The following is a 125,912-nucleotide window of genomic DNA, read 5'->3' as shown; positions in this document are numbered from 1 at the left end:
GGGTAGTGTAGACCTGAGGGTTATTTTAAATTTCTTGCATACCCTCTTGGGTAGTGTATACCTGAGGGTTATTCTTAATCTCTCCTATACCCTCTTGGGTAGTGTATACCTGAGGGATATTCTTAATCTCTCTTATACCCTCTTGAGTTGTGTATACCTGAGGGTTATTTTTAATCTCTTGCATACCCTCTTGGGTAGTGTATACCTGAGGGTTATTTTTAATCTCTCCTATACCCTCTTGGGTAGTGTATACCTCAGGGTTATTTTTAACCTTTTCTTATCCCTCCAAACTCGGCAGTCGCGTAAGACGATATTCATACGTGTGAATTTGTTCCCAATGACCTAAAATGCAATAACGATGTTTTAGACCAGCTTCTCCCCTGTTATAGTCGATTTTGACAAGACTGTTGTCTTCGGAAAAGCTACAAATGCCGTTCCAAACTGAAATCTTTGCACATAGAAGGTCATTATAAGAATAATTGCATTGCGCTGAAGCTTGAAGACCGAACGAGGAGACCATCAGTTGGAAGCGATGTGTATTCTCTGGATTATCTAATTAACACATTTTCTGGACTTTAAAAGTTAAAAACCATGACCTGTATGAAGAAGGTTTTGTCGGAGTTAACCTTACCTAGGCCTAGGTCTTCGATCATGGAGGTGAAATCAGCTTTACCGGTGCCGCTTTTTAGGCTATTTTTGAGTTTCTTCGTTTTACGTGTTTTAAATTATTCCTGTTATATGTTTCTGTAATATTTGGTCAGGAATATTCGTGGACCTTGTGTTAACGATTTACTGTTGTCTTCTTTAAGACATGTATTGTCTCTACAGAGAAAATAAGTTAAGCGTACCGCCCTTTAAGTTTTTTCGAATTAGACCCGTTAAGTTTGTATGAGACATTTCTCTGGACTTGTCTCTGGAAAATGAGTGAACAAAGTAGAGTTGCATCTTGAAAATGATTAGAATTGTAATCATCGGAAGTTGCGGTTTTTTCCATTTCATGCGAGGGGAGCATAATTACATATTTTGAAGCGATTATCGGATGTCCTGGAATGTTTAGCGAACACCTCATGCCACCAAGAGGCGTCGAACCTTGGCTTGAATTACTTATGCAAATTAGCTGGCTGCACATTGAATGTGCAGCCAGCTAATTTGCATAAATTTTTTTCCGACGCAAAGCTCGTCATGAAGGAAAATAAATCTCAAGGCTCAAGGCCAATATAACGTTCGAGCACGTGAAAGCCTTCCTGGAAAAAGCTAAATTTTTGGAAATTGATTGTGATGAAATCCCTGTTCCGTTTGCTGTACTGCAGGGATACTGAGTAGTTCAAAATCTCCACTTGGTGATGATTTTCGTGCGAGTCGTACAAATTGCTATTGTGGCGACTGGGTTTTACGGTATCCGGACAACTCGCCCCCTGGACAATTAGCCCCAGACGACTAGCCCCCTGTCTCTGGACTATTAGCCCTCAACCCACCAACCTTGAAATAAACTATGTTCTTGCCCTTTTCTTTTTACGAACGTTACCCTATCATATATTATGAAATAAACAATGTTCTTGTTATTTGCTTTTTACGAACATTTCTCTGCCATGCGTGTTAAATTATAAAGTAAACTACGTTCTTGCTGTCTTGTTGTTTGCTTGTTATGAACGTTTCTCTGCCGTGCGTATCGAATTATAAAGTGAACGGTGTTCTTTCTGTTTATATATTCTACAAAAATGAACTGTGTTCTTTCTGTTTACATACTTTACGAATGTTTCTCCGTCATGTTGTTTAAATAGGAAGGGAAAGAAACCAGGGACGAAACTTCGAAACTTTAACTTATTGGCGACTACTTGTTAATGTCAATTGGGCGTGTCGCAGGCAGATTACCGCAACGCTGTTAAAACCGGTGCGTCTATCGACTGGCGCTGCTTAACCTGTGACTTCCCTCAAGCCGAAAGCACCGCTCTCAGTGAAAATTTAAGTGAAATCTCAGCATCTGCCAATCCTGACGCTGATTTAGACTCAGAGGAAACTACTAGAGGGTTGGCACAATGGACTGAACCGGCGCGCCAAAGGACGATCACAGCTGCCCCTGTAAATCCTGATCCAGGTACTTCACCGGGAAGCTACACTGGTCAGCATGCAGATCTGTCTGGTTTCAGACAAAAAGCTGAAGAGACATCAGCGGTCAAGCTACCGGACCATGCAGAGAAGACTCTTCGACCTCTGGAGTCAATACGAAGACGGCCTAAGGAATTCAAAGGAGCTTCTGGAGGCCTGCGCTCACCTCGTACAACCCATGTAATTTAAATTGAGTAAATGTTAATATAGATAGACATTTACAAAAAAAAGGGCTCACAAACTCATAAAAGTCAATGACCAACAAATGAACGTAACTTCTCCTTTACATAAACTAAGACTGGGGGCTAATCGTTCGGGACTGGGGGCTAATCGTCCAAAGACGGGGGGCTAATCGTCCAGAGACTGGGGGCTAATCGTCTAGGGCTAATTGTCCAGGGGGCGAGTTGTCTGACATTCGGTTTTACATGTAGTACTGCCGCTAACAAGTTGCGATATCTGCCCTCTCAGTGTTTACGAGCGTTCAATCGAGATTTTCTCCTTCTTTTTCACCTAGAATGCGCGGAAATCTACTGATATTTCGAAAAATGTCCGTTTCTCGTCTTCTATGGGGCGACCGATGGAAACTTCATGGAGAAATACGGATTCACGCCATCGTGACAACGTACATGTTAATGACAAATGACCGGTGTGAGGATAGTTTCGTGTAGATCAGCCGACTTCAACATGTTTTAAATGACATACAAGTATAACAGTGTATCTTCAGAGGACTTCAAATTGCTCAAATTCCCATAAAAGAAGGTGCAGCATTCGGAATCTGGATGATATGCACACGATTTGAGGTATATGTTTGTTGTTACGTCGAGTAGTCCTCCATGAAGGCTGATCAATTTTTTTTTAAAGATGACTACTAGAGGTGAGATTTCACTCCGGGATATTGCTCATAAGATAACATTCTTTCAAAGCCTTGAATGTTTCATTTTTCTGAAACATTTATTGTTGAGAACATTAGATGTAAACATCGCCAAATTATGCAATATCTGATTTTGAGCTTCGTTCGCGAATTTCCTCCATAAAAAGTAGAGGCAGGCCCGCAGAGATTTTTATATGTTTCATAACTAGAATATTATAACCAGCTAGGTGGGTAGTTTCAGTTGCAGAATCGGTGCACTTTTGGAGAAATTCAGATAAACGTTTTCCTTGTTTTACCCAACAACAAAAATGACCAAAACTGTACCGAGATGAATAATCTATTGGTGTGTTCACATTCACTCCCAGGGAAAATTGAATGAATCGATGTAAAGACGAATGATGTTACTATGTATGATAGAAGTGCCAATCTGTAATGTTTTATTTAGCTTGAGATAGAGAAATAAAAATTTCACTCTTTTTTTGCGACGTTTTTGTGTGAAAACGAGGCCCTAGACCTCGAACAAGCAGCCGTTGTTACCATGGCAACAAGAGTGCTGCGACGTTTATAAAGGGTATTTTTGTGCACCCCCCCCCTGAGCGCCTAACTGTATGTAAAATTTGAAGGGGGGTTGAAAACTTTCATTCCCCAAGAGACTTGTTCTTAATTCGGCTGTTTCGTTCTGGTTAGCAGCTAAACCTCGTCGCAAGCGCCCTCCAAAGGTTTTCAACACAGCACCACCACTAGGTCCAGGATCTGCAAATGAGGATGTTCCAGTGATAATTGTACATGATGTTGGTATACAGGCAACTGATGATGCCGCCCAGTTATTCCATTCTGTTGAGGAAGAGGTAGAGGAAATCTCCAAAGCCTTGGAGCTGCCAGATTTGGATGCCGAAGATTCTGATTGCGGCTCTGACTTTGAGCTTTCATAAACTACAAAAAGTGTCAGTTTCACACTTTATCACTTTATAAGCTGAAGTTAAAGGCCCATTTCCAACCTTGAGCCAACGCGGTCGTTTGTTTTCGTTTTGAACCACCGCTTTTGTTTAAATAGCGCCTCAGATTGGTCAGTTATTTTTACCTGGTCACGTCTCAAATACCTTCTGCCTTTTCTCCGGTGAATTTGAAGACCTTATCAAAATAATTCTGTTTAAAACAGTTCTATATATTTTAATCCGGTATGGAATTGGATGAATCTATTGATTTAGTAGATTCCGAGGCAGTAAACGCTTATGGATCGGTTGTTGCTAAAGAGAAACGCGAAAATCCTTGCGAGCATTTCGAAGAAGGTGAAAATGTTGATCCACCACGTTTTCATTCATTCATCAATTTTTTTAATTGAAGTTTGCCATCCTTGTTAAATAGGACCAAGGGTCAGTTGAAGTTTCCTGCCCGTGGAGAGGAACTTGCGCTCGAAAGAGTGGTCGGGGTTGTTGTCCATGCAAAGCAGCAAATAAGAATTGTAACGCAAACTGTCAGTGTCGCTGACGTTCGAGTTCCTGCAATGAAGTGACTACACTTAAAATAATTCAACGTCCAGCAGTGCGATATTTTTCCATATTTCTCTTCGAAATCCAAAAAATATTTATATGAAAATGTTCTACCTTTATGTACAATCCTCAAGCGCCTCCAGGCAGCCTAAAATTTCGAACTTGATGTTTCTCGCTAACCCTGTATACAGAGTACGAAGCCATCCAAGCGCTTAAAATTTCAATGACACGGCTGGACACGGTCCTCAAACAACTCCATATTTCTCTTTGAAGCATACTAATTTTTCATTGGAAAATATTCTACCTTCATTTACAATCCTCAAGCACTTCTAAAAAGTGAAAAAATGCCAACTCTCTCCGTTTCGCTGACCTTGTACACAGAGTACGAAGAGATCCAAGCGTGACACTAAGAAAATTTTCACCAGACACTACCGGACACGGTCTTCAAATAACTAAACGTCCGGCAGTATGTTATTTTTCCATATTTCTCTTTGAAAAATACCAGTTTCTATTGGAAGTATTTTGTCTTCAATTAGAATCCTCAAGCGCTTCTAGAAAGTGAAAAAATTTGAATATTGTCCTTTTCGCCGCCTCCTCACAGAGTACGAAGAGCTCCAGGCGTGACACTTAAAAAATTTTTTCTTAGGATTCTTCAAGACAAAGTTCAAAATACTGTAAGGAAACAGTGAAATAACGAACGGCGAATGTATTTACCGTAAAACTGTTGACTATATGTTCAGGATGGCTCTTGAGAAAGACGATTTTAGAAGGTTTTCAGTGATCTGGGAATTTCGTGTTACAGGAAATTGGGTCGCGGCGCGAGTTGCATCAAGGTCGGAAATGGGCCTTTAACTTGTAACTTGTAACTGTAGGATAAAAAGAGGCTCCGAAAACAACAGTGAAATAAACAAATTCTCCCAGAGTACCATTCTTTTTTATTATAATAGATTAAGTATGCATCATTACAAGAAGATTTCTTCTCCAGATTGCAGGAAAATGCGTTTCTGGGTGACTTTTCTTCTAAAAATTTCCCGGGGGAGCATGCCCCCGGACCCCCCTAGAGGTTCGGGCCTTCGGCCCTCACTTTTCAAAGGTACCTGCCTACTTTAAAGGCAGCGCCCTTTTACTTCAAAGTTGTTTAAGTCGTTAAAACTAAAAAAAATTGGTTAGCGACATGTAGCACCCGCATCACTAATATCATTGTTTCGCAAATACAAATTGGTTAGCGTCTTGTTCACTTTCATTGCCTCAGCAATACATGTAGCACCCGCAGCACTAATATCATTGGAAGACAAATCCAAATTGGTTAGCGTCTTGTTCACTTTCATTGCCTCAGCAATACATGTAGCACCCGCATCACTAATACGATTCCAAGACAAATCCAATTTGGTTAGCGTCTTGTTCACTTTCATTGCCTCAGCAACACATGTAGCACCCGCATCACTAATACCATTGTATCGCAAATCCAAATTGGTTAGCGTATTGTTCACTTTCATTGCCTCAGCAATACATGTAGCACCCGCATCACTAATACGATTCCAAGACAAATTCAAATTGGTTAGCGTCTTGTTCACTTTCATTGCCTCAGCAATACATGTAGCACCCGCATCACTAATACCACTGTTTGGCAAATCCAAATTGGTTAGCGTCTTGTTCACTTTCATTGCCTCAGCAATACATGTAGCACCCGCATCACTAATACGATTCCAAGACAAATTCAAATTGGTTAGCGTCTTGTTCACTTTCATTGCCTCAGCAACACATGTAGCACCCGCATCACTAATACCATTGTTTCGCAAATTCAAATTGGTTAGCGTCTTGTTCACTTTCATTGCCTCAGCAATACATGTAGCACCCGCATCACTAATACGATTCCAAGACAAATCCAAATTGGTCAGATTCAAATCAGTTCCAAACGACTTCGATAAATGCGAGTGAAAATCACTTTTTTCTCTTTTGCATTCGTTGATGGCCTCCAATACAATTTTTGTACCACGGCCTTTATTTTTGTTGACTTCATTTGTTAAACTGTTTATAAGAGCCACAACTTGTTCATCGCATTTCATGGCCAAAATTCCACATGAAAACAAAAGTATTTGTTTAAGTTCAACGAAATACCTTGGATCGAAAACTAGTTCTTCAGGTTTCATTTCCTTGTTTTGAATCTGAGAGCAAATGAAGAATGCTGCAAAGAATTCTTGAAAACTTTTATGTAAGAAGGCATAATGCAGTGTTTGTCTCAGTTTGCTGCCACCAGGCTGCACTGACAGAAATCCAAATTCAGTCAGGTCTTCTGCATGGTTTCTCACTTCACTTTCATTAAAATCCAACTTATCGTCAAGTAAACCATTCAACGCTACCTTTCCAAGGTGATTCAATTGCGGTTTGTAATGGTTTGTCAGGTCTTCGATCTTTTCTAGTAGTCCCTTCTTTTTTCTATGTCTTCTCAAAACACATTCAACCATATCCAAGTACAGTTGAGCTCTGCTTTCGGGGAGTTTGCCCTTAACCTCTTCGCATAAAAGGCAAAGAAGTGCTGTGTTTAGAGGATTGGCCGCTATTTCTCTCAGGTTTTTATCTCGCGACATCCGTTGCGAGAGCTTGGTGGCTAAATCCGTCCTTTCTTTAAAGTACTTGGTGACAAATTCTATCACATGCTTTTCAGTGAATCCTTCGATCTGAAGCAGCGCGTCACAACATTTTCTCACCTCTTTTCCAGCTTCTTGTCTTGCTGTTGCAACTATGTGGCATCTAGGGAGTTCTCTTCCTTCAATTAATTTGGAAAACATCGACAATTTCCCGGATGGTAACTCATCCAATCCATCCAATATCAATAAAATGCTGGACTGATTTTCACGAATAATCTGAAAAAATTGTTGTTTGACTTTTTCATCGATGCCTAAGGGCAGCAGCTGATCATCAATGGCTTCCCAAACGTCAGAGTGGATATCTCGACATTTCAGCAACAATACCAATTTTAATGCTGTTGAGCCGCATACCTGAGGTGCTTGCTGTTTTGTGGCCCAGTCGTAGGCGTACTTTTTACAATAGGTGCTTTTTCCCATACCAGGTTCTCCTTCAATCAACACCGTTCTCGGCGCTGAACACTCTTCATACGGGTCTAGTATTGACGACATGTCAACAAATACGTCAGTGATTTCTCCTCTCGTTTTCTTTCTTCTGATCACTTTGAGCCTTGTAAAAATACTTCCAAGAAAAAACTGAAACTCTTCACACCATGGAAATGGTGAAAGCCATCCCTCACGAGTCTTGTACAGCTGGCGAATTCTATTGATAAGTTCAGTTGGATCAAAAATACCTAGTAATAGCAAAATGAGTAAGAAATCTAATGAATGCAGCGTTGAAAATTATGATACCTCTCTGGTATTCGGCACTGAATTTAAATATGCGAATGAGTACGATACCGTTGCCAAAGAAATTACTAGCACTACGCAAAAAGGTTTTAGTGTATGATTCATGCTTACTGATTAAAAGCCATTTAGATTATGAATTCAGTTGAACCTCCTCTGTTTGTTCGGCTTTACCGGTGTCTAACAGTGAATTTCTGTTGTAAAATAAATTACACGGGAGATAGATATTCATATTATTGGAGCCATAATCTGAGCAAGGCTTTTTCGGGATATAGCGAGACTACGAACTAATAAATGAAAACCAAACAACGCCTTTCTGCCTTCTTTGTCACGCGGTTTCATCACAAATGTTGCAGAAAACTGGAGGCTCGCCGGCGATGAAGTGGAAGGTTTTGCCAACAGTCTTTTCCTCAGGAAATGTAAAATAACCACATACATCTTATTCTAAGCAATTTTACTCGAGACGATCCTCATTCAACTATTTTCCCATGTAGAATTGAATACTCCACAATATGAGCGAAGGAAGGGTTTAGTTACTTTATTCAGAAATATGCGGATCACATTTAATGCTGCTAGGTATTCGGCACTGAATTCAAATAAGTGAACGAGTTCGACACCATTGCCAAAGAAATTACTTGGACAATGACGAAAAGGTATCAATGTGTGATTCATGTTAATTTAATGACCAAAGGCCATTTAGCTTATAAATTCCGTCGAACCTGCTCAGTTAATTTCGAACATGGAGCCGAACTTAATGCCAATATTTTCGTCAAAACTGTACTTTATTTTTATATCGTTCTCCCTTCTAATAAAAATGTAATGTTTCCGGGCTAATTACGGGTGAAAGTTTGAATAATAAAAGGGAATGAAAGCAGACCACAGAGACTATTCCAGAGATTGTTTAAATTGAAAAACTGAATCTCTCTAAGATAGGATGATCTCTCTCTTACATACAGAACATTGTTAACTACGGCTAAATTTGCGGTTAAGCAGGATAACTTTTATTGTATAATTCAACTGACCTTCATTCTTACTTTCTCCCACAGGGGTTGCCAAAGTACACAGCTTTTCCTTCACTTCTTTAAGTTCATTGTCCATCTTTGCCATTTCGCTTCTCATTTTCTCAAGAGACCCTTTCGTGGAATAACATTGGAAATCTTTAGTCCGAGTGAGAGTCACTTTATTTATTAAAAGTTAACTAAATAGATCCTTTTCCCTTCCTTTGTGTTTTCTTTTTATTCTATACAACATTCTAAAAAACCTTTTGGCCCAGCTTCAGCGGTTTCTAATAGTGAAACCTAAGATATAAATATTGATATCATTGGAGCCGATAGTCTGAGAAAGATTTTTGTCAGTAAAAGCGACATTATAAGAACTAATTAATAAAAACCAAAGAACGCCTTTCCGCCCTCTCATTTCTCCTTAGGTCCTCAACAAAAGTAAAATAAGTATAAGACAATAACCTTCTCGGCTAAATATGTATGAGTACTGTCAGAAAACTATTCAACATCGAGAGGTAGCCTCACATCCATACCATCCCATTCATCCCACACATTACCAAGTATCTTCATTTGTAGCAAGAGCAGGTTAAAAGCCAAGGTGTGCTCTTACAACAATACATTACCTAAAAAAATGTTAAATTGTCTGACATCACGCGAATAATGTGGTCATGCTCAAAAGATGTGTTAACAGAATCCCTGTTGATAATTCAGTTTATGTGTGAGTAGCTCTTTCTAGTAACCAACCTTCATCTGTGCTTTTTTCCACTGTGGTCGTCAGGCTACTAAGCGTCTCTAAAATCTCCTTCATTTTAATATCTATCTTCTCAGTTGTGTCTCTGAAGTCGTGTCTCATCTTTTCTCGCGAATCTGGAAATGTAAGAAAGATAGGCGCAATTTCATAAGCACATTTACACCACAGATTCACGTTTAGGCGCAGACAAAACAATGGAACGTATGTCAATAACTAGTTGATTCCGAATAGATCAAACTCAATAAGACGCTTAGAAATTACAAAAATGCACTCCAGCAGTTATAAAAGAGTACTCACGAACAGAAAAAATATTGCCCATGAAAACAATGTGTACATTTGGGTTAATTCTTCATTTTTCACACACAACGCTAGAATAACGTTCCAAGTATGTGACTGGTTCCGTCCAAAATGAAAACATCATGAGTTGCCCAACACCGCGGTGATTCAAAGCTGGAGAAATCTAGAGACCCGCCTGCGATCAAGTGGGAGGTTTTGCCGACAGTCTTTTCCTCAGGAAATGTAAAATAACCACATACATCTTATTCTAACCTATTTTACTCAAGACGATCCACATTAAACTATTTTCCCATGTACAATTGAATACTCCATAATACGCCAGGAGGAAGGATTTGGTTTCATTCGGGAATATGCGGGTTACATCTAACGCTACTAGGAAGTTAGGTTCATTATAAGAAAGGTAATACTAAAATAAGACGATAAACTATCCCGCTTACGATGATACCTATGTATGAGGGCTGTCAAAACACCATCAAATCCGAGAGGTAGCCAGGGGCAAAATCTCAGATTCCGTGGCATCCCACACATTACATAGAATCTTCATGTAAAGCCAGTGCCAGTGGTGACTAGGGTGCTCTAAGACTAGTAAAGTATGCTGTGTTGGCCGACATCAAGCGATTACCGTCGTCATGCATATGAGCTGCGTTATGTACCCAAGAAAACAGTGTCACTCTTAATAATTTCTTTGCTGTGAGTAGCTCTCTCTACCAACTAACCTTGTGCGCTTTTTTCAGCTGAGGCCGTCAGACTACTCAGCTTCTCTTTCACCTCTTTCAATTCGATCTCTATCTTGTCAATTGTGTCTCTCGTGTTATCCAGCGAATCTGAAAATTTTGAAAGGTATGCACATTTTCATAAGCAAATTTATATCACCTATCTTGCCTACGATCATACATATGTGTGAGTGCTGTCAAAACACCATCATATCCGAGAGGTAGCCAGGGCAGAATATCCCACATTCGGTGGCATCCCACACATTATAGAGTATCTTCATGTATGACCAGTGTGAGTGGTGGCAGGGGGGTACCCTTAGATCAGTAAATTACCAAAGTATGCTGCGTTGGCCGACATCCAGCGATTACCGTCATCATGTACAAGAGCTGCGTCAGGTACTCAAAAAGACAGTGTCGCTCTTCAAAACTTTTGTTTTCAGTGGATAGCTCTTTCTACCAACTAACCTTCTTGTGTGCTTTTTTCAGCTGAGGCCGTCAGACTGGTAAGCTTTTCTTTCACCTCTTTCATATCAATCTCTATCTTGTCAGTTGTGTCTCTGAAGTTTCTCTCCATAATGCTTCTCATGTTTTCCAGCGAATCTGAAAATTTCAAAAAGTATGCGCATTTTTATAAGCAAATTTATATCACTGCTTCTCGTTTAGGTACAGATAAAACAATGATACCTATGTCAATATCTAGTCCATTCCGAAATATATACTTTTGTAGCCTTCTGATTCATCCACATTGGCAGTGGACAATGTTTTCCTTACCTTCAATTTCTTCAAGCTTGTCTTTGATGCTGTCGTCGTCTTTCTTCCATTGTTTCATCAGTTCACGATAATGCTCCTCGACATCTGGATCCATGCAGTCGTGCTCAAGATTGTCGATTTCAGCTCTAAAACGAGCTCCTCCCAGTCTCACCAAAGCCTCTCTTACTTCCTGCCAGTAAGCACTGAAACTACTGTCATCCACAGAGGCTTGAGAAGCATGGCCGTATACAGTGTTCCTGTAATACTTCACTCTGGCGATATCATCTGCAATGCTTATGTTTATAACTGGGGGAAGACGATCCCATCCATTGGCAGGAGGGCCCAAACCACAGATATTTCTAAGAAGCACCGTTAGAAGTGTGATGTCGAAGGTTGCAGAAGACACGAGTGAGTGAGAAGGGTACAACTTCCCCCATTGCGTGGGATTCAGCAATTTCTTCTTCCCTGTGTACAGTGATTGCAATGTGGCGTAATGCACTGAGGTACTTCCCAAAACTGTATGTAGAGTCGCTGGTGGATGTATTTTGTCAAAAGTGGACCGGAGCACCTGAGATCCAACATCCACTAGGAGGCGGCATAGTCTTGCATAGTTGGTAGTCTCTTTCGTAGACGCGAATGGCGATGAAGCCCCAGCCATGAACCTGACTTAACCAGGATGACCTGCAAACAAGGAATTGATATTAAGTTATATTAATCACACCCATCCGAAAAAAGAAACTCTCAATAGCGATGTGAGACCGAGAATGGTTTCAAATGGTAAGGTCATTTTGTAAATCTTTTGGAGCACGGAACATCAACGAAAGAATTTATCACCTATGTAATGAACATCACAATAACTTAATTTTGGTGGAAGGTTGATCAAAACCAGTAAAGTGGAGGGGGACAGGGGGCGGGAGCCCGGGAGAACAGGGGGGCAGGAGAGGGCGGGAGAGGGTGGAAAGAGGGAGAACAGGGGGCGGGAAGCGGGAGCAGAAATAAAGAAGGCAATAGTTTGTTATTTATTACTGGGTATTATTCAGTCAAAAACGCTTATCTAGCAAAGTTTTGAAATTTCCTATTAACATCCACCAAGGCTTAAAAGAAAATTTTGGAAGCAAGAAAACGTAAATTTGTACTCGGGCTGGAAAAACAGCATTTATTCAGGTGAATTTGGAAATCCCTTCAATTCGATTACGTCATAGGTCATGAACTGTAATAACTTTCATTGGGACCCAAGGGTCCCCCTGCCAAAACAAAGGCCAGCAAATGAACAATAATGTTAAGTTTTCGCACAGTTTGAAAGTTAAACCCAGGTTTCTGATCCTCTTGATTAACCTGAAGACAGAGCAAGACAATGAAGGGTGGGAGTCGGAAGGCAAAGGGGCACAAAACTACAGGAGGCGGGAGAACGTGGTACGGGAAGTGGGAGACTCTGACCCCCCCCCTGTCTGCCCCCACAGTAAAAATCAGTGCACATTTTACAGGTTGACCACCATGCAACACCTGCAGTTCCATGAGCAGACCCAAAACTGCACCAATACCACTACCATAAATATATTAACACTACGTCTGGTTGCCAATATTTGCATAGAATCACCATGGTAGCAGCTAATTACTGAAGGGTACCTTGGAGACCTTATATAAGGATCAACTTGGCAAAACCTATGATAGAGCGTTTGCATGAATGTACCAATTTCCCAAGACATGAAAACATGGGATAATAATTGCCAACCCATGTACTTTGTCAAGGATGGAACCAGCTCTCTGCATAAGATCTTCCACATTCCTATTTTAAGAGGGGAGCTTAAACTTTGATTTTATATAAATTAATAAGTCTTAAACAGTGAACCAATGACAACCAAATGACAACCAAAGCCAAAGAGATGTGATTTGCTCAGCATAAAATTAAGCCTCTCAAATGCTAATGTTCAAGTGCATCAACCACAAAATGATCAAAACAACCCATAGGTCATTGTGCAGATGAAGCACTCTACAAACCTAGCTCTACACAGTAATTACAACCAACTGTATATCAGAAGGACCACTAGAATTTCAGCAACTTTTTCTAAGAGTGTTTTCACATGTTTGTAGCCTAAAAAATCATAACCATTAATCACAAAATAATTAAATAGGTAATTAATATAATGCATAGTTCCTGACAAAACATTACTAGGCAAAATAATTATTACTCACATAGATATGTCTGAAATGAGAGCATGCAGAAGTTTTTATACAAACAGGACACAAGTACTCCCAGCAAATAATTATTAATAGAGATTGACAAAATGAAGCCAAGTTGCAAAACTGAGAGAAAAAAAGAGTAGTAATTCCTCCTACCTTGAATAGAGTTTCCTGGGTTCAAGAAAATAACCCTTGAATCAGGGACAATGTCAGAAAGTCTGAAAAAGAGAGGAACAGAACAACAATTACTGTATATCAGTTATGAAAGACAATGCATGGTGTTGCTACTGCTAATGTGCAGTTGTTGTTATGGTTTTTGTTATTAGTGTTTAGTCAAAAACACTGAAAACTTGGATGTGATAAATTTGAACAAAATAGGTATGCATGTAGCATTTATTTCTCTCAAGATAATTACCATAATTAAAGTCATGTAGTCATAATATCCATTAATGTCCAAACAGGACAAAATTATTCCCAGCAAATAAGTTATTAACCCTTTAACTCCTACATCAAATTTGTAATTCTCCTCACTCCCAACCATACAATTCTAATAATGTTGGTTCAGAGAATTTAGTATTGAATCAACTTATTATCCCCAAATTTATTTTTTTCTTTACTCTCATCACTTATCTGGTTGATAATGTGTTGATATTGTAAGGATAAATTCTGTCTTGGTCACTCATGGCAATTAAAGGGTAAACAAAGATTCAAAAAGTGAAGGCAAGTTTCAAAAATGAGAGAAAAAAAGAGCAGCAAGTCCTCCTACCTTGTATAGAGTTTCCTGGGTTCAAGAAAATAACCCTTGAATCAGCGATAAAGTCAGAAAGTCTGAAAAGGGAAGCAGCAGAACAATAGTTACTATATGTCAGTTATGAAAGACAATGACAGTCACAAATAAGGGCACTAACAGGTGCCCTAAGGTTATAAGTGGTGTTAATGGCCACATTATATAATTATATCAAAGTAATTTCATATTATCTGCTGAGTTGATAATATAAATTCGCTATTGTGGTGAGATTAAAAGCTGGCGATTCGTTTGTCAGCTTAATTGCTCTGACAAAGGGCTAACACTCAAAATGTCATCTTTTTAAACCTTATGAACTCAGTTGATAATACTAAATTATCCTGGTATAGTCTCCCACCGCGGCAGCACCACAGTTTCTTTAGAAACTTACCCCCTTTATTCATTTATAATTATCAAAAGTCAACTAGAATTAAGAAAAAAACAACAACAACAAAAACCACCATGATTCACAAAGGCTGACCAAATGTGACCCTCCATACGATTTCAGGGACAAAGGTGAAGACACACACGCAACACACCAACACATCGTGCAGAATTCCCATTGTTCCGCGACATTTACTAACAGAAGCCAAAAATAAATAGATCTGTAATATTAGCAGCAAACTGTACTCTGGAGAGCTTTGATTAGTCATAAATTACGTGGGCTTTCCTCCTCAGGGAATATCACTCTAGCTCTTTAACTGTTCAAGCAGAGCTAAGAGACAATAGCTTAATAGAAAGTTATTGTTAATGCTGTTTTTAGAAAAAATGATCCATTCGTGCTTGTGTTACATGCTGGACGAGCGTTCAATTTTGAAACCTTCCGTTACATATTCATCTCTTTCTACACCTTACTCAATAAACACTTCGGTTCTACTATTAACTATACATAGGATTCTATTTTTAGTCGGGCGACCGACCATAGGTTTACCCTCGGGTTTCTCCACAAAGCACAGTCACGTGCAATGGCGAATACCGCAGACACGTAATGGAGGCGCAACCTTCTTTCCACTATGTCGAACATGGCGGATTTGTCGAATATCTTAGCGAATGGTGTCATCTTTTCTACGCTCAAGCATACAGACTCACACATCGTTCGCGGTAGACCCACTCTAAAGGATGGTTTGTGTAAGGAGCGTATATTTCGAAACGGGTCGTTCCGCGAACTTAAAATAGCAAAAGAATCAAAGGATTTAGCGAAGGTCTCACTAGAATCAAACCAGAAATCAAATAAGTTATCAGAGAACAGAAAATGTGGACAGAGTGACCAAAGAACATTTGCTGATTAAGACAAGGTGCAGCGTTATATCCGCAAGCGGATATGAACCCCCGGTCCAGATCCGCTGGCGGATATGGACCCCCCTCCGCGGATTTGGACCCCTTAACAAAACTGAGTGAAAACATCATCCTTAATGTTCTAATAAAAATGGATGATACTTTACGTTCCAGAGCGTACTAAAGTATGTTTTCAATTCAAAACATGCGTATCGTTAATGCATACGAACTGGCATCCCGTCAGATGTTTCTTTTGACCAAGGGAAAATGGGCAAGAATTTAGTTTGATGTCTGGAGAGAGGTCGTTTTTTAACCTTTTCCGCGATAGTCGAACACCGTTAGATTCAATAAGAAACAAACTTGTGACACTAATTTATTTTGTCATTGTTCAATGCCCGAGTGTTGGGACGACATGTTACAGTGCGAGGGATTTAAGACTGCCTCGGAGGACGAGTGGCTTTGTATTGTCCGCAGATTGCCAGACTCTAGACGTCTTCGAAATTGTTAAAGTGTTATTTCGGATCCTTCAACAGTTAATAATCGTTAAAATTAGAAAATAAGATTGAGTTCGATGTAATAGTCTCCACTTTTGTTAAGACGTTGGCATTAACGTTGATTTGCATCTGAAAATAAGTTGAGAGTTCCAATAGTTCAGAATAGAAACATTTTTACTTATTATAGGCTTTACGAAAGACTTGTAATACGAGTAGTTTCTTCGTTCTTGTTCAAAAACTGTTTAATGTTATTATTTTAGAAAATTAGACTGAGTTATTTCTGTGACTGGACGCAATAGTCTCCACTATTGTTATAACGTTTCGTAACAATGTTGATTCTCATCAGAAGAAGCAAAGATTTATTGCAACAATTTCAATAGTTCGAATGCAGTAGTTTGTTCACATCTAATTCTTGCGTATACTGTTCGACTCGATATAATGAATGCGATAGAATTGGAACGAAATGGCTGTTGTTGTTTTTTTTACCTTCATTGAGGAAATGTTGTGTTGTGATTGAAAAGAACGTCGACAAAAAAGCTTGCAAATGGAATTAGTTACCAAATATGATACAAAGGATGCTTAAAAGGAAAGTTTGGTAGGGGGTCCAAATCTGCGAAGGGGGGTCCATATCCGCTAGCGGATTTGGACCGGGGGGGTTCCGAGATTCTCTATGCAAATCTTCACAATGGGGAATCTTTGAAAGCGGGAATCTTTAAAAACGTAACAATTTTTTTGGCAGATGGCAGTGTCACTCCATTATCATTTCTTTTATCAGCCTGAAAGGTAAGTCAGTCATCAGCCTTGTAAGCAATCATGATTGAATATTCTGATCTACATCGTTTTCCGGTATTATCTTCAGGGTTCAAAATAACAGCCGGTTGCCGTTTTAAAAGCTTTCTGGAAACGTAAACAAGTAGAAAGTTTCGAAATTTGAAACGTGCTACAGGGAGTATTTTTGTTTACAGTATTCAACTTTTACGTATTTGTTCAAGCGTGAAACATGCAAGTTTGTGTCCATACCGTCAATTTACCGTGTTTATGTTTCTGCACGTACATACTACTTTTAATCAAGATTTATTTTCCGCCAAATCCTGGTTAATGTAATGTTTAAAAAACGAGCAGGAGTGTATCAACTGATCTTGAATTCGAAGTTTCAGATGATGTATTGTCTAATATGCCTTTACCAGATTACTGTACTAATGGAATAGAGAATTTTTCCAGATGTGTATTTCACAACTGTACTATTAATTTGGTGCAAAAGTAAATTTACTGTGTGAAATTTGTTGAAAGAACATTAAATATGTTCCCACCATTTGTTGTGTCAGTTTCTGTGTTGATAATTAATTAATATTCATAAGTCACGTGCAGTGTCTTTATATCTGATAAAACACCACATACTAATAAGGATGAGGTTTATCGATATAAAGTCACTGCACGTGATGTATTATCTACCATTTGATAGGTTAATGGGCTTATGAATTATTAATGAGTTTTTGAAGTAAAATTAAAGTTCTGCTACCAAATGCATGAATTAAAGCGAAAACTGATTTCACACGGAAAGTAGTTTTTCAAACTAGATGTTTTTATCGTTAAATTTTGTTTGGTGTTCTTGAAGATTATTATCTGCTGAAAGTCATTTTTCATGATCATCTGAGTAGAACCACAGCAAGATAACTTCACATGAGTTTGCATATTCTAAACTCAAAGATGAATCCTTGAAGTGGTTCATCTGCAATCCATTTCTACATTTTAGTTGATTATGTTCTCTCTTATATTTTTCCATCTCTGATAAGGATCAGTTGGCGCGGCATTTTTAAAAATCTTTCTGACAATGCTTTCTAAATATAATTCGGCTGACTGTCAACAAAATACGTTGATTGTTATGTATCCAAATCCAAAACATTTAGGGTAACTGAAAAAAAAACAACGAAGCGTAACGATAAATTAAGAGTTAGAGAAGAAGACTTTTGCTTGAAAAACAACTCTCTTTTGCAATATACAAGGATTGCTTAAAGATTGAAAAATGCAAAGTTTTACTTTCAGTTTCGTTTGCATAACCTCCTCAAAACTAATTACGGTTTCCTGCATTAGCACGGTGCTGTCGCTAATGTGGATAACAGGAAAGCTGTTGAAAAAATTTCCTCGCCACTGTAGAGTAAAGCAGAAATATTTTGAAGCATGCAATCAGTATGTAACCAAAAGCTTCCTGATTTGATCAAATATCAGTCGCGAAAGTCTGCTAATTAAATAATCACAAAGCCATTCATGGCTGACTGACTTACAAACTTTCCAAAACTTTTACTTGTTGCGAAATGATTTAAAGACATCCAATAACAATAAAAGAGAGTCAAATGATTAGATTTCTATAGCTAAGAGAGGAATTTTGTTTGACCGTATAGTTAACACATAAACGATTTCACTTGCTAAAAACAAGTTAAACTTTTACTGATGCAATGATGTCAAAAGAAACAACTTTGCAGGAAAGTTGAATACGAAAATTCAATGCAGTTGAATCAAAACGTAATTACCTCTCAAATTTTTCTTCCAGCTTCGTGTCAAATGAACTGAAAGTGATAACAAACTTAGAAAATCAGAGCGAGGCCGGTTGATGACAGATCGAGACAGGAACTACCAAATTAATGGCAGCCAAGAGGAAATTTCTTCTGTACATCAACACATTATCAGAACAAACATACGCTCATTAGTCCGATCGAATCAGAGACACAAAACTTTACTTTTGCCTCTTGGAAGTGCTCAATAATAGTCGTATGAGGCTAATTCGATCTCAATTAATCTCTGGTTGCAATTGATGTTCGTACAATAAACAAGCTTAAATTAAATGCACCGTATGATCATAGTGGAATAAAACTCCAGTTTTAATTTGGACGATTACAGAACGAAGTAAAACAGTTCTAGAAAGTGTAATTTAAGGCTCGGATAATGAGTTAAATTTCCTCACTTTTTCATATACCAGAGCCAGAGTGTACCAAAGTATCATCGTACGTAAACATGATCCAAGACTACACAACAACATACCGTAAATCAGTCCTTGTCGCACCCACAAGTCACGCATGCATGCATTCATAAGCGATTTCCATAATAAAAGATTCACAGCATCTCGAAAACAATTTCAGGAACATTCACGGCTGATGTTTTCTCGCAAATTTGTCCACGATTTTTTACTCTTAGATGAAACTTTATATAAAACAATTTGATTAGGAGCTCGAGATTTCTATTGCGTGATAGTTCAACGGTCGGTGCATAACAGTGAGAATAAACAAAAAGATATCAATTTGCATCTTACCGAGTTAACTCTGTTGTATTAAAAATTAAAGTCCTACTACCAAACGCATGACTTGAAGCAAACCTGATTTCACAGGGAAAGTAGCCGTTTCTCACGAAAGGATCCTGTTTTTCAAACTAGATGTTTTTATCCTCAAATTTTGTTTGGTATTCTAGAAAGATTATTATCGGCTGCAAGTCATCTTTCATGATCATCTAGGCAGAACCGCAGAAAAATAGCTTCACAGGAGTTTGCATATTAATTATCAGGGATGAATCCTTGAAGTACTTCATCTGCAGTCCATGTCTATATTTTAGTTGATTATTTTCTCCCTTATATTTATCCATCTCTGTTAATTTTCTTTGTTGTATGCTCCAAGTTTGGAATCATTTGGCGCGGCAATATTTTAAAACTATGTGACAATGCTTTTTAAATATAATTCGGCTGATTGCCCACAAATTGCGTAGTTTGTTATGTACCCAGAAGCAAAACATTAAAAGTAACTGACAAAGACTACGAAGCCTAACGATAAATCAAGAGTAAGAGAAGAAAACCTTTGCTTGAAAAGCAAGTCTCTTTTACATTATATAAAGATTGCGTAGAAGATTGAGAAATGCGAAGTTTTACTTTTAGTTTCGTTTGCGTAACCTCCTCAAAACTAATTACGATTTCCTGCATTAGCATGGTGCTGTCGCTAATGTAGATCAGAGGAGAGGCGTTAAGAAAATTTGGTCGCCACTGTCAAAGTGAAAAGAGCTTGTAGAAGCATGCAATCAGTATGTAAGAAAAAGCTTCCTGACTTTATCACGTATCAGTCGCAAAAGTCAGTTCAATAACCGCAAAGCCATTCATGGCTGACTGACTTACAAACTTTCCAAACCTTTTTCTTCTTGCAACACGATTCAAAGACATCCAGTACAAATAAAAAAGACTCAAATGATTTGAGTCCTGTGGCGAAGACAGGAATTTGTTTAACCATAGCAGTAACACATAAACGACAATTAAACAATTAAAGTGTTAATCTCAAAACAAACAACTTTGCAGGGAAGTTGAAGACGAAAACTTCAATCCAGTCGTGTTCACGATCAAAACGCAAATACCTCTCAAATTTTTCTTCTAGCTTTGTTTCAAATGAAATATAAGTGTTTTTTTATGAACTACTCAATAAACTTTAAATTAATGACAAACTTAGAGACTCGGAGCGAGGCCAGTCGACGACAGATCGAGACAGGAACGGCCAATGTAAAAGCAGCAACGAAGAAAAATTTCTTCTATATATGAACCCGTTTTCAGAAAAAATACGTCCATTAGTCCGATCGAATCAGAGAAACAAAACTTTTTACTTTTGCCTCTTTAAAGTGCTCCATAATGGTCGAAAGAGGCTAAATCAATTTCAAAATTTCACTGGTTGCAGGTGATGATCACATAATAAACAAGCTTTCAATGTACAATATGATCGTAAGCGTATAAAACTCCAGCTTTAGTGACAATGACAGCATTAAGTAAAGTAGCTATAAAAGGTGTAATTTAAGGCTCGGATGATAAGTTAAGTTTCCAAGGTATAATGTCACTTGCAAATCTTTGCAAGAATGTTAGTAACCATGGACGCGGAGCAAGGAAAACATCACAGACAAAAGTAATGATATCCAATAAAGAAATACCTGAGTCAGATCTCCATGCCTCCTTTTTTAGAATTCTTTCCTTCTTCTTTCTTTATGTTTGGGTTCTTCCTAAAAAGCTGGAGCATAACAGCGAGAATAAATAAAAAAGTAACAATTTGCATCTCACCGAGTAAACTCTGTTGTATGAACAATTAAAGTCCTACTACCAAACGCATGACTTAAAGCGGAAACTGATTTCACAGGGAAAGTAGTCGTTTCTCATGATATTTTTATCGTTAAGTTTTGTTTGGTATCCAAGAAGATTAGTATCTGCTGGAGGTAATTTTTTGTGATCACCTGGGCAGAATCACTCAAAGTAAGAGAAAAAATAGATTCACGGTTTTTGCATCATCAAAACTCTAGCATGATTGCCGACAAGAGGCGTTTTCTATCATGTACCCAAAAGCAAAACATTTAAGGTAACCTACGAAGACTACGAAATCTACGACGAATCAGGAGTTAGAGAAGAAATCTTTTGCTTGAAAAGGAAGTCTTAACTGTCATATACAAAGATTGCGTAGAAAATCGAGAAATGCAAAGTTTTACTTTTAATTTCGTTTGCATAACCTCCTCAAAACTAATTACGGTTTCCTGCATTAGCATGGAGCTGTCGCTAATGTAGATCACAGGACAGCCGTTAAGAAACTTTTCTCGCCACTGCAAGTGTAAAACAGAGCTATTTCGAAGCATGTAATCAGTATATAAGCAAAAGCTTCCTGATTTTATCAAATATCAGTCGCGAAAGACAGCCGGCTAAATAGGCACAAAGCCATTCATGGCTGACGGACTTACAAACTTTCCAAAACTTTTTCTTGTTGTGAAACGATTCAAAGATATCCAAAAAGAATAAGAAAGACTCAAATGATTAGAGTCCTATAGCTAAGAAAGGAATTATGTTTGACCTTAAAGGTAAGACATAAACGTTTTTACCTGCTGAAAACAAATTTAAACTTTTACTAGTGTAATAATCTCAAAACAGAGAACTTTGCGGGGAAGTTGAATACGAAAACTTCAATCCAGTTGTGTTCACGATCAGAACGCAAATACCTCTCACATTTCTCTTCCAGCTTTGTTTCAAATGAGCTGTAAGAGGTTTTATGAACTACTCAGTCAACTTGAAAGTAATGACAAACTTAGAGACTCAGAGCGAAGCCAGTTGACGATAGATCGAGACAGGAACTGCTAAATTAATGGCACTCACGAGGAAATTTCTTCTGTATATGAACACATTTTCCCAACAAACACACGTTCATTAGTCCGATTGAATCAGAGAGACAAAATTTTGCTTTTACCTCTTCGAAGTGCTCTATAATAGTCGTGTGAGACCAATTCAATCTCAATTAATCAGCGGTTGCAATTGCTGATTGTACAATAAACAAGCTTAAATTAAATGTACAGTATGATCATAAGCGTATAAAATTCCACTTTAAGTTGGTTGATAACAGAACTGAGTACAACAGCTATACAAGGTGTAATTTAAGGCTCGACTGACAAATCAAGTTTTCTTACAATTCATTTACCCAGAGCAAGCCCAGTTGGCGAAAGATGGAGACAGGAACTGCCAAATTAATGGCAGCCACGAGGAAATTTCGTCTGTATACGAACACATTCTCAGAACAAACATACTCTCATTGGTTCAATCGAATCAGAGAGACGAAACTTTACTTTTACCTTTTGGAAGTGCTCTGTAAGTGAGTCGTATAGGGCTTATTCGATCTCAATTAATTATTGGTTGCAATTGATGATCGTACAATAAACAAGCTTAGGTTAAATATGCAATAGCATAATAGTCATCTAAAACTCCAGTTTTAAGTTGGACGATGACAGAGCGAAGTAAAATAGTTATAGAAAGTGTAATTTAAGGCTCGGATAATAGGTTAAGCTTCTCACTTTTTCATTTACCAGAGCCAGAGTCTACCAAAGTATCATCGCAACGTAGAAATGATCCAAGACTACGCAACAACATATCCTGAATTAGTTCGTGTCGCACCCACAAGTCACGCATGCATGCATTTATAAGTAACTTCCATAATAATAGATTCACAACATCTCGAAAACATTTTCAGAAACATTCACGGCTGATTTTTTTGCGCAAGTTTGTCCAAGGCGTAGTGTCTCTTGCAAATCTTCGCACAGGTGTAAGCAACCTTGGACGCGGAACAAAGAAAAAGTATGAACATCACAGACGACCCTAATTATGTCTAATGATGAAATACCCGAGTCAGATCTCTATGTCTCCTTTATAATTCTTCTTTCTTCTTTTTTATTCGTTTGAGTTCTTCCTAAATACCTTTTTGACTCTTAGATGTAACTCTCTTTGAAACAGTTAGAGTAGACCCTCGGGATTTCTATCGTGTGATAGTTCAACGATCGGGGCATAACAGTGAGAATAAATAAAACAAAAACGATTTGCGTCTTACCGAGTAACTCTGCTGTGTGTAAAATTAAAGTTCTACTACAAAACGCATGACTTAAAGCAAAACTGATTTCACACGGAAAGCAGTTTTTCAAACTAGATGTTTTTATCGTTAAATTTTGTTTGGTATTCTAAAAGATGATTATCTGCTGAAAGTCAATTTTCATGATCATCTGAGCAGAACCACAGCAAAATAACATCACATGAGTTTGCATATTCTAAACTCAAAGATGAATCCTTGAAGTGGTTCATCTGCAATCCATGTCTACATTTTAGTTGATTATTTTCTCTCTTATATTTTTCCATCTCTGATAAGGATGAGTTGGCGACGCATTTTTGTAAATCTTTGTAACAATACTATCTAAATATAATTCGGCTTATTGCCCACAAAATGCGTTGATTGTTATATATCCAAAAGCAAAACATTTAAGGTTACTGACGAGGACTACGAAGTCTTACTATAAATCAAGAGTTAGAGAAGAAGACTTTTGCTTGAAAAACAACTCTCTTTTGCAATATACAAGGATTGCATAAAAGATTGAGAAATGTAAAGTTTTACTTTCAGTTTCGTTTGCATAATCTCTTCAAAACTAATTACGGTTTCCTGCATTAAAATGGTGCTGTCGCTAATTTGGATCGCAGGAAAGCCGTTAAAAAAATTTTCTCGCCACTGTAAAAGTAAAACAGAGATATTTTGAAGCATGCAATCAGTATATAGGCAAGAGCTTCCTGATTTTATCAAATATCAGTCGCGAAAGTCTGCTAATTAAATAATCAAAAAGTCATTCAGGGCTGACTAACTTTCCAAAACTTTTACTTGTTGCGAAATGATTCAAAGACATCCAATAACAATAAAAAAGACTCAAATTATTAGATTCCTATAGCTAAGAAAGGAATTTTGTTTGACCGTAAAGGTGACACACAAATGATTTCACTTGCTGTAAACAAAGTTAAACTTTTGCTGATGTAATAATCTCAAAAGAAACAACTTTGGGGTAAAGTTGAATACGAAAACTTCAATCCAGTTGAATTCACGATCAAAACGCAATTACCTCTCAAATTTTTCTTCCAGCTTTGTGCCAAATTAACTGAAAGTGATAACAAACTTAGAGCCTCAGAACGAGGCCGGTTGAAAACAGATCGAGACAGGAACGGCCAAATTAATGGCAGCCAAGAGGAAATTTCTTCTGTATATCAACACATTATCAGAACAAACATACGCTCAGTAGTTCGATCGAATCGGAGACAAAATTTTACTTTTGCCTCTTGGAAGTGCGCAATAATAGTCGTATGAGGCTAATTCAATCTCGATTAATCTCTGGTTGCAACTGATGTTCGTACAATAAACAAGCTTAAATAAATGTACAGTATGATCATAAGGGAATAAAGCTCTAGTGTTAAGTCGGGCGATTACAGAACGAAGTAAAACAGTTATAGAAGGTGTATTTTAAGGCTCGAATAATAACCTAATTTTTCTCACTTTTTCATTTAACAGAGCCAGAGTCTACCCAATTTCTCTTGCAAATCTTCGCAAGGGTGTAAGCTTCCTTAGACGCGAAGCATAGAAAACATTACAGACAACAGTCATGATATCTAATGATGAAATACCCAAGTCAGATCTCCAAGCCTCCTCTCTTTGCTTGGAAAGCAAGTCTCTTTTACAATATTTAAAGATTGCGTAGGAGATTGAGAAATGCAAAGTTTTACTTTCAGTTTCGTTAGCATAACCTCCTTAGAAAACTAGTTACGGTTTCCTGCATTGACATGGAGCTGTCTTTAATGTAGATCACGGGAGAGCCGTTAAGAAAATTTTTTGGCCACTGTCAAAGTAAAAAAATAGCTTTGTCGAAAGACGTTATCAGCATTTAGGCAAAACCTTCCTGACTTCATCAAATATCAGTCGCAAAACTTAGTTCAATAAACGCAAAGCCATTCATGGCTGACTGACTTACAAACTTTCCAAAACTTTTTCTTGTCGCAACATGATTCAAAAACATCCAATACGAATAAAAAGACTTAAATGATTAGAGTCCTAAAGCTAAGAAAGGAATTATGTTTGACCGTAACGGTAACACATAAATGATTTCACATGTTGAAAACAAAGTTTAAAAAGTTTTACTACTGTAATACTCTCCAAACAAACAACTTTGCGGAAAGTTGAAAAGGAAACCTTTAATCAGAACTTGAATGCCTCCAAAATTCCTGGTTCACACTTTTCGTGAATGAACTTTGAAAGTTCGTTCAGAACAAATCAGTTTGAAAGTGATCACAAAACTGAGAGCCAACCTGTTTCCTGTTTGTTGATCAGTCGACAATGGATCGAGACAGGAACGGCCGAAGTTAACGTTAGCCACGAAGATATTTTTCTGTATGTGCATGTACACATTTTCAAAGCAAGCATCTGTTATTCTTCCAGACAAATCAAAGAGATCAAATGTTATTTTTCCTTTTCTACGTGCTCTATAATGGTCGTACACGGCTGTTTCAACCTCAGAATATCACTGGTTGATAATCGCATAATAACTCGGTAAGCTTTAAATTTACAGTATGATTATAAGAGTATTGAACTCCAGCTTAAGTTTAACAATGACAGAACCAAGTAAAATACCGATAAAATGTTTCATTCAAGGCTCGAATATTAAAAAAAGTTTTCTCACCTTTCATCTACCAGAGCCACTGTGTACCAAAGTATAGTCGCAAGGTGGAAATGCTCTCTGACAACAACGTACCGCGAGTTAGTTTATGTAGCACTCACAAGTCACGCATGAATGCCATCATAAGCAATTTCCATGGTAAAAGATACACAACATTTCGAAAGAATTTTCTGGAACATTCACAGCTGATGTTTTTCCGCGAACTTGAACAAGCTACTATTTGTTTTGTAAATCACTCCGAGCGAGTTGTTCTCCGGGGGGTGAGAAATTTCATTCTGTTTTTTAAAACGCCAGAGTTCAGAATTCATGGGTGTAAAAGCGGACTTGCTGATTGTTGCGAAGGCACGAATAAATGATGGTTTTTGCTAAATCGGTTGGAATCTTGACCGATATAAATTGGCGAGGCCATTATTATGGCTAGACAATCCTCCCTGGTCATCGAAAGATGATAAACTTAGGTAGAAGAAACGCATTTATTCGAAGTAGTCAGCTTCCAACCTAAAAGCGGTCCTTAACCTCATCACATTGACGATATTCACGTAAAACACGGCAAACGCTGCCAACATGAGGCGGACAAAGTTGATAAGGTGAATTGTTTGGAATTTAATTGACACAGAGCCACGGAATTGTAAAATAGGTATTTAGCAATATGAATCCAATCAACGGGAAACTCTTATTCGAACGTACCCGATGCCCATCTGATTGCCCTTTGATTCAGAGACATCAATTTTGTCGAAGTTCTCGTTGGGCTGAAAGCAAAACTTGGAATCCAAACATTGCCCCAAGCAATTGCAAAACTCACCAAAATTTGCATGTCAAACTTGATCCAAAAATAGAACTTGTTATACTGAAAAGCAGATACAACATTACCTTTTGTTTTATTGGTGTAAAATCAAAGATATAACTGTATAAATCAAACACGAAATTCAAAACTTTAAATCTTTATACTTTTACACGAATATATTTTCAAAGGCTTTAACATTTTTTTCCGGTCCAATAATTTGTTGTGTTCGTCTTCCATATGTGAGCTCACGAGACCTTGGTCATAGACTGTTTACCTCTGATGGTTTGAGAAGTCCATGCGATGCAATTACCTCCTTGTTTGCGAACAATTTTACTGGCTGACGCCAAAAGAGAATATAGGCATGTCTTGACTGACCTTTGTTTCTTGCCACCCTAAAATTTGCTAGTTCCCAGTCTTTTTGCGCGGCCGAGGGTTTCGCGAGAGATTAGCACTATATTAACAAAGGGAACGATGAGAAACGAACGAAAATCTTTTTACACGCGGACCTCTCGAGCACTACCTAAATATCTAAAATAAGAGAGACAACTAAGAACGAGTCAGCCTCAGAATGGCATAGGATCATTCGCACTTTCCCAGCAGACAACATCATTTATACCCAGTGCAGGGCGAGTAACTAACGGGTCCATTCTTCCATCATACAAACCGAACACACCTCCTGTTGGAAAATCAGACACACCCTATCAGACGTGTGCGAAATTCGCATGACAATGTTACAAATCAGGTCTCGCCATTTTCAAAGGATTGGTAACACCATCCTCTGAGCAAAAATATGAAAGTTTATCACCTGTGGATGTTGTCGTATTCAGTCTTCCATCAAAAGATATATCTTATCAGAATTCTTGGTTTGTTGTATCGGTAACTATTTTTACGAGTTGTGACATATTTTGTCGATCAAGCAGGGCGAGTCCAAACACAAACTATGAGTAAAAATACCCAGCGATACTTCACACCAAAACGTCTCATAAGTTATTGCCCAACTGCTTTATTTCATGGGCAAAAAGTGGGAAAAGCGACGCAAATAGAGAAGTGCAGCACGCGCAGCCAACCGATTAAACAAGTTTTTTTACAGTACAAAATAACCAAATGTACAATATCAAAGGAACTTTTTTTAGATTCGCGCGTTAATTGTACTCTACTTAGTACAATTGAAAAATAATGAGCAATTATTGGATGAGGTTGAGCATAATATCATAAATTAGCAATGCCGGGGTCTGAGTTATCTGCCGAAAGCCGAAAGCCGAGGCAGATAACACAGATGCCAGGTTTGATAATTTATAATATCATGCTACAACCAAATTCAATAACTGATTTATCATTTATTTTTTGAAACAATTTGCTAAAGAAGAATCTTCTCTCTGATTTTGCAAGAGTTTGAGAACACTACACGGACGAAGGGCTTGGACACTAGGCAGAATTTAAACGCGACACGAGAAACCAATATCTGCTATTGTATATCAAATGTATGCTCTCGACCAATCAGTCTTCATAGTAAGTCTAACGTATAATAATTTTGCTTCCACGCGAAAGAAAGTACATAACACATGCAACCATAGTACATGTCACGGACCACTGATACTTCTACGAGGGATCAAAAATGGGATCTCAAGGTTGCAATTTACCTACCTGGTTGAGAAAAATATCATGATATGTACAATTATTTACCAAAGCCGATAGCCAAGTTCAGTAATCGTTTTTTTCCTCTTTTTCATTTGATTAATGAGTTTCGTTTTCCACATCATTTCCCAAAATCACTCGTTGACAACTTAAGGTGATGTACCTTTTTCCTTCAGGCTGACAAGCGCACAACCACGCATGAGCAGAATATCATTGCAGGGAAATCGCATTTCCAGAGATTACCTTTGAGAAACCATTATTTTCAAGGTATGCAGGCTCTTAGCCATAGGGAAGGAAGTATTCATCACAGATGATGTTGATAAATTGTACTCACCAGTATGAATATAAAGTATTCTGTCACCCTTAAATCGCCCTGGGTTGGTGTTCATCTCGTGTAGCATTCCTCTAATGGCTTTGACGTTGTACACGGGGTCCACCATAATTCCAGTTGTTCTGGATATCTCCACAATGTCCTCTTCATTAACAGATACAAAGATTTCAGGGTTCGTAAGAAGCGAATTCAAATGCAAATGGTAAAGAAAAATTTAAATCATGTTTTCATTTGGTAATCAAGCAATTTCGAATGCATTTTGGAATAAATCAGGAATAAATAAGCAATAAATTATAATAATTATGGATATAATTATCCATTATTATTGTCTTGCACAAACCTTTGGTAAAGAGGGGGGGAGGGGTGGGGGCAGGTAAACTTTGAGGTCTGAAACATCATTGAGTGATCATTCCTTCTAAATTGCAAAACAGATACACTGATCGCTTGTTAACAGAGTACATATCATTTTAACTTTCAGCCATAAAATTTCAGCTTTTAATTCGCACTGAAATACATCAACATGCTGTCAGCCAGAGAGCATTCTGAAAACAAATTTTCCTTGTTTGGCGTTAGTACGGGATCAGAAAGAAGTGAGGGGCAAACTTTTTTTCATATTTTCGAGTTTTGTAAAGATTATTTACTAATAGATAGAAATAACTCTTTTCAACTTGCATGTCATTTCAGTACCAAAATAAGCAGGTTATTATTTAATATATTATGTAGAAGACTACAAGAAACCCATCCTTTTGGGCAAAGTCTATAAAAGTTGTGTGACTCAAAAAGGAAAAAAAAGAGTGAAGAAAAGTTAGTGTGCTGCTGGGAGCTTACATCAATTTCTTAAAATTTTTTTTTAATTTGCCTGACAGACATCTCCAAAAAGGAGGGACTGCTTGTAGTCTAATTATGAAGAAACCAAAATCTGCAAAATTATTTGAATAAACACCAACCTAACTCTTCTTCAGTGGATTTGCCATAACCCTTTCCTTTGTATCCATCAATAATATCAATTAACTCTTCTGCTTGAACATCTAATCCACCTATTTGAAGGTCTTCATTGATTTTCTGGTAAAAATATGCTGCATCATCACACACGTTCACTGCATGACACCTGTGAATAAATGACAATGATGTTACTATTAAAGGTCTCAATTAGTCTCTAGTGTTCAAAGAAAATAAGGGAAAATTCTAGAAAGATTTAAAGGCCTGTGAGAAATTCTCCAGAACCACAATCTCTTTGTCTGAAGTCTTAAGCATGTATAGCTTAGGTAGTTGCAGAAATTTTTTATCAGCCTATAGGTCAAGAGAATAAAGCTTTTCCATAACATTCATGAAATAGTTTGTCAGGGGTTCTTGAAAGGTGATATAGCATTTCATTTTTTGGAAACTATAACGAAATACTCTAATGTGATTGGTCATCACCAGCCTAATTTAAGCATAAATAGGACATTGTATGTGTCATGCTTCTGTCTGAACAGTGTAATAGGACAGTTGATGCATCATGCCTGAATGAGTCGATAGCATGTGTCATGTGCACATCTTGTTATGAAAATGCACAACCAATACATCCAGCTTCTTTCTCAAATTGTCATAGTTTTGATAAATTGGTAACAGGACTTAGTGTTAACATTAATATAACTGACTCCCACTTCACCCTGGTGAAAATCTTTCAAGGATCTTTAAGGATCTTACAAGATCTTCATGAGGACCTTTGAGGATCCTCTTGAGGATCCTCATGAGGATCTTCAAAATTCTTGTTAAGATCTTCAAGGATCCTTCATTTTCTTGTCAAGATCTTCAAGGATCTTTCGTTTTCTTGCCAAGATCTTCAAGGATCTTTCATCTGATTGTATTAATCACTTTTAAGATAACAGACCGAATTGAATTCCACTCAGTCCTATTATTACTATTATTATTATTATTATTATTATTATTATTATTATTTTTCCTAAGACCAGTAAATCCCTGGATGTAAATTTAATAAAAAAAATTTTAAAAAATCAAACCCTTTAGATGAAGAAAAGCAATGGTGGCAGTGGTGCCATAAATAACAGCAGAGCTCTGTATATGCAGGCCTCCTGAGATGCAAACAGCAAGAAGAAAAGAAGACAAAGAATGCTGGTCAAATAATAAAATCCCTAGTGACTAAGTGGGGACAAGCCAGACTGGAAAATATTTGGCTCCTGGTCATAATGAACAGATTGGTCAGAGAGAGGTCTATATGGCATGACCTTGAGCCAGATTTTTTCTTGTCCAGCCCTCCCACACAGTCAAGAAAGAAAATATCAATATTTTTATTTAGAGCTTACTTGAGTTTTGATCCTGTTAAATAGTTACCAATGGCTATTCCTGATGCACTTCCACCACTGCCAACTGTAACAACAATGTCATCAAAATTCTTCAGCACATTCTGAAACAAACAAAGCCAACGTTTTGACAGATATCCAGAATAAAATACTTTAACAAACAGGCTTTTGTGTGATCAGTGTTTAACTGCATTCATCACCTCTTGACCAGATATGCACAAAATGAGCACACAATGCACAAAAAGCTTGTAATTTTACCTGATCTATCATTTCTTGAAATGCTGTTAAGTAACCAAACATCCCCATGTAAGAGGAGCCTCCAACGTCAATCAGATAAGCTGATGAGCCCTGTTCTTTCCTGAAAAAATAAAAACAAATAAAGTCAGCAGGAAGGAACTTTAACATCTACAAACATGCCTTGGCATACATGCTGGGTTTTCATTGAGAAACAGAAGCAGGTGAGGCAGGTAAGTAAGCAAGTTGAATTTGAGGAGAATGCTCTCCATATCTGGGCCAAAAATAACCTAGCCCATCAAAACTTGGTTCAAGAATTTTCCAATATCTGCTGCCCTCTTTACTCACTGCATAATAATTATAATAACAACTCTCTTGAGTTTTCCTAGCATTTCCCCAGGGTCATACAAAAGAGCAGAATCTATTGGTCTCCTGAGTGGTTTATATAACCTCCTGGCCAACAAGAAATTTAGAATCACTTTAAAATAGGGAACGCCAAGTAAACATTTACCTTCATTACAAATTAATTAGGTGTTTTATTCCTCAACAGTGATTATGCAAACAGTATCATCCCCAATTTATACATTAAGGTCACATGAATAAAGGAAATGATCATCAACTACAGAAGCTCTCAAACAATCAGTGATTATTCATCAGATTCTCCTTGTCAGCACCTTAGGAAATGTATAGAGAAGAGCATAGAGAACATGTATACTGATGTTAGGGTGTAAAGGCTACCAGATGAAGATGTGTCTGATTTGCTAAACCTTTCACTCCCAAGATCTCATTAATAATTCTCTTTACTGTACTGTGTGCCACACAACTCTTCTGAAGTTAGTTCAGAGAATTTTGCATTGTTCAAACTAATAATTCCTTAATTGATACTTTTCTTAAAGAATGCTTTAAGAGGCTTAAAGAATGGTTGACCTGTTTTATTCATTCCTCTGTTTCTTTTTCACCTGTCTTTTTCTTCACTAATAATTTATTAAACTATTTATTATTTGTTCATTCATATTGGGCTCCTTATATCCAGTTGCTTTCAGATTGTGGCAGAAGACTGGGACAAAGCAGTCAATTATCAAACTAAGGGGAGAGGGAGCGGGTCCAATCCACAATAGTCCATTTTACAGGTGTGTGCTTGGTTGCCAAGCCTTTCAACAGGAGTGAGACTAAGGGTGACCATGTTATGATATAAACCTTGCTGCTTTTCAAATGTAAATTGCTTTGTTGTTAAGCTTACTAGGTACTGGTCTCTTTTACAACAAGGTCATCACCTACAGCCTCACTTCAAATCAAAGGCTTGGCAACTAAATACAGAACTGTAAAAAGGCCTAAACTTCTCAAGATTTCTGACATTCTAAGATTAGCACCTAAAAGGCTGCATTGTAGATATGGCTTGATTTTCAATTCCTTTAAGAGGAACCAACTTGAGAGCCAATAGCAGCTCCTGTAATATTTTTGCTTGCCTTCATGTTTTAGAAGATGCACTAAGGAGGTGGCCATCATGATTTTCATCAGTTTACACCACAAAGATGGTTCTGTTCAATTAAAATGTCCCAGGCATTACAGTAAATTCATGCAGTCTTTTTAAACCTTTCTAGCAAGTTTTGCCAGTGAGATCTATCCCTGCAACTAAACCTGTTACTAGTAAATTAATACACCGTCAATTCCACTGTAAAATGGCTGCAACACAAATTTCTTCAAAAGAATTTCAATATTTTTATTGGCAATTGTAATACAATGAGCCGGTCCATTGCTGTCACTTAGTGACAGCTCTGTTTAAAAGTAAAGCCTAATGTCAGTTTGAGGTAGATTACTTTTAATGATTGCAACCATAGTAGTGCCAACTTGCTAGGTTTTACAGTTCTCTGACCTTTCACTTACAGTTTTCCAGACACTTTCTCCATCATTTGTTTAAGGCCAGATTTGTACTGAAGCTGAGGAACAACAATAATTTGACTTCCAACCAATTTGTTTAAAAACAGGTTTCCTTCACAACCAATATCCTTGGTCTGCATGAAGAAAAAAAGATCAAATGAAAGTTTCAACAAGTTTATTAACTTTCTTAGAGTTTCTCCATCTATGTAAGGCAAAATTGGTGCCTTTATTCTCTGAAATGAGCAACATTAGAGTAAAGAATAAACTTCTGTTAGCTGCCCATTATGCAATTTTTTCTGTCTGGTTCAAATCTCAAATAAAACATCTGCTCAACTATAGTATGTAACAGTGTAGTTGTGAATCTTCTCATCTCATCTTCATATGAGTCCACTGTTCAATGCAGTGTGAGGAGCTTCTATTTCACAAGCAGATTCCATCTTTTGCAAATAAAAAAACAAAGATTGTAGGTTTTGAGCTTGGTAAAGAAATATAGAAAGATGTTTTTCATCTTGTGAGTGTGAGAAAAGAAAAAGTTCTGAGATTCCATGTTGTTGTGTGTTTGTTGAGTTGTTGTTGGTAATAGATCACATGGGTGCCACTCTTTGTCTGATTAATCATAACTTGTGCTTAGGGGTAACAGATCTTTGATCATGACTCAAGCAGCTTAAAATCGTCTGCATCAGTTCCTTCTTAAAAAGTTAAGAGTAAATCAAATACTTGCCTGTTCAGGACTTCTTAAGAACAGGTAACAATCCAAGCAAAGTTGTCTTGCAGCAACTGCATTGCTTCTGCAATGATTGGACTGGATTCCACTACATGTAAATATTGTGTCACACTTCTTGTCCAGGGCATCAGCCAACAAAACTCCAGCTTATGAACCTAAAACAATATTGGCATAGCTGAATGAGACAAGCACAATTTAAGGTTACTCAGCAGTTGAGGATGCACTTAACCCTATACACACTCAAATCAGTTTACATATTCTCCATACCCACAGTTCTGTATACATTTCCTAAGGTGCTGGCAAGGATAATTTGTCTAACAATCAAGAGCTTCTTAAGTAGGTGATCATTTGCTTTATTCCCATGACCTTAATATATGATCAAGGCCTGATTTGTAAGGAGAAATTAGATACTAGTCACTCAAAGAGTTAGTAAGAAAAAGATATGAATGACTTTGACCACAGGTACAGACACAATTGAAGCTACACATTTCCATATAATTTTGGTCACTTTACTCAGATGATACTCTCTTTTGCACTTGTTGTAGCATAACATCAGCTTCCACATTGCAATATTTTCAAACAATAGTGCTTATACACAGATTTTCATTGCTCACATGCAAAATTCTTAGTTGAACCATCTTCAGCTGTCTCTTGATTGAGACCCTGACAACTATACAAAAAATATTGTGAGCTGTAAGGACTTAAATTTGAGACAATAAAAACTTGAAAACCAAAGTAGCAGTCACTGTAAAAAAAATGTCTGTACTCTCAAAAAAGGCTGGCAAAAATGTAATGGTTGTGAGCTTCCTCTCTCTTTGGTGTGAGCAGTTTATTTAGTACATAACATATTTATTCAAATGAATGCTAACCTCGAATAAATGCAGCATCATGATGTGATCAAGGCTTCGATCACAGTTGAAAATTTTGAGTGAACCAGACACATCCTTTTGAATTTACCAGTTCTGATGCAAAATTGGGAATTTTAGAATGATATAAATAATACTCTTAGACTGAAGCACTAAAACATGTTTCTGTTTTTTTAAATTAAAATGGTCAGTTACCATACTATTGTTTGCAAGAAACAAATTGGATATTTAACAAACACTGCCCTTGTATAAACGCCACCCTAGAATAAACACCACCCTAGAATATACGCCAAATTCGAATCATGAAAAATTTAACAAACCCCGCTGTGTTTGAGTAAATATGGTATAAGTCATCTTCCAGTCAGTGGATGCCAAACAAACTGTTGTCTTGTTTTCCAACTGAACTTAAAAAAAGAGTTCTCCTTCAAACCACAGGCATTCCAAATAAATTGTGCAACCTCTTGCCTGGATCTCCTATGCTAGACCAACCTCATCTTACTAAGCTCACTTATTGTTGATGAAGTTAATGCCACATCCTAATATTTATTAATTAAAAATGTTGATCAAGACCTGAATTCCAAGATGTGTACGTTATTTTCAGACAGAGTGCTTCCTGTCATGTCATCCCTTTTAATAAATAATGAAAACTCGTTTGGGAGACTGGGAGGATTCCACTCAGTGATGTATTGGAGTATCAAGCTGAGCAAGCTACTAAACAAAAATACTTAAAGTTCCTTCAGAACCACTTAAAAGAGAACAGATTAAAATTGTATATGTTCTGATCTACAATAGATCTTTCCTTGTTAACATAAATTCTTCCATAGCCTACAAAAATGTTTAAGATCCAAGTAACAGAGGTTTTAGATAACAAACTTGATATTACACTTTCCTTTTGTTCTATTAGTGAGAAGTTAGTCAGTCACATGCTGACTGCTGACTAGTACAGTGGACTGACTCTGTTCATAAATGCTCAGAACAAGAATAAGGGGGTGTACATTTTTTACATTTTTCCGGGGGAGAATGCCTCCCCAGCCCCAGCCTACCGTTCCCAGAAGGGTGATGGCCGAGCGCGGTATCACACTCGATGGATATGTGGTCGAACATTTCACCCTTTACTAGAAGTCAAACTTGAGAGCTCTGAGTAAAGCTTTTTTTCATATTACCTTACCTTAACGTAGTATCGTGGAATATTTTTCAGCTTGGAAGCCCATTTTGGGGCTCGTAGTGGTTAAGTTGAGTTAGCTTGTTTATGCCACGATGAAGATTCCTACTCATTCTCGAAGAAAGTAGACATTACCAGCCGATGGATATGTGGTCGAAGTTCAATAACCAAAATCATGCCATATATTGAAAAATTCGGTTACAAATTTATATGATTTTGCGACATTTTGTCGTTGCTTGTGATTAAGTTTGATTGATGTCAGCGGGTTTGAGAAACAAAACATATATCATGTATGAAAGCCTCAAAATTCTATTACTTCTTATCGAGCTTGAGATGCCTGTGGTAAGGAGTCCTGGTACTTGTTATCATCCTCAAGTCAAAATATGGCTTAATTCATTTAGGGGAGTGGGGGAGGTGCCTTTGACCCTCCTTCCCTCCACCTCTCTTTTCTCAGATAATTCTCTTTTAAGTGTATTACATAAAAATCTTATAATTCAGATTTACGAAAACGCGTGATTACGAGGAATCTTTACATGCATAGTGTAAATCTTTCCCGGCGCCAGATAATCCCTTCTATAGGCCTTCCCTTCTCTACCAAGCCCGCTATACGCGAAAAAAGAGAAACGGTATGTCGTGATATTGCGTTACACGGTCACGCCACTGGGCCGATGAACATCTTTATATTTAGAAGACTGAGGAGGCAACGAATACACACGTGGCGGCAGTCGAGTTCGCACAAAAAACAACCCTTTTGAGTTCGCAGAATCGTGACATGGTGTCAGGAGTGGGATCGGCTCACCCCTAAAGATGACAGAAGCAGCTGAAGCATCCATAGTTGTGCCACCAGCGCCGACTCAAGTTTTTATTCCCCCGTCAAATTTGCCCCCGCCGAAAGCGCTTATTTTTGACGACAATTTAGCCACCGCATGGAAATCGTGGAAAGCAGCGTGGCAGCGCTACGAAATCGCTACTGGTGTATATAAACAAGAGGGCATAGTTCGTGTGTCGACATTACTAAGCATTATAGGCGAGGATGGCGTCAGAGCCCACGATACCTTTATTTGGAACGAAGACGAAAACGCAGACGACATTTCACAAGTCCTGAAGAAGTTCGACGAATTCTGCATTCCTAGGACACAGGTCATATATGAACGTTATAGGTTCAACAACCGAAACCAGGAACCAAGCGAAAACATCTCGACGTATCTTACGGAGCTTCGAACGATCGCAAAAAACTGTGCACACGATACAATCACACCAGATGAAATTTTGCGTGACCGCCTCGTGCTAGGCATACGGGATGATCGCGTCCGCGAGAGACTTCTCCGTTTGAATGATTTATCTCTCCTACAAGCAGTTGACATTATTAAGTCGTCAGAACAGACCCAACAGCAAGTAAAGCTAATGGCTGGAGGAGACACTGCAGTTCATGCGTTACGGAAGGCGGGATCGGCAGAAAAACCTGAAGAAGAACGACAACTTAAGTCACAAGCATTTAGAAGACCGTCTAAAGAATGTGGAAATTGAGGAATGGTGCATGGACGTCATTGTCCCGCGTATGGAAGAACATGTTTTAACTGTGGGAGTATGAATCATTTTGCGAATAAATGTCGCGCTAATCCCCGAGGAGTGAAAAGTAGAGTTTCGGCGGTCCACGAAGCCGTCGACATGGGAAACGACCCCTACTACATTGGTGCTACTACTAGTAAGAGCAAAGGCCAGGAAAAATTGGCAGTGGTCAAACTCCACATTTATGGGCCAGATCCCAAGACAGAAGTCCAGTTTCAAATAGATACTGGGTCGCAGTGCGACATTCTCCCGGCCCAATTATACAAGCAAATCACTGGGGACACCCTCCTTCATCGCCTCAAACCATGCCAAAAGGAAATAGTCTCGTACACAGGGGATCGCCGCAAAATTGCTGGTAAAGCTACCCTGCCTGTGTGGTCCCGTGGACAGCGGAGGTCAATGGAGTTTAACATCTTAGACGGAGACTATCAACCGATTTTATCATTGAACACCAGCCTCAATCTTGGCTTTGTGAGTTTGCATAATTGTGACGTCCTAGCATTACACGTCAAGTGTCCCAAAGCCTCCTTGCTCGAAGAGTATGAGGACGTATTCGACGGATTAGGGGCCCTACCGGGAACATACAAAATAGCCATAGACGAACAGGCGCAACCAGTGGTCCACGCACCGAGGCGAGTGCCAGTAGCCTTGCGTCCATGCATCAAAAACAAGCTGGACGAACTTGTTGATCGTAAAGTTATTATTCCAGTAACAGAACCGACGCAGTGGGTATCCAGCATGTTGGCCATAGTGAAGCCAAACAAAGTACGCATCTGTATTGATCCGAGAGATTTAAATCGTGCCATTCGGCGAGAGCATTACCAGTTGCCGACTATCGATGAAGTGGCCTCCCGCTTAACAGGTGCCAAGAAATTTACTCTTTGTGACGCCAAGGATGGTTTCCACCAAATCCTCTTAGACGATGCTTCTAGTTTCCTGACAACGTTCAATACGCCTTTTGGGCGTTATAGATGGGCCCGCATGCCTTTTGGTATCTCAAGTGCGCCTGAAGTTTGGCAGCGACGCATGCATGAATTCGTAGAAAATTTAGAAGGAGTTGAAGTTATCGCTGACGACTTCCTCATCGCTGGATTTGGCGAAACTGACGCAGAGGTCAACTCGAGCCTTGAAAAGAACGAACGTGCGTTCTTCAAGAAATGCCGGGAGTGGAACCTCAAGCTCAACAAACTCAAGCTGAAAAGATCTCAAACCGAAGTGCGTTTCATGGGCCACCTCTTGACTCCTGATGGTCTAAAGGCAGACCCAGCCAAAGTTGAAGCTATTTTGGATATGCCACCGCCGACTGATGTGAAAGGCCTGAAGAGGTTTTTGGGGATGGTCAATTATCTGGCCAAATTCTTGCCACTCCTGTCCGACATGACAGAACCTTTGCGAAGGCTTGAGGACAAGGACGTCGAGTGGTGTTGGCTTCCACAGCATGAGAAAGCATTTACCACAGTCAAAGAATACTTGGCCAAGGCCCCGGTACTGAAATACTATGATGTTACTGAAGAAGTGACAATCCAATGCGATGCCAGCATAACGGGTCTAGGTGCAGTACTGATGCAAAAGGGTCAGCCCGTTGCCTTTGCCTCGCGAGCTCTGACCGACACCGAAACGCGTTACGCTCAAATCGAGAAAGAGCTCCTCGCCATAGTGTGGTCAACCGACAAGTTCAATCAATACATACTGGGACGCGAAGTTGTGCACATCGAGTCTGACCACGAACCACTAAGGGCAGTTTTTACCAAGCCAATACACAACTCACCAAAGAGACTCCAGAGAATGCTGATGGCCCTTCAGAATTACTCCCTGGATGTGCAGTATAAAAAAGGGGAACTTATGTGGGTATCAGATGCACTGAGTCGAGCATACCGCAACACCACCGAAGCCTCCAAGCACGATACAAGTCTGATCTGTACACTTGCCGAGATAGATCATTCAGAAAACCTCTCGATTGCATCATACAGGCTCGCTGAATTCAGAAACGAGATTGCCAGGGACCCAGTGATGCAAAAGCTAATCGGAGCAATCAAGGGTGAATGGCCAGTGTCAAGGAAGTCCTGTACCCCTGAGCTGACGCCTTACTATGACAAACGAAGTGAGCTTATAGAAGACAAGGGACTAGTATTTCTGGGGGAGCGATTGCTGGTACCCCCTTCCCTGAGAAAAGAAATGTTGAAGCAAATTCACCGATCACATATTGGAATCGAAGGGTGTTTACGTCGCGCTAGGGAGGTCCTCTATTGGCCCCTCATGAATTCGGAAGTAAAGGACTTTGTTTCCAAATGCTCAATCTGCCAGTCGTACCAGCCAGATCAGTGCCGCGAGGAATTGCAACCGTATCCGATCCCGTCGCGTCCCTGGTCGATGCTAGGTGCCGATTTTTTTGACCTTGGGCAACAACATTTCTTTGTCCTAGTCGACTACTGGAGTGGGTTCTTTGAAGTCCAGGAGGTTAAGGTGGCCACATCTGCTAGCGTGATAGCTGCGTGTAAAGTACAATTCGTCCGCCATGGGATACCAGACGTGCTTATTACCGACAACGGACCTCAGTTTACGTCATCGGTGTTCAGTGCATTCGTGAGAGAATGGCAGTTTGAACATAGAACTTCGAGCCCCCGTTACCCCCAGTCAAATGGCCGCGCCGAGAATGCCGTGAAGACCTGCAAGAACTTGATGACGAAAGCGAAAGCGGATGGGCAAGACCCGCTGTTAGCCCTTCTTGATTGGCGCAACACCCCAACAGAGGGTCTAGGAACATCACCCGTACAGAGACTGATGGGACGCCGCACACGCACTTTCTTACCAACCCACGAAACGCTCCTGCGGCAGCCATCACACCAGGAAACAGCCACCAAATTAGCTGAGCGCAAGAAAAGACAAGCTCAACAATACAACAAAAAGTTTCGCCCTTTAGAGGCACTAAAGTGTGGACAGGCCATCAGGATGCGGCTTCCCGGAAGGGAGGAATGGAGTCTGGGGACCTGCATGAAAGCCTTGGGGAACAGGTCTTATGAAGTTGAAGTTTGCGGCAGGCGATACCGACGCAACCGTCGGCAACTGCGCCTGACCCCGGAAACAGCACCACCTATGAGTCTGGTAGAACTAACTCCGCCCGAGTCTACCCTCAAACCGGCGCCAAATCTGACAGAGCCAGGACCTCCTCCACCGGAGTTCCATGGCGAGACCAAAACAGAGAGAATGCCACCTGAAAATGAGATGGGAACTGAGCTTGAGCCACAAAGGATTGAAACTCGTCGATCAGAACGCAGACGTCGACCGCCTTTGTGGCATCAGGATTACCATATGAACTGAACATTGAATGATTGAGCCGCTACATAGTTGTTGGGTTCTGTTTCTATCTTTTTATGATTTCAATGAAGAACAATGTTTTATCGATTTTATGTGATTTGAACAGTGATCGAAACCGAACATTAAGTATTAATTAACTTTTGAAGATAAACTTTGTAAAAAGGGGAAGATGTCGTGATATTGCGTTACACGGTCACGCCACTGGGCCGATGAACATCTTTATATTTAGAAGACTGAGGAGACAACGAATACACACGTGGCGGCAGTCGAGTTCGCACAAAAAAAAACCCTTTTGAGTTCGCAGAATCGTGACACGGTATAAGCTAATTCACGTAAGGTGCACAGAAATGTTTACCAGCCCTATACGTACTTCCCTATAAACACTTACAACGCCCCTGTGTCATGATCTTTTAAATTTGCTAAAAACAAAGTGATTGATTTCTGATCTCAATAATGCGCGGCTCCTTTAAACCAGACGCCCAATTATTTTAGCCGCAAGATCAAGCGATCTGACGTTATCTTAGACAGCATGTCAAACAATGAAATTCATTGTACCCATTTTCTGTGTACAAAACCCTTTAACTCCTATGAATGACCAAGACATAACTTCTCCTGACAATATCAATACAATATCAATGCAATATTAATACAATATCAATACAATATCAATCAATATCAAACAGACAAGAGATGAGAATAAAGAAAAGTATCAATTAAGAAATTATTAGCTGAAACAATACCCAATTCTCCGTACTAACTTCATAAGAATTTTGTGGCTAACAGTAAGGAGAATTAATAATGAGATCTTGTGAGTAAAAGGGTTGGTGCATCAGACACATCTTCAAATGTTAACCCTTTACAACCTAACATCAATATGTATATTCTCCATACTGTTAGCTAAACATTTCCTAAGGTTCTGACAAGGAGAATTTGTTTAACAATCAAGAGTTTCTGAAATTGGTGATCACTTGCCTAATTCTCATGACTTTTGACTTTGATTCAGTTGTGACACTGTAAGGAGAAATTATGCACCAGTCCCTCTTAGCTTGAATCCTACGCATCGCAGTGCGTTCACCTGACCTCGTAGAGTATATCAGACAAAACTTGCCTTTTTTAAAGTGTTTTTGTTCTTTGTTGAACTGCTCGTGGTCTCCACCCCACCAGCCATCTTTGCGTAATAGATCACAAGCTTTCTTACGTTACAAACATTTACGGGAAAAAAAATAATCTGTTTTCTACTTTGAATTCAATTAGTCGGTTTAAGCAATCAGCTGCGCTTCAGGAGTGCAAAAGCTTTTAAATAGTAAGCTGTTTGTTACCGTAGATTTTGCATAGCTAAAAGCCCCCAGGGTAGAATATATTGTGTTGAGCTAGCGGAAAATGGTTGACTGTTCAAAACAACTCTTATTTGACGGAAACTGTTAATTGCAACTCTATTGTGTGGTCTTCTTTGTTTTTATTCTTTAAGCTTGCTCAAGACACAATTATATTTCTCTTTTATGTTTCTTCAATTGCGGGTAAACTAATTTTTTTGAAATTATAACCTCGAGGCTATTTCACAGGCGACCGTGAAATAATTTCTTTAGGAGCAGACGTCTGTTTTTAGTTCGGCAGAATTTTTTTCTTGTTTATCGGGAAATGAATATGCATGTTAGATGTTAAAGTGTTTATGAAAACAGAAAACTATTCACAGTCTTTGCAAGGAAATCTTGGACCCGCAGATCCAACTGCAAGAACTAATAGGACTCGATCTAGTCTGTAATATTGTGGAAAATCGTACTTCAGCTCTTACGAGAAAAAAGCTTTTACAAGCCGAGATTAAGACAAGGTTTTGTCAGGTAATTACGAAAAATGAAAAAGTTTTCTGTCGCAAACGTTCCGCCTCGCTTTGATTTGAGTCAGTTAGCAAACGCTGGAGAGGAGGGTGATTCTCACGTGTTTTGCCACAGAAAAACAGCAAAACTATACTCGAGAATAGTAGGTTTTCAAGGCGAAAAACAGGTCAGTACATCACGGAAAAGAAAAATAGAAACAAAACAACAAATCCTTCCTGAATAAAACTCAAAAGCTTGTATTTATTTGAAGTAATGATCGACTTTGGAATTTCTAACTCTGTTGTGTACCAGTACTACTCATAATAATTTGCTTGACTGAACATGGCTTCACAGTCGAAAATTAAGGTTATTCTCTGCAAAGACATAAAAAAACCCACAAAACGCTTTGAAGACACTATGTAGATTTGACAACTCTTTTTGGATCAACTTTCATCATAGAAATACAGTATTTTTGGTAAAAGCAACAGACCGCACTTTCTATTGGTTTACCGGAGGGATAACCCACTTGGGAAGTTGAGAGAACACTCGAAATTAATGACACAGGATGCGGCAGTCGAGTGAGTAGGAACGAGGAGGATTCAAGGATTTCCAAAGCAATTTATTGTAAATGCGAACCAACAGTAATACAGCAGGCAAATTACATTAGACAGAAAACCAAAATAGAGTAAACGGAAGTAAAATAAAATGGTATAAAACAAACGAGGTCGCTACCGGTAGTGTCAAAAGTAATCGAACGTCACATGCACAACTCTCTATATGCTTTCCTTATGGATAATAACTTGTTATATTCCAGACAGTTTGGGTTTCGTAGGATGCACAGTACCGAGACTGCCCTAATCAAGTTAATTGACGAGCTTTTGTTCAGCCTAGATAATAATCAGGTTTGCAGCATGGTCCTGGTCGATTATCGTAAGGCTTTCGACATGGTGGACCATAAGCTGTTGTTGCGCAAGTTGGAACTGTACGGCATAGTGAACCGGGAGCTTGCCTGGTGTCACTCTTATTTTTTGGAAAGGAAGCAAGTGGTCCGTGTAAATGGGAGTGAGTCAAGCGAAGCTTTGATGTTGCATGGAGTCCCCCAGGGCAGTATTTTGGGTCCTTTATTCTTCATTTTGTTTATCAACGATCTGCCCTTGTATACAAGTGCTCAGTTGGACCTCTACGCAGACGATACGACTGTCACCGCTTCTGCGGATGTGAAGGACTTAGCCACCTTAAATTCATCACTAAACAAGTCTGTCTCTGAAATTCAATTATGGGCTTCAGCGAATAAGCTCCCATTAAATGAAGACAAGACTAAAGTACTTACGATCACTGGCAAAAGACCCGTGGCCAACATAAATAGAAGTGACATAGATGTAATCGTAAATGGAAAACAGCTCAGTAATGTGGATTGTGCTACCTTATTAGGCGTAGAAATTGACAGCAAATTGTCATTTAATGAACATGTTGAGAAAGTATGTAAAAAGTTGGCCTCTAGAATCGCAATATTGCGTAAGATCCGAGCGTGTCTACCTCTTAAACAGCGACTTCAGTTTTATAATAGCATTATTCGCCCTTTTATGTCTTACGCTAACGTTGTTTTGGCAAATTGCGATAAAGAGTCGGTTCATAGGGTCTTAAGATTGCAAAAACGTGCGGCACGCGTTATTTGTTATGCCGATCGCATGACACCATCAGTTGCTTTGTTTAACAAGCTAGGTTGGATCCCGTTTTATGAGCAACATAAGATTGATAAATGCACAATAATGTATAAGCGAATTAATGGGACTTTGCCGAATTATCTAAATGAACACTTAATTTTAAATAATAAGCGGCACTCCCGCAACACTAGATATTCAAGCACTAATGCTCTTTGTCCTAAATATAAAAGAGAAACAGAAGGAGGACGCTCTTTCGCTGTTTCGGCAACAAGACTGTGGAACAGTACACCAATTGAAATTAGGAAACTAAATTCTGTAGCATGTTTTAAAAAGAACATGTTTGCCAAGATTTTTAAGGAACAACAATTTTTGCATCATTTCATAATTTAATAATTTATTTTTATCTTATAATCGAATCCTGTCATATTTTATATTTTAACTGTATATATATATATATATTTTATGCTTACAGTAATATAGATTGTAAATAGTTGTGAGGGCCACAAGTTTATTAGCCTTTGGCTATTAAGTGCCACCCTCTCTAGATAAAGGCTTTATTATTATTATTATTATTACGAGGACAACTAACAGATGTTACCAAGAAAAATGATACAAAATAAATTAATGTTTTACATGCAATAAAGGAATATAAACTAGAAAAATTACAGTATAAGCTGCAGAACCCATTCAACGCTCAATTCACCAGAACCAAGGAAGTATGTTAACAACAAATCAATAGAAAAAAGAAAGGAAAGGAAAAGTTAGAAAAGAAAAGAAAAGGCTCTTGAAAATACGAGGACGTAATAGACTACAACCTGTTTGATATGAAAAAACAAAACATAAATTGTGCAGAAAACATGAACAGGAAAGGCGCGTTTTGAACATAACAATAGACCGGATGTGGTGCATGGTCACACAACTGAAATTTCAGAACCAATGGCAAAATTACTCGACGCGTGTTGGACAAGCGATTCGTGGGAACGATAAAGTGTACGGCTGAAAACGATTTTTCCAGGGGCATTCACTAAAGTCTAAACCAACTTTTTATGACTTTTAGGCTTTTTTTCTGGCTTTTCCTTTTTCTCCTGTTCTTGTCCTTTTGTTGCAGTTGCTACTTTCTACTGGGCTTGCTTTCAGTTCAAGAATTTTCGAGAAAGCATTGTCCTAACGGGAAATTCTTAACACGGGATGAAGAGGGAAATTCTCCTCCGAGTTTTCACTCTAGTTTCTAAGCGTTTCTGTATATATTTCAAACTCAAGCAGGGACGGCAAGGGTGATCCTTCTTCCTGTATTATATACACAGGCCCTCAATTAACCTAATTACCCTCCATAGCAGTTGATAAAAAATGTTTATGATATGATTGTTTGAAATTGAAGTTATCGCATATTATTTGTTGAGAATACAGTATATTTTCAGAACAGTCTAAAACGGTTTAAAGCGAAGCGAGGCATAGTATTGTATGAGTCACCATGTAAGTAAAATATACTAACCAATTGTTAAGTTCGTATTAACTTTTAACGTCTTTGAACTGGTTACTCATTATGGTGGCACTACAAGAAACACTAGCAAACCGTTTTTCAGCTTGAAAAAAAATTGTGTAGATATTTGGTGTATTCAGGACGGAGTGGAACATTGCAAATCAAGGAAGAAAACACATCAGCCCAAGGCTAAGCTATCCAAAAAATTAATCTTAAGAGCAGACTGGAACATAGCTGGGATATACTTGAGTATTTTTAACCATCCAAAGAGTAAACTGTAATGCTTAAATACTTAAAAACATTTGAGAGAACTTTAGTGTACTAAAATTATTTAAATCGTTTACCCCTCCCCTCCCTTTATTCATGTGGTCCACCCCTAGGCATTCGATATATATCTATTATCAAAGACTTTGCAATTGTTACCTCACGTCACTCTGGTAGTTTGGCAATCATAGGTGACGTCTAAACCCAACTGATAACATTCGCGATTAAAGAACGTGAGCTAAAACAAGAAACTACAGAAACGCCCGGAACACACAAAGCTGGCGCCTTACCACATTTTCCCTCAGATGAAAGTTGAATTGCTAACTACAGAACACGTGATATTAGGTTAAAAGCATTCGGCGTCATTTCTTCGTTAATTTTAATCTCAGCGCGTTGGTCCCCCCTATGAATTAAAGCCAATCAAAAGCGCGCCTTCAGTAAATAACCTACTCGCAAATCTTACACCCAATACATATAAATTTCTACTCGAACTTACTTTTGGTTGTAAAAGCCTTCCTTCGGATAAAAAGGAAGGAGCTTCTTTTCTTCTTTTAATCTATTTGACTGAACTCTGTATTCGTTTAGAACCGCCCTACGGCGCAACTCAGTAGATTTAAAGGAGACCTTTCCCAATCTTTGCCTTTCTGCCTCGACCACTCTTTTGTATCTCTTGCTATCTATTATGCGTTATGAGTATCTGAAAGTGAAGGGGCGATCGTCGTACTTTAGGGGTTATAATTGGTGATTTGGTGATGAAACGACCACCGGTAGAATTTTCTTGGGGCTGATGTGAACAGAAAAAACATTGTGGTTTTAGCTCTAAAAATTGGTACCTCTTACTGGTGTCTGTTAGGGCCTGGTTTTCTTCTAAAATTTCGGACGACTACCTCCGCACTCCCGTAACTTTTATGTGGGAATATTCCACACCTCCATTCCCAGACGTAAGAATTACCCACGATGTTTTACCTGTCAATGGAGTTTACCGCACGAGTTCTTGCTCAATTTTTTAGCGATGTGCTTTCCTTCTTATAAAAAAGTAATGCTAAAAAACTTCTTGAGAGATCGGCATAAAAAAATAAACTTGTACAATTGCAATGAAAATAGTCGGGATCGGCGGATTTGTATACCCCTATTCAACCGTCGTTCACGACTGACGTCTAGTTCAACTCTTTATTCACGGGCAACGTTTAAGTAAAAAATTTTGTTCAATTTGCGTTTGAAAATACATTAAAATTGGGAATACAAAAAAATAAAAGCTTTAATCACGTTTCGCAGGAATATGAACAGCCTCAATTACACTAATTACGATTTATGTGGAAAGGGTAAATAAACCTCAATTCTGTCATACTAGATAACATCTTAGTGCTAACGTTTGAAATGTTCAAAGTTCTCAGATATTTCGCTTTCCCTGTATCACTTAATCACGAGTGTCAAAATATTACTGAAATAGCAGTAACTAACCTGTTTTCAGTGTTCGCCTTTTGTTTCTAAACCTTGCACTCCTTCTCGGGAGTCTAAGACGCCAAAACTACGTCAACGAGGCTGGAGTTGACACAGTTGCAAACATTAACCGACTCTCCACAAAAATTGCATCGAAATGGGCAATCTATTTAAATGTCCGTGACACGAATTTTTTGTGCACAAATGTTTAGCTTATCATATGTACAAACCAATCCCGATGGAAGAAAAACTTAAAAAAAACTTAAAACTCGGTCTTTTTGGACCCTAAAGTGCTATTATTTTGTCTTAAAAGTGTCCCGTGGACTGGTAACGAATTGGCAGGTGATGACGTAGAAAACTGTGAAAACTACTAGTTCACACACAAATCTCTCACATCTCTTGTAATCTTTTTATCAGTCAGCATTGAAATACTCTGGAGATTATGTCCGATAGCGATGAATACCTATCTTCAGCAAACTCCATGGAGAGTTGTGGTAAATCGCACTCAAGTAGTAGAGTAGAAATGGAAGTTGCAAGTACGGTTCAGCCTTACGAAGGAGAACCGCGTGCATCAAACGAAGATTTCGACGAAGACTTACAAAGAAGGTTTCTCGCCCACGGTGTTCAGGTCAAGATTAGGACAAAAAAAATTCCCGTTACTGAATGTTTCGTTTGCTACGTTTGTGTTTTGGTTTCTGTGGCGAAATCTATGTTAAGAATGAGTAGCTGTGTTCGTTTCTGTTGCCATAACATTTCATTCCTCCGCACTATTTGCGGTGAAGGTTCCCCAGTGATCTCTGATCTCTAGAGAGATTCCCTTAGTAAACCAAAAGCCAACTTTTGACGAAAGAATCAGCTGTATCACGAGCCACGATGCTTTTCACGGAGAAGTCAGCGGGCAGTTTCACTCTCAGTTACTCCTTTCCTCAGAGATTGGAAAGGCAGATCTGACACTATCGTCACGATCGTCGAGCCAGTCAAATCGAACGGAAAACGAATAAGTTTATGGTCATCTGATTCAAGTTAATGTCATATGGGGATTTTAACAGAGAAAGACTTCTTTAGTTTAAAGGCAGCATTGCCGTATGACCCATTCCACTCAAAGAAAATAACTAACATCAGTATTATAAATGAATGTTTCGTACGCATAGACTTTCACACAGCACTTGGATTCATTGCTACTGTTGCTACTCTTAGTTCTTTGAGGCCGGGGGGCATTGATGGCTCGTGGTATGGATTTTCGGAAACCCAGGTTAGGACAATACGTACACACGGCCCCTTCGAGCTTGTGTTCATACCAGTATCCGCTAGAGGTTTCGCACTGTTCAAGCAACAGGATATCGGTCAGCTCAGGAAAGGGATTGGACTTTATTACAAATGATGTATTTCTGTTATTAAAATATGATGGAAACTGCAATTGGTGGGATTTTCATACGATAAAAAAAGTGCAAATGTAGTCATGTGGAAAGACAAGGAGTATGAGTACCTCTCAAGCGCTTGAAATAAAAACAATAAGCTTGTGACACTCGCTTACGAAATGTCAGCCGAAAAGAATGTTGAAAAATCGTGAACGGTGCGAGAACAGGCGCCTTAATCAGCATTATTTTTAGCTGAATTCATTGGTTATCTTCCCCTGATTTGAGTAGTGATATGTGTTCGTAACAGGCGTCTTCGAAGCCGGTATGAAGCACAAGGCCGACGACATTAAAGAGTAAAATCTCCTCGATATCGACAGTCGAAACGCGTACATTTTGGCCATACAGCTACATCCTTTGCAATGTAGTGTATAGAAATACCCGGTCTATGTGTATTATTCATGTAGATAACTATATTTGGCGCTCCAGCCACGCAATACGTTCGTTCTTTCTTCTAGATTTCTCCCTTCTCCACCATAATTGAAATTTTCTACGTCATATCTATGTAACATAATCATTTTTGTCGCGCGCTTAACGCGCGACACTTTTTGGCCGCCAAATCGTACTTTCAATGCGCAAAAAAACGGTCAAGAAGAACTTGCTAGACGCTAAGGTCGATTATTTCTTATTTTAAATAAACTGTTAATCACAAAATGCAAAAAAACAATATCGTATCATAGGCACTTTAAGGTGTGCCCATCAGACAAACGTCCCAAATCATGCACTTCTCAGTCTTCTAGTCATGTTCGAATTCCGTACCAAAAGTTAACTCCCACTAACATTAAAAGCAACCTGTAGCTTTCAGAGTCTTATACATATATGTCCTCTTCTCTCCACCCTTGAGGGCGACGTCATTGAGATTGGGAAAACAAATAATTGCCAGAGAACTTAGCGTGAATTCACACTTTCAGTGCCGATTATAGGTCAAGTGTTTTTTTCACTTTCTAGCCTCCCGGTCATAGATCACAAAAGTAGCACAAGGAGCGTTCGCCCAGGAGGTTACTCATTTCAAAACATATGACGATTTTCACCGTCCACGAGCACCAGGACTCGCTTTGAAAAAGAGGCCAAAGGTAACTCGGAAATGGGCTATTAGCGCCTACAGCACAAATTATCTAAAATCTGATGATGAGCTAGATTCGGAATACATAAAAAAGACGTTATCGCGAAAATCATGATCATATAAGCCTCATACTGAGTTAACATGCGGCAATTTCTTTTGTTCTTTTCGCTCGCGTCTAATTTGTTTCTGTTTATATACAGCTGCAATCGATCTGCAGTTCCATATGAAGAAGCCTCGAAACATTGACCGCCTAATCAATTGCGGGAAATTTACAAATCAAGATGTCGTTGAGATTTGTTAGAGCGGCACATACTAAGATAATCACTTAAAAACTCATACGGTGCCAATAGCCAGATACTTTGGCTGGGGGAAAGGCAGCCTGGCGAAAAACCGCGATGCACTCATAGCATGGCGTGATGTTTTTTTGACAGATTTTGTTCTCAAGTGCGATTGTGCCTTTTGCCTACAAACCTTTCGTCACTGGCCAATTTCATTCGATTTAATTAGATTGCTCGACATTAGTAAAAGTTGGAAAATTGTAACTGTTAGCCGTAAAAAAAATTAGCCACGAAAGTGAAAGTCTTAAGATCTCTTATCAAGACCTATTTGTGTCTTATCTTGTGCTTCTAGCACGAACGATAGCAAAGACTACACTTTTAATGAAAATTGTGTGCACTTCTGTCTCAATAGTACCAAAGGGGACGTCGACCTCGAGGAGAGAGATGGATTCTTGGGCTTTTCGATACCCAGTATGAACCCGTTAGACCATATTTGCAGCTTTTCAAAAGGCGAAATGCTGCTAGCTACGCTATTGCTGATTATTCAAAGAAACGTGCAACCAGGCTCTTTGGTTTATACAGATGAATGGGCGGCTTACAAAAAAAACCACAAGGTCTTGGGTTTCAATCAACAAACGGTGAATCAATCGCTCAACTTCGTAGATTCAATCACCAGTGTCCATACTCAACACCTAACTTCTTTTAAATTGTGTTTCTCAAACTTCAATGTACTTAGCCAAAATTCCGTAATAACAGCTATTAGTCATTGTGTAGCCCTTTTTTCTTTTTCATGTGAACGCGATACTTGTGCAAAATCAAATTAGCTTTTCTGTAGCCATACCCACCACCTTTTCGCAGACGTTTCCTTCCCTCCGTTTTTTTAGAGGGGGAAGACGGGTCCCGCCACGCTAAGCCGGCCAATATCAAATCATAACAGACGGAATAAAGTTGTCATAGTATTACTATAACTGAAGTAATTTTTCTGTGTGTGGTCTTAAACCATACGTAACAACTTGTTGGGTGTTACTGATTATCTATGCACTAAAAGAAAGACGCGCAAGTTAAAAGAAAACCTCTTGGCGGGAAGAAACACCTCGGGGAGAGGGGTGGTAAGAAACGAGGTCTGGTGGTAAGAAACGAGGTCTGGGACCAAACAACGATGCTCTCACGACTTGTAAAGCGATCAATTTTGCGTCTCAGCCAGAGGTTATTCGACCGTTCGATAGTAGGTCAACTTTTCCCGCAAAATTTTACAGCAAACTCTAATAGTGTTTCAAGAACTGAATATTAGGGAGCTTATAAATAAGCAACCACGACAGCGATGCCGAGGATAAAGTCGATTACGAATTGATTGATGTTCTTCTAAAGAATCTCACTGGCTGAATGGATTCTGTATTTCTAAAGGGGCCCTTCCTTCCAGGTTATCATAATCTTTTACCATAAACCATTAATACCGCCTTAAAGAGCTATCCTTCTGTGTTATTTCAATTAACAGCTAACTATTTAACTTGAATGTAGAGCTCTTATCGCAGGTTTGACAAGAGAAGTAAAAATATGGGCAACTTATTGGCACGAGAGAAAAAAAATCAAACAAGTTGCTTAGGTTTGACCTTTGTACGACTATTAACCGCTTCTAGCACGAACAGTAGCAAACGTAAACATTTTAAGTTATCGTTAATAATAGTGGAAATGTTTTAGCATGTTTTGCTTCTAAAGAGCCATTTACTGACTTTACAACTTTATTTGTACTTGCAATATCGTTCGAATGATTTACCGAAGCGGATCTGCTCTGACTAATGTAAATAAACAAATCATCGAAACAAATCGTATTTTTTTCACAAAGGGAACTGCGCGCCTTTAAGAATACGTTACGCGCAATATGCCTCCTTGCTAATCCCAGGTCTCAGACCTTGGATTGGCCGAGCCTGTACCAGGTCGCTCGAGGGGCGTGTTGTTTCGCGCGGCCTCGATCTTTGTTGTTGTTTAAGGAGATGTAGAGCCAAAAAAACTTCACAAACTCATTTAAATTTGTGAGTTTGAAACCTTTTTTCTTTCCATGATGGATCGAGGTGATCATTAATATCAATGTGGGAATGTGTAAATAACCGTAGATATCCCAAAAGGTACAAAATTTTGACAATCCAGAAGTCCGTGATGTGTTGTTACATCTTCCGTTCCATTTCGTTTCACGCGGCCTGGACCCTTTTTGTTGTAGAGTCTCGAAAACCTTTACAAATGTTTAAAAAAGTATATATTTGTAACCTTCTTTCGCTCTTTGATGCTACAATAGCCGAAGATATCCTGTAAGTTACGTAAATGAAAGAAAATCTTTTTCATAAATTTCGCGGTAAAATGTTTAGTTCATGACATCTTCAGCTTCCACAACAGTTGTGATATTCAATCCCGCCTGTTTTTCTCTTTGCCCGATTTTCAATGGGAATCAATTGATAGCTTTACTCCTATGGTTTTTTTTCCACAAATTAACATTTAAGATGTCAATGTGCAGAATTGTAGAGAAAACAGATAAATGCGTGTTACCAAAGCAAGCGAATATAAGGAAAATGACTATATTGACTATAAATAGCAGACTATGAAATTGAAACTATAAGTAGAGCGAAAACGAACGGAAACGTAAGCACAAAACTGAGAAAATATAGCCCAACAACAAGAGTTGTAAGAGAAACAGAGGCTGTTTTGCAATAAACTGATTAAAATTATGACCAACTGTGCGAAAATTGTGCATACAAAAACGAATGAAGCGAGCAAGTTTTGGAACAAACGCGTGTCTCCAATTACAATGACATCAAATGAATATAAAATGAGAAATGCCTGTAAACAAAAGAACGAATTTGCCTGATTCCTAAAGAAGCAAATGCAAAAGCGGGCTAAAACCAAAATACAATGAACTTATTTTAAACAATGAAACAAAATAATAACTAAGCGAATTTGCGGGGTTTACGCGCTAGACAATCTCATTTTGAACTCAATCTCATTTTCTAATTTCAAAGATTATTAACTGCTGAGGGATCCGAAATAACAACGTAACAGTTACGAAGACGTCCAGAGTCCGGCGGTCTGCAGGCAATGCAGAGCCACTAGACGGTGCAGAGCCACTAGACAGTGCAGAGCCACTGGACAGTGCAGAGCTACTAGCCCTCTGGCTCATGTGCAACCATTCCTCTCACAACTCGCACTGTACCATATCGTCCGAGCAAGGAACAATAACAATCTTACTGAATGTAGAGATCGTTCACACTGTTTCATAACTAAGTTAATCAGTGACATTGGACACTGCGTTTTGTTCGACATATTCTTGTTTAACCGGTTTGATCACGTGCGTTTTTTTGTAATAATATTCTGATTTCGCTTTAAGCGTTTCAGTGTTTTTCGATCGAGCGAATTGATGTATGAGTGATTCCTACAAAATAAACAAGTTTAACGGGGTTTCGAATACGATTATTATACGGAATCTAGCGGTGTTCGAATGTCGCAGAAAAGGTTCAAAACGAGCATTCTCCAAACATTAAACTAAATGCTTCCTCATTTTCCCTTGGCCAAAAGAAACATTCGACGGGTCATTTCCAGCTGCCAGTTCGTAAGCATTGGCGATACGCATGTTTTGAATTAAAAACATAATTTAGTACGCACTGGAATGTAAAGTATTATCTATTTCTACTAGAACGTTCAGGATGGTGTTTTCACTCAGTTTTGTTGGGGGGGTCCAAATCCGTGGAGGGTGGTCCATATCCGCCTGCGGATTTGGACCGGATAGCGGATTTGGACCGGGGCTCCAAATCTAGGGGGGGTCCAAATCCGCAGCACACCGTGAAATCACATTCGAGCTTACGCGTGCAACTGTAAAGGAATTCCTAAGTGATATCATAAGCTTGCTACATCGTATCGAAAATTTTTCCTACATATGTAGTTACTCAGAGAAATTACAAGTCCAGTGACTGTCACGCAATCTTAACCAAAGCATTTCCCTGTCCCTTTAATGTAGACTAGAAACGAATGCTGAAAGTAAAACAGTTGGTCTGAATACTAAACAGACCCTTGCTAAAGCATAAAATTTAAAAAAGTAGCCTTTTTTAATGCGCATCAATTCAAAATTCATGGATCAACATACCCTTCACATGATATTCTCGACAACGGTGCTTTAAACGATATAATTACGCCCAGGGCAAGCAAAGAAGGGAAGCAATCGTCCTGAAAAGAGAAAAAAATAGCAAGTGTATCAAATATATGCTCAACATACGCTTATTTCCAAAGGCTCGCGTTAATTCTAATTCTAATTCTTTCCCCTGTTTCCTGATCTTCCGACAAGGGAATGGAGGGAGTCACAAATGGCAGGAACTCAAACAGACTCAGAGGCGGGAGTTGTTCATAATATGCGCAGATGACATTATTCACAAAAGTAACATAGCACCTCAAACGGAGTAACACAGTCATGCAATGAAAACTAACTTTGCAATGCGTTTTTCGGCCTCAAGAAGAATCATCGTTTCAAAAAAAATTGTTAACAGGATTCTTTTAAGGTTCACATAAACAATACGCAATCTTTTTTTCTCCTAAAGCTGCAGACGAGTTGTCGTTAAAGTTGCTTCCCTTTGCAGAATGCGGACGTTATGACTTTACGTTTGTCTTCAATATAGCGCGAAAGCAAATTATAGGAGGCGATTGTGCAGTGCTTTATGCATACTAGGAAAATAGGATAACTTTCGTAGCGCGAAATTTTAATGTCCAATAAATTTGGTAGATGAATCTGACAGCGTCAGTGACGTGTTGAATACACTTAACCTGTTGAGCAAAAAAAAAAAAAAAACAAGCAGAACATGACTACGAGAAAAAAATCCCATCTCCTGCTCTCGGACAAAAGGATGAATGGGTACCTATTAGATGTCGGCTTGTGTAAACAAAAAAAAATTGTGGGAGGAGATTATTCAGTTTTCCGTGCTTACGAGGCGCGAAATTTAATTTTTAACTTCTTTCGTTGAATTGATATACGGAAAGAGAATGATACCCATGAAACTACATGAATTAACGACGCGCGAGGCTTCGGAAGTTATTACCAGGTTTAAATCACACGCTGGAGGAAGGAGACTCTGAGCCTTTTTGTGCACATCAGGAACAAAATCTTATTCACGCAGCGCGAAATTTAAATACACACACATTAAACAATCGAGCGAATGACGATAGTCTTTTACATGATTCAACGGCGCGATAGGCTTCGGACGTTAATACCAGGTTACACATGCTCTCATTACCTTTGCATCGCACAGTGAGCCTCTAATTGAATATATCTTTCGCCAGTTTTAAGCAATCTAAAGGAAAAAACAGTGACATCTCTTTACTTCAGATACGAAAGCTACAGTCGCCCCACCATCCACCCCGCCGTGACTATTTGCATCCTAAAAAATCTACCAGAATCACCCCCACGGGGAGGATTTGTCTTATCGTCAGTTTTGCCGATGGTTTAAATCTGCCGCTAGGAAATAGGAATATAGGAAATTTTTGAAAAATCCCGCGTGTATTTTGAAGCTGTTTCCGCCATTGTTCCAAAGTAGCCATATACGGTCATTGTTAATTATTTAACAAAGCCTGCTGTAATCTAAGCTGGGGTCAATTCAATAAAACTTTTACACTTGTATTTTACACGTTGGACCGTTGCTTTTACAAGCGCGCAAAAAATCCAATTCAATAACTGTCTTTACAAGCCAAAATTACAAGTGTCCGACTTGTAGTTACAGGTGTAGAGCTACACGTGTAGAATGTGAAATTAGGTCAGTTCAATAAAACGTTTTACAGGAGTCCAACTTGTTTTTGGCCTGCGGTCCACTTGTAAAATACAAGAGCAAGTTACAAGTCATAAGTCACTTGTAAACTTCGAGAGAAAATTGTTGTTGGCCTCATTTAAAGAGATAGCATGTCATCTTCGAGTGAAGAAGAAATAGATGAACTTTTGAGAAATAGAATAAGACGACAGCCGAGGAATTTTGAGGAAAGACGGCTTTTCGACGTAGAAAATCCACGCGAATTTCGACAGAAGTTTCGTCTCCCAGTCGATGCATTCGAACATTTACTGGCAGCAGTGGGTCCGCAATTGGAACACAGAACACGGCGCAACAGAGCGTTGACGGCGAGACAACAATTGTTAGTATTTCTCCACTTCCTTGGTACGAACTCGTTTTACCATGTGATGCATTCGTGCCATGGAATTTCAACATCAACGGTTTGGAATGTCATAGACCGCGTTACGCCGGCAATACTAAGTTTACAGCGAGAACTTGTTTGTTGGCCCAAGCAGCCCCTTCGAATCGCTTCAAAGTTTCATGATATAGCTGGGTTTCCTTGTGTTGCTGGTTGCGTGGATGGAACCCATGTTCTGGTAAATCCCCCGGCTGGTGATGAAGATGCATACGTGAATCGGCATCATACGAAATCCCTCAATGTGGCCATGGTTTACGGCCCAGATTACTCAATACATTTCTGTAGCAGCCGATTTCCTGGGAGATGGCATGACTCGCGGGTTCTCAAAGAGAGTACTCTGTGGACTGCATTTGAAGAAAATGCTCAGAGGCCATTCCCTGGAGCAGTAATTCTAGGCGACTCTGCCTACTCGTGCAACAGCTGGCTGATTCCTCCTTTCAGGGGAGATGTAGAAGGTGCTCGCCTCAGGTTTAATGAGGCGCACAAGAAAACCAGAAGCACCATAGAGAGAGCCAATGGTGTTATAAAAAAAGATTCTACACTCTACAAACAGGCTTAAGAGTCAGAAGTATGGAACGAGCTGCTGAACTTATCCAGTGTGCAGCCATACTACATAACATTTGCATACTATTTAACGATGATGGTGCTGATCTTTTGGATGACGAAGATCTGGAAATTGATGAAGGGGAGTCTGCCGAGCAAGACGAGGGGCAGGAGGACAGACGACAAGAGCTCTTGGTGCATTTTCTTTGAATTAAAGTGAGACAATGTCGATCGATGTGAAATCAAATTGTTAAGGGCCTTAAAAACATTTAGTTTACATTTCTTATTCGATCTTCATTATTTGCAGATATTGTATTTATAAAACTATAATGATATGCTTAGGACGATCCCCTAGCCCAAATAGGAAATTGAAAAAGAACAGAAGCTGTCATTGAATTCATTAAACCATGGTATGAGCTATGTCATTGAAGTCATTTCAATAATTATTGATATCCTCTTGTCCGTTGCCCTCCCTCTAATAATTAAACAAATGATTGCAAACCACCAACCTTCTAAGACTAATTGTTTTTGTTAAAGGCGTGATTACTTTCTAACAAAGTGATACAATTCTGTAAATTATTGACATTATTAGCTTTCATTCTCTTGATTGCACTTACGCAATTCTCAAACTTAACAGTCAAATTATTTCTATTAATCCATCGCCTCGAAATCTTTCTTCATTATTTTAATCTCCAAGGACAACTTTGAAGACTCTAAAAGTAGTTTTCTTTTCCTAATTCGTAATATGTCTTCTTCTAATTCTGCTGTGGAACTGACAGTGGCCTTTTTCAGCCCCTTCTTCGATTTGATGGTAGGCTTTTAGAATACTGATGTCTTGTCTTCTTTGGCTTCCTTTGGTTTGGCTGAAGGTTTTGTTTCATGCTTTGCTTTTGCATCTAAATGAACAAAAGATTGGTAGATACATGAAAATCTCATCTTTAAACTCATCGCGTTTGAACGAAGCTAAGTTGCGATTAAAGTAAGAAAGAAACATTTTCATTTGGGAACGCGATAATCGCGCCTGACCTAGCTTCAAATTGACAACTTGCTCGCAGAGAAACGAAAGAAGGACATTTTGATTTATAAATGTTGTTTCTGGTTATTCTAAATTATCTCACCTTTGGTCTCAGGTGTAGTGCAGACAACCTCTTCACTCTCAAACACAATTGGTGTGTCTTCAACCTTCACAGGCTCCAAGTTTGCGCTCTCTCTTCCAAGTATATCAAGGACTGTATCGTCCAGCTCTGTGAGTTCACTCCCTCCTGCACCGGTCTTTTTCGAGTCACTGACTTTTTTTTATCGTACCACGGCGAATGTTTGCCCAGATAACATCTCTCAGGGTTTTTATGTTGTCGACGTTCGCTCCAACACCATTCAGTTGTCTTAAGATGCTTTCCCACGCCTCCTGTTTCGCCTTTTTCGTTACAGTCGAGGAAAATGGAGCCAAAACAACTGATTTGTTATCCCTCACAAGCTGCGCTAATAGCAATTTCTGGGATTTCGACAACATGCTGAAACGACAGGGAAAAAATCGACGCGGTCTACGAAATAAATTTTCCGCACTGAGCTGAAATAATTTGCACTTGTAGTTTACATATCCACTCAGTGCTATTTACAATTGTACGGTTACAATTGTAATCAACACTTGTAGTAAGATTGCTTGTACACGTGTAAATTCCAGTGTTTGAATTTTTTTTATTGAATTCTTGTATTTACAAGTCGGACTTTACATGCGTTTTTTACAACTGTAGAATCTACAAGTGTAATTTCTTTATTGAACTGACCCCTGATCCGCTTTTTTTGATTGCCTCAGCAATAGATGCAGCGCCGGTGTCTTTGCGGATTTCGACCTCTCTAGATTTGGACCCCCTCAGTCAAAATCCGCGGGCGCGATTAGACCCCCAACAAAACTGAGTGAAAACATCATCTTAACGTTCTAGTAGAAATAGATAATGCTTTACGTTCCAGTGCGTACTAAAGTATGTTTTTAATTAAAAACATGCGTACTGCCAATGCATACGAACTGGCAGCTGGAAATGACCCGTCGAACACATGTATGAGTTCATACAATTCGGCGAATACACACCAACAACATACAAGGTTGACAGTATATCTCTAAATCTGCCAACATTCCGATATAGTAGTGCACATCAGGGATACCTCACCGAGTATCGGTCGTTTATGGGGAAAGAAAACGAGAGAAACCCCAATGGCTCACAGCAATTGATTAACGCTGTAGTGGATGGATCCCGCTTTTAATTTTTTTTTTGTGGAAAATTAACAAAATAAAATAGAAAAAACAATCTCTCATTTTCGTTTATTTTTTACTCTTCAGCAAACTTAGTTAACACAAAAACAATGAGATAATGTACTATCAATCTTAGTGCATACTTATTGTTTATAATTTTTCGTAGCAATCTGATGGTCATCATGCTTAGGAAAGGCATAAACAATAAGATTATGCTGATTTTGTTGTACGTTTTGCTGTTGTTTTGACCCATTTGTTACAAATCAACGTGATCAGATGGACAATAATGATACTTTTCAGTTGGACTACATATGAACAGAAATTAACGGTGCTAGGTCATGCTAAGAAGTTGTTTTATAATGGGAACAATATTTGAAATTTGTCAGAAACCGATTATGCCACTGGATGGGACAGTTAATTTGTTAGTAAATAGGATCTAAGAAAAGAAAAGTAAAAAAAAGTTTTCCAAGGAAAGATTCACATATTTCCCGTCTAAACATAGGTTAATGTTAAGCTGACATCCAGGGTAAGAGACAAACAACAGGCATGACCACGTGACAATTTTGTTCTTCGTTGTCTTTAACGTAAAAGAGGATAAGGTTTCACGATGATGGAAAACGTGACTGGGATTTTTTGTTGTGATGCATCAGTCGTGTGCTATCATATTATTTTCTTTTTAACATTTAACATTTGCCTCGTGTTAACTATTTACGGAAAATATTGGGAAAAAAATGTCAGCGAAAAGTGCTTTTTAAAGTAACATTGTAACGCAAATTATCACAATATAGTGGACATATGTATGCGAAGCAGCAAAGCAGCCTTTTTTCGTTTGACGTAAACACCCTACTCAACCAGTCTAACATTAACGAAACCAAAAGCAAATGTTACAGGTTATTTGATCTAAACTGCTATGTGGTAAAGAACGCAAGAAACTACCGGTTTTAAGCTCATCTCAACTAATCTTTTGTATTGTAAAAATCCTCTTCGGGGTAGAAAGGCAGCAGTTTGCCTTCTCCTTTCATCTTGTTAGCTTGAGCCCGATACTCTTTAAAGGCTAACCGACAACTCTTTTCAATGCATTTAACCGACGCTTGGCCGCTTTTTCCCGATTCCTGCTGTACAACTGTTTTGTACTTGTCAGGGTCAATTATCTTTAACTCACATATTCCTATGTAGTCTCTTAAAGTGTTCCTAGGCACACCATATTCCCTCATTGCCTTGGCAAGGGAGCACTTCTTCTTTGCCAAGATGTCCAGGACACCCTCATACCTTTCGTGGACGCCACTAAGGTTGAGGCCTGTAATTAGTCCTTAGAAACAGAATGACATTTAATTAGTGGTGGTGGCTTGCCACAGTCTTGAGGGGTTACGGACCTAAGAAGGGCCCGACTTTTAAACTCTTTAGTACACTTCAAATACGATATTCTAGGGCCAAAACCTCACGGATATGCGACATTTGCGACAATGCAGAGGTTAATAAATAGCCGAACTAAACTGCTGAGTATTTAAGGGGACTGGGCCCTTGCAGTCCTAACAGTTTCAACAGCTTTTAACTCAAAATCTGCAGTATGACCCAACTTTTGTTCCGATTGAACATCTGTAGGAAAATGTTTTTCTTTTTCAAAAATACCCGCCGTCTTACATTCTTTTAAAAATATTTGGCCGTGGATGTGTTTCTCCCCTATAAATTAAATAGATTTTTGAAACCGCTGACGGGAGCAATATGCATGCCCTTTATTTGAGCGCACTACTCTTACGTGAAGCCATGCCATTTTGCGCGCGATGAAAAGCGGAAAAATTAACACTCTTTTGCCTGTTGTTTATCTTTCCGTACGTACACTTTAACGATTTTAAACTGTCACCCGCGGGTACCGTTACGCAATCTCTTTTTTTAACAATGTCTTCGGAAATACAACGAACTCACATGTAGCAGTTATGCAAAAGTTGTGCACAAGAACAGATTCTTTTACATACCTCTAGACTTTTTTGGTGCAGGTTCCTTGACCTCTTCGACACTATCATCACTCTGGCGGTCTTCATTCTCCCTATCACGTCGAGCCACACTATCCTTATTTTTCTTTAAGGCAGTTTGCACACGCTGGTTTTCGCCCACTACATCTGCAGAATATAAAATAAACCTTAAGTTTTGTCTGGGACCAACTGAGGGTCGCAGCGGACGCAATCCTTGGTTAAACGTTAACACAGAAATGTAACCATGCATTTAGTCGTTTAAAAGCGCATAAACACCACAAAAATAGAAGATGGTAAACTTGTGGTATATTGCCACTCCCGTTGGCACACGAAATGCAAAGATTGACGAGTAGCGTTTTTGAAGTAGTCACATGTCTGTATTTAATCTAAAGACTGCTCATTTTTCATCTGCCCCCTTCTATAGTTATTTAAGTTAAACCTACACATAGTTTTAAGATTAATGGAGACCTTCAAGGGTGCCTTCCGGGAAAGTATTCTGTGCGCGCTACTTTAAAGAAAACCACGGTAACATATATATCATTGTAAAGCTAATAAACTGTAAAATCCGAAAATATCAATACATTTTAACATTTTTGTTTTGGTAGGCATGCGCCAGCCTTAAAGCGCAAAGCTAATCGTACTTTCCGTAACTGAATTACCAGCCCTCGCGTTATCGCAGACATCCGAGCAGACTGAACTATATCACTCAGACTTTTTCGATATTTCTATCGCAATAGAAGATTTCCTGATTGTTGTTACTCGCTGGGACGTCGGTAAAAGCCTCGCAAACTTTGGTGCACTAATATCGGACGAATATTTTGGCCAAGTTTAATTAAAATTCTATAAATCTACATACCGTGCACGCAAAAATAAACCTCGAGTTTTCGACCTCGGAAAAAATTCACAGTTTACGCACCTCGCTGAAGCGGTTGTCAGCTCGGCCATGCAACCAACCAATGAAACGCAACTCAGAACCCCCTAGCGAGTCTTGCGACAAAGAAGTATTGACCGCTCCCGGGAAAGTTTTGGCAGTGATGTGACACTGTTTACATTTACAGGGGAACATTACAACCGAAAAAGAGACTATAATCACGAGACTGTAAACCACTCTGTTAATTTTGTGGATCCAGCAACAGGTGTTTATACACAGCATGCAGAAAGCAACTGGAGTGCAGCAAAGTAAAAGTTTATAAAAATGAAGGGAAATACTAATAGCAATTTCCTACAAGAATATTTGCAGGAATTCATGTGGAGACGTTGGTATGGAGAACCACATCCAAATGGCTGCTTTTTAACAATCTTACAGGACATCGCTGAACAATATCCCCTTTAATTAAGGTCGAAATAATCTAGCACAATTCTTTGTGTATAATGAAAGTATACCTTGCCGCTTTGCTTTTAGTGCACCGATAAAGTGTCGATATCGGCACGTATTTAATATGCGTAAAAAAATTAAGGTTTGAACCCTATCAGAAACTAGCCAATTTTTCACCTTTTCAGAAAACTGTCCCACGCTTATCACGCACCATCGTAAACTGCCGCTTATAAGCTTCGTAAAGGGTTTTTGATGGGCTTATAAATGGGAGGGGGGAGGGGCGTATATAATAAAAAAAATTTCGAATTGAGCTACGGCAGTGCTGCTCAAAATGCGTTTTCATTTTCTAGTTTTAATTAAGGACGTTCGCGACCTAAATGTTCCCACGTTCAGATTGTTTTAAAACTTGTCATGCAGTAAGGTAAAGATCAATTCAACTTTTGGCGAGAAGGAAAAACAAGGAGTGTCATCTTGCTTGTTTCCGAGAAAAGACGCATTGAAGCCCATGCGTTGTTAGAAGCTTTCGTTATTTTGAGACGATGTTAACTTACAACTATCAGCAATTAAAGAAATTACAGTAGTGGAATTTAGATCAGGTTAACGTTCTCAGTTCAACAGAACTACGTCTATTAACTAAACCTTTGCGGCTGATGTCGTTCCTTGAGGTAAAATACTCCTGGAAAAAGAATACATACTAGTCTTGCCCGTCCACAATCGAAGAAAACTTAGGTCGCACGAGAGCAGAAAAGGGGAAATATTTGTAACTTCTCACGTACAGATTTCTTCGGTTTTTGCTTTGTTTTTACTTTTTTTTTTTTTTTACTGGAGAAAATCAAGATAAGATAAGAAAATATGGAGTTACCGACTATTTAAGAGAGTGACCTGCAGGTGACGTTAATGCAAGCGGTAACAAGCCCTATGCTCCCTAGTATTTCTTTCTTAGCGCGCGCGCTTGATGCATGATGTGGTGAGAAGTTGTGACATGAATTACGTGCTCAGTGAGGATGCGCGGAAACAATGGGCGCGAACTTCCTTAACATAAATAAAACTAGGAATAGTAATGACCTTATTTTAGAAAAAGTTAACTTAGAATGCACCAAACGCGCTTTTTTTTTTACAAAGGTTAATTTATTTTTTAGAATTCCTTTTGATGTAATATAACTTAATTTTCGTGTAACTTGCAATTGCTTGAATAATTCTTTTAATGTAACTTTCTACTAGCCTTTTACAATTTATCTTTACACAGGACCTACATCGATAGCAGTGTTTTCTTTAAAACTGATGCAGCAATCATGTATAATAACTGATTCCTCTAAAATCTTTCCGTTTGAACTGAGTAGTACCTTCTTCTTCGAGAGTGCTTATTATTTAGGAAACAAGGAAAACTAGAGAGAGGCTTACATCCGGGGGGGCGTTGTAATTGAATGAACTTTTCTGCTTACAAGTAGGTGGGTCTATAACCGGGGAGGGGTTATAAGCTGGGGAGGGGTTCTCATAAACAGTGGTTTACGTTTTATTAAAACTACATCGCTAATATGTATGGTTTAAATGCCAGTTTCATACAATACAGGGGAGGATTCAGGAGTTCTTGAAAGGGGGGTTGTCGGATCCGGGGCCATGCCCCCCGGAAAATTATCCGGATTTTGCCCTCTACAACGTAACTTGACAATCAGTCGATTGGTGGAAGTGAACCAACTACGTATAAAACAATTTTATCATATAATTTTTAATAAGAGTTAAACAAATAACAAGAACATACTGTTCAAAGCAATACATGTAGCACCGGCATCACTAATACCATTGTCAGACAAATCCAAATTGGTTAGCGTCTTGTTGATAGGGGAGGAGTTGTACGAGAAGTGAGGGAGCATAGCAGCTTTAATTTCGCAGTCAATCTCACTATTATGGTTTTGTTGAGGAAGAATAAGATGTTTGCGATTTTTCGTTTCCTTCACACGTTTTTGCTGTCCGTTAGCAATACATTACCATTTTAGAGTGCAACTATGGACGATTAAAAAAAAAAGCACCTTAAGAGTTTTCCCATGCGTTCACGAAAAGGAAAAATTACAAAAAAACAGTTTAAACGAAAAGAAAAAAAGGGAAATTACAATCACTTCAGTTATTTCTCCAGAAGTCATTTCAAGTCATTTGCGCTTTTGTTTACACTTGTTACCATCGCCAAACAAATCCAAATTGGTTAGCGTCTTGTTGACTTTGATTGCCTCAGCAATAGATGTAGCGCCGGCATCACCAATACCATTGCCAAACAAAAATACATTAGTTAGCGTTTCGTTGACTTTGATTGCCTCAGCAACAGATATAGCACCAGCATCACTAATATGATTGCTCAACAAATGCAAAGTGGTTAGCGTCTTATTAACTTTGATTGCATCAGCGACAGATGTAGCACCGGCATCACCAATACCTTTCCCAGACAAAATTAAAGTGGTTAGCGTCTTACTGACTTTGATTGCCTCAGCAATAGATGTAGCTCCAGCATCACCAACACCATCGCAAGACAAATTCAAATTGGTTAGTGTCTTGTTGACTTTGATTGCCTCAGCAATAGATGTAGCACCGGCATCACCAATGCCATTACCAGACAAGTTCAAATTGGTTAGCGTCTTGTTGACTTTGATTGCTTCAGCAATACTTGTGGCACCGGCATCACTAATACGAATGTAAAACAATTGCAGATTGGTTAGTGTCTTGTTGACTTTGATTGCCTCAGCAATAGATGTAGCACCGGCATCACCAATACCATTGCTAGACAAAAATAAATTCTTTAGCTTCTTGTTGACTTTGATTGCCTCGGCAAAGATGAAGCACCAACATCACCAATGCCATCGCCAGACAAAAATAAATGGATTAGCGTCTTGTTGACTTTGATTGCCTCAGCGATACATGTAGCATCGGCATCACCAAAACCATTCCAAGACAACTTCAAATCAGTTAGCGTCTTGTTGACTTTGATTGCCTCAGCAATAGATGTAACACCGGCATCACCAACACGATTGTTCAACAAATGCAAACTGGTAAGTTTTAAACCAGTTCCAAACAACTTTGCTAACTGCGAGTGAAAATCATCTTTTTCTCTTTTACATTCGTTAATGGCCTCCAGTAAAACATTTGTGCCACGACCTGCATTTTTGTTGACTTCATTTGTTAAACTCTTTACAAGAGCCACAACTTGTTTCTCACATTTCATGGCTAAAATTCCGCATGAAAACAAAAGTACTTGTTTAAGTTTAACGAAATACCTGGGATCGGAGACTAGTTCTGCAGGTGTAATTTTCTTGTTTTGAATCTGAGAACAAATGAAGAATGCTGCAAAGAATTCTTGAAAACTTTTATGTAAGAAAGCATAATGCAGTTTTTGTCTCAATTTGTTGCCACCAGGTTGCACTGACAGAAATCCAAATTCAGTCAACTCTTTTGCATGGTTTCCCAATTCACTTTCATTAAAATCCAACTTGTCGTTGAGTAAACCATTCAACGCTACCAGCCCAAGTCGATTCAGTTGCGGTTTGTAATGGTTTGTCAGGTCTTCTCCAATTTCTAGTAGTCCCTTCTTTTTTCTGTATCTTCTCAAAACACATTCAACCATATCCAAGTACAGTTGAGCTCTGTTTTCTGAGAATGCACCCTCAAACTCTTCACATAAAAGGCAAAGAAGTGCTGTGTTTAGAGGATTGGCTGCCATTTCTTTAAGGTTTTTATCTCGAGACATCCGTTCCAAGAGCTTGGTGGCTAAATCCGGCCTTTCTTTAAAGTACATGGTGACAAATCCCCTCACATGCTTTTCAGTAAATCCTTCGATCTGAAGCAGCGTGTCACAACATTTTCTCACCTCTTTTCCAGCTTCGTGTCTTGCTGTTGCAACTATGTGGCATCTGGGGAGTACTTTTCCTTCAATTAATTCGGAAAACATCGAAAATTTGCTGGATGGTAACTCATCTAATCCATCCAATATCAATAAAATGCTGGACTGATTTTCACGAATGAACTGAAAGAATTGTTGTTTGACTTTTTCGTCGATGTCTCGAGGCAGAAGTTGATCATCAATGGCTCCCCAAACATCAAAATGGATGTCTCGACATTTCAGCAACAATACTGCTTTGAATGCTGTTGAGCCGCAGCCCTGCTTCTTTGTGGCCCAGTCGTAAACATACTTTTTACAGTAGGTGGTTTTTCCTATACCAGGTTCTCCTTCAATCAAAACTGTTCTTGGCGCTGAACACTCTTCATGCGGGTCTAATATTGACGACATGTCAACAAATACGTCAGTGATTTCTCCTCTCGTTTTCTTTCTTCTGACCACTTTGAGCCTCGTAAAAATCTTGCCAAGAAAAAACTGAAACTCTTCACACCATGGAAACGGTGACAGCCATCCCTCCCGAGTCTTGTACAGCTGGAGAATTCCATTGATAAGCTTAGTTGGATCAAAACTACCTAACAGTAGAAAAATGAGTAAGAAATCCAATGAATGCTGTGTTAAAAATTGTGTTATCTCTCTGGTATTCGGCACTGAATTTAAATAAGTAGACGAGTTCGACACCATTGTCAAAGAAATTACTTGGACGATGAAAAAAGGTATCAATGTATGATTCGTGTTAATTTACTGATCAAAAGTCATTTAAGAGCCAATGTCAACATGCATCAGACAAACAGCGGCAAGTCACCCAAATTCGTTTTCTCTCCTACTTCCATATTTTGTAGCCCAATATGTCCGAATAATTGTGGTGTAGTTTTTTTGTGAAAATATATTTTAGTTTTTGAGAAATTAGTTTTTTCGTTCGACCACTCAAATATGCAAATTTTCACCCTGAATATTACCCGAGTTGTATGACCTCATGTAACGAATTTACTTGACCTCCGGTATTTCTGTCGGCATAATCCTTTGTTTTATCATCTAAACTTAATCCCCTGTCATTATTGAAGCTGGCGAAGAAATATTTAGTTTTTGGTGAATAATTTTGTCCGACATACTTTTTCTATGTCGAAAAGTAGCATTAAAACAAAGACAGTTTTGACAATGACCGATATGACAGAATCTACCGAGCTTCTAGCTTTTAAAAGACAAAAGGATGTTTATAAAGTTAATGTAAAAATTTCCTTGTGTATTTGTGTTGTTATATCGCGAGACGAACTCAAACTCCGGCAAAATTTACTTGTTAGCGCCTACTTGTCGCCACCGTTTATTTGCATATCGAGGCATAAATCACCACAATTTGTGAAAAAAATCTATCATACCAAACAAAAGCCGTCTGCCTCAAGGCAGGACAGATTTTGTCAGCATAAAAATCTGACAGATCAGTGCCTAAAAGTTTTTATAAGTAAATAATCAGTTCACGTGAATTTTACGAGGTGAGACTGACAGCTCGTAGTTGGCAAATCACACCTTTCGTTTTGAGGTGCTGACAGGGTTGGTGGGGGAGGGGGGGAGGAGGCGATCGGAAATGGGTGAGGATGCTTGTCGTACCTTTCAGTGGTCAAAATCAGTGATCTGGTACCTTTTACGGTGTCTCAAACTTTAGTGGACCACCAGATACCCAGCTGGTACCTTTTAGGGTGTTTTTCGCTCAATAAAATGCCTGAAATAAACATTATTAGGACGATTTTAATGATCTGACTTGAGCCTCTGGAGCACATCGATAAAGGAGTTCTTATTTTTGGGATTTTTTAATTTTTTTGTGTTTAAATTGGTACTTTTTAGGGGTAGATATCAGTTGTTGCCACTCCTACATGGATGAGTCAGGTACCTTTTATAATTTTATAGGGGTCGTTTTCGAAACTCCCGGCGCGCATTCTCGCTCTCTTGTGCATAGGGGTTCCCGGGGGGTGCTGATACGTGCAGCACACTTGAAATTTAGCAAGGAACTAGATCCTGTGAGCAGGGTAACTGGGATACCTGGATGGTACTGGGTCCTTGGAATAAAGTGTACTGATACTATGGGTGTCGGACTAGTATACTGAATTAGTGAGCTCAAGTCTGGCCAAGGGCATACACCTATTTCAAAACACAGGCATGCTCTGCATGCAAGAGTTACTTTTTTGTAGGGTGGGTGGATTACTTGAAACATTGTGAGTGATGTCTACATTCTTATAAAAGGAGAGAAGAATATTAATATGGGAAAGAACGAAAATGTCGAATTACCTCACACACAGGTATTTTGTGGTAGATTATGTGTGTTTTGCGAATAAATGTAACCAAAAATAAACTGTATTGGTGTCACGGATACCTGTTAGTACAAAATGCAGAAGGCAGACAGCAGATTGTAGACCAGATACAAAATATAGACTGCAGACTGCAGAGTAGGTACAAAACGCAGACTAAGAATCTGAAGAGTTTTTACGTCTGGTATATAATAACATGTCATCTTACGGCTTACCGAGCGTCACGCAATCGCTTTTCTGCGATCCGCCTTCACGATTATTTGCACTACTGTGAAATATTCCTGGCCCATTTCTTGATGAAAATCGATCGCAATATTATTTCAAGCCTTCAATATAGTCTTCTTACTTTGCGCGCGAGTTGGTTGGTGTGATGTCTGTACAGATTTTACCAACGTAATGAAAGTAGATGACGTGAATAACAGTGATGGTAAAGCAAGCTTAAAACGGCAGAAATTACCAGAAAATACAACGGATACACAGGGTATGAGTAACTTGTATTGATTTTACGAGAAAAATGTTCATATTTCTAAATATGTATCGTTGTAAATCGACCATACTTCGTTCCCTATACTATTCCTTATAACGTGCAGTTCCTCTCGTAACTTAACACCGAGTCACACAACGCATGAATTAATCGTTGGCTTTTTCTCGAGGCGTGAGCTTGGGCCGCCTGTGACAAGACAATTGCGTAAACAATATTTAACATAATTAATTATACACAAAAAAAACACAGGGTTTTGGATCACGTATTTATTAAAAAAGAATATCCATACCACTACAATGAAAACAAACATAAGATTCACCTTTCTGATCGTGACATTAATACCATTCGTACTGTTATCGTAGCTACGTTCCTTGCCATCAAGTGAATCCAACATGTCGTCTTTCTTCACAAGCAGTTTGCATCCATTATAGTTATGTTCTTCAGTCTCACGGTGGTAGTGTTGTTCAATAGATTGCATAGAGTATATGCAGTTTGGTTTCAGATTTTGCTTTTTACAACAAGTGTACGTTTTTCAACTAAGACATTGGCATACTTAGCATACAAGGCATTCAAGGCTTTCATGGCTTTCAAGCGTTCGCGACTCAATCCGTTCCGAAATTACCGCTCAATAACATCTTTCAGTGTGGATTAGCCGCGATTAATACGACTTGTATATGCGTCTGTAAGTATTTTGCGCGTTTGCGCCATAATGCTCCAGGAAATCGCAATCCAAATACGTTGAAATACAAAACAACTGGCCAAAGAGGTTTATAAGCAAAATCTCGTGATTTGTCATGTGACCCGGCCCTGTCTGTGCATGATCAATCATCATCAAGATAACACGCGTGATCAGCATGTGAACACCTCATTGGATCACAGTTAGTTGTCATGGTGTTGAGGGCCCAATGACCTCTGGGTAATACTGCGCAATTTTTCCATTTTGTGGCGGAGAAAAAAAAACAAAGGCATTATATGACTGGGCTACCACAGGTGTCCCAGTAAAAACGCCGCCTCTGTCTGGATTTTTGGTAGCCTATTTACCAACTCCCGATCGAGGCCTAAGTCTGACGGGACGCGTAATTTTGCACAAGGTGGTAAGTAGCCAGGTTATATGAATTTTCCAGACGTCTTGCGTACTACCTGTGGTACACGCTTGCCAATACCCCAATAGGCATTTGGAATCGACTTAACCCTACCTTTACCATGGTCGTACACTTCTTTAAGCACTCTACAACTACTAATGAAACCACGAATCCACCCAACACCGGTACCGAGATTTGATCTATGAGTAAGGCAAATTGTAAAATCATCTCCGCAGGTAACTTAAAATGTCTTTTTTACAACTACGCAAGGAAACGACCTGAGATATGCAACGTCGGTCTCCTCGATAACTATACCCAAAAGTCCTACAAGCGAACGATTTAAATGAACAGCAAATCTCCTTGTTAGCATGTGAGATGGACGCTAATACAACAGATCAATTGGTTATTCGGTGTGTAGCTTGTCAATCGAATTGACTTTTGTAAACATTCTTTGACTTCCGCCGGCAAAGGAATCATTGATGGATCTGGACATTTTAGTTTGCTGAATACAGCAATTCTTGGAAGGTTTTTATAGATATGAAAAGAGAGGAAAAAAACCCATCTCTTCGTAATTCGGAGGTTGATGCATCTTTGAATTTATGAGTCACGCTTGTCATGCAACTAATATAATAATGTGGAGAGGATTTACAAACTGTAAATTAAATCTGGCTAAAATATGGTAGAGCATAACTTGATCACCGAAACAGCTAATAAAATCATAAATAAATAAGGTAAGAGGTTATGTTAGATTTCTTTACAAACTATAGTGATTTATGCCAGTAAACGGTGGCGACAAGTAGGCACACCATGTATACTTCATAGTCGCTAGCAAGTAAATTTTGCCGGACTTTGAGTTCGTCTCACGATATAACAACACAAATACACAAGGAAATTTTTACAGTAACTTTATAAACATCCTTTTGTCTTTTAAAAGCTTGAAGCTCAGTAGATTCTGTCATATCGGTCATTGTTAAAACTGTCTTTGTTTTGATGCTACTTTTCGAAATAGAAAAAGTATGTCGAACAAAAATATTCACCAAAAAATAAATATTTCTTCGCCAGCATCAATAATGACAGGAGATTAAGTTTAGATCATAAAACAAAGGATTATGCCGACAGAAATACCGGAGGTCAAGTAAATTCGTTACATGAGGTCACACAACTCGGGTAATATTCAGGGTGAAAATTTGCATATTTGAGCGGCTGAACGAAAAATATAATTTCTCGAAAAATGAAATATATTTTCACAAAAAAACTACACCACAATTATTCGGACATATTGGGCTACAAAATATGAAAGTAGGAGAGAAAGCGAATTTTGGGCGACTTGCCACAATATTTCAAATTTGTTCGATGGATGCTGACATCCTCTCTTAAATTATGAATGCAGTCGAACCTAATCTGTTACTATCTAACGTCGAGCTGAACTTAACACCGATATTTCAATTAAAAATGTGCTTTCTTTGTTTATTTCGCACTCCATTAAAATATGGTTCTCTCGCATTGAAACTTTGATTCTTTCTGGATTATTTAAGAAAAATTTTACAATTTATGGAAAAGTCAACATTTGATAGCTGAGAGCAGACGAAGACGGCTCCTCGAATATAATTTTTCCAGGGCAATTACGGGGGAAATTTTGAAGGAAAACATTATGCAATGTCTTGCGAACAAGAGTTCGCTGACTCTTGGTTGGCAAGTATTCCATAAAGAGTGGCTTCCATACCGCACCCCAAATATTACAGTAGAAGCAATTTTAGAACAGCAAATGTAATAAAATTGTGATATATAACCAGTTGTGAACTGCGCTCCACAATTAAACCATTAAAAGGGAATGAAAGCAGACTGCAGAGACTCTTCCAGAAGTTGTTTAAATTGAAAAATGAATCTCTTTAAGATAGGATGATCGCTCTCTCTCACATACCGGACATGTTGGCTACAGCTAAATATCCGCTTAAGCAGGAAAACTTTTATCGTATGGTTCAACTGACCTTCATCTTTGTTTTCTGCGACTGGGGCTGTCGAAGCACACATCTTTTCCTTCAAATGGTGAAACAGAGAATTAACTCTGAAGTGTAAATTAAAGTGCTATTTAAACCCATGAATAACCCACCGGGCGTTAGCCCTAATAAAGGGAAACAGGGAACCACACGAGGCAAAGAAAAAATCTTTTGACCTCGGTGGGAATCGAACCCACGACCTCCGGATTTGATCTACCGTTACTCTGCCGACTGAGCTACGAGGTCGCACAGAGAAAGTCGGGGACGATTTAGGATGGTGAATCGCGGCGAAGAGAAAGTAAGGGTACATATGAATGTTGTGCCGCGTAGCACTGGGAACACAAATGGTGAAACAGAGAATTAACTCTGAAGTGTAAATTAAAGTGCTATTTAAACCCATGAATAACCCACCGGGCGTTAGCCCTAATAAAGGGAAACAGGGAACCACACGAGGCAAAGAAAAAATCTTTTGACCTCGGTGGGAATCGAACCCACGACCTCCGGATTTGATCTACCGTTACTCTGCCGACTGAGCTACGAGGTCGCACAGAGAAAGTCGGGGACGATTTAGGATGGTGAATCGCGGCGAAGAGAAAGTAAGGGTACATATGAATGTTGTGCCGCGTAGCACTGGGAACACAAATGGTGAAACAGAGAATTAACTCTGAAGTGTAAATTAAAGTGCTATTTAAACCCATGAATAACCCACCGGGCGTTAGCCCTAATAAAGGGAAACAGGGAACCACACGAGGCAAAGAAAAAATCTTTTGACCTCGGTGGGAATCGAACCCACGACCTCCGGATTTGATCTACCGTTACCGTTTCTCTGTTTCACCATTTGTGTTCCCAGTGCTACGCGGCACAACATTCATATGTACCCTTACTTTCTCTTCGCCGCGATTCACCATCCTAAATCGTCCCCGACTTTCTCTGTGCGACCTCGTAGCTCAGTCGGCAGAGTAACGGTAGATCAAATCCGGAGGTCGTGGGTTCGATTCCCACCGAGGTCAAAAGATTTTTTCTTTGCCTCGTGTGGTTCCCTGTTTCCCTTTATTAGGGCTAACGCCCGGTGGGTTATTCATGGGTTTAAATAGCACTTTAATTTACACTTCAGAGTTAATTCTCTGTTTCACCATTTGTGTTACCAGTGCTACGCGGCACAACATTCATATGTACCCTATCTTTTCCTTCACTTCTTTCAGTTCGCTGTCCATCTTTGCTATTTCGCCTATTAATTTTTCAAGAGACAATTTCGTGGTATCTGACAATAGAATAACATTAGTCTGGGTGAGAGTCACTTTATTCATTAAAAGAAAAGTCAACTGAATAGATCCTTTTCCCTTCCTCTATCGTTTGTTTAGATTTTATACGAAACTCTAAAAAACTTGTGGTTGGCTTCAACGGTGTCTGACGATCCTCATTCACTCTAGTAGTTTAATGCCTGGGTTTTATCTTGGTTCGAGACCCCCAGCAGAGTTTCAAGATATTCAGTCGCAGAGTAGTAACGTGGCGGCCGATCTTCGATTAGAGCGTTCACGTTTTCGAGGAAGTTAAGATCGATTTCTAACCAAAATGTTTCAGAAGACGCTGTTTTTTCTCAGATGTCAGATTTACAGTTGAGGTGACCGTTGGTTTTGTGATGTTTTCCAGAAATTAGCTCTAATTTGCTGTAGCTGCGAATTCACTAATGCATAGTTAAGAGCGTTCAAGGAAAACTTAAATTAGTGGTTTATTAAATTAGGGACTAAATTTTTTTGATATGTTTTGGAAATTTTTATTCTCATCAGTATGGGATGAGCGTAAAATTTTTTGAACCTCGGTGTGTAACCTTTCCTATGGCGTAGATCACATTTGTTCATTTATCAAATCTAAATATCGTGGAACGTTCAATCCCAAGTCATAACTTTAACTGTGATCTCCAGCACAACATTTTCTAGGCAACATTATGATGAAAAAAGGGAATCCTATGAGCTTCAACAAAGGGAATTCATTCATCAAGCTACAATGCACATACCTTACGAATTAATGAAGAAAATAAAAGCTATACCTACACAGTTGTGTTCTTACATGTACAGCGAAAAATAGGTTTGGCTGAATCGATCACGAGAGAGTTGTCAAAATGAGTTGTCGGTTTTAACCTTTGATGACAACGGCTTAAGTTACATTCCAAAGGTTAGTGATATACACATGACAAAAAAACAATATTTTTAATTGTACTTGACAACATTGTTTATTATATTTTTTTATTTACAACAAATTCTATTGACATCCAACAACACTGGAATCTGGTGAAGTGTTATAGGATCTTATGAGGAATCAGAATAAGCTGAAAGGTTTATATCCTGTGATAAATATTATTGACCATAACTGACTGAATGACCATCAAGGAAATGCTTACATGAGACTGGATTGGCTACATAGGTGTCAGCTAATTATCAAGAGATGGCACCTGGAGTAAGTGACATGTTGATGAGGATATTCTTTGAAATTTCCTCATGCAGCCAATACCTCTCTTCCAGATGCCAGCTTATGCCTTTTCAGACCCATCATATCTTGTTATTTTTTCTTATTTTTTGGCAAGGGAAATTGCCTCTCATAACTTAACATGAGCAAATCATCATGTCAAACACCTTGTCAAATTTCATCTTTTAACTCATTCTTATTGTTCTTTCCTTTTGTTTTTTTATACTTCACAAAACTTGTCAGGCTTAACATTGTTACTCGTTGGTAAACTGATTTCGCAACCAAGGCATCCAAGATTTGGGATTTTTTTATATAAAGCTGTCGTATATTTGACTCCATAGGAAATCACAAGCCATACAATGTGTTCCACGAGTGGAAATTGCATTAAAAACAACAAGAACAACTACAATGAAACCCAAATTATTAACCATCATTAAAGTATTTCCGTATTCCTAGAATTACAGGAATCACAAACGTTTTGTTCTAGAACACTAAATAATAACTACCTAAGTCAGTTACTTAAGCAGTTTTCAATTTTCGCCGCAATGATTGTCCTGTGACCGACGCTGACCACCATATTTGATTTGCACCTTCGTAATCAGCGGTGTAATGTAATAGTCAGGTCGTCCCTTTGCATTATTATCGAAAGGAAACAAAATGGCGACATTTTTCGTAACCCCAAAAGGAGTAATTCTAACGCTCCCGCCGGTGCCGAAGTTTCCGTTTCACGCAATTTTTTTTGAAAAATGGAAGAAGGTATTGATAAACTTTGCCTTCACGTTCGGAATGATGAGTGAAGTACAGTTGATAACAAACAAAATGCCACTAGGTTTACAAAGGTTTCTTCGCAGCTCTTAAAAATCTTAATTCTCTTTTTGAAGGAACGAAGGAAGTTCATTCCAAACGTAGATGGCTAGAAATTTTCACTGAGTATTTGTTTCATTCATTGGTCGGTTAAGAGTGTATGTAAATCTTACCAATTCCGATAAAAACTGATTGAGTAGTGTTTTGATCACGTGACCCGACATGTGGCTTTCGTCGTCAATATTGTTGCCATAGGGTAAAAGTTCTTACGGAAAACTATCGTCCACGAAAGTTTCAGCGCAATCGGTTGTATATTTGCGGAAATATAGCTCTTTATTTTCTTAAGGCAATTTACACTCCGGACCCAGGCCTTAAACTACTTGAGCAGATATATTCTCATGTAGAATTGAATACTCCACAATATGACCGGTGGAGGGATTTGATTATTTTATTCTGAAATGTGCGGGTCACATCTAAAGCTACTAGGAAGTTAGATTAAATGAGAAAGGTAATACTAAAATATGACGATAACCTATCTCGCCTACAATCATAAATATGTATGAGTGCTGTCAAAACACCATCAAATCCCGGGGGTGGCCAGGGCAGAAGATCTCAGATTCCGTGGCATCCCATTTATCCCACACGTTGAGTAGTATCTTTATGTATAGCACGTGCCAGCGGTGGCCAGGGTGTGCTCTTAGATCAGTAAAGTACCAAAGTATGCTGTGTTAGCCGACATCCAGCGATTACCGTCGTCATGCCCATGAGCTGCGTTATGTACTCAAGAAAACAGTGTCGCTCTTAACAATTTTTTTTCTATGAGTTGCTCTTTCTACCAACTAACCTTCTTGTGTGCTTTTTTCCGCTGAGGCCGTCAGACTACTAAGCTTTTCTTTCACCTCTTTCATTTCAATCTCTATCTTGTCCAGCGAATCTGAAAGTTTCAAAAGGTAAGTGCATTTTCATGTACCACAGTGTGACGTTTAGGTGCAAGTAAAACAATGATACGTGGACCAAATAGATCAAACTCAATAACACGCTTCGAAATCACAAAAATGTACTTCAGCAGTTGTACACGAGTACCCAGGAACTGACAAAAATACTTGAATGTGAACGCAGTGTCAACATATGGGTTAATTCTTCATTTTTAACTCATAACGCTAAAAAATTAAAGTAACGTTCCAAATATGTGACTAGTTCCGACCAAAATGAAAACATCATGTACTAGCCTACACTGTCGTGTCAACTGAAAATACATACTTTTGTAACATAAGATTCTGTGCCATCCCATTCATCCCACGCATTAAATAGTATCTTCATTTGAAGCCAGAGTAGGTTGGTAGCCAGGGTGTACTCTTACAATAATACATTAGCAGAAAAATGATAAATTGGCCGACATTAAGCGAATAAGAAACATAAGCAAAATTTCATAACCATATTCACATCACAGATTCACGTTTAGCTGCAGATAAAACAATAATACGTATATCAGTATCTAGTCAACTTCGAATAGATCAAACTCAATAAGACGCTTAGAAATCACAAAAATGCACTTTAGCAGTTATTCACGGGTACTTACGGACGACAAAAATACTGCCAGTGAAAACAGTGTCAAAATTTGGGTTAAATCTTCATTTTTCACACCTAACGCGACAATAATTGTCCAAATATGCGACTAGTTCCGACCAAAATGAAAACATAATGCGCTAGCCTACACTGCCGTGTTAACTAAAAAATATATACTTTTGTAGCCTTCTGATCATCCATATTGGCAATGGACAATGCTATTCTTACCCTCAATTTCTTCAAGTTTGTCTTTAATACTGTCGTCGTCTTTCTTCCATTGTTTCATCAGTTCTCTATAATGCTCCTCGATAACCGGATCCATGCAGTCGTGTTCAAGATTGTCGATTTTAGCTCGGAAATGAGCTCCTCCCAATCTCAACAAAGCTTCCCGTATCTCTTGCCAGCAAGCACTGAAGCTACTGTCATCCACAGAGGCTTGAGAAGCATGGCCGTATACAGTGTTCCTGTAATATTTCACTCTGGCGATGTCATCTGCGATGCTCATGTTTTCAGCTAGGGGAAGATGATCCCATCCATTGGCAGGAGGGCTTAAACCACAGATACTTCTAAGTAACACTGTTAAAAGTGTGACATCGAAGGTTGCGGATGACACGGCTGAGTGAGAAGGGTACAACTTTCCCCATTGCGTGGGATTCAGCACTTTCTTCTTTCCTTTGTACAGTGATTGCAATTTGGCGTAATGCACTGAGGTACTTCCCAAAACTATCTGTAGAGTAGCTGGTGGATGTATTTTGTCAAAAGTGGACCGCAGCACCTGAGTTCCTACATCTACCAGGAGGCGGCATAACCTTGCATAGTTGGTAGTCTCTCTTGTAGACGTAAATGGCGGCGAAGCTGTAGCCATAAAATTGATGTTTAAGGAGCAGCCTATCAAGCAAATTATTTGTGACAGATAAAATTTTTATCATTGAGTCGACAAGTTTCATCGTAGATAAATCAAAAACTTGTAGAGGTTCACATGTGATTATTTTTCTATCCATGAAACTTCAGAGCCTAGAAATATTTTTGCAATTTTGTGAGTTTTAAAAGGGGGGGTTTACACGCAATTACATATCCTCAATTAGTATAAAGTCACATTTCAGGGTAATTAAAGCAGGAGAAACTCGAAAGCTGCATCAACCACCGGCTCTAACAGCAACTAGAGAAGCATAATACAGCTACCAAGATGATGATATGAACAACAGCACAAACCACGAAACATCTACTGACAGTCATTCAGTTAGACACAACAGTCAACATAATGTATCTACAATTGACTTTACTAATTACGCTCCGATATCAATATCAATATGCATATTCTCCATACTGTTCATCATACACTGTTCTTAAGGCAAGGAAATTTTGTTTAGCAATCAAGAGCTTCTTTAGTTGGTGACCATTTCCTCTATTCTCATGACGTTTATGTGTGATTTAGAGGAGATATTGCGAGGAGAATTTAGATGTTAGTCACTCTTAGGGTTGAATGGGTTAAGTAATTACCAACAGCAGTTATGCCTGGCGTTTACCAATCCGGCTTCAGCAAAAGCAGCAATACTATCACTGTTCAGTAACGCCACAAACAATTAGAAAACTGTCTGCCTTTGAAAACAATTTCAAGTTCCATGTCGCAAGATCGCATGCAGAGTAGAATTTGATCACATGGAAATTCAACTAGGAATCAAAGTATACAGATTGAACAAATGAACGTCATAGGTCACGTGTGCAAACTGGGTGTCTATATACCTTTAATTGAATTTTCTTCCTTCAAGATGTGGCATGTAAGAAAGGGATAATGTTATAACTTCTGAAAAAGAGAAACAGCACAATCAATATTAAACCGTAAATTGGTGTGAGTGGCGCACTATAAGAAATTGGTATATTGTAACTTTTTCCACTCATAACAATTTATTATTAGGTTTGATTGCTAGACTGATAAGTTACGTGTGCAGCAGAGGTGCACGTGGTTAAAATGTGCAACACTGAACACAATCTATAGAGAAAAATTTTTGCACGTGAGTCACACTTGTCAATATTTTCCTGAAAGTAGCAAACTATGTACAATCAGAGAGAAGCTATCAGGACCTTTTTCTTTTCAAACAATGGTTGGTGCGTAACAGTGAGAATAAACGAAACAATAAAAATTTGCATCGGACTGAACTAACTCTGGTGTATGTACAATTTAAGTCTTCCTGCTGAATGTATGACTTAAAGTAGAAACTGATTTACCAGAGCCATGGTGTACAAAAAGTATTATCGCAACGTAGAAATGATCCAAGACTACGCAACAAAATACCATGAATCAGTTCGCGTCGCACCCACAAGTCACGCATGTATGCATTCATAAGTAATTTCCATAATAAAAGATTCCTAATAAATAAAAGATTCACAAATTTCGAAAAAATTTTCGGGAACACTCACGGCTTGTGTTTTTCCGCAAATTTCTCCAAGTTATAATATCTCTTGCAAATCTTCGCAAGGGTGTAAGTTACCTTGGACGCGGAGCAAAGAAAACATCACGGACAATAATAATAGCGGAGCTCGCAGCGCGCGCAGCGTAGCCCATAATCATACAAAATAGTAGTAAGCCATCAAGCCGAAAAAATTTAGACTTATGACCGTATGGACGTCTGTACAAGGTGCTACCTTTAGCATGGGCGGCCAACTGTACGTATAATGGAAGGGCGAGGGAAAAGATGATGCGCAGGCACGATTGCTTGCGTAACTTGGATACCCCATTCGTGTGCGCCAGGAGATACCGGCAGATGACAATAAAGTGCGCATACTCGCGTGCCGAGCTTTAGTGCACCGTACCGCGGAGCACACGCGGGCACACGGTTAGATATTACATGAGGGCTTCACGTGGGCCAGTAGATGTGAAGCCGCTTAAGCAAATAATTTGTCACCCGCGTTTTGAGCGGGAAATCAAATTGGTCAGGATGTAGCTGAACAGTAATTCTCAGTATTTTGCAATTGCTAAACAACTCGTAAGGCAACAATACCGGCAGAGTTTAAGCTTTGACAACCGGAGGAAATTGTTATAATTCAAATTCGTGGAGAAAGGGTTTTAAATGAAAATAGGCTGGATATAAATAGACGGAGCGACCAAAGCGAAGCACCAAGTAAACGGCGTAAAGCGAGTCCAGAAAATCGCGCAAGAAAGTTAGGAAGGACGCCAAAATAGGCAGAATACGGCGAGAGGAGCGCGAAAGAGAACAATAAAAGGCATAAGTAAAAAGGGAACATCTAGCGAAGAGTAACGCGAGAAGGAAATACATAGTCGCTCTTGAAAACAGACTGAAAAGAGGTCATCAACAAAGAGAAGTGAACTATGAAGGATCCACGAAAGAAGAGGAGGTAAGTCGCGTCTTATCTAGGTTTTCTCTTACGCTAAGGCCCAGAAAAAATTCAAACTGTTTTTTTTACCAATCGTCGTTTGATACTAGCTTCAGTTTTCAATTCAACTAATCACGTTTCGGTTAAACAGACTCTAGCATAAAGCGCCTAAAAACCCTCGCGCCGGTTCATCGCTCGAATAATATTTCATAGTGTTCGTATTCTTCATGTTATTTCTTGTCCTTTCGTTTGTAATGTTTAATACAGTCGTGGTGTTATGGGAAAAGAAGTTATCTTACGTATTTTGATTTGCCTAGAAAGTTTTCAAATGATGGCGAACAGCGAGCACAAGTTTCTACTCTTTTTTCTCTTCAGTTAATTATCGTAGGATTCACTCTAATCATTTGAAAAAATCGTGCTTTGCCGAAGATGTGTTGTTTTACCCTAAGAACGAAGTGATGGCCTTTCCCAAAAGTGAAATAAAATAAGATTGAGTCAGCGATGTTCATGTTTACATTAAGTCTGACGCGGTAATTTGACTTTGACGATATTGTCATGTGAGAACCCGTCAAACATCTGAGAATCAAATTACGGACCGTAAACGCGTGGTGCAAACAGGTAAAATGGAGTTGTTTCTATAGAGGGATGAGTGAATTTAATTGTTTGGTTGTCGTACTTTTCAGCGCTATGTTTTCATGCTTTCTACTCGATTCGTTCGAACTTTAGGAAATGGTTTGTCTCCCAAAACATGGAGTCACTTTCTCTTCGCTCAACATCTCGAGGCGTTATGATGAACATGCTTGCAATACGATAATTTTTTTCCTATGCTGGAAACTGAAATTTAGACTACAGACTACATCTTTGGTAGTCATCACATTTTGCAAGAAGCGTCCGAGCTGTGATCGTGCAATTAAACGGGGTTAAGGCAATTTGACCTCACAAGCATGCTGGTAAGCACATAGTTAGCGTAAATAATTTTTGTTTACAGTTTTCGAATTCAAGAGCAGTTTTTGAGAGTCTGTTTCTGTAACCTTCCTGGATATTTTCTGCTAAATTCATCGAGGTTCACTCACAGAATTTCATAAGCGATTATGAATGATAGATTCGTATCGGCACCATAATTTAGGGAAGTTTTGTCAACACATTAGCAGTTGACAATTCGCGAACCATTTCTGTAACCTGCTTGGATATTCTCTTTTTGAATGTGAAGCACATTTGAAACTTTCATACGATTGTAGGAAACTATACTTAATTAACTCTCGATAAATTGGCCTGACATAACTCGTTGATTATTTTATTATTTTGTAGCCCCAAAACCCCGGCTTGTGACTCTGGAGGTACTGAACTCGATATGTTTGATACACAAGGCGCTCTTCTAGTGGGAAGGTTAGAATAAAATTGCATTTATGACCATATATTGCACTCGGTTTACATGTGCAGATAATTACTTAAAAATACCTATCATAGCTGTATTCAGAAGCATAGACATGTAGGCAATATGCTTCTGCTTTATTTTATTGTAGGGGTTTTCTTTTTATGTAACATGTATCCATTTCCACCTCAACCTGCCTGCAAATAATCGAATTTTTTGTTTTAATTCAAGATAAAATGGAGTTCTCATTCCAGATTGAATTCAGGTGAGAACATTAGTAAACAAGTTAAAATCATATGCTTCTCCTGAATCAAGGTTTTTTTCACAAACCCTATTTTATATCTGTGTGACAGCTAATGATGAAAACCTCAGTGAATAGATATGCCATATTTTAGTAGTTTTTTAAATTCCATCGTTATATTTTTAGCATGTACTATTTCAAAATTCATAAATGGCATTCCCTTTTCATCCTTGTAAAGAGATATTACACATTTCTTTAACTAAAATATGAATTATGAAGTCAACTTAATTTCAATAAGTCTGAAACTTCATTCTACATAGTATAATGTTACATTTATTAGCTGTCTTTCTGGTACACATGATTACCATATGTGTCTTAACCCTTTAAGAGCGTGTCAACGAAAGCACCGGGCAGTCGTGCTACATGCCATCTCACCGATTTCAATGAAACTTCGCCAGTTTAAAGGGTTTACCCTAAAACTCAAAAAGACAAACTGGTTTCTGTTTTGGTTTTTTCCGGAGGGAGATAGACCAACCCCCCCGGTTTGTCTTAGTTTTCACTAAGGAAATCGCCTCAAAATAGGTAAAATGTATGAAGCTCTCACTGCGATGGCGTTTAATCAATTACTCTGAGAGTTTGCACACATATTTTTACATTTTAAAAACTTTGTCTACTCTTGCTTGCACGCAGAAATAAAAAAAAAAAAAAAAAGCAAATTCCGAACGGTATGTCAAAACATTTTATTCATTGGTTAATCTATGGACTGTTTTATAGCAGCCCGAGGAAAAAGCAAAATTGAAAGAACCGGCGTATCGGTCAAATGAGTTACAATGTTTTCAACAAGGAGTTGGTAAGTCAATTTTTCCCAGTAAATTTAAGTGCGGGTCAATTTTTTGTGACAGCCGAAGATAGACATCTCTGAAACGTCTCTGAAACTCTTAAAGAGTTTAAACTTCCGGTAATATTTTCCTCCTTCTCGCAACAGCGCAACAGACATTGTTAATCCTATGTAGCGTAGGTGTATCAGCTATATTACGTCTTCATAGTGATGCCATATAAGAAATCGAGTGTCTAAAAAGCCCTCAATTCAATCTAACACTCGAGTTGCCGGAGTCAAGATGGTACTGTTGTCTTGTTCATTTGCAACTAACTGTAGAACCAAACGTTATTTTACTTGCGCTGGTCGGGGACGGCAACAGCTCAAACCTCTAAATTCGTGGGTATACAGCTTAAAAGAAAATATATGGGAGACGTCGATGTATGCCAAACATGCGTTTCGTCCGAGAAGCTTATCTTAGCGCGTATTGGCTTATTTGAAGATTAAGAATGCCGCGATTTCACGATATACCTCAAATATCGTGCAAAACTTGGTGTGAGATTCAGACTTTCGGGTTCGTAAATGCCAGTATATTTTTCATAAAAATCGGAGATATAAAATTGAGAGAGAGGTGAATCTGCAGATGGCAGAAGAAATCAAAGCTGGTGGCGAGTCTTCCTGGTGGCAGGGTGACTGTAAACCTACTAGAACGCGTACTATAACCGGATGCTATCTTAAAGTCGGCAATGAATAAGTAAGAAGGGAAAGAAGAGCGCTTATCTGAACATCGGTTTTCCTAACTGGTGATTTGTGACTGAAATGAACTTTATATTATATGATTGCCAGGATACGCAGGTACTGTAGAGGTGCTCACTCTGACTTAAGAACTGCGACAAGTTTATAGCGCAGACCAACTGGCACAGTTTGGAGCACCTCAAGGTCTCACTGGGCTCATCACATTAGAAACCTTTAGCAAACTAATCGTAAAAGCGGGTGGTTATCAGCAACTTGCACAGATTTCTGAACGCGGGTCATCGCTTGAGCTATACCCAATCCGTCACAGACAGAACAAGAAAATGAGATATCCTTGCTAAAAGGAAGGATGTATCAAGACGTCTAAGTCATTGACTGCCATCCAAAAGCACTTAAACACAGAAAAAAACGGTGAAGCTTACAAAAAAACTCCGCCTATGATAAGATCAAGAGGAAATGGACGAAGACCGGCTTACCATTCTATAGGGGATGGCTACGTTCAAGGTCGGACCTCAGGTAAAATTCTGACGAACAGTCCCTAACTAGCTAAGTGGACTTTGGATGGGCTTTTTGGAAAACACAAAAAACAGTCGCCTTTTCTCAGAAAGCAAAGAATTATCTCCTAGACGTGTGCTGGACAGGGGAGGAAACTAGTAAGGCAACCGCCTCTAATGTGACTTGCCAAATATCGAGTTCAAGAGACGACGCCAGCCAGAAATGTAGTCTGAAACTGACCGGTTGATACAGCAGCAAATCGCTCGATACTTCAGCCGGTTATCTGCTATAACAAAAATTGGTTTATTGACGAGGTTTCCCTTTGTAAATATGAATGAGGACGAAGAGGCCGATGCCACTGATCTAGCTTCAGAAGTCGGAACTGACCGAACAAGGCAGAAGATAAGGAGAGACCCTGCAAAATTTAGACGAAGACTGCAGGAGAGGATACAGCTGCTATTAAGCTAAAAAGAAAATAAAGACATTTGCATCTCACTTTTCTTTCATATTTATTTTCTTTGCTCACGAAAACAACTGGCTATGTCTTAGGATTTCATCAAGGGAAATTTGCAGGAAGCCTCTGGTCAAATTACTGCTGGCTCATTCTTAACAAATTTTACAAGTCGCGCAATTAAACGCTGGCAACACTCGTTCTAGAGAGATGTAGATTTATATGTGGTAAAAAAAATGCTTGAAAAAAATATGTAGATATTTAACGATCGAAGCAGGCAAATAATTATAGAGATCTGCAGATTATTCTGAAATTGTTAACTAGCAGACAGCATGAACAACGCACTTGAATAATTCCTACGGAGAGTTTTCGGGTCACGCAACAGATGCTAGCTTAGCGGGTTCTGCATTGAAATGTTCGATGGCGGTAAGTGACACCGACAACACTATTTTAATTTTATTTTCGAGATAGAAGCACAGTTCTTAGTCTGATAGAACTATTGAAAGTAATAAACGACTGAAGAAAGAAACGCTACGATTTTCTCTTCGATTTTTTTGCCTACATGCACCTCTTTAAACGTGAAATATTCCATTCCTACAAAAAATCTCGAAATTTTTTCACATTTTTTACCTTTCTTGATCAATTATCTTGCATAGAGAGTTAAAAAATGTAGGTTTATTTGGTCAAGTGACCGCCTAGAGCAAGAATTGCGTGACAGGTGTAGTTGAGAGAAACTTGTCACAGTCGCAGATTTTTAAGGCATCCACGACAAAAATACGGTAGTGCCCAAAGATTTTTTTGATGATTTTCAGAGATGAATAGTGCGTTATAAATGCTAATTCAGATTAGTGTTGTAGCTTTCTGGCAACGGGAGATATTTGACCTCAAAGTTGTCAAATATTTGGATGAATCGAAAAGTCTAAAAACACAGTCGTATGTTTGCCTCTGTTGATTGACAAGCCGTCAATCAAGTTAACTGATACTTGCGGCGGACATTAACTAAGGATGTAAAAATATGTGTGCAAATTCTCAGAGTAATTGGTTAAATACCATCGCAGTGAGAGCTTCGTACATTTTACCTATTTTAAAGCGATTTCCCTGGTGAAAACTAAGAAAAACCGGGGGGTGGTCTATCTCCCCCCGGAAAAAACCAAAACAGAATCCAGTTTGTCTTTTTGAGTTTTGGGGTAGCCCCTTTAAACTGGCAAAGTTTCATTGAAATCGGTGAGATAGCATGTAGCACGACCGCCTGGTGCTCTCGTGGACATGTTCTTTAATCCCAAAATATCACGAGTAATCCTCCTTACTGTCTGCCATACAGTTTATGTGATGTTAGTTTGGAGAATTTGGAATTGGATCAACCAATAATCCCCCAATTGATATTTTTCTTAATTCTTGTTACTTGTCTGCTTTCTATCATACTAATAATGAAAAGAGAAATTCTGTCTCGGTCACCAGTGGGACTTAACCCTTTATCTCCCAAGATCTTATTAGTAGTTTTCCTTTCTATCTGTTATACAGTTCTTGTGATGTTAGTTTGGAGGATTTAGTATTGAATCATCTTACAATCCCCTAACTGATATTTTTCTTTATTATCATAACTTGTCTGCTTGATATTGTTTGATATTGTAGGGAGAAATTCTGTCTTGGTCTCTTCTGGGAGTTAAAGGGTTAAAATGGAGGATTTCATCATATTGTAATGATTAAAATATTCTTATGATCTCAAATGTAACACAAAATGTGATGAGAATCTGATGTTGTGAAATACTTGCAATGGAAAAACCTGTTGCTGGTAGCTTATGTCTTTAATGCTTAAATCTTAAATTAAAATATTCTTATGCTTTCAAATGTAACACAAAATGTGATGAGAATCTGATGTTGTGAAATACTTGCAATGGAAAAACCTGTTGCTGGTAACTTATGTCTTTAATGCTTAAATCTTAAATTAAAATATTCTTATGCTTTCAAATGTAACACAAAATGTGACGAGAATCTGATGTTGTGAAATACTTGCAATGGAAAAACCTGTTGCTGGTAGCTTATGTCTTTAATGCTTAAATTTTCATGGATAATGCTTTTCTTTGAAAGTGGGGATACGTAAGTTTTTAAATTTGATAGAAATAAGCTGTATGCAAGTAATAAAAGGAAAATTGACAATCATACCTTAATGTTTGACATGCTTCACTCATACATGTCAGTTGTGTGTACCTACCATTGTAGAGGCATCTTTAAAAGGATTTTTTTTTTACACAAGGCAACCTCCAGGATGGAAGAGTAGAAGACCATAAATGATGTTTACTTAGCACTTGTACTTATTGCAATCATATATTCAAGCAATACTCTACATATATATAACTGATTACATGATGTCTTTAACCCTTTACATCCTAATATCAGAAAGCATATTCTCTATACTGTTCTCTATACATTTCCTAATGTGCTGGCAAGGAGAATTTGTTTAACAATCAAGAGGTTCTTCAGTTGATTATCATTTCCTTTATTCTCATGACCTTAATGTGTGACTCAGGGGTGATATTGAAAGGAGAAATTAGATGCTAGTCACTCTCAGGGATTAAAATGTTATAAGCTGTACACATTTTCATGTATATGCTCCTCCTTGTTAGGAAAGCAAACCAACAAGTGAACAGAAGACGGTGAAATGAGGGAAACTGTAAACTTTACCATGTGATAAAAAAAAACATCAGAATACTTTAGACAGGAAACTTGAATTATGGTAGCTGATTTCCTCTATTGCCATTCATGTTTTTGATCCAATAAAATTTAACCCTTTAACTCCCAGATCAAATTTGTAATTCTCCTTACTGTTAATTATACAATTCTTATAATGTTAGTTCTAAGAATTTAGTATTGGATCAACTAATCATCCCCAAATTTATATTTTTCTTTATTCTCATCACTTATCTGATTAATATTGTATTGATATTGTTAGGAGAAATTCTGTCTTGGTCACTCATTGAGTTAAAGGGTTAATCAGTTGTAGGGTTTTCTTGCAATTTGTCAAATTGCCAGTGTGGACTTCATTCTTTTCAGATGTCAGCAAAAGATAGATACTAATAATAGCTGTCCATAAGAAAAAGTACACTTCAATAAAAAAATCACATTAAATTGGTGGCGTGATTGATTTGTGACATTTAGAATGATGGAAGCAGGAAAAACACATTGAGCTTTTTCCTATTCATCAGTAAGCTAATCAGATTTTGGATTCTACATTCAAACTGGGTGAGATTAAATTTATTCATATCATGCTTCATTATGGTTTGTTAACCTGGAAAAGTAGTTGTTATTATAGCTTCACAGATCTTTTTGTTGCAATCACAATTAATATTCATAATTAACAAAGTTTTATTTAACTTAGAATGTTTCAAGAACTTTCTTCCTTTCTCTTCAATACCATTTACTATTCCTAGAATACAATTAAAGGAAGCCAGTTATTGAAAAATTATAACTTTTTATTCAGGTAATTATTTGAATATGTGAGTAACATTTAATTAATGTTTTCACATTGTGTAACAGGATGATCAAGCTGAAGATAGCCTCAAAAAGGAGTGAACTTCACTGTAAGAATTAGGTGACTAATTTGGAAACTTTAGCACTTGGTAAATACACCTTGGCTTGCAATTCTGATGATTACAGTTTGCTGAGGTAATTGAAATGTTAGTCCCCATGCAGGAACCTTCCACATGACCTGTACAGTCATTTGCTATGAGGTAGCTTTAGAAAAATGCATTTGTGTCAGTAGAAGTATTGTTAATACAGTACCACCTAGTGACAAAAATAAATGATTTCCTGTAAGCATGAACATTTGGGAGAAGTTATGGTGGTAATTGACCCTTTATTTTGCTAGGATGCATAGGGTCTGATGATTGTAATGTATATCTTTTAGCTTTCAAACCTTCAACTTTGTATTAATTGTAACTGTTTACCATATTTACTCTCTGTACATTAAGGCCTCAAAAGTTGAAGCAGGTTAGTCAACAACCTGACTTCCTTTGTTTGGAATTGTGTGATTATATAATTTTGTTGTGTAAGTTACCATACTGTAACATGTAATATTACCATTTAGATTGTGTTAAATACACCAGCTAAAGCCTTGATAAATGCATGGTGTTTCTTAACAATAGTCCTACCCAAACTAAACATTGAAATCAGGAATTGGTCACAAGATATGTGTGTTTAAAAGGGTGGGAATCTGGAAAAACAAGGATTCCTCCGTTAATTAGGACTGAAATTAATGGATACTTTCCTATTTTAATTCATGTTTTTAATTTGACCTGCCTCCTCTCCTGTAATGTTTAAGGCACATGGATGAAGAGAATATTTTTTTGTATTTTGATGCATGAAAGTTAAATTACTGGTAATTAGTGTCCACATAATGCACAAAGCAAGAATATAAAGCTTTAGCTTCATAGGTTAAAAAATTAAAATAAGGGAGTTTTGCAGACCATGTCTGACTTTTTATCCTGGCTCTGGATATTTATTCAAATAGCATAGTCACTATCAATCTCATCCCCTCCCACTTTCCACTGAGCTTGTGGAGAGATGATAACCTCATTATTTCTTTAAATGAAAAAAGGAATGCCTGCCTTCTTACCACAAATAGTTCTGTTGGGCATCATCAGTACAAACCCGGTCTAATTTTTACATGAAGGTGATTGTTCTAGGTAGGCTAACCTTAAAAATTAGTTGTGAAAATTTCTTGAACCTTTCATTGTACATCTTGAATGTGTGACTCAATTTTACCTCACTTATAATCTATACTATTACTATACTAAAGAAACATGAAATTTATTTGTTCTCCTTTTGAGGTGTGCAACAAACTTTTGAAGTCATCACAGGCTTAAACTATAGGTTTACAGGAAATCTGCATGTGCATGTGTTTTCAGCATATGAAACTGGGATTATGACTACTTCAAAGACTTTACTACATGCTGTATAGGTACAGGCAAGTGTTGTAAAAAAAAAGTTTGCTTAGCTTTTTTATTAGTACACATTTCTTTTTCTAAGAATTTTGTTTATCCAGCCTGTGCTGAATTCTAATTTTTCAACCAAAATTTTATCATTTTTTTAAATATTATTAGATCTCCTAGTATTAGTTAATATTCATGTAATTACATAAAATCTTGTAGATGTATGGCACATTATTTTTTCTCTAATTCTCCTAACATTTTACCACATGAAGGGACTGGTATTAGCTATAAAAGTGTAGTCAAATTAAAGTTTTTTACACAACCTATGCATCAAATTTTTGTTATAAAATATTGCATCTTTCTTGAAACTAGTTTATCAGAATAAGAATGAGTTACTGGGCACAAGTATGGCTTTCAAAATGATAGTTTCCAGGTTTGAAAAAAGTCACTGCCTACATAAATCCTCAGTTCTTCTGCCCTGATAGCCCAACCTCATTAAAAAAATTGCCAACAGGAGTGATAAGCAAATTATTGATACAGACAAGAGAGCTTATTCCCACATACATCCTCCTCAATCCTGTTAGCTTACTATGAACATGGCATTTCAAACATGGTGTATATGCCACAAGCTTTCCATTTCTTTGACTAATTATTTTGTAATAGTGTTTATATTTTGTGGAAAATGGTTGGGTTGAAATAGGATACAAAAACTTGCCAGTAGATAGACAGATGAAAACTTTTTACATATCAATAAAATGTGTAGTTGCGTTTCATTTTAAAATGTTGCAACAACTCCACCTCCCAGTAAATTCAATTATTTGCAAACATGAGAAAATACTAACTAAAACTTTTCAACCTATGTAATATATCCAATAACAACATCAACACAACTTTTAAACTAAAGAGAAAACTTGATTGATGTTTGGAATTGATTTCTGTGATGTAAAAATGAAATCCAGGTATTAGCTCAAGTTTTCTTAAAGACAACCACATTACATGCAGTTACAGCAGAGGTTATCGAATTAAATAACAGAATAAATCTCGAAAAGACGTCGTGTATTTTCAGCCAAAGGACAATCATGAAACATGAAACAAGAGTAGCCAAAAGCGAAAAAGTTTTAACAAATTACACAGGTTCAAACGCGAGTTGAAAATTACTTTTTTAAAAATTTTCTACCCTAAAGAGAGGATGTTGAAACGTTGGGGAAAAACGGTGGGGTAAACAGTCATACCTGGCAACTTCATGAGAAGATATAAGAGAAGCCCATACGATTCTGGCGTATTGTTTTACTGACTCGATGTGCCCACTGCACGTGTATACAATCCACAGGTAATGTCATAACGCAAAGAGGTTTACTGTCGTTTCTTACAATTTTGGCTCATTTTCCCAAACCGAAATTATAGGTCACGCTCAATAGAATATAATTTCAACTGATATTGACATCATGCACTTCATCTGAAGAAGAAAACATTCCCTATCCTCGAAAATTTGGGCAAAACATCAAGAACAACGACGAAGGTCGTAAGATGTCTGAAGATACCGCTGAATAGCATGCCTGTAGTTGTGAGAACATCGTCCCCAGGTTCCAGACCTCGTCAATTCTTCCCCACCTCCTCACCCCCCGAACTAAGTGACGGTGCATTTTAAATATAATTCGGCTGATCGCCGACAAAACAATGCGTAGTTTGTTATGAACCCAATAGCAAAACATTCAAGGTAAGTGGCGAAGACTACGGAATCTACGATAAGTTAAGAGTTAGGGAAGAACACTTTTGCTTGAAAAGCAAGTCTCTTTTGCAATATAGAAAGATTGCGTCGGAGATTGAGAAACGCAAAGTTTTACTTTCAGTTTCGTTTGCATAACCTTCTCAAAGCTAATTACTAATTAAGCATAGAGCTGTCGCTAATGTAAATCACAGGACAACCGTTAAGAAAATGTGGTCGCCACTGTCAGAGTAAAACAAAGATTTTTCGAAGCATACAATCAGCACATAGGCAAAAACTTCCTGATTTTATTAAGGATTAGTAGAGAAAGTCAGCTAAGTAAAAACAAAGCCATTCACGGCTGACTGACTTAAAAAGTTTTCAAAACCTTTCTTGTTGCGAAATGATTCAAAGACATCTAATTAACATCAAGATGATTCAAATGATAGGACTCCTTTAGAAGAAAGTAATTATGTTTCCACTGTACATGTTTCAAACAATCGAGTTCCTTAGCTGGAGCCAAGGTTAAACGTTTACTGGTGCAATAATATCAAAACAAAAAACTTTGCGAAAGGTTGAATAAGAAAACTTTCAATCTAGTTGTGTCCAAGATCAAAACTTGAATGTCTCTTAAATTTCTTGTCCACATTTTTCGTGATTGAACTTCGAAAGTTCATTCAGAACAAATCAATAAATTTGAAAGTGGTCACAAACTGAGAGCGAATCCTGTTCCTGTTCGCTCATCAGTCGACAACAGTCGAGACACGAACGGCCAAATTTAACGTTAGCCAAGAGGATATTTTTTCTGCATATGCACGTACACATTTTCAAAGGAAGCATCTGTTATTCGTCCGGTCAAATCAAAGAGATCAAATGCTACTTTTTCTCTTTCTAAGGCTCTACAATGGTCGTACAAAAAAAACAACTTCCGCTTTCACTGATGCGCATTACGTTTAAAGCATTTCCCTGTCTCTTATCTAGATCAGGAACGACTGCTGGAAGTAAGACAGTTGGTAAGACTACAAAACAGACCCTTGCTAAACTATAAAATTCAAATAAAGTGACCTTTTTAAGGCGCATCAATTCATAACTCATGGATCGACTTACCCTTCACATCTCCTTTTCGAGAACGGTGCTTCAAACGAAATAATCACATCCAGGGCGCGTGAAGAGGCTAAGGAATCGTCCTGAAAAGAGAAAAAAGTAGCTGATGTATCAAATATATGCTAAAAATACGCTTATCTCTAAAGGCTCGTGTTAAAAGTTTCATAATTATTCGCATTTAAGTGAGTGAAATACCTTGAGTCAACAATGGATTGATGAAGTTCAACTTAAAGTTACAGTGTGAATAACTTTACTATTCTGACCGTACCTGCGCTTTCTTCGGTTCAGCTCTTCACACGGACAGTGATGTGAGTTTCAACCAATTATTTTCCCTGTTTCCTAATCTTTCGACGAGAGAACGAAGGGAGTCGCAAATGGTAGGTACTCTAACAGACTCAGATGAGGGAGTTGCTCATAATATACGCAGATGACACTACCCATAAGAGTAACATAACACCTGAAACCGAGTAACACAGTCACGCAATAAAAACTAATTTTGCAACACGCTTTTCGGCCTCAGGAAGAAACTTTTTTTCAAAAACAATTATAACAAGATCCTTTTCTGGTTCACATAAACAATAAGCAACCTTTTCTCTCCTAAAGCTGCAGGCGAGCTTTTTTTAAAGTTGCTTCTAAACGACATCGCACGATTCACTTCTTATCATCTCTCGATTCAGGTCACGCATCTTAAGAGTGTAACAAGACACGCACGGCAGATTTCACTTGATGATCTCTCTATTCAGCACCTTTCCTCTGGTAAAGGAAGATAATGTTTCCCCTTCTATAATACTAACATAACCCTTTGTTGTTGTTTTTTTCAGTATATTTTAGCGTATTAGCGTCAGATAGCGTTTTTCTTAAAAAACTACGAGTGATGCGCTGCGTCTTCTCATATTTTCAAAATTTTTAAGGGCAAGAATCCACAGAATCCACAGAATCCGCAGAATCCATATAAAAATCTCTTTTCTTACGTATCCTTATTTTAGTTCACTATATTCTCTGAATAAACCTATATAAATCTGGTTTCCATCACCTTTCATCACAGGTATTTCAGTATAATCTCGACCAAATCCTTAGTATCCCAGCAAACTTGTTTTATTATGTTTCCTTGATATCGCATGTCAAAGGAATGTGAGAGGAATTGCTTCGGTAACAAAAGTGTAAAAATAATGGCGTAGTACACTTCCCCTATTCTTGGTTTTCATGTGACGTCAAACACCTATCAAATGTTATCGTCCGCCATGTTGATGTCACGCGAGCTAATTAGCATATGTAAAATAACAGCGAGGCGTGTGTTTTGAAGCGTAGAACATAAATGTCGCGTGATTTTATTGAAAATACAGAAGATAAAAGTCACGCAGAACAATTAACGAAAGAGCACGATGCTCCTAATTTAAGTGATTACGCAGAGAATCTAGAAAATAACTTGAAATCTCGATATTTGGAGAAAATATTAGTGGTAAGGTCGATCCAGCTACGCTAATCGGTGCCAACTTGGATCCAGAATGTCTACCGCCGATAGAGGCCACAGATTTCCTTTGTTACTTGGTAATGGATACCAGCTTCTATACAAAGGAACAATTCAAAGCCTTCAAGAGTATGGAAGCTTACAACCTAATGATTTCGGGTTTTATCACTAGTGTTCAAGGCAAAGTCATCTGCGATAAGTTTGTGGTGATCGCGAAGGTGCGACATTCGCAGCGCATGAATGAGCCTCCTCTTCCAGTTTGGATTATTACAAGTAAAGAAGGTACTGTAATATCAGCACACTGCTTAGGCTGTAAAGCAGGACTTTCCGAGACTTGTGGTCATGTTGCCAGTCTTTCGTTCTACATTGAAACTTGGACGAGAATAAATGGAAAGCTAGCGTGCACATTGCAAACACCATTTCTGCTCCACCAAAAACTTCAGATCTTAAAATTTAGTTTCTTTTGGTCTTACTACACCTTGTATTTCACAATTTTTTTACATTTCGCTTCCCACAGAAATGTCATTTTCCTCTTAGCAAGACTCTTCAAAATTGTATATAAAATTTTCAGCAATTCATTTTTCAAAGCTAAGACGATTGCACGAGTAATGTGCCAAGTATAATTTTTATTAGGATAACGTTAATTCTTAATTAATAATACTTTCAGTGTAAAAGTATTTCGAGTTGGTATCGCAGGTAAATGCGGTCTTATGGAAAGCAGTTTATGCGCCGGATAGCTCTCCTAAAAACAAACCGGTTTTGCCGCAAAACAACATTTTAGAAATTTACTAAAACTGTAGACAACTATGGCACTCTGAGCGAGATCTCATCAGTCTAGTTAATTGGATTTTTTTCCGCGCTGTCCTGCCTTTCGGAATTGAGCCAGAAAATAAACTGAACTCCAACGCTTGTGTCGAGCATGCGTGTAAGTGCTAAACATGTTAAAGAGAAAATGAGAGTATACTTTATCGGTAAACTGATAAAAGCGTTACAGCGTTTAAGAATATAAAATCAATTGAGTTCTAACGTTCCAGCCTAATTGCTTTACACAAAATTGCTTTTTCTGCCAAATAAGCGTTTGAGGAAAAGATGATTCAAATTGTTAGCCAGTCATATACCGCGGAAATCTATCTAACTACACTATTAAATCCTCGACGTTTGCATACAACTGCTTGTCGTACATTGTCATGTTGATCAGCTTCTGCAGAAAAGAACAATATAATACTCAGCATCATTAAAAAAGTGTTCCTCTTACGTTATAAGCATTTATCCTCAGAAGTGGTCAGCTTTTCACACCAAAACAAATTCAAGAAAGTATTTTATGGTGTCGTCTGCTACTCTTTATGCGTCTCAATGCAGTTTTGCAATAATCCTACGATCTTTTAAATAACCATAATGAGTCAATTGTCGTAAGGACATTCTCGTTTGCTTCTTCCCCGTTTTTCGTGGAGTGCTAGCTTCAGTGACATAACAAGAAGATGCAATCCAAACTTCGTAAAAATCACGCTATATAAGCTAAACGCTATTAAGGTTAAAACCCTTATTAGCTGTACCTAAGTCAATCGGTCTAACGTGAAAGGAACTTTCATGTTGATCAAAATTCTCACCTTGTGTAGGGTTTCCATGTCCTTAAGCTGATTTTTCAATTCAGTAAAGGTTGGTCTTGCATCGGGGTCATTCTTCCAGCATTTCATCATAATCTGATACCTAGTATTGTTCAAATGATCTGTTAGAGATTTAAAGAACGTTTCCTTGTAGGGTGAGAGAGAACGAATTGAAAAAGCTCTTACAATTCCTCATCAACGTGTTGTGGTTTAGGCATCCTGTATCCATCCTGAAGTAAGTTTGCAATTTTTCTTCCATCCATTCGTGGGTAAGGTGAACCACCTGGAAGAACCATAAGACCATCGAAATATAAATGTGACGAAAAAATGACCTTCACTGAAACATCACCCGTGTCATTTGATGTAGTTTGAAGCTCATTACGTTTGTCTAACTGAACACGTTACATTGCTTAATTAAACATAGTATATAGCAAAAAACATCAACAGGGCCTTATAAATTTACATTCGACGTTACCTATGGTAAAAATCTCGTACAGCAAAACTCCATAACTCCATCTGCAGAAAGACAAATCAAACAAATATATATTGGGTGACTGAAGACTTTAACATTATATACGACAACTAAAATATATGAATTCTTTGACAAAGCATAGAATTCATGTCCTTATTAAAATTGATAACACTAACAGAAAGATGTTTTTCGTCTGGTCACGAGTGTGGGACAAAGAAAAAATTTTGAGTCCCCACGAGGAATTGAACCTCAGACCTTCGGATTCCGCGCTCCGATTCTCTCTCTTATTTTTATGTACAAACATGACTCTATCGACATTGCTGATCCTTGCAGTATGCAGGACGCGTGTCATATGAACTTATTAATAGACCTAGCTCACCGTAGAGTCCTTGAGGCTCAGTGGTATGAGCATCGGAACGCGGAATCCGATGGTCTGAGGTTCGATTCCTCATGAAGAGTCACGAATTTTTTCATTGTCCAACGCTCGTGAGAGGATGAAGAACATCTTTCTCTATTTCATTACCGAGCCCAAAACTTACCCTCTCTCTTATTCTATTGGTAAAACTTGTTGGAAAATTGCTACGGGTAATAATCGGGTATACTTACACATCACTTTTCGTGGTATATTTACTATACATCAAGGCCTCATAAGCTGTCCACTTCACGGGAAGACGGCCCTAAAGATTTCAAACATCACTTTTTGAAACAGCAAAAAAATTATAGGAAGCGACCGGTCAAAGACAGTGATATTTAAAACTACACTCGTATACGCATGGCTAATATTTTCATTAAGGTCCCATCCAAGGATTTTGTGATCGAAATCGGGAGTATATCAGCTTTAACAGAACTATGGTGTGAAAGATCACGAAAATGAACGATATGTAGTACCGTCCCCACCTCCCCTCTTTCTTGATTACCTTAGTCTTTCGTTCATAAATATTTTCCTGCTGCACATCTCTGGCCATTCCGAAGTCTGTCACTTTACACGTTTCCTTTTGTCCAACCAACACATTACGGGCCGCAAGGTCTCGGTGAATGATCTATGAAAGCATTGATACGAGAGCAAAAATTATCGATTCCAGAAGAAAAAGAACTGAAATGAAATGGTTCAGATGGGAAAATAGAAATATCCAGCGACATAATATGGTGTATCTATTTCTCTTTATTCCAGATGGCAGAAAATTAAAATTACTATAATTGCTGTTCCATATTCCAAAGAGAAGCAAACCACTTTATTTCTGCAATACATAATTATTTCATAGAAAGCTTATCTTAAGATTTTATTCGAAATAGGGTTCCGTAATGTAGCAGTTTAGCAACCAGAGACGAATTTTTTAATTTCAAGTTTGATTCCTTTTCTTTCTTGTCACTAAAATGGATATTCGTTGTACACTTAGTTTAGGCTGAATAAAAGATCCTATTCATTCACGTATCTGCCTTTGCGTACACTAGAAAAACCCAGATATTTCATTTCGATGAGGTACACTTGCAGCGATGCACAAATATCGCCATTCGCACACTGAAATATAACTTAGGTGATGACGTCAAAACTGGTAGGGTTCCTGGCCCTAAAGAAATAGCCTCAACAAGACGGTAAGAATACGTTTGCATATCCCGGGCGTGATCTTGTGAAGACTTATTTTTTCTATGCAAGACATAGCTTAACATGACGATACACCTTACAAGAAGGCTTTAGAATTGTGTTTCTTTGATGCCTTTTTAATTAACTTACAGATTTTGAGGACAAATAACTCATTCCATCAGCAATTTGCCAAGCAAACTTCACCAGCTGCTGTGACGTCAGATTTGTTTGTGGTTTGATATCCGGGTCTTGGAAGTAAGTGTCTTTTAATCCACGGCTCTTTCTCAGGTAACCCAGCAGATCCCCAAAAGGCACATATTCAATCAAAACCAGCAGCTCTTCTGAAGAAATTAAACAGTTTCATTTAGATATTTCTCTTCCTAAAAAATTAGCAATAAGTAAAATAAATAGCAGTCATACTTTTGAAGAAATCGCACGAAAACAAGATGCAGTTTTACGATGAAAAGCTGGAAAACTTTGTAACGGTCTCATAAGAAGGTAAAGACCAAATATTCCCTCAGAAAAAGCGATTCTGCTTATTACAACAGAATGGCTTGTTCAATGGCAAATATTTGGTCTTCGTCTATCAGCAAATCCAAGAGCGTCGCTGTTAGCTAAAAAAGGATAAAATTACCATATGCGATGGTTGTTTGTTGTGCTCAATTGTGAAGCAATGAATCTTCAACTGAGGCAAATTATCAATGACGCGAAAGCGCTACAGAGTAAATCAGATGCAAAATGTGTACAGCAAAATTAGACCTCATAATCAAAGCTTACCAGATTCTGTAACGCATCCCAGAAGTTTAATGACGTAAGGATGTGGTTTCAGCTGCTTCATTGTGTCAAGTTCTTTCATCAAATCTCTCTTGTCCGATTCAGTAGCGTTTTCTGGAGCGTTAAAACAAGGAGTAAAATTTGGTTTACGAGAATAATATGCAAAATGTCGAAATAGCGACATAAGTTATCCAATCACAAAAAGCTAAAAAGGTTACGATAACCCGGTAATAGTATATGACTGTAGGCCAAGACTGTCATTCAATTTACAGTTCAAGAACTCACTTTTAAGCATCTTAATAGCCACTGTGATCGCTTCAGGACTCCCTCGAAGTCCTACTGCTGTTCCCTTGGCAACCTGACCAAAAGCACCTTTACCAATAACTTTTTCTATGGTCACGTGGTGTCTTGAAACTTCCCAGCAGCGTGATAACGGATGAAGAGGCACGTAATCAGCACCTGAAGCGGTACTTTGTGCTTTTCTATCATGTTTGTTGACTTCTATGAGATCCATGTATTCCGCAGGAGGCTGGGTGAGTTTTGCTGAATCGGGTAGACTTGGGTCGCTATCTTCTAATCCTGTTTCATTCTATTAAACCAACATACCGTTAAGGTATTCATATAGAAATCTGTTATTAATCCCAATAAAATTTCCTACATTTTTATAAAAATCAGTTTACCCGTTTTCATCAGAGAAGCGTTTCTATTATTTCATAACAAAAGATTATTAGTATTTTATAATCTCTTGTCCTTAAATATTACTAATATTTATTATTACTAACACTTTGTTCTCTGCCATTGAAACTATCATGTCCAATGCAGTGATCGAGGTTCATAGCATATTCGTTGCAGCTACAAACTGCAACATGAAGATCGTCGATTGGTAGTGCAATTGTTTGACAAATGCACACACGAAAAAAAAACTCTTGCTGTACTGAGCTCCTGGACGAACGCTTTGAAAATAAGGCATCAAGATAAACAGACGGCCAAAACAGCGTGAAAAAAAAAATTATTTACAAAACAAATATCAACCGGGTGCAGACCAGTTAGCGATCTATGAAGTGAAACCACGCAGTTGAACCAGGGACAACCGAAGGAAAATCGATGGAGCAGCTTGGTAAAGGACATGATCCCAGGACAAAGACCTTATCGAGTCAAACTTCTTCCTATATTCTATTGTACCTGTTATTAATGCATTATGCCTTTTTGGTAGAACTACACCTTTTTTCCTTCCTATTTGTTACAAGCGTTTATTTCCTTCTAGAGAGTAGAGGTAAAGTGAGATTACATAATTACAGGCCACACTAACATGACCTCAATGTCTTAGCTGTAACTTACGTAGGAAACACCTCTTTCATCTTCATAAGTCCTACAATTGAGAAAGCATACAAATATTTATGACGAGCTGAGAATCTCATCAGTTTTAAATGGAAGTTTGTTATAAGATGATACCATATCTGTTACATTACATCGACACAATCCAAGTGGCAGCAAATTCTTACCTCTGCTTCCCTACAGCGCCTGGAAAAGAACGAAAGGAAAAAAAGGCAAATGATGTGAATGTGGGTCAAGATTTGCTTTTGCTTAATAATGAATCTTGCAGCCAAACCCTCTATCATAGATTATGAATTTTTTACCTACCTTTCTTATGTAGCCAGATTATGTAAATAATTAGAAGAACGATTATGAAGGCAAGAACCCCATTTATGGCTAACGAGACGTTGTTAGATGGGCAGTTACATTCCTCAGGACCTAAAATGATTCATTTTACAAAGCTTGATCAGGTAACATTCAAACAACATTTACAGTGATCGTGGTCAGTACACTGCTCTAACTACCGTTAACTCGAATTGGCTAGGTACTAAGGAAAAGCAAGGTGCTACTCTCTCTATAGTAATTTTTAAAAGTAAGATTTTGTTTAATTTAATAGAAACAACAAAAGAGACGAAAACAAAACTTGGAAATAAATGACTCACAGAATTGACTTGTTTAATTAAACAGATACGGAATACAATTAAAAATTTCCATCTTCGGACGAATACGTGTAAACATTTAACAATTATATTTCTTTGTAAAACATACTTTTTGTTGTGCTTTCCGAGCCGTCTGTGGTTATAAAAACTTGTTTAATTGATTCTGGATCGACTTTGAAACCTTCGAATTTCTCTTGCCTTGCAGCATCCAACAGGACAGTCAAAACATCGCTGACGACTACACTTCGATTGAACCTCATCATGAAGTCGAGAACAACACTGCCACACCTAGGTAGGGGGGGAAGGTTGTAAAATTCCGAATCGAACACCGTGCCGAAAAGAGTAAGACTCATAAGTTATGACTGATTATACAGTCGGTATTAAACAAAAAGAAATCGTCGGAAGAGTTCATTTAGGTTTGCAAGTGGTTTCTTCATCCGCTTTTACACTCTTCACCTATTCAAACATTTGTCACCTTTGGAAATATTATTGCATTACCTTTTCCTAATATTTGTTGCTCTTTACAGCACGGTGCTCTATTCGGCATTCTATTTGTACTTTGGTGACTTTTAAGTGTTAAAATACGTTGATATTTGACCAAAAGAGCGTTTTTGATGTAATAAACCAAGGTTTGTTGTTTCAGTGTTGAGACAAACTGCACCTTACCTCGTGATCACGGTGTTGGCGGATGAGCAGCCAAACTTAAAGGCAATTTGACAAGCCTAGAAGGACATTTAAAGAGAAAATGTAAGTTCGAATACTTGTTTGTTTATAATTGAAGATCGTTCAAAATGTCATTTTGTTTTACCAAAAATATTGCGATTTCGTTCAAGAGCAGATTTATTAAGACTCCCTTTTAATGATAAATGTTATGGCAGAATTCTATACACTCCGGTATAAGGATCAAGTTGATTATCTCACCATTTCTGGAAATTTCGCAGCAACTTCTGAACGTCTGCTACAGTTCCCCTGGATTGTCGCTGTCAGGTAAACATCTGTACTTTCTGAAGCTAAAGAAAAGCCGTGTCCTTTTACATTTACGAAAAACATGAAGAGCCTTGATTCACAAAAACTGCTGAGAAGTGGTTCCATCTAACAATAATTCAGTTTGAACATTGTTCAATAATTCCAGCAGAGATCATTCTGACAGAGTGCCACTAAGCTTGAGAGTAAACTTATGTTTTAGTGCACGCAATAGCATAAACATGTTACGATTAGCCTTGATCACAATGTTTTTTAATATTTGATACAGAAACTTGTAACATGTGTAAGTAAGCACTCAGAGGGATTGAATTATATTTTTTTGAACGAATACTGTGGTTCACCCCCCCCCCCCCACTCCACTTGAAAAACAGTTTTGCGGAGCCACATGAATTAAGTTACTTGTGTTTGAGGATGGCCAGCGTAATATGCCTCAAAATATTCATTAACCCACACCTAGAATGAGTCTTTAGAGAAATAAAAAGAATACTTTTATACATCTATAATTATGCTTATTCTTAATCCTTCAATTGTAGAAGGTATAGCCTTTTACTCATAAAGATCTTTTGAGTCGCTGCATGACACCTGACGAGATTCACATAATCGTATAAGTTTGTGTTAGGTGAAAGGTTATTACGGAATAGTAACAACTTTGCAAACAAATTTTCCAATTTTGATATAGATTTAGCAGTCTGTGTTGTGACTGTTTGAGAGTGTACAGTCCTTTGCTAAGTTCCAGACTTTTAGTGACTTAATTCACTCTATGTCTTTTACTCAAATTCATTTCGTAACAGCAAAGAACATGCTATTATGATGACATAGTTTTACGCGGAGGTTAAAGAAACGCCTATAAAAAAACGTTAATTACCTGCAGGAGTTGTTTGGGATGAAGTAGCAACTGTACTTGAAATTATTTGAACTGGGGAAAAACAAAATATGACTCAAATGATCGACATGAAATTTTAAATTTAATTAATCATCATACCAACCTCAAACCACTTGATAGTAATAATACGTTAGCTGAAATATAGTTTTTCATGGAGGTTCTGGGTATGATAGACTACACTTCCTAAAACTGTTATTATTATTAATATCATTGTAACCAACATTATTATCATTGATATTTTTATAACTTTCCTCATGATTGTAATTATTATTATTGTCAACGCTATCACTAAAAAGCTGCAAAAATGGCAAAGAACTACAGAGAGGGCTAAGTTTGAAATAAAAGTCAAGTGACAAAGTGTCAAGTGTTAATATGTTAATATTATATATATTAATAGTTAAATCTGTTTAATTTTAAGATGAAGCCGAATGGTTTCTTCTAATATCGAAAAAAGTGCTTTTCCAAGTAAAATGGGAAAGGTTTTGTAGCGCCAGGTTCGCCACAAAATGAATGCAGAGCTTATCTGTTCGCCCGATGGACGATGTAGATGTAAAGATGTGTAGGTGTGTAGTTGTGTACTTGTGATATGACTGAAAATAAATAATAAATACAAATATCTAAATACAAATATAACAACAAGACTAACGACAGAGCTACATGAAAAAGAAATTAACTTACAATTTGTGGCATCACCAGGGCTGGTAGTAAAACTCTTAAACAAAAGTAACACGGCGCTAGCAAAAACTAACGAGACGACCGACTTATTTGAAATCAACTAGTAATGAGAAGTATGTAACGAAACAAAGCTTTTACTGGCGAGAAATAAAGTGCCACCAGCATTGTGTAATTCTTACACAACCCCCTACAAAAACGCGGGCTCAATTAAATCGAAACAGAACATCACAATAGTAGTTCAATTGAGAGAAAAACGATACAAAATATTTTCGCAGTTACTTGACAATCGACAGAAATCCAAATTCTAGTTGTTACATTCCAGCCCCTCAAGTTTGCTTTAAGTATTGGGCGACTAGAATTCAAATAATAAATAACATAAGAGTCCCTTAAGTTAGTCCACTAGTTCATGCACAGCTGGTGCACAAATTAAAAGGCTTTTTTCACTTTCAAGAAACAACACGATAGTCAGATAGATTAACTAGAGTCCTTCGTCGCGAGTTAGATCTCATGTTTGAGGAAACAAAGCTTTGAGACTGGCCTTGTGAATGTAGAGGACTTTGTCGCAACCTTGACAGATCAGATAAATCCATCTCTTCCTGGGTGAACTGCGAGAACGCGACCCAAAGGCCACTGACTGTGGTGAACTCTTTCATCAGGAATTAAAATCAGGTCACCAATAGCAAAACTATGACGTAGTCTGATCCATTTCTGCCGTTATTGCAAATTTGGTAGATATTCCGACAACTATCTCCTCCAAAATACGTCAGGAAGGTATTGAACCTGCTTCCAGCGACGTTGGCAGTACAAATCATTCCGAACGAAGTCTCCTGGTGGCAAATTTAAATGCGATTGAAGTAACAAATGGTTAGCAGTCAAAGATTCTGAATCGATAGGACTGCATGTCACTGTTGAGAGTCAATGGTCAACCATTGAGAATTCCCTCAACTTCTGCCATCAACGTTGGCAGTGCCTCTCCAGAACCAATTGTTGCATAAAATGAACTCTTAAGATCTTTCTCACTGAACGAATCGTGCGTTCCCAGACTCCTCCCATGTGTGATGCTCCAGCGAAATTAAACTTCCACTTGATGTTCTTCTAGTGTAGGATAACTTCTATCTTCTGCTGATTCCAGTCGTTTAGGGCTTCACGGATTTCTCTCTCTCCGCTACTTAAGTTCATACCATTGTTACCTTTTATCATCTTTGGCTTCTCTCTTCTGATGATGAATCTGCAAAGAGCGCACATAAACGAATCTGTGTCGAGAGACTCGGTCACTTCAATGTGGATTCCTCGGATAGTTAAGAGAAAAGACACCATAACTTTTAACTGTGCTTCTGCCTTGCCTCACGTAAAGTGGCCAAAGAAATCTATGCCAACGTTAGAAAACGGGGTTTATCTGGAACAAGCATGTTGCCAGGTAAATCTAACATCAATTGCAGCATTTTGTCTTGGCATATCAAACAGTAACTGAGTACTCTTCAAAGAGCCTCTGCATATCGTAATTCGTCTATCGACAGCCTTCCATAAGGTAATGGATCAACAGGGTCCTCTTCTAAGCACCTCTTGCTCTTAAAGAATTTTCCTTAAATCTTAGACGCCAAGCAACTCTCTTCTTAAGCTCAAACCATGACGAATATTGCAGAACCATTAGGTCCAGTGGTCGTTTATCCTCCATGATAGTAATATGGTCTGTTCGAGTTTGACCTCTGACTGCTGGGTCTTACTCAGAAATACTGACTGAGGAGACTGGATGGGTGGGCTACGATGTCTCACTTTCTCACAAAAACTTAGGGCCTCTGAACCAAACTTCCTTCTCTACTAACTCCTTTACCGATAGTCCTCGGCTGGCATCGTCAGCTGGGTTGATACTTGTGGGCACATAGTTCTACTGGGAAGGTTCTGAGCCATCATGTATCACTGCCAGGTAATTGGCCACAAACATGTAGAATCGTTTGTCTCTTTGCTCTTGATATATTGGAGGACAGCTGTGGAGTCTGACCAAATAACTGTCTTGTCAACTTTTGACTGAAATTCTTCTAACGTATTATTCATTCTGACAGCTAAAACAGCGGCTGAAAATTCCAATCTGGGTATAACCATCTGTTTCACGTGAGCTACACGAGATTTTCCGGCGAGGAAACTGCAGTGGGTACGGCCATTTTCATTGACGAGTATTGCATATGACACAGTCCCATAAGCAATCTGAGGGGCATCTGCAAAGTGGTGAAGCTCTGCATTTTCTACCCGGCCATAGTCGATCGCTTTTCAAACCTATTGGTAAGGAAACACTTGAAAGCATAGGTAGATTAGATAGCCATGATCTCCAAAACTGAAATTTCTTTCCCATTTCCTCTTCATCCGAGGTGAGTCCTTGTTTGCAGAGATCTTGAAGGCGCTTTGTAGCTAGTAAGGTGATTGGTGATACTATGTCAATTGGATAGTAAATAGAGCTAGTCACTGATAGAATACTCTTCGTGTGAAGGACATCTTTTGGTATCATCTTGAAGGTAAACATGTTGCTTTCCATGTTACACTGAACAGCAAGGGGTTATTTCGATACGAAGTACACCAGAATTTAAATCCAAATCCAAATCCAAAATTGACGAAGCTCTGTCTGAGGTTGGAATGGTTTTGAGGACTTGCCTCCTGTCACACAATCACTTAGTCAATCGAAATCCACCTCTTGACAATAGGACACACAAATCTCTCAATTTACTGCACCGCTTTCGAACAGTCATCCCCATAAAATTTCTTCAATACTATCTCGATCACTTCATTGTCAAAGTCTCCTGCATTGTCTTGAGCCGTCTTTCTTGTGGACCAAAATTGTCCCGACTTTGTGAAGAAGTGCTACCAAAAAAGTGTACTCAACAGGCTCTTTAGATAAGTCATCGTCAGGCCACCAAGGGAACTTTAAGGTATCAACATCATGTGGATCAAACATTACTGGGTGGAACATGGCTTCAATGTCTGACGAGAGAGATACTAGTTCCTGACAAAATCTTAAGAGGACACCAAGCAGGCTGTTAGTCAAGTCTGGACCACGATTTCCCTTTGTATTGGACCGTGCAGTCAAACACCACTTACAGTTTCCCAAGCTTATTAGGATTGAAGGCAGCATATAATTGACTGGTGATACTTTAACTAGAGGTTGCTTATTGTGGTTTTTTTAAATTTTGGTTCATTTTCGCAAACCAATATTTTAATTCATTTCCATAACATATCAGTTCAACTGATACTGACATCATACACTGCATCAAAAGAAAACTTTCCCTATCTTTGAAAATTTGTTCAAAACATCAGGAACATCAACAAAAGTCTTCATCAGCTTGAGAATACTGCTAACTAGCACATGTGTTGATCGCCACGCACAACACGTCAACCTCATCACCAGGGTCTCTATTCCTTCCTGTTCGGGGTTGTAATGATTCACAGAGGGAAGTTTTATTGACGCAATGTAAACTGGTATAAAACATTTTTCCCGTTTTAAATTATAATTCCAAAGTACTTAAAAAGGCTCAAAGATGTTTCTACTCACCCTTTATTTTAAGTCTCACAGTGGCTTTTGCTCCATCTCCAACGTCATTATGTGGAATACATTTGTACTCGCCATAGTGCTGAGATCGATTGACGTTATTGACAGTATACTCACTATTGCTGTTCTCGCTTAGGAGGCTGCCATTGAAATAGAATTTGTAAATTGACACTTGTGGCACAGCAGCCGTAACTATGCACTTGAATGAAACAGTATCTCCTTCAGCGACGGTATTTTGGGCAGCACTGGTAGTGAGCCTCACACCTTCAGGTTTGTCTTAAAATTTAAATCAAATCATCTCAGATATTTCATCGCTCATACATTTCGCCTGTCTAGAAGGTGCATAATGTATAATATAATGGACTTGTATCAGTCCATGGAGTGCCTTAGGCAGAAAATATAGCGCTTTTGTAAAATTGTAGCAAGTCATCTATCAATGGTTAGAATACTGACTAAAAGCAAAATACTTTAACTTACACATTGCACACTGCAAAAACAATGGCATTACTGCAGCAAGAAAAATAGCACTATGTTTTTACTAGGATAGCTATTTTATATCCTCTGCTATTAAAAATGAGCAATTTGTGAAGCCCAGCTTTATGTCTTAACGGACATAAAAACACTGTCGCTCGTGAAAATATTTTTATTAAAATATTTAATTTTGGGCCAGGAGACGAGTGCAACTAAACTAAAGCGTAACTACTCGTTTGTGAACAACTTTTTTTCTAAAGCATGTCCTCCTTACATCAAGAGGCCTTATTTTCATTGGCTGAAGACCTAAATGAAAGTGAAACGCTATTCATTTCATTTCAGAATTTGCCTGCAACAAAACGTCCAAAAAATTTTTTATTTGAAAAAGAGCTTAACTGAACAACATAAAAAGTTTACTTTACCCTTTGCACTTGAAGGAATATTTATTCATTTGTACAGAGAGACCGAATATTACAGTAACTGAACGTGCTGGTGAGAAATTCGTGGCAAGTGATCAAGGAGGCTGTTATATGGCTGTTCACTACGACTGCTGTGCGTCTGACGGAAAGGTTGAAAGTCTTGTAAAGACTGTTTAGCTGAATTTTTCGCTACTTTAAAGCTGGCGACAAAACTCAGCCACATTTTCTCGGCTGGGAAGACGGAGGAGGAGGAGTGCGTTGAACACTGATCGGGTTTCTGTGGCCCAAAATAAGTCAAATGTGGCGACACCTGAAACCGGCTTCAGATAGCTAAATATATTGGCTGTGGCCCTGGAGAGCACTACCTTGGTACTCTCATCATAATTCCCAGGGTATTGACGGCAAGAGGACAGTTTTCTCACCAGGGGCCCGTTTATCGAAAGTCCAGGTAGTTTAACGGGCACGTGAAGCTTTTTTTATTTTAGATGCGTGTTTCAAAAGTTTTGAGAATTATAGAATACAATTTTCAACTAAAGAGATAACATGGACTGATTAGAGTACCAGAAACTACTCCTCTGTTCTTAAAATTTTTATTTTAAAACATGGCTAGGCCCGTTAAGTTAAGAGGCTTGCAAAACGTGGAATTCTAGTTATTTCGTCTACGGTACGAAAGCGTGAGAGCAGCAAGGCTGGAATCTGCAGCAGACTGCTTATTGCCAGCTGATTCGTGACACCAACAAAGCCAAGCATCTGAAATTCGCTCAACGCATCTTGGAGAGTGGCGACACTTTCCACAACATGATTTTCAGCGACGAGTGCTCGATCTTCCTCCAATCTTATCGTTGTAAGTGCTTCAGAATGGAGGAAGAAACCACAAAGCGCAAGCCTTAACCGAACTATCCCCTAAAAGTTCATGTGTGGGGGGAATCAGTAGACATGGTGCCACCAAGATTTGCATCTCTATGCGCTTAAAGAGGGGCAGAAAGTAAAGGTAATCCTGAGAAAGACTAGTAAGGAGCACATGGTAGTTGTGGATTGCTACCCGCTGGAGGTGGAGGTTCAGAAAACTTTCACACAGAGCGACCTGCCGCCATGTCAAACAAGAGCAAAGAAGAAATTGGTAAGTATTCGTTCAACAGACTGCCTTTAAGTTTGACATAACTATACTTGTTAACTTGAAGAGATTTTGATGCATTTTGATCTTACTCGCAGATTCCAGAGTCACCCTTGGCAAAAACAAATGAAACAGCAGGAAAGAAAAGTTACAAAGAGAAAGGAAAAAACCAGAAAAGCCCAAAGGAAAAGTAAGTAGCAGTAAACACAGATTTTTCCAATGTTAGTAAAATTTGTTGCTAAACTTCACAAGCCTCGCATGTTTTGTTTTGCGGCAACGCTAATTGCTGACTCTCATTTACATCAACACTTAATTAATTATTGGTATTGATCATTAGATTTTAGATACAGAATCACCTTGGAAGGAGGCAGAGATGATCCCTTCTTCGGGGTCTTCATATTCTTTTCTATTCAAGCAGTAAACTGACGCTTTTTATCACGAAATTTCACTGAACTTTTGTTTCAAAGCGAAAATTCAACGAAATAGCGCTCTCTTTTAAACGGAACTTTGCTCAAAAAGCCTCAAGTCAATCGAACTTTCGCATGGATTTCGACGAAAGTTCACTGGAACAAAGAACGAAATTCACGCATTTCCCTTGCGTTACTTTTGCACAGTACTGTGCATTTAATATTTGTTAGCTGAAGGTGAGGTGAATATTGTTGAACGATCTCCTAAGACGAGGTTGAAGCGATTATTCAACAATCTTCACTGGGCCTAATGCGAATAACTGCTGTTATTAGCATGATTGCTGAGATGTTTTCAAATTCCGTTGTAAATGCTTTTTATAAATTGAAAACTGTAAATTCTGTCACAATAATTTGGATTACTTGAATCAAGATAAGCAGCCAGTTTCCACCAGAAGTTAACAAGTTCATTTCACTTCATCAGTCAAAACTTCATATCTTTCTTTTGAAAAACCTAATGCCATGATTTGATTGGTGAGAGCAGCAAACCCCAATGCTGCAATCTCATTGACTTGGGCCATTTCTGGACATTTACTTCGTTTTTGTTTGTTTGTTTTTTATTGGTTGTTTTGTTTTTCTTTTCTTGATAAGAACAGAAACCTTTCCAAATTACAAATACACCGATGACTGAATCAAATTGGCTGTGAGTCACTAAAATGAAATAATGAATGATGAAGGGGTGAGATGTGGACCCTTAATAGACTGACTTTGTATTGATCTTTGAGTTGTAACAGGTAAAATCTTCATTCACTTGGATGTTTATTTGGACGCAATTCATTGACGAGCTCCCAGTTGGCTTGTTAGCTCAATTGGTAGAGCGCTGCACCGGTATCGCAGAGGTCATGGGTTCAAATCCCGTACGGGCCTGAAATTTTTTTCAGGTCCTATTTACAACTACTCGTTTCAGTAGTGTTCTTAGCTGCGAGGATCTCATCTTTCCACCGCAGTGCAAATATGTGAATTTTCATATATCTAAAATCTTCAGGTCATGCTTTATATATATGTGGTATACTCCAAGAAGGCATGTCCGGTGTAATTTTCTTAAGGACGAGTGACTTCAAAATCTAGAGATTAGCATGCTGTTCCTGCTTGCTTTTTATTAGCTCCTGACAACAGAGGTCCAATACCTGCGCAAATGTGAACGCTGAAACAATTAGATATCTCTCATGGGGGGGGGGGGGGCGGCATAGTGCTTGCAGGTTACACAACCTCCAAAACTAGAAAGTCATAGAAATCAATTACCCAAGTGCAGCATCTGACATTCCTTTCCCTGTCTTTAAAAAAAAGTGAAGTTGTAATCACTCCATAGTGCAGTCCGTCACTTTTGTGTCGTTTGACAGTCGAGTATTTAGAATAAATAAGGTGGCAAGGCTTACGAATAATTAAATATGCAATGGATTCTCGCCCTGAAATAATATATCTCGAATGCCACACATGCAAATATGTGCGCAAATCTTAGGTATGCAGTTTTAGTTCAAGCCCATTTTCGCACCTGTTAGCTGATCTCAGCTACCAGTAAAAAAACATGTAGTTTCTCAGATAAAAGAATTTTGACCAATTCTCAGCTTTCCCTTAAGCCCCAACCAGAGCCCTCACACAGAATCAGAATATGCGCTAGCCTAATGTCCGCTAGTCAAACGGAGTGAATTTTGGATTATCACAATAATTCGGAAATGGTTTTAAACCATTTTCTGAGTTAAACATAGTCCAACTGAAGCAATGACTTGGCAAAAAAATGTCACATTCTTCTAAGTAAAATAACATGTCTTTTGAGCAATGATTCCACGTAAATTCGATTGTCCCAACCAATAATTGGGACCAATGCATATACAAAGCCGAAAAGGGTTTGATGTGGAATTCTGTTCCCTTACACTTTTGAACAGATATGTCAGTCCTGGGTAACTGACTATCATAACAGGATTCGCACTATTAATAAAGTAAATTCAGAAATAGAAAATTAAGGTTAAAATATACTTACACTGAACTACAATTGTTGTGTCAATAGAAGTGACTTCCACTGAGTTATTGGCTCGACATGTATATTGTCCTGCATCTGTTCTGTTTATATTATCGAACTTTAAAGACGTAGCTTTCTTCCCTGAACTTTCCATTACTCCATTTCTAATCCATGCCACCTCCGGCATTGGTTTCCCAGAACCCTCACAGGCCATGGTGACAGGGGATCCTTCAATGTAATATTTTCCTCTTAGAGAGATGTTTATAAGTAGTGCCTCTGAAAGGTAAAAGAGATTATATCATTCCTCACGTGGCGCAGCAAGCCTTACTTGGACTGAGTCTTAAAATATACCCAATTTCAATAAAATAACCAAAGCATCCAGCAATTGGTCCCCAACAACCAACTAGTATAAGGAGGCTCAAACTTAACTCAGTACAAGTTAGCCTGTTGGCATTAGCTATTGGGTAACTTGCTCACAAGCTAAATTACAAAGTAGAGCCCCAGCGTAGGGAATTAAGGACTAATTCAGGAAGTTTCTCTTTGGGCTAAGGACCCTGGCTTCTAAGCTACTTCCATTCAAGTGGATAAAATTTTTGCTGCTGCACAAACAAATAGGAACAGAGCCAATCACCCCACTCGGAACTTGGCCTGACACAGGATCTTCAGGAGACATACTCCACCCAGAGGACTGAAATCTTGATGAAAGAGAAACTACGAACTCTTTGCAATAAAAAGAATATACCAGTGGCATGCTGAATGCTGCTTGCCCTTTACTTAAGTTAAAAGAAGGTCCAGTCTCAGTACAAAAAAAAAAACAGGATGTTTGGCCTTCGATTTTTTTCTACAGGTGAAATATGAGACATGGGTTGGCTTTAGGCTACAAAAACCAAATACAAATGATGATTCTTTTGTTCCTTTTAAGCCATAATAACCTGGTATCTTTCTCTCGTAATACAATTCGAAAAGAGGAGTTGTGTGACAGGTATTGTGTTACAGTTAAAATAAGCCAACAAAACATGGCAAATGCATAATTAAAATAAAGGAAAGGAAAGAAAGAAGATTATGTAATGGCTGGTGAGCTCAAACAATTTTTATCCTAGGGTCATGAAGGATCCAAAACAAGCAAGTGAACATAGCAAACAGTGAGTTTGGATTCTCTACAAGTGAAGAAAATCGTTCAAGCAAACAATGAGGTAAAGTGTACATGAATATTGAGATGTCACAAACGTTTTCAACATTGAATCACAGTCAAATGACAAGTCTCAATTTGCTCCTTAGTGTCAGGAATTACTGACCAGTTGGATTGTTTCTAGTTTTGACTGACCATTTTCAATTGACAGTAATCATATCAATAATGATTATCTATGCATAACAGAGCAACCCAGTAATTAGTGCCAGAAGAATAAAGCAATACGTCTCTGATAACTCTTTGATTTCTTACTGATGTGAAACAGCAAATTAAGTGAATTTTAGAATTTCTTTTCTCCCTTTAGGAGTGTGGTGTTGCATGCCAAGTTAAAGTAGCACTATTGTTCCCAAAAGTCAGGTTAGCTAGCCACTTACAGCCCTGCATATGAAGGTTTGTGCATATTTATGCTATTGGTTACTTTCTCCAGATCTCAGTAACATGACAGACATGAGTTGAATGCATTTGATTTATGTTTGATTATTAATGTTTATATCTGTAATACATACCTGCCACAATAAGCTGAACTCTACTTGCAAATGTGTAGATAGCTCCAAGGAGTTCACATCTAAATATGGTATTGTCTCCAGGGTTGATGTTCTCGATAACTAGGGTAGCTCTTCCTTCAATTTTAACTCTTCCTTTGTAAGATGGAGGAATATCAGGATGTTCTTGGACACCATGACTGTCATTAACCAACATTTTGACAAATGCACGATTTATCACAACACTATAGATAATGGCATGAATGTTATTATGTGGATCAGTGTAGTCCCACATCAGGTTGGCATCACTACCATTGTTAAAGTAGCTTGGATTAGGAGGTTCCTGAGTGAAACGCACATCTACACCCTCTTAAATAGACAACCATAAACATACATGTGTAAGGATAATATTTAGGAGGAAGGGCTTAAAATAGAGTCCACCACAGAGGCACGACCATAAGCAGTAACAACAATAAGTGTAAATATGCACTACATTGGTATTCACTGATATCAATCAGCTCAAAATGTGCTTTCATTTTCTAAGAAATAAGGTTCAATAACTGTAATGTGTAACTATTTGTGCCTTTTCAAAATCATTTTTGTCAAGTTCCACTTTCTTTAATTCTTGAAATGTGAACAGTGGCGAATATTCAAAATTCAACAGTGATACACTTGAAGGAATTTTTGAAGAAGAGCTTGTTGAGGTGGAAAATGGAAAGTGGAAATGTCTTCCCATATTATATGTTAAACCATCGAATGAGAGATTTATTATTCCACTCATTTCATTTTCTAGTCTTTTGGCTTCTAGTTTTTTGAAAATTTGTATGGTCTTATCTGAGCATCCTACACATCACATAGGATGTGCATGAAAGAAGAAAACCACAGAAAAGAAACCATTTAAGTGTTCTTGATGACCAGAAAAAAATTCTGGTGGCTTTAAAGTTCAGTGCTGAAAAAATCATGCCTAAAAATTGGAAAAGAAACCAAAGTTCACACATATCACTTCTATTCCTATTCTTTCCCTGTTCTACAGTGTACAACCATCACATATTTAGTGCGTTCCATTGCCTTAATAAATATGATGAAATGACATATTAGTGAATAAAAATTGATAAATATTTGCTGAAGGTCAAGTGAATATTATTCAATGACCTTCCCTTTGCCTTCAGCAAAATAATTGTTTTAATATAATCACTCCAGTGCTTTCGAATTCTATTATAAATTCCATAAATAAAGAAAACATTGCACACATTTTGTCATGATTGTATTGATTACCTATATCAAGATGTCAGCAAGCAGTTTTAAGAGGCCTATTTTTTTAGTGCCAAACACTTTATCCCTTTGTTTTGAAAAGTGTTCTGCTAATCATTTAGCAACTTTCCTGCTCTTCACAATTTAATTTTCACCTATTGCATTTGTCACTCCCTTGTAATCATCAGAAAGAACATGAGGCAGCCATTTTGAAATTTGGCACTCCTGCTATGGTCACCCTGTGCACTGTGATTAAAGCAAGATGTATGATGCAATCCTTGACCAATCAGAGCATGCACATCCCTATGATCACCTAAGTGAGCAATTATTCTACTAAAATATTTATCATTGAAGTCATCACATGACACAAGGTAAAAACAGCAATGACAGCACAAACAACAATGCAATGATCAATTGTCACATGTGCATGATTTTCCGAAAACTTTAGCATATTATGCTGGCATAAAAATTCCAATGTTATAGAAATCAAAATAAAAAAGAAATCAAACACAATTTTCTATTGTCAATAACCTTATCATAGAAAGGATGTCAGGATGTGCCTCCTTTATCTTTGAATATCTTTGACCTCATTTCTACCATCAATAAGGTTTTGTATAATAAGCTGAGTTCTACATGTATTTTGATTGGTTCTTTCATGAAATTATGTTCTATTGGAGGACAAATGCATAGGTGACTTCACCATTAACAATTTTTTCTTCTTTATGAAATAAAACTAATAGATTCCACATTGCCATTGCTCTGTACAGTTATAAATCACAGAGGATGTCAAAATGTGCTAAGAACATCAGTGACACGCTCAACTGCCCCTAGCTTGTTCTAGGCATTCAGTAAGTAAGCAGAGCACGATAGTAAACAGTGCTGTAGTCTCCCTTGTTTTTTTACTCCTCTACTACAGTTGCGCTGTTTGCTATTCTGCTTTGTTTTCATAACTGACAACTGGAGCAAGCTAAGCTGCATCTTATGTGCCACTTTTTTGTTCTTACCATATTCTGACATCACATGTGATCTATTACTGAACAGGTGCATAGCAACATGGAATCTATTTTTTAAGTAGATGATGGAAAATTATGGTGGATTTGATTAAGTGATTTTGTATAAATTAATCCCCAAGTTCACTTAAGTGGCTCACCACAGGCTACTCACCTCACCTTAACCATTTCACTCCCAAGATCTTATTAGTATTTCTCCTTACTATCTGCCATACAATTCTTATGACGTTAGTTCAGAGAATTTGGTATTGGATCAACTAATAATCCCATGATTGATATTCTTCTCTATTCTCATCACCTGCCTGCTTGATATTGTATTGATATTGTAAGGAGAAATTCTGTCTCGGTCACTTGTGGGAGTGAAAGGGTCAAAGCAATAACCAAAGCAGCTGTCACAATAAATACAAAAACAGCAACCAAGTGTGCTTTGATAGCATTGAATTATTAATTAACCATGCAACCTTTTAAACCTTAATTTCTTACAGAAAGAACAGATTTTTCTTACACTGTACTATAAGGCTTTATACAAGTGAAAGATGAAAATTCAGCTTTTTTTTGTTCATGTACTGTTGTATCATTAAGCCCTCTGATGTTCTACTTATGAGCAAGACAGGAACTAAATGTACTTCTTAATTGTGAAGCAGTTCTGCCAGAAAAGAATTGGATTTGGTAGAATCCTTGATTGTACCCTGAAAGCCAAATTTGCCCTTTTTTTCCCTATCATGTATTGGAAGCCTGAGATAAGTCAATTTGAAACATAAATATTCACTCATTCACATAAGCATGAATCAAATCACAAAGGTGGATTGCAATGTTTTCTTATGAGAGTCAGAATCTGGACATATAAGTCTTTTGTACCATTTTAGAGGAGATTCCACTTTAGTTTCCTGAACTGCAAATGTCAGGGATTGATCAAAGCAAAAGAATAGTAGATTTAGACAAAGATTGAGAGTTTCCAAGAGGCGAAATCATAATGATTTTCACAAATTTTCATGAAGTCCAGCTGACTTCTTGTTTTCAACCTTGAAGTCACAATTCAGTCGTCAGTGACCAGAAAACCTTGCTAACATTTACTTTCATTAACTTTGGCCAGCTCCCACAACACAAAGGCAAAAAAACCCATGCTACTGTTTTCAGTGGTCAAAAATTTCATCTTCATCCTGTGGTTTACGTCAGATGGCCATTTCTCAATTGTGAGAAAAACCATCCTGCCTACATGTATTAGACTTTGTGCATTTTATTACAAATCCTTTTTTGTTTTGTCAATTTAGCTTGGAGCAAATCTCAGTGCATATATGATAAGCAAAGATATCTACACAAAGATTTCAAATGGTTAAAACTCTATCTGTTTTTAATCATACAACAAAAATAAGTCGCCAACGACTACCATTGTGGGATACTACAATCAAATGTGCATAAAGCCAAAAGCCAGTCAAGTAACCAAATCCCACATGTTGGTATATGAGCAAACAATGCTCATTTATCCATTCAAGTGCATTATGTGAGTTCTTTACATGATTGCTGCCTAAGGGAAAAGTCACACACAACTTAGCTAACAGCAATTATCCTTGCTGAGGTCATTATTAACACCAATAATGAGTGGAAAAATTGGTAACAGCTCTTCTCAAAAATGAGTGATAGATATGGCAAGAATAAGAGTTTATGTGCATATGACAACTCTCTTCTGGGTTTGCATAGCCATTACAGCCATTACTGTATGTTTGTAATGTAAAGCCACCTGACAAAGCAGTAACTTTTCTCATGGCTTAAAAGACGACTCACATTATTTAAGAAAATATTGCACTTCTAAGTTTCAATTTTTATGTTAAATTCTAAACGTATGTACTGTTACACTTGAAGCATAAAATCCTTTGCTCTTGATTTATATCGCATCATAGTTATTCAGACCTCATTTATCACGGGATTGAAATTCCAAAAACATATCTTAATTTTGAAATACAAAAACTGTTGAAAGCCACCTTGGAGTTCGGAAATCATTTTGACGAAAATCATGTTCAGAAATGAAGGGTCGGCGTTTTCGATGTCTATGCTGGAAATGGCACATGGTTAAAAAATACTGTCAAATTCTTCCTACGGGAGAATAACTTCACACTTACCTGACCCGAGAAACTTTAGCAACAGAAGGAAGAGTGAGCAAATTTCACAATCACGCAACGACACCATCCTATCAGACCTTTGCTGATGCTTCAATGAAGGAAGGTTGTGTCTAAATCTTACGGAAGTCACTTGAAGTGATGGACTAGAATGCCCATCGTTTTGAGACTGGGACCGAGTGTCACGATCATAGTCGGCAAATTGCCTGAACAACATGACTGATAGTGCGATTTATGGTAGAAAACTCCATTTATGCTAGACACTTAAGAAATTTGCATGAATTGTGGAAACTTTTCTGCGGAAGAAACGTACCATTCAGATTAAACTATGCGTGAAACTTGCGAATGTGTCGAATGAGAACAAAGGCACCGATCGATCACGCGCGCGTAGATGAAAGTCACGCAAATAAAAAATAACTTGTAACAGACAGATTTCAACTCCTCTTTCTTGCTTATCAACCGTGGATTCTTTTCCTAGGGTTACTACATATAATCAAGGTCGGGTTCCACTGATTTATCCCCTGTGGGGATGCACAAGAGTACCCATATTCCTGGGGCCGGAAACGGAAGTCAAGTGGATTACAAGTGAGATAATAACGCAATCCAGACGCGCAAACTCAGTCAGTACATAGCAAGAAATGCGGGAAAGTCAATTTGAAGACATCTTTTTTTAAGAGTAATTTTCCTCAATCTTGATATCAGCTTCTTCGTGTATCTTCGAACCATGTCCTCTAAAAACATCTCTAAGACTTTTAGTTTTGTGCCCGATGTAAAAAGGGACTTTAAGATACGATACGGAGAATCTGTACCAAGGCTACCTTAGCCGCGATAGACCAGGGTGACTACGGCGTATTTCCCTCCAAATACGAATTGTTAAGTTACAGCGACACTACGGCGAAAAGCTCAGAGCTTAAAGCGTTGTTGTGCAGTCATTCTATCGGCAAAAGTGTCATCCTTCAAGGAAGCAAGAAAGTTATTCCGTCTTTGTTATAAGATGAACCATAGCGTAGAATGGCTATTGTTCTTGTGACATTTACTTACAGTTCAAGAAGACGCATAGGTCTGTCATAACGCTTATTACTATTCATGGAAGCCCAGAAAGACGGCTTTAGTGCGCTATTGTTACTCCCTTCGTTTGAATGACCACAACCCGCTTTTGTTTCTTCCTTCGTTTGAATAAACTCGGCGTTGTTTGTTTCGCAAAAGTTTGACTCCGACGCATAATTATAAGTTTCGCTAAGGTTTTGTTTGGTCAAAAGGAGGTTTTGTTTCGCAAAAAGTGAACTTGAAACGCAGCGCCGGAAACAAAGCGAATTTTATAGTTGCCGCACGAGGAAGACGATCATGTGCCGTAAAAAAACTAATCATTCATAATCGAGCTCACAATAAAGTTTTGCCAATCAAACAAAACTGCACGTTTGGGTATCGAACGATCAATTATCGAATTCAGGAGAACTTTCATTCGATTGATGCGTTGGGCTGGTTATTATCTCGATTTTGTTTGATTTGGTATGTTTTACTTCACTTTTCTTTCAGTTGAAATCGGACTACAAGTATATGCCAGTCTTGAGTCTCGATCGCGAAGAATCATGATGTTTTTACGAAAAAATGCATGAAACTCTATAAAGATTGCCAGGTTTCAGAGAAGGATTTAGGGGCGGGAGGGGAAGGGGAGGGGAAGGAGGAGAACTTCGCGGTAATAGTGAATAAATTTACAACTGAACGGTTTTTATGAATGGTCTATTATTTAGTCTTGGTAACCATTGTTATTCAATCGAAGGCTTAAAACAATAGCTCGCACGCTCAAGACGCGCCATTTTCAAACGCGAATTCAACCAGCAGTTTTCAAACTGAAAAGGATAGTGGTTCCCGTTGACCAATTTGTAACCTTTTTGCAGATTCTCGATGAGAAAAGATGAATTTTCCATAAACCGTGCGTGGGTTGTCGAAATTCAGTAAAAGTTTTCAGAAATTTGCTTTGGAAAACGGACTCCATACAAAAAAAGGTCAATTTTTCCTTATTTTCAAGTGCAAAAGAATACTCCTTCCACTTGTTCAATCTTCTTTATTTTAGTCTTAAATTGTTGATACAACATTCCTCTCCAAAATTCCGTGCGTGGGTTTTAAGATTTTTAATTCTTGAAATCAGGAAAGCAAGTTTTATCAACGCTACTTGGCCAATTATGGCCCTTTCTTCTCTAATTTTGGGCTTTTCAGAGCGCGTATTTGCGCTTCAGTGATCATGAATATTTAATGAATGTCACAGCATTCTGCCCTATGCTACATTAGTGATGACGAATTTTTGTTGCTTTACACTAGCTACGAATCACAAAACCTAGAACTTCCGTACGACTCGTTCTCTTAATTTGACCTCAAAAATTTTAGCGACGACGCATGTTTGGCACAGTTTAGATTTTAAAAAATGCACATACCGTAATATTAGAAGCAGCCATGGGAAGGTTTGTGATGGAGAAGAAGATTTATGTTTGTTGTTAAAACGCACGTGTTGTCCATGTCGGTACAGCGACATGATACATTTGTTCGCCAAGCCTGTTCCCGTTATCAGCATGATAACAAATGAAGTGTTCACTTACATTTATGCAACTCGCCGTCATCGTATTCAACAATTGAACTATCAGCTGCTAAGACCCAGGAATCTAAAATACTACGCCGTTGTAGTTCACAGAAAAGGAGCACCACTGGATAACTGCTTCGGGTTTGTCGACGGAACTGTTCGGCCTATATTTAGACCAGAATGTAACCAAAGAATCGTCTACAACGATTGCTAATATGTTTGGACCTGTTAGTGGGTACTTTAAAATGTTTGCATTCCAATCTTTATGTTTGCTTACATTTGTTTGAATGGTTTTTGTATTTAACCATCAACAAATGATTTATTATAAGAGTGTGGCAACAGCAGATGCAACTTTGTTTACGACCTATTTACTAATTCTGAGTTATCAACTAACATTACAGGGACCGCGTAGAGGGAGGGGCTGAGGGGGCCTCAGGGCCCCCCTCACCTTTTTGCAAAAGCAAAAATAAATTAAACAAAAATTATTTAACAAAATAACGGAGCCAAAACAGCCCCCCACTCAAAAAACTTGCTGCGCGTTCCCTGCATTGTATTTTTTCAGAGGGAAGAAAGCATGATGCCGGGATGTTGGCAGACTCCAACCTGTTGGCAGATCTCAACCCATATGCCCTTTCGCCAGCTGGACGGCCTCTATGTATATACGGTGATCCGGCTTATCCTTTGCGAGTGAACCTCCAAAGCCCATTCAGAAATGCAGTTTTTACTGCTCAGATGGAGACATATAACGAAGCCATGAACTCAGTTATGTTTTTTGGGGACTGGCTCTTCGCAGACATTTTAAACTATTTCAAGTTTTTAGATTTTAAAAAGAACTTTAAACTTGGTTATATGCCTCAGATACCATTCAAATTATATGCCTCAGATGGAGGCATATAACGAAGCCATGAGCTCCGTTAGGTCTTCTGTGGAACGGCTCTTCGGAGACATTGTAAACTATTTCAAGCTTTTAGATGTTTTTACGTAAACTACAATTCGCGGCTAAATATTGGTATATTGCCATTATGTTGCGAAAAGATATTTAATTACGAAGAAGAATGACTTTACCTTATAAAAAATTGATCCCGTACAGGAATTTCCTGGAAATAACCCTACCATATCAAACTCTTTCCCCAGTGCGACGAACATTTGTTTTTCTCGGTTCCATGTGTACGCAAGTACTAACCCCACGTAATGCGCATGCTCTCCGTTACGAATTTTCAAAATAGCGGACAGGCCAAAGAGGGAAATTAAAAAAACAAAGCGATTTTGCAATGAATACTCAACATACACCCTCGTTAGAAAGGTGAATCCACGTAAGAAAGATACAAAACTGTATGATATTGAGATTGATATGATATTAAATTGATACCGGGGACCCGTTTCCAACTTGCTAAGAAGTGCATTTAGTTGCCTTTCTCCACGATTACTAGCTTTCTTGACAGCTTTCTGAAGACAGAATACTTTCTTTCTGAAGACTTCTGATATGCGGCTATTGATTATTACTCCTCTTATATCCGATTGCTCAAACACTTTGCTTACGATTGTTGAAAGGAACGACTCATGGTTCTCCGTCTTCGTCTTTACATTGCTTTGAAATAGTATAGATTAGTAAGCTGAAACGAAAAATTAATCAGGGAAGTTTACAAAAAATCCAGCAAACAAGCTTAAAAGGGGCATTTATTTAGACTTCATATTTCAACGAACTTCACAAATCTTACCTGTTTATCTTGTAAATAAACGATGGCAGATTAATTCCCGAAGTGCTTTCTGAGTTTCCCGATCCCTCTCCTACTGCTTTCACGCTTTACAAAACAGGAAAAAATCAAAAGGAGGAAATAAAGCTGTTTTGAAACGCCATTTGACGAGCGTAAATCTGCTTTTTGTTCGACACTCTACATGTCAAAACAAAGGAAATTTGTTCCTCTTTTTGATTCTGACGGTACATTTTTAGTTTGCGCCTGCGTAAAAGAGATATCGCCCGAGACCCTTCGCTCGGTCGTGTTTTGATCAAAAACACCTTGTTAATTTCACGCAACCGCTCGAAGAAAAGGTAAAAATGACGAGGGAAAAACTTTACCTTCAAGTTAGAAAATTAGCGAAATAGAAAGCCACAATATTATAGTTTAATATTTCAGAGGTAAATTGAATGCTTTTTCCGTAGAGAATCCGCACGATGGTAAAGCATTCGAAAATTACACTCGATTTGAGTGGGGTGTTGAAGTGGGCATGGTCACTACATTCATGATAAGACTATTTGTACCCCATGAGTTTGATATGTATAATTTACCACAGATATTCTAGTTTTTTTAAGGTAAAATCCATGTCGAGTTCCGGATCAGGAAAATAGTTCTTAAATTTTAATCTAGCACGTTCGACACCTCTTTTTCTTAGAGGTGACTTAGGGTGCCAACAAGTAGTACTTTTCATCCTCCGCACTGAATTCATAATCAGGTAACTTATACGAACAGCACGTAGCTCTTTTAGGGGCGGTACCCTGGGCACGCCCTTTCTTCTCCGAATTTCCTGTTTATTCTGCTGTTATGTAACAGTCTTCGAGGACTATTTTCTCTTAAGATATCTTTTCAATTATGATTCTAATTCTGTTAATAAGTTCACTTTAATTTCTATATTACCAGTCTTGTTTTAGTTATGACCAAACTTGACCACAAGAGTCAGAAATTTAAGGTGGAAAATTATTTTGTAAAGCGTAAACATCTCGAAGGTACCTGCTTAGTATGGAGCTCAGTTCTGCATAGCTTAACGTGATTCGCTAATTAAGTGTAAAAGGATGACGAAGGTTAGAGATTGATAGCTCAGTAAGCGTCGCCTTTTTAAGTGGTGACCCACACTTTCCTTGAGAGATCTGAGCTAGTTCCCGTTATAGTAACTTGTGTAGAAAAAGGAGAGAACGAAGAAATAGTCAACAGAACGAGTGTTAAAAAAAAAAACATCTAACAATATCGTTTGCGCACTTTTAAGGAACAGCCTCACTTGCCTGTATGAAAATAACACTTCTAAGTTCTTTCGGTGTAAACCCTCCCGAACCTTTTTTCTTACTTTGCATAATACTATGCCTTTTTTTAAAACTGAATACAAAGAAAGTATAATTGTGAGCACTAAAATAATTTATTCATTTAAGATATATCTTGAATGATGTAAACCACTGAACAAATTTCCAGCAAAATAGGTGGAAATCATATTTGCAGAACCCAACAGAATTTACTCCTACTTTAAAAAAACAGAAAATGCAAAATGAAATTTAACAAACAAAATCATTAACTTGAAGCTGCAATAAATTTACAAGGAAGAGTAAATCAATGCAATGTCATCTCTGTCGGGGAACTAGTTAGTAATTACTTTTTCGCAAGTCTTTCTGACAACACCATCATAGCCTGTGTTTGTTGTTGTTGTTTCTGCAAAAAGGCCATTTGAAGTGTTTGCATCTGATATTGTCGTTAAGCCATGTTTGCAATCATAGCCTCCTGGGTTTTAAACATTTGCGCTTGCTTCTCTTTTTCGTTTTCAACTTCTCTTGCTTACAAGTCGAGCTCCTCTTCACGGATCTTAAGCTCCTTTTCTGACTTTTCCCGTGGAAATTCGGTAACATCAGCTCCGCTTCTTTGCTGCCTTTTCGCTTTTCTTTCACAGTCTTCATTGGCCTTTTTTTAGTTTCATCAAGTCTTTCCAAGGCTTAAGCTTGGGAACGCATCTCGGTTTTTTTGCGATCTGTTTCTACGCTCTTGCTGCTAAAAGATTCTCTCGTTGATTCTACTAATTTCTCTCTTAGAAATTTCTTCTAACAGTACGCTGAACTCTGTTGGTTCGGGAGATGTACCACTTGCTTTTGCTTCCTCGCTACTTTGCTGTCGACATCTTCCGAGTAGCAAGTCAAATCTCTCTCTCTCACCGTCCATTGATTTACTTTGAATTTGACTGCAGTCACACTGTTGAGGTTTTCAGAAATTTGCGTCCAAATTCTTCGTTCAGCTATGATTTGTCAACTCGTAAAGAAACGTAAGTAATTTAATCACAAGGAAAACATTTAAAATAATTAAGACTTCAGAAAAAATATTATGGCAAATTCTGACGTACTCACCATTACGGGAACAAAACGATTTTGCCGTAGCAGACGGCAAGAGTACGGCGTGAATTCCCGCCTTAGACATGCGCAGTCCGATGGGTTTTAAGTGTTCCCTTCCGGTCGCCGTTGTAGAGCCTGCATCTTAAAGTCCCTAAAATCAGCCGAGAAGCTATTGCACAAACATGAAGTGGAAACAACAACTAGCTTAGTTATGTATTACTGTTACGGTGTTGGCAAAGGTAAGTGTAAAGTCAGAGGGGCGCCTTAGATGAACTCTGGTTACGAGGGGGAATGTTAAATGGAGAGATGCAGGGGTGTAGTGGTCATGGGGAGACCAAGGGATCCAAAAACATTCCATAAAAATCGCAAATTAAATCTACTCTTTATTTTGATTTTTGAAAGACAGATGTGTCAAAAACGTGAAAAAGCTGTACCACGCTTCCTTATTAAGTCACTGTTTATTCACTTGATTTAACGATTTTACGACAACGCTTTGGTGAACTCCCACTCACAACTCTCAGCTTATTCGCAAGAAACACAACCTCAACGTCCCGTTGTAAGCACGTGGAACAGTGCCATATATGGCGCGATAAAACACGTGCCGCATGCATGTCTGTTTAGTTATCTATAGATGGAGGAAATCTCTTATAAATGTCAATTAAATTCAGAATAATTAACGCATCGTACAGTCTCCAACACAGGTGCGTAATTCACTTACCTTGTTTTTTTTTGCTTTTGTTTTTTTGCAAAAATTGGAAAAGATAGAAAGGAATAAAAGATAAAACCACTGCAGAACTTCAATAGCTAAAATGTGGTGGCTAACCTGAAAAAGGAGGGGTTTGTATATGGTTTTCAATACCCTTTTTCAGGTATGACCCAAAAGTCAATACCTACAGCACATGCCTCTCGCACAGACTTATATTATTGACTAACTGACTGATTGACTACCACACAAAATTGATAAATGAATGAATGTCTCTTTGATGCCTCATTGATTTGTCACAAAGAATGTGGAAATAAAAGGGAAAAAAGTATTTTTTCATGATCCCCACACTGCAAAGTCTCCACCAAGGATCACATATGATTAAGTTCCTTTTATTATCACTGGAAAAAGGGAGAATGATTTCAATCCGGGCTCTGACAGGTATGCAGCTGATAAGCAACGAAGAAAAAAAATGCTTAGGTAACAAACACGTGATTGTAATGTTTGAAGATATGTTATTCCATGAGCCTGTAGAAGCCAGTTTTCTGTGACCTTAGCCTGCTCTGAGGCGAGAAAGTAAATAGTTGAAAAATAAAAAAAAATAAAAAATAGGACCAAACCTGGGAAAATAGTTGTGTAGGGTGTGTTTGTTTATACAAATAGAATGAAGTAGAGGACACAGAAGACTTACATTTCTGCTTTCCAAGGAGTAATAACCACTTCGTTTTCTAAGTGATGATTGCATGGAAAAATTGTTTTCTTTAACTGATTTCTAATTCCTACCGGCTAGAGGTACAAGACTAAATAAAAAAAGAGAAAATGTAAATTTATTCAAGAAAATAGTAATTTCAAGGAGTGTGCGACTCGTTAAGAATGCAGAAAAGTAATATGGGCAAAGTCGAAAAAATATGCCAGCTGTACCTCCAGCTAGTGGTAAAAACTTTTTCAAAATCACGTATTGGAAGAACCGTAGTAAAAATTAGGCAAACACGACTGATGTTGTGTAGTGCCGCTATGGACGAAGCTATGGACGATACGAACTTAATAAGGTATGAAATTTACGAATTGCCTTGAAATTTGGCCAGAAGACTCCTAAGATAACAAACAATTAAAAAAAACTGTGAGGGATTCCGTTTTTCGAAATTGGTAAAATTTTGATAGGCAAACTAAACAGGAAAATTGCAAAGCAACAAATAGCAATATCAAAAAATCCCCGCACGATTTTGAAGAGCAACCCCTCAGAACTGGAATTGTGCAGAAATATAATTGTGCCGTCAGTGTTCATACCCGATTTTCTCAAAGAAACATCGTCTAATTGGAATTTTTGCACCTCAGTCGGTTTACGATTAGATCAAGCTAAAAGGAATGTTTTTTTTTCCTGATAGCGCATTTCATAACTTTGCCACTGATACATAGTTTATGGTGGTTACGCTGTAACTAGGCGTTAACAGTATCCTTTTTTCGCGAAGGACAACCGTGAAAGTCGACCTTATTCTTAAATATGAAGCCGATCGGTGACACTGAGCATGCTCAAAGGTGTTAGGTTGCAAAAACAACAGGCGCGATCGGTAATAAGCAAAGATGGTGTAGATTATGTTGCATTAAATAATCTCTTTTCGGGCATAATCTTAAGGAAATATAACCCGGACATATAAACCCGTTTAAAAAAATAAATCAATTGGAGAGCCTTGTCAGCAAGCGGTAATCGTCCAACAATACTTTCCAGCGTTGTAAACAGTGGACGGCTCATTTTATTACCA

General features: G+C 38.3%; 5 protein-coding genes, 2 long non-coding RNA genes and 2 pseudogenes across 13 annotated transcripts; 3 read left to right on the top strand and 6 right to left on the bottom strand.

Annotated features, from left to right (window-relative positions):
* Positions 1-5,382: 5,382 nt before the first annotated feature.
* LOC149043782 (uncharacterized) lies at positions 5,383-26,926 on the bottom strand. The gene is made up of 10 exons (XM_089210541.1): positions 26,102-26,926; positions 21,029-21,105; positions 14,298-14,359; positions 13,688-13,749; positions 11,372-12,031; positions 11,066-11,200; positions 10,604-10,711; positions 9,584-9,706; positions 8,861-8,971; positions 5,383-7,786 (listed from the first exon to the last, which is right to left on the bottom strand). Exons 5-10 carry the CDS (start codon positions 12,006-12,008, stop codon positions 5,634-5,636), a joined length of 3,267 nt encoding a protein of 1,088 aa, XP_089066667.1. The 5' UTR covers positions 12,009-12,031; positions 13,688-13,749; positions 14,298-14,359; positions 21,029-21,105; positions 26,102-26,926; the 3' UTR covers positions 5,383-5,633.
* Positions 26,927-26,959: 33 nt separating this feature from the next.
* LOC149043781 (uncharacterized) lies at positions 26,960-36,274 on the bottom strand. Of its 5 annotated transcripts, none has more exons than XM_089210626.1 (8): positions 36,022-36,267; positions 33,985-34,142; positions 33,270-33,397; positions 31,410-31,509; positions 31,155-31,255; positions 29,796-29,956; positions 28,852-28,992; positions 26,960-27,558 (listed from the first exon to the last, which is right to left on the bottom strand). In XM_089210626.1, exons 3-8 carry the CDS (start codon positions 33,293-33,295, stop codon positions 27,446-27,448), a joined length of 642 nt encoding a protein of 213 aa, XP_089066752.1. In that variant the 5' UTR covers positions 33,296-33,397; positions 33,985-34,142; positions 36,022-36,267; the 3' UTR covers positions 26,960-27,445. The 5 variants fall into 5 exon arrangements, with proteins under 5 accessions (XP_089066752.1, XP_089066756.1, XP_089066755.1 ...); XM_089210630.1 differs by having other exon boundaries at positions 29,886-29,956; XM_089210629.1 differs by having other exon boundaries at positions 33,259-33,397; positions 36,022-36,265.
* A 548-nt stretch (positions 36,275-36,822) lies between these two features.
* On the top strand, positions 36,823-37,542 carry LOC149043780 (uncharacterized). The gene has a single exon (XM_089210787.1). The coding sequence runs from the start codon at positions 36,823-36,825 to the stop codon at positions 37,540-37,542; it is 720 nt and encodes a 239-aa protein (XP_089066913.1).
* A 21,971-nt stretch (positions 37,543-59,513) lies between these two features.
* Positions 59,514-61,649, bottom strand: LOC149043779 (uncharacterized). Its single transcript, XM_089210634.1, has 2 exons — positions 61,289-61,649; positions 59,514-60,624 (listed from the first exon to the last, which is right to left on the bottom strand). Exons 1-2 carry the CDS (start codon positions 61,533-61,535, stop codon positions 60,272-60,274), a joined length of 600 nt encoding a protein of 199 aa, XP_089066760.1. The 5' UTR covers positions 61,536-61,649; the 3' UTR covers positions 59,514-60,271.
* Positions 61,650-64,310: 2,661 nt separating this feature from the next.
* Positions 64,311-93,081, bottom strand: LOC149043778 (uncharacterized; annotated as a pseudogene). The gene is made up of 6 exons (XR_016188018.1): positions 92,376-93,081; positions 78,917-78,977; positions 77,402-78,061; positions 76,452-76,541; positions 72,354-72,380; positions 64,311-67,052 (listed from the first exon to the last, which is right to left on the bottom strand). The product of XR_016188018.1 is annotated as an uncharacterized LOC149043778 (transcript).
* Positions 93,082-93,866: 785 nt separating this feature from the next.
* LOC149043775 (uncharacterized) lies at positions 93,867-116,920 on the bottom strand. Its single transcript, XM_089210690.1, has 20 exons — positions 116,797-116,920; positions 112,443-112,787; positions 110,769-111,023; positions 106,326-106,598; positions 102,095-102,145; positions 101,167-101,255; positions 100,912-100,967; positions 100,355-100,533; positions 99,914-100,024; positions 99,775-99,793; positions 99,611-99,641; positions 98,558-98,861; positions 98,276-98,386; positions 97,649-97,839; positions 96,834-96,956; positions 96,523-96,593; positions 95,920-95,960; positions 95,631-95,727; positions 95,448-95,547; positions 93,867-95,041 (listed from the first exon to the last, which is right to left on the bottom strand). The coding sequence occupies exons 1-20, from the start codon at positions 116,861-116,863 to the stop codon at positions 94,976-94,978; spliced, it is 2,580 nt and encodes an 859-aa protein (XP_089066816.1). The 5' UTR covers positions 116,864-116,920; the 3' UTR covers positions 93,867-94,975.
* Positions 100,403-102,641, top strand: LOC149043777 (uncharacterized). Of its 2 annotated transcripts, none has more exons than XR_016187996.1 (3): positions 100,403-100,537; positions 100,889-100,992; positions 101,187-102,641. It is a non-coding gene; the product is annotated as an uncharacterized LOC149043777 (long non-coding RNA). The 2 variants fall into 2 exon arrangements; XR_016187995.1 differs by having other exon boundaries at positions 101,124-102,641.
* LOC149043776 (uncharacterized) lies at positions 107,960-112,400 on the top strand. The gene is made up of 4 exons (XR_016187965.1): positions 107,960-108,332; positions 108,425-108,516; positions 111,848-111,940; positions 112,241-112,400. It is a non-coding gene; the product is annotated as an uncharacterized LOC149043776 (long non-coding RNA).
* A 5,801-nt stretch (positions 116,921-122,721) lies between the features above and the next one.
* On the bottom strand, positions 122,722-123,534 carry LOC149043774 (uncharacterized; annotated as a pseudogene).
* Positions 123,535-125,912: the final 2,378 nt, after the last annotated feature.

The sequence above is a fragment of the Pocillopora damicornis genome, chromosome 6 (genome assembly GCF_964200805.1).
Source record: "Pocillopora damicornis chromosome 6, jaPocDami1.2, whole genome shotgun sequence".
Taxonomy (NCBI): domain Eukaryota; kingdom Metazoa; phylum Cnidaria; class Anthozoa; order Scleractinia; family Pocilloporidae; genus Pocillopora; species Pocillopora damicornis.
Note: the sequence above shows the minus strand (reverse complement) of the source record. Positions and strands in the feature narration are given on the sequence as shown.

Bases quoted from the DNA above. Each gene is read 5' to 3' on its own strand.
- LOC149043775 (XM_089210690.1), bottom strand. From the start codon at position 116,863: ATGGTGTCGTTGCGTGATTGTGAAATTTGCTCACTCTTCCTTCTGTTG. The intron at 102,146-106,325 runs GTGAGTAGAAAC...GTTTTTCCCCAG, and splicing joins TGTGAGACTTAAAATAAAGG to TTCAAATAATTTCAAGTACA. The intron at 101,256-102,094 runs GTAATTAACGTT...GCTTTTCTTTAG, and splicing joins ATCCCAAACAACTCCTGCAG to CTTCAGAAAGTACAGATGTT.
- LOC149043779 (XM_089210634.1), bottom strand. From the start codon at position 61,535: ATGCATGGTTACATTTCTGTGTTAACGTTTAACCAAGGATTGCGTCCG. The intron at 60,625-61,288 runs GTATGTAAAAGA...TCTGTTTCTAAG, and splicing joins TGCACCAAAAAAGTCTAGAG to GACTAATTACAGGCCTCAAC.
- LOC149043780 (XM_089210787.1), top strand. From the start codon at position 36,823: ATGACAGAAGCAGCTGAAGCATCCATAGTTGTGCCACCAGCGCCGACT.
- LOC149043782 (XM_089210541.1), bottom strand. From the start codon at position 12,008: ATGGCTGGGGCTTCATCGCCATTCGCGTCTACGAAAGAGACTACCAAC. The intron at 10,712-11,065 runs GTTAGTTGGTAG...CAAAATTTTCAG, and splicing joins TGAAAAAAGCACACAAGAAG to ATTCGCTGGATAACACGAGA. The intron at 9,707-10,603 runs GTTAGTTGGTAG...TTACATTTCCAG, and splicing joins AGCTGAAAAAAGCGCACAAG to ATTCGCGAGAAAAGATGAGA.
- LOC149043781 (XM_089210626.1), bottom strand. From the start codon at position 33,295: ATGATGGAGAAAGTGTCTGGAAAACT. The intron at 31,510-33,269 runs GTAAGTGAAAGG...TTATTTTTTCAG, and splicing joins GAGAAAGTGTCTGGAAAACT to GAAAGAACAGGGCTCATCAG. The intron at 27,559-28,851 runs GTGAGTACAATT...ATTTTCCAACAG, and splicing joins AATACTTTATATTCATACTG to GAGGTGTGTTCGGTTTGTAT.